General features: G+C 55.0%; 1 protein-coding gene and 2 long non-coding RNA genes across 10 annotated transcripts; 1 reads left to right on the top strand and 2 right to left on the bottom strand.

The window, feature by feature from the left end:
- Positions 1 to 11,740: 11,740 nt before the first annotated feature.
- IER5L (immediate early response 5 like) lies at positions 11,741 to 13,188 on the bottom strand. The gene has a single exon (XM_061352794.1). The coding sequence runs from the start codon at positions 12,782 to 12,784 to the stop codon at positions 11,771 to 11,773; it is 1,014 nt and encodes a 337-aa protein (XP_061208778.1). The 5' UTR covers positions 12,785 to 13,188; the 3' UTR covers positions 11,741 to 11,770.
- A 6,755-nt stretch (positions 13,189 to 19,943) lies between these two features.
- LOC133211946 (uncharacterized) lies at positions 19,944 to 125,346 on the top strand. Of its 7 annotated transcripts, XR_009725328.1 has the most exons (5): positions 69,555 to 69,634; positions 75,876 to 76,227; positions 111,928 to 112,041; positions 115,159 to 115,408; positions 125,215 to 125,346. It is a non-coding gene; the product is annotated as an uncharacterized LOC133211946 (long non-coding RNA). The 7 variants fall into 7 exon arrangements; XR_009725333.1 differs by lacking the exons at positions 69,555 to 69,634; positions 75,876 to 76,227 and adding an exon at positions 19,944 to 20,131; XR_009725332.1 differs by lacking the exon at positions 75,876 to 76,227.
- On the bottom strand, positions 98,041 to 109,151 carry LOC133211945 (uncharacterized). Of its 2 annotated transcripts, none has more exons than XR_009725327.1 (4): positions 109,033 to 109,151; positions 108,604 to 108,806; positions 108,354 to 108,444; positions 98,041 to 98,417 (listed from the first exon to the last, which is right to left on the bottom strand). It is a non-coding gene; the product is annotated as an uncharacterized LOC133211945 (long non-coding RNA). The 2 variants fall into 2 exon arrangements; XR_009725326.1 differs by having other exon boundaries at positions 108,604 to 108,809; positions 109,033 to 109,144.
- Positions 125,347 to 127,579: the final 2,233 nt, after the last annotated feature.

Raw genomic sequence — 127,579 nt, 5'->3', positions numbered from 1 at the left:
TGCCCAAGGTGCTCCAGTCATCCCATGGAAAGGGGGCTTCCATGCAAAAGGATGGGTAGAAACGTTCACATCCATGCATGGGAGGAACATCAAGAGTCTGACACACAGCACCAAAACCAGGTGGGGAGGTGCTTCCTTCCCCTGCAGCTGCAGCCACTGCTCCCTGGGGACGCTGTCCCTGCGCTGGGGACCTGCTGAGGAGGATGCTCACGTTGAGCTCTTGTGTTTCTGGCTTGCCTGAGTCTGCAGATGTGTCCTGCTTAGGGGCTTTTGGACTTCAGACAGCTAATTCTTGTCTGGGTCTTATCCTCCTGCTTGGGATGTGCCCCTGTCGCGTGGCAATTGGCTGCTTGCCTTCCTCTCGCTGCCATCTGTACTGGTTCTGGGGGCTCTGCTCCTCTACCCATAGCTCCATGCAGGTAGCAGCCCCCAGGGCAGCTCCTCCACCGTTGTGGTTGTGATTCAACCTCTGTGTTTTGCACTGGGGACTCTTGGTCTCCCCCAGAGTGGGGTTTGCTCCTGCTTTGGGAGCAGAGCCAGCGTGGCTGGAGCCTTCGGCACAGGGAAGAGGCTTTGTGGAGGCACTTGCTGTGTTGGTGGCTGATCTCTTGCTTGCACCATTGGCTTAGTTAAGTGCATGAAGCGGGGGTACCGTCTGTGTGTGCCTCCTTCCTTCCTGTGTCTTTCTCCTATAGGTATGTTTTGGCTGTGTCCATCCCCCTCTGTCCCAGCTTGGCTTTGGCAGGCAGATGATGTGCGAAGCCTGTTCCCAGGCCAGCAGATACCTTGAAGATCAGAGACTTTGGTAACCAAAGGATGTTTGAGCCTTGTTTGTGAAGCAGAGGGAGATCTGGAACCCTTTTGCTTCAGCTGTTTCTCCTGTCCTGCTGTAGGGGCTGACTTGGAGCATCCAGCATCAGTTTAGTCAGCAGCTTTGTTGGATTCCCATAGGGAATCATACCTGGACCTTCTCAGGAGTGCTTGGAGCGAGCGTAGATGTGCTTAGCAAATGCTGGTGTTCTTGTCTCTGGGTTCTATCTTCTCTGTCAACACAGGACAGCTGTGTGAGTGCATGTTGCTAAAAGCAGCAGCAGCGTGGAGGGATGGATGCTGAGCAGGAATATCCTCTTGGATCATAGATGTTTTTGGAGGCACTTGAATTCATCTTGAGCACATCCCTTGGTGACCGTGACGCGCGGGGAAGGGGAAGCAGATGTGGTGTGGGTTTCTCACCATCTTCCCCCTCAGCCCAACTGACCAAGCCAGGCTTTTAAGCTCTGTTTTCCCAACTGGATCCTTTGGGGTTGCCATTCTTTGGCTGGTTCGTGGTGTTATTCAACACTGTCTTCACATCCCTCCTTTACAAGTGGTTGTTCATGGCAGCCAGGAATAAATGAAGTAAGAGTTAAGCAGCCTCGTGCGGTGATGGCAGTGAAAGAATAGAACTGTTTCATGCCATTGTTGCTGCATTAACTTGTCCCTGGTGTGCAGCTCAGTTCCATTACGTAGCGCTGGGTTCCTGCTATGAAATAAACAAGTCCCCACTGCAGGACCAGCAGTTGGTGAGCAGCAAAACCTGAGCTGGCAGTTTCCAGGATGCAGATGTGCTTTGTATCGCAAGGAACCATGCAAGAGCCCTGATGCTGCGCTGTGTCCATGGAACTGTGTTGACTTCCTTCCTGAGAGAGGGAAGGAAGGAGGCAGAAATGAGTGGGAGAAGGTGGAATTGGTTGTTAAGGATAGCTGCTAACGTGACCTGGGCTCTCCTGCTGCCCATGTGCCAGTGGGAACCCTCTGTGGTTGAGAAGCCCACGGGGGTCTCATTGCTGCTTTCACAAGCAGCTTCTCAGATGTAGAACAGAACAGGGCTTTTGGAGGTCATTTCATGCTCTAATAGCCAAGAGAAGAGATCTTCATCCTTTAGCTTTGCTTCCCCTTCAGTGGATGAGCACTCTTCCCATTGACATCGGAACAAGCTCCTTGAGCATCCTTGGGACGAACACCTCTTTCCCTGGACTGATCTTGTGAGAATGGTGCCAAACTCTGAACTAGGATGAGCCAAACAGAGAAAAGGGCTGAACCCCGACGAGCATCTTCAGCTTGGAGAGCTGCTTGTTGTGGCTGTGAGCAGGCTTTGGAGGTTAGAGCAGGCTTTTGAGGAGGTGAAGTGGGTGCTTCTGCTTGCTATAAAGAGCCTGGGCTTGGGAATGTCTGCATCGGCCGGCTCTGTGCAGGGCGTAAAGACAGTTGTTAAAACTGGAGGGAGTCACTCCCCATGTCCCCAGTTGCAGCTGTAACACAGATAATAAATAACATCAAAACCCCCCATCAGGATTCGGGCTTCTCAGTGCTCGCTGCGTGCACCCCTATGGGAACAGGATGGGGTCTTGTGGGAATGGCGCTGCAAGGCCTGGATCCGCTGGCACCAAGGGGTGCGTTCAGGTCCTCCTGAGCTCATCCCTGCTCCTTTTGGTAACAGTAGGTTAAGGATGCGGTCAAGGATTTGCTGAGCCTACAAATGGAGGCAGGAGAGAAGGCAGAGGAGCAGTTGGGTATCAGTCCATCTGTTTCTAACACATGAAGGAGGGATAAACCCTAGCAGAGTGCACTGGCCAAGTCAAGGTACCCAAATCCTCTGTTTTGACACCAATTCCTCCTTATTTCTATGTGTAGAAACAAGGATGGTTGTAGAAAACGTGTATGTTTTATGTGTAGAAACAGGTTGAGATGGGGAGGTCTGTGGTGCTGGAGCCCAGCCTGATGGTTGCGTGGTTGTGCAGCTATAGAGCACTTGATTTATGCAGAGTTAATGAGGTACCCAGCACTGTGTAGACACACAGCACTTGGGTTTCAAGAGGTAATGCAGCTGAAGAGAATATGATGTTGTACTATTGCTAAAAGAGCAAAGCATTCCAATATTCCAAAGAGTCGATATGTCCTGTAATGGCTACAAGCTACATAAAACTGATTGGTGTGGTGGTTAGAAAGGGATCCCAGCTAGATTATAAGGTACTGGAGGGTATTTTATAGGGCACTGGCTGATCAAACAACTGCTCTGCACAGGGTTTTCCTTTCCCTTGTTCAGAGCATGTACCTTTAAAACCATCAGTTCAGGTATTGCGTCCTCCCTTTGCAAAAACCCCCTTGTAGGCAAGAATAAAACTTACAAAAAGGCTGTTACAGAGATCATCAGCTCTCTATTAGATAGCTTGGAATATGCTCCACTAGCACCTGAGTTCAGTCTTCTCCAAATGACTGTGGAGGATTTGCCTGTATCTTGCTGATCCATCCACATTTTAATTTCCTCTGCACGGATACATATTGCAGGATGCTGGAAATCCCCAAGCCCACTGGAGCTGCAAGACTGGATGTTTCATCCTGTAACACCAATAAAATGTTAATGCATACTAATGGCAACAGCAAAGGGGTTGATGGAGCGCGCTTGGAAGTGTTTTGTAATTGCCAGGGTCTCTGTGTCCCAGAGAATTTGGGGTTAGAGTGATCAAGTGTTGCACTTTGTCAACGCAGGAGGAGAAAACCCCTTAAATATACCCTGAAAGGACTAATTGTTGTAATTAAAGGGGGAAGATGGGAGATGAGTCCCTGGGGAGAGACTCAAACAGAAATGGCATACACATGAGAGCTGCCCACTGGTTTGGATGGATTCAGACATGGGGTCAGTTGCTGACTGTACCACAGGACCCCCACTGTGACCTTCACTAAGGGCATCGCCTCCGTTTCCCACCTGGAGAGCAGGAATAAAAGCGTTGTCCTGCTTTATAAAGCCAGGAAATCTGGGCATGAGGTGACATAAACGCATCAGGACCATGAAATCCAGGGAGCTGAGGGTGGCTTCTGTGTGCATTGCACTGTGTGGCTGGAGCATCTCATGACTTCGACAGCTCCTCTTTCTGCTCAGCCCAGCCTGGTGGTGTGGTCCTGGTTACTGCAGCCTAACATATATATGTATTATATATAGAGAGAGATACATTTGAAATGGGGGCAGAGGGGGCAGGTTTCCTCCATCTCACAGCATTCCCATGGGCTACCCTTTCTGGAGCTGCCACCCTACAGTTGTCCCTGTCCTGAACACACATCTCTGGGATGCTCCAGTCACTGCCTGCTGGTGTTGGAGGACCATTGGACACTAAGATATCAGTGATGCTGTGGAGAGCAGCCCCACTCCAGGAACCACTGATTCCCCATGGCTGGTGATCAGCTTCCCCCTTTCTCACGCTGTACCAGAGCTCGTGGTCTCTATGGTTCATGGGCAGAAGGGAAGAGCCTGGATGACCACAGTGCTGCTTGTTCTAATGGACGTGCTCCAAAACCTGGGGCTTTTCCAGAGTCAACAGATCCGGAGCCAAGGTAAAAGCCAGAGGCATTGCCTAACCCCGCAGCACTGGAGGGCCGGGCTGCAGAAGCTCTGCATGTAAATGCTCCTTAAACAGTGTTAGGCTGAGTTAATCCAGCGGTAGCTCCAGGGGGACAAACTGGAGGCTCAATCCTCGCCCTTATCTCTCCTCGTCACCGAGCCGCAGGACCGATTCCTGTGCTACAGAGCCTGGGATGTTCCCAGCTTTGGGGGGCTTTTTAACGTGTTCTTGCCTCTGGTTCTTATGGGGTGGAAGAGCCAGGATGTTCCTGTTGCTGTGGGGACCACAAGCATGGCCCTTGCTGGAGGGAGATGGGTGATGGAGGAGAGCAGCAGTGGAGCCTGGACATGGGGGTTGTCCTCTGGTCCTCAGAGTCCTCCAGGCTTTAGTGGCACCCGTATGCAAGGTGCTGCTTTGCCCCTGCATGGGCTCATCCCACATCCCCACCCGAGTCATAGAATCATGGAATGGTTTGGGTTGGAAAGGACCTTAAGATCATCCAGTTCCAACCCCCTGCCATGGGCAGGGATGCCTCACACTAAACCATGTTGCCCAGCCAGGGATGGAGCATTCACCACTTCTCTGGGCACCCTGTGCCAGCCCCTCAGCACCCTCACAGGGAAGAGCTTCTCCCTTACATCCAACCTGAACTTCCCCTGTCTCAGTTTAAACCCATTCCCCCTTTTCCTATTGCTACAGTCCCTGATGAAGACTCTTTCCTTTGCCTGCACCAGCACAGGGCAAAGCCTCTCACTTCACCCACTTATTCGGGGCTGGTTGTTGCCTCTCCATCACCAAAGCAAATGAAACAGGGGGTTTCTGAATCAGCAGCCCCTGAGCTCTGCATCCAGCTCTGTGCTAGGGGGGAGCCCATGGAGTGCCCCTGGATCCTGAGCATTCCATTAGGAGCATGCTCCTGTTTGGAATGCGCAGCCCCAGATGCTGCTGCAGTGAGAAGTGGGCACGGGCAGGACACATGGTGGTGGTGATGGTGCTGATGGTGGTTTGCTCATCCTCACCAGGGAGCAGAGGAAGGACAAAAGGCAGAGCAGCACGGGGCAGAGGGATGGGTGAGGAGGAGATAGAGAGAACTATGCAGGATTCCATAGGGGAGCTTGGAAGGAGGAGATGCGGTGAGCAAGCAGTCGGCTCCCGGAGCGGAGCAGAACTTCCCCGTCTCCAGTTTCAGCATTCCCTTCACATCAACATCCACTTTCATGTTGGAAAACGTGGGGGGGAAAAGGGAGGCAAGGAAGCAGCTTCACACGTTCCAATGCAAAAGCCTCGTTTTGGTGAAGGAAAAGGAGGGGGAAGAGCATCTTTAGTGGGAATTTGTGAATACCAAGCTCCCAATGGAGGTGTAGGAACACTCAGGGACCGAGGCAGACACTGAGTGCACCCCCAGCCTTTAGAGATGTGTTTGCTTTACCCTGCCTGGGGAGAACGGAAAGTGGATTTGGTTGGGATGTGCCTCTGTTTCCATGCTGCAGCCACTGTCCCTGTTGCCCACATCAGGAAGGTGGGAGCAGGGGGCACTGTGATGATCCTGATGTTTTTTCCAACCCAGTTGATTCTTTGAGTCTGTTCTATGAATCCACTGCACTTTGATGTGTGTGAGTTCCCATTAGTTGGACACAACAGGAGCAGGGGAAAACGCTCCCCTCCCACCCATGGGTCCGGTGTGAAGGGGTGACCTCAGCCCCATAAGAGCAGCTGGAGTTGGGGAGCAGCATCCCAGGCAGCTCCTGGGGGTTTCATCCCCATGGGAAAGCCCTTTCCCCTCCTCTGGGCAGCAGCACTCGCAGGGTTAAGGCTCTGCATCACCCCACAGGTGTGGGTCAGTGCTCTTGATGATGGGGCTGGAGGTGAGGATAAGAGCGGGGTCTGGTGGGGCTGTTCCTCTGTGGGACATGGAGTGAGTTGGTCCCTTCCCTGCCTCTGGGCTTGCTTGGCTCCTCTCCATGCCAGCCTCTGGGTGCTCTTTGGCACTGGAGGAGCTCCTGGATGAGCTCGTGGCTCCCTTCCCTGCCCAGAATGAACACCCTAGGGAGCAGCTCAGCTGGAAGTGCCCTTGTCTTAGGGAGCAGATGGAGAAGCTTTTGTCCTCTGAGGGACACCAGTGCAGCAGGATGGTCGCAGGCAGTGACACCGGGAGCCGGAGCCCAGGTGAGCCCATTGCTGGGTTATGGGTTTTCCTTGGCTGAGCTGTGTTAGTCCCAATGTGGAGCCGTTTTCCCATGGTTTTCCCCATTTCCTAGGTTGTGGGGTCAGCAGGTCCAGCCCTGGAGACCCTTACTTGGGTGTATGTGGGGGGAAGGTGGCTGAGGGGGTCTGTGCACCCCTGTTTGCTGCAGGGATCTGCCCAAGCTTGTGTCTTTGTGGTACCAGCAAACCCCAGTGCACCCGGTGTGGGCATCTCGGGGTGGCTGGGGGGAGGCTGTTGCTTCTCCTACTGCACAGTGGAGCTCCTGGTGCATGGATGGTGCTTGCCTTGTATTTGGTGTCTGCTGCTTCTCTGCAAAGGGCTTTTATTGCCCTCATTGTTCTGTTGGGTTGGTTTTATAGAATCATAGAATGGTTTGGGTTGGAAAGGACCTTAAGATCATCCAGTTCCAACCCCCTGCCATGGGCAGGGACACCTCACACTAAACCATCTCACCCAAGGCCTCGTCCAACCTGGCCTTGAACACTGCCAGGGATGGAGCATTCACAACCTCCCTGGGCAACCCATTCCAGTGCCTCACCACCCTCACAGGAAAGAATTTCCTCCTTATATCCAATCTAAACTTCCCCTGTTTAAGTTTTAACCCATTACCCCTTGTCCTGTCACTACAGTCCCTAATGAAGAGTCCCTCCCCAGCATCCCTATAGGCCCCCTTCATCCCTATAAGCCCTCTTTGCTGTTGGATGCAGGGGCAGCATCTGCCACACAACAGCCTCCTCTTCACTTCCCCACCGCGTGCTGCGAACCCAGGGTAGGCAACATTCACCATGGAACCTGTAAGCAGGCTATAGGAAGGCCAAGTGTGAATAATTACTGCTCGGATGCTAATTACCCAGACCAAGCCCAACCTGTTCAACACCCCGTGAGTGGGAGCAGCCTCTTGACTGCGTTGCTGTGGCCCCTATAGCTCTCTTACTGCTCTCTATGCAGGGGGCTCCTCCAAGCATCTGTGAACGTGTGCATGTCCCCAAACACACTCCTGCTTGCTCGTGTCCAGGGCGGTGAGATGGGGGGATCTGGTGGCTGGATCCTGCACTGGGATTGACAGAGATGTTCTGCTATGGACTGGGTGCGGATGGTTCTTGGTTCTCTTGGTTTAGGAGGGTGCGGAGCAGCTCCATCAGCGCCTGGGATCTGGTGCCTGGATCATGGTGCAAGGGTGGGTTTCCCTTGGGGACAGAGCGGGCAGGGGTCAGCTCTCCATCACTGCATCCATCCTTGTTCCCCCTGGCACAGAGGGACCTGCTGGGTGTGCAGTGGTGTCCCCTGCAGGCAGACCTGCTCCACCAGCTGCTGGGTTTGGGGTACAAGTCCTTAATGCCTGATCTGAGCCCTCCAAACGCCCGTGGGGTGCTGCTGGTGCTGGGGACTGCGCTGCCCGTCTGCTGTCAGCGAGCCCCATCATTGCCTCTGGGTCAGGGATGTGAATGGAGAGCAGGGTCTGACCCTCCTGGGCTGGATCAGGCGCTTGCACCATTGGTTGAGGTCCTGCTTGTGCTACTGGGGGGGAGGCAGCATCTTCCCCCTGGGCAGGGTCACTCTTCCCCCAGACCAAAGGGTATCATTGGGGGGCAGCTGAGGACACCCCAAGCCCTGGGTCTGCCCATGGAGAGTGTTTCTGATGGGGAAGGGAAGGCTGCAGCTCTCCTGTGGCCGGTGATGTGTGAACAGAGGTGCCACAGACACCTCTTGCGTTGCCCATCTCCCACCTCCCAGCCTTGTGCCAGCCAAACCCCTCCACAGCCCCCCCTCAGTGCCTTGCTCCGGGGCTGCCAGGCACAGAACCCCAGTGATGCCCATTCACCCCCAGCCACAGGAGGACATGGGAGGGTTTGGGGGTCAAACCCTTCAGCATCAGTGATGTTGGGCAGCACCGGGGCACTTGAACCGTGCTGGGGGCAGATGTGGGATGGGGACGGGCAGGGATGCGGGAGCAGAGCTCAGGGCTGGGCTGAGGGGTCTGGTCCTCCTGTCCTTGTGTTGAGCATCTCCCACTGGAGGGATGCGGGGCTGAGGCAGAGCCCCCTCCCCTGGCAGCACCCAGGGGCGTTAAAAGAGATGGGAAGGGATCAAAACATTTTGTGCCTGGGAGATGAGGAGCGAAGAGTGAGGATGGGCTTGTGCTGGGGGTGCAACCTTCCCCTGTCACCTCCCTTCTAGCCTCAGTGCTTCTGCCATCATGATTAATTTATCAGATACTTATGAATATGCAGATGAGCCTCTGGTTTCCAGGCTCTGCTTTCAAGAGAGAGGCTGCGTGTGTGTGATGGGCTTTCTGCTGCTGCCGCCTTCGTAAGGAGAGAAATGTCAGGGACCGGGGCTTGAGATAAATAAATAACGGCTGTGCCGGGAGCGCCGGAGTCCTTGTGGCTCCGTGGAGCTGCGGGATCGGCTCGTTCCTCAGTGTCAGGGGGTACCCATCCATATGCCCCCCGTTTCTCCCCCGCTCCATATGGGTACTGGTGATGTAAAAGGCATCTTTACCCATTCCAGCCTTTAAAACCTTGACTGAGCCCTCACTGTGAGCAGGGCTGAGGGCTCCCCCAGAAAGGGGAGGTTCGGAGGGATGGGGTTGCCTGGGGAGAGTTGAGATCTGCAGGAATGGGGGTTCTCCAATTAATGGTCTCTTTGCCACTGGAAACCCCAAGGTCTGGGAAATGGGGAGCAGGATGGGAGGATGATGAGGGTGTGCATGTGGCTGTTGGGTTCAGTGATACCTGCCCCTCTCTGGCTGGGCTGCCTGGGGCAGGAGCTGTTTGGGGTGCATCACCCACTGTGCTGACCTGTGGGCACCCACAGAAGCACCTGAGGCTTAAAACTCGTCTTAAACACCGCGTGCGGCAGCCAGGGCTGGGTGTGCAGGAGCCGCTGATCCTGCTGCTGGATGGAGCCAGGGGGCAACGGGACGAGGCATGAGAAGGGAGCCTCGGGGATGCTCCAGGCTTCTTCCTGGCTCCATGAGTGACTCCCCCTCGGTCCAAGCATGCAGCTCCGGGTTCCGCAGAGCGCTGAGGGCCCTGCCGTTATAGGGTTGATGTAGATAATGGTAATGCATTTCCTGGGTCTCTTTTGAGGGGGAGCGGGTCCTGGTGCAGCGGGGGTCCCGTCGTGTCCCCCCGCACCGGGTCCCTGCAGCTCCCGCAGTGGGCACCAGGGGGCGCTGCGAGCGCGGGGCAGGGGGGGGTCGCTCCGGTTCTAAGGCGCCCTGCAGGACCCCCCCCCCCCAAACTCCCCACATCCCATCTTTGGGGTCTTTCCCTCCAGGAGAGGGGCGGGATGGATGATGCGTGGGGATGAGGAGGGGGTTTTGGCTTGTGATGGTTCTGAGCGGGGGGTCCTGGGGTGCTGGGAGAGGGGGGGGGGCTGTCCCGGAGGTGCGTTGGGGGGGCAGAGGAGCGGTGCTGCGGGAATTGCGGTGGATGCGGGAAACGGCGCGTTTTGCACGGGGTTTAAATAAGAGTGATGGTAATGGTAATGATAACGATAATTGTCGCCTTCTAACGGGGGGGGGAGGGTTCGAGTATTTGGTGTAAAGGAGGGAAATACACCTATATAATATATATAATATATATGTATGTATGGGGGGGGTGAGAGGAACCCCCTCACCATCACCGAGCGGCCCCGCGCGGCGCTAACAAACTCCAAGTTAAACTTCCCGAGCGCATTGGGAGCGCGGAGCAGCGCAGGGGGGGGCAGAGCCGGGGGGGTCCCACCGAGACTCAGCCCCCTCCCAGGGCTCCTTCCCCACCTGGGACGCGCTTTGCGATCGCCTCCAGCCCCATGGGGGGGTCCGGAGAGGGGGGCAGAGTCTACTGAAGCCGGGAAAGGGGGGGTCGGAGCATCCGCAAAGGCTGCCCCCACGGTGCGGGGCGAAGCAATGGGTCGGGAATGGGGCTTCCGCAGGCTGTGAAGGGAAGCGAGGGCACAGCAAGTTTATAACCGACTTTTAATGAAGGTTATAAATATAAGCAAATCCGGACAGTTTTACCCGGTACAGCTCCGTATGCACAGAAACACAGGGTTACAAACAAAGAAAAAAGGGGGAAAAAGGCGAAAGAAAAGAAAAAGACCCCAACAGCCCGTTTAGCAAAGCATCCTGAGTTACACCCAGCGCTGACCCCCTGAAGTTGGGAGTGGGCAGGCTGCGGAAGACACGAACGGAACCAAAGGCGAGGAGGGGAGGCCGAGCACAAAACGCACCTTTTTACAACAAAAGGTTTCTCTTTAAAAGGGGAAAAAAAGCAATAATTAACAGAGAGAGACCTAAATGAAGGGCTTGCAGCAGGCAGAGCCCCCTTCACAGGAGCGAGCGGCGCTGGTTCTAGGATGTGGAAGGCTCAAACTGGAGCAGTGGAACTTTAAAGGGGAAAAGAGAGGGGGGAAGAGTGAGCCGCGGGACACGGGTACCTGCGGCACCGCAGGCGCGCACCGAGGAGGAGGCTGCCGGGGGCGCTTCCATCCTTTCCCCTCCTCAAACACCCCCTTTTCCTCTACCCCCGTCCTCAGCTCCCGGAGCCCTCCGGGGCTCTCCCGCTGGGAACACCCCGCGCCGCTCCGGGGAAGGAAAAGTTGAGCGGGTCCTGCCCTGCGATCCGTGCCCAACCGCTCCAACGGGACCCGACCGCAGCCCCCTTCCCCGCACCCGGGCATCAGCGTAAAAGGAGGTCCCGCCGGGCCTGCCCCGGAACGTGTGTGTGTGGGGGGGGGGTGTCCCGGTTCTCACGTGGCGCTGCCGCCGGTAGCACCGGCCCCGGGGAGAGCCCGAGCGGACAAAGGGGATGATCGAAGCGGGGGCTCCGCTGTTTGGGTTCCGTTGTTTTCGTTTGTTTGTTGCATTTTGTTGTTTGCTTTTTCTGGGTGGTCCCCCCCCCCCCCAATGCAAAAACAAAGTCCCAACGGCTCGGGTTTTGGTTTCTTTATTGTACAATTTATAAAACACTAGCGTGGCTCTGCCCTCCCACCCCCCCCTGCGCACCCCTCGGTACCCCCCACACCCCCGTTCCCCTCACCCCAACCTCCCCCCTCCCCGCCTTTGTTTCAGGGTCCCCCCCACTCCGGAGCCGCTGTCCCCTCGGATCGCACCCCCGTTTTCCAACCCCCCCCTTCCTCCTTCCAACCCCGTGTCTGTGTGTGTGTGTCCCCCCAACCTCTATTTGCTCCCCGCTCCTCTCTAAAACGCGACGATGGCCCGAGTCCAGGCTCCCAGGCTCGCCAGCGCCTGCTTGCCGCACAGCTGCCCGTTGAGGGGCTGCTCCGAGTCCGCCTGCTGCCGGCTCACCAGCCCCGTGAAACCGGAGCCGAAGATGGAGATCAAGTTGGAGATGTTGGAAGAGTCCTGGGGGTGCTCGGCGCTGTACTCCTCGAAACGGGCGCGTTTGGTGCACGGGGCGAAGGGGGGGCCGCCCGCCACCCCGCCTCCCCCCGGCTCCCCTTCCTCCACCCCCTCCTCTTCCTCCTCCTGCCCCGGGTAATACTTGCGCTTGGTGCCCGGTGCGGGCGGCGGGGAGGCGAGCCCCGCTACCGGCTGGCAGCAGCAGGGGCACTGCGAGCAGCAGTCCTGGTGCAAGTACCCGTTCTCCACCGTGGTCACGACGTGAGTGTCCAAATCCAGCACCGTGGTGCGGCTGCTACAGTGCGGTACCCCCCCGGTCCCGAAGTCACAACCGGCAGCGTAGAGCAGCCCCGGGGCCGCGCTGCTTCCACCACCACCACCACCACCACCGGGACCGGCGCTGCCGGCGGCCCGGTAGAAGCCCGGGGATGAGTCTCTGCAGGGCGCTCTCTGCAGCTCCGGGGGTGCCGCACACACCGGCCCCTCCAGCAGCTCCGCACCGCCCCGCATCACCGCGCAGCTCCGCGCCTCGCGGTCCTGCGTGTCGGCGGGCAGCGGGAGAACCGCCAGCTCCGGCGGGGCGGCAACGGCGGCGGAGGGCGGCGGGCAGGCGGGCATGGCGAGGAGCGGGGCTCCGTCCGGGTAGTGCTGCTGCTGGCGGCGGTAGAGCTCGGCGTAGCGCTCGCTCAGGTAGAGCTGCCGGGCGTTGCGGAGCACATAGGAGACGAGCAGGTTCTTGTGGAGCTTGATGCCGCCTCGCTGAGTGCGGGAGCTGTGGATCTTCCGCAGGGAAATACTGATCAAACTCTGCGCATCGAGGGTGCACTCCATCCTCCTCCGGCCCCTCAGCATCTGCTCTCGCCACCCGCGCAGTCAGGCACCCCGGCCCGCATCCACACGGCAGCCGGGAGGGTGCGGAGGGTCGGGAATAGAGCGGGTGAAGGGGGGTGGGGGGGGAGAGAAAATAAAACAGGAGGATAAAGAAGCGGAGGGAGGGTGGGGGGGAGGGAATAGAAGGGGAAGGGGGAAAGGGGGAAAAGGGGGGGGAAAAGAGCCTGAGGTCGCTGGAGAAGGGGGGAACACAGAGCGGAGCCTTCAGGGGGCGGCCAGCGGCGGGAGCAGCGCGGGCATCGCCGTGCGCGCCGGTGGCTCCCGCTGCTGCTGCCGCGATCCGTGCGGGATCGGCGCGTGCAGGCACCGCCGCGCGCGCGCCCCCGCCCTCCTCCTTCCCCCCCCCCCCCCAAAACCCACCCCGCGCGGCCACGCCCCCCCACCCCAAATCCCGCCCTCCCCGCGCGCTCGCGCGCCGGCCCCGCCCCTCGCTCCCCTCCACAAAGCCCCGCCCCTTTCACCCTCTCTCTCTCTGTCTCAGCCGGTACCTGTCGCGCAGCGGCACTGAGCGCCCTCCCGCCCTGCCCCCGCCTTTTATAGCAGCAAGCCGGACGCGCTCCGCCCCCTCGGCGCGCTCAGCCAATGGAGTGGCGGAAAGCGGTGTGATGGGCGGGTGAAGCGGCCAATGAGGGTGAGGCGGGCTCCTGGCGCTGTTCAAATCCTGACAGGGGCCGTGTGGCCCGGGGGAGCTGCGGGGACCCGGTGGGTCTGGCCGGTAGCGGCGGGGGCCGGGCCGGGCAGCGGGTGTCCGGTGCAGCGGCCATGGGGCCGGGGGCTGCCTCCCTGAGCTGCTCCCCTCACACAGGTGAGCGGGGGGCGGCCCCGAGCAGCCGTGAGGGAGGGGCCGCCCCGCTCCGGTCTCTGCGGTACCTCCAGGGCCTTTCCCCAGTACCGGCGGTGGTACCGGTACCACCAGCACTCTGTAGCCCTCTCCCGTCTGGAAGCAGCCACTTCCCTCAAGCCTCAGTCCCGGTGCTCCCCCCTCAGCTGCCCAGGCCCTGTGGCCTTACAAGCACCCATGGTTCCCCCGGTGCCCTGACACTGAGCACCTGGGGCACCCCCTTCCCCTGCCTTGCAAGCTCTCACCTCCACCTCACACTCGGTGGAGAGGGAGCCAGATCTCCTCCCTCGGTGCGGGAGCAGGGCTGTGCCCCAATCACACCTGGTTTTCCCCCAAACCAGGAGCAGGATGGTGCATAGGTTGTTGCAATTAAAGCCTCAAACCCCACCTTGTTGCACACAGCTGTCTTCAATGTGCCCCCTCACAAGGTGCAATGTGATGGGAAGGGGCTGGGCAGCCCCTTGTGGGAGGGGTGGATTGGGATAGGTAAGCTCAGGGCTTCCCATTTTTGCCTAAAGGACCTGGCCACTAAGGGGCCTGGCCATTTGCCTGTGGAGCAGCAGCATCCAGGGTCACTGCAGAGGAGCAGCTCTTGGCCAGAAGGTAGAAGCTGGGGCTGGGACTGCAGTGCCTCAATGGGAGAAGGGGTCGGGAGCTGGGAAGTCCATGAGAGACCCCAGGCTGGGGCAATGGGAGCTGCAGAGCTGCTTCTGAAACAGCATCTGTGGGGATCTGAGCGGAGTGGAAGGGGTTTTTCCACTGGTTATAAAGGTTCCTCATGCTGTGTGCCTGCTTTGGGGCCATGCTGCTGTGTGTACCTCAATGCTGACTACAGGTAGCCTCATCTCTGCAGGTTGTAGGGAGCTCTCTGCAAAGAAAGCCTCTGAAGCCCTTGTTTCCACTGACATAGCCCAGTTTCTAAACCATGGTGGTCAGTGGGCTCACTGGTTTCGGGGTGGCATTGTGCAAAGCCTGGACTCTCTGGGGGCATGCTTGGAGGGCTAGGGCTTTGCTTGCTTCCTTGCCTGGCTGGACTCTGCTGGTGCAGCAAACCCATATCCTCACCCAGAGGAGTGGGAGCAGCACCAGAGAGAACTTTATCCCTGTGGAAAGGTGCCTGGGATGGTAGTTGGGCTGGGACAGCTTGCTGCCCCCGAGTAGTCCTCCTTGCTTGTGAAGCCTTGCTTATGGAGCAGTCTTCTCTATCACTCTGCCCTCAGCATGCAAACCAGGGTGAATGACACTGCATTCCCAAGCTCTTGTAGGATGCTCTTGACCTGTTTCTTTTGTTCATAATATGGACAGTCATCACAACCCCTGTCCAGAGGGTGGCTGTAGCTCAAGGTGATGAGTATGGCCAGCACTGGAGGTGGGGGATTGAGCTGTCCTTCCTCTCCTCCACCAGTCTCTCTCCCTTGCAATCCCTACTGGCTGCAGGTTGGCTTTTCCAAGGCTGTGGGTGTGCTGGAGCTGGAGCTCAGGGAGGTGATACCCAGAGCTGATCTGTGCAGACAGTATGTTGTGCAACAGGGGTTTGGAGCACACCACATGGACCAGTGCTGAGCTTTGGGTGCTTTGGCAGCTGGAGACAGGTCTTGCTCCTGCTCAGTGAGACCAAAGGCTCTGCCCTTGCAGGGTGTTGACGTTGGTGCTTGAGGATTGAGCCCCAGCTGTGACTCTGCAGTGTTCCCTGTGGCCTCCTGGGCAGTGGGGACCCAGGGCAGGGAGTGCTGCTGCTGCCAGCCTGTGCCACATCTTCCACGCAGGCAGCGATTGCCTCTCTTGCTCAGCTGGTGTTTGCTGCTCTCTGGCCCATTTCCAGGTGTAAAACTCCAGCTTAGGTGGTCCAGGCTAAAAGCCTCAATTGCCCATCAGCTGCCTGCTCCGGGGTGGCTTGGGCAGTATGGATGGTGCCAGTCACAAAGCATTGTCCTGGCAGAGACCCTCCAGCTCCTGCTCACCACCCTGCCTCAGCCTGGGCTTGCAGTGTGATCTGGGGACACTGCCCAGCACCAGCCCTCCGCTCCTTAATCATTGCATGGCCCTGTTATCCTCAGGTTGTGGCTTTAAGTGAAGGCTCAGGTGGACTTTGCTTGCAGCAGTGGTGGGTTTATGGAGGTGCAGAGGGTGGTGCATCCTCAGGGCTGTTTGGGCATGGTGGGACAACACTGATGTGGGAGATGCTGCCTGTCAGAGAAGTGCCCTCTGCTGTAGCTGCCTGAGAAGCTTTGTGGCCCCAGGAAAACCCAAGAGCACAGCAGGAGCCTCTAGGAGATGAAGCTGGAATTAAAACTTTAATCTTATTTAGACTCTGGGTAATTAATATAAAGTCTATAAAGCAGGGGCCTGATCCTGGTGCTGGCTGCTGGGCAGCATTGCGGCTGCTCTCCTCCCCAGCTGCTCTCCTGGCAGGTGAGAGTGTTCTGTTTGCAGCCACAGTGGCTTTAATCCTGGAGGCAGGATGGGCATCGAAAGCTGCACTGCTTCAGTTTGGCCTGTGGACTCCAAAATCTCCCAGAGACAGGAATCTGGCTGGTACCTGCCTTGGCACACGGCTGTAAGCTCTGCTTTTGTAAAAGAGGATAATGTCCTGTTCAGTTTTTGGCTCTGCAACAGCAAGCTGGGGCAGGAGGAGTTTGGTGCTTGCCTTTCCCAGGAAAACCTGTGTCCTGTCCAGCACCCCTGGTCTCCACTGGTATTTGTGTGCCTTTCCCATAGTAAAGGACCCTACTGCTGTAGGGAACGATCAAACCCATCTTGGTCAAATGTAATTGCAGCTTTGCACTGGCTATTAAATGGCAAGTACCATTATTTCCCCAAAGGAAAGCAGGATGGGGCCAGGATTTGCTGTCTGGAGGGTGGTAGTTGTGCATTTCCCCCCTGGGGACCGGGCTGTGGTGTGGGTGCCATGGGGCTGGCCCTGGGCTGGGGACGGTGCAGCTGCACCCCTGTGGGTCCAGCCCTGCTGATGTGCTGGTGCCAGTGCTGGTTTCACAGCTGCCCATCCTGCAGCAGGCTCCAGCAGCAGAACCTGGCGGTGCGCTGCTCTCAGCTGCAGAGTAAACAAGCTGGCAAGAGAAACCATTTTGCTTCAGCTAGTAGGAGAAACCCTTTTTAGGTAGCACTTCCAACTGGCAATGCTCTCCTTCATTAACCCCCTCCTTCCCTTGCCACTGGAAGGGGAATTTGCAGCAAGCGGGGATCAGGCACTTGCTGGTGCAGCTTTGCCACCCAGAGCAAGGAACACAGACGTGAATTTACTGCTTGATCTCGTAATTTCAGTGCAATTAGACTGGCTGCTATAGAGCAATTTCCCCTTGAGCCTCGGAGGCCTGGGCATTGCCCAGCTTTTCTCAGACAAGGAAGCGGAGGCATTTGAGTACTGGCTGAAACATGAGGGGTTTTTGGTGCACCTGGAACTTGACTCCCTGGAGACGCGTCTAGGAGCTGGAGCTGCGGGTGCCTGGCATGTCTGAAAGGAGCCTGCTTTTCAGGCTTACTTATTACAAGTCAGGCACCCAAAGCTAGTGGGAAAACAAGCCAGAACAAGGTTTGCAGCCTGAGCTCTGGGAGCAGAGCTAACCTCTGCCACCCGGTTCTGTGCTGGGCAGGTACACTGTTGCCTGGCCCCATGAACTGCTCCCCAGCTTGGGGGGGGACCTGTAGCACAGACCCACAGGGTCTGCTGCAGCATGTGGGGGACACAGGGTATGTTGGCTCCAGAATCCAGGAGTGCTTGGAATCCATCTGTATTTAGTGAACAGGCTGTGGGTGAGGCTGTCACCCCACTGTTGTAGCTGCTAGCTACAGCTCACAGCTCTGGTACCACAGTCCAACACTTTGTACAAAATCCTGGAGAAAATAGGGATGCAACCATATAAAAACTATCAATTTAACCATTGTTCTTCTGTGCTTTCAGCTGGGGAGCTGTATGATGCCTTCCAGCACCACTCTAGCAGGAGGTATGGATGGAGTGCTCAGTACTTTGGTCTGTTCCTACCTAACATCATTGACTTTTTCTCCTACATTTCTTGTACCCTGAGTGCTGCTGTGCAGGGTAAGGACACAACTTTCCTGCTGCTGCATGGCCAAGCAGAGCCTTACCCATCCCGGTGCCCAAGGTGGTGCTCACAGACTCCTGGTGCTTCTGGACTCCTACCAAAGCATTGGGTGGTCCCCTTGGAGGGGAGTTGCATGACTCTTGCTTTAGCTAAGCCTGGGAGGGTGAAACTGAGGAGGTGATTGCTACCAGGGTCTTATTGCTGAGCCTCTCTGCAATGCTTATCCTGCCATGAGTGGGCAAACACTGGCTGTGTCGACCATCAGGTGATGTGACCCAAAGGAAGAGGTAGCTTCTTGCCTGCACGCATGGGTTTCAGCCCATACAAGCTTTTGCTGTGCTCAGGGCTCAGACTTCAGTAGCAGATCTGTTCCTTGCTAGAGCTGGGCAGGACCAAGCTGCTGATGGTGTGAGCAGAGCTGTGGGAAGGCTACAACATCCCAGTTGGTCTTAGTGTGATTTGCTTGGCCCACCTGGCAGCCAGAGGCACTGGTGTGATGCTCTGCAGCAGCAGCATGGTAAAGCTTATGGAACAAGGGGCTTCTCTAGCATATCCATCCTAATGTGCTGGTGCCTTGTTGCCTTGTTTCTAGCACTTGGAGGACATAGGTTTCCTGCAAATGCTAAAGCTGCAAGATAAACCTTGTGTGACAAGCGTAGGGGCTGCTCTTTGGGAAAGAGGGGATGAAGTTGGTGTCTGCTTCTTCCAGTGGGCTAGTGTTTCACATATTGCACCAGGTTCTCCCTGGACCCTGCAACCCAGGGAGCTCCTTACAGTTCCCTAATAGACATGGTGCTTGCCCTCCTGGGAGCATGAGGGATCCAGGGATCTCCTCTTGCTTCCTGGGCAGGGCAGGCATAGCCACCGTGGTGGCTGCATAGGGGCTTGCACAGGGCTTTTGTGTGAGCTGCATCCCCACAGCATCCCCTGCAGCGGTCAAAGCATCCACAACCTCTGCCCTGCTCAGTGGTGTCTTACAGTGATGACTGAAGCTCAACCTGGCTGCAGGGCTCCAGGTTGGGCTCTGCTGTTGGGTGCTTCCAGTGCCTGGGAGCTGTGCCAAAGGGCTGGAAAATGTGGGTACTTTTGTCCATGAACCCCAATTCCTGATAGCAACTCTATGTAAGTGTTGGGTCAAATGAAGTCCCATTCTGCATAGGCAAGGACTGATCCCCAGGCTTGGTCCGACACTGTTACAGCTGTAAATGTGGCTATGCTGGAGCTAACTGGGAAGTCTGTCTCCAGCACCAGTGTGAATGAGGGATGTCAGCTGCACATCCCTTTCTCATCCATCCTGAGTGGAGCAGGATGGGACTTGCTGGGGTCTGAGAGGGATTTGTAGCCATGCTCCCTATCAGCTGTGAGACCAGTGGGCTTTCCAGCACCGAGCTGTTACATGGTGATGGGAGGGTATGGAGACCAGTGCTTGTCATCTAGGGTTAATCCTGTGCCTCTGCCTCCGTGTCCCCTCCCACCTGCCCTGTCCTCTGGTTTCTAGATGCTGATCTGTGGAAGGCAGGGCTTGTCTCACTGCACAGGCAGCTTCTGGCTGGTGGGGGGGCCCTTGGGAGACTCCTGTGATAGGAATTGCCTATCTCCAGAGGGACCTTCCCAGGGCTGGCAGTGCCAGGCAGCGATGCTTGGCACTGAGAGCAACCAAAGCAGTAGATCCTTCCCGTTCCCTGAGCTCACCAAGGCTTTGGGGAGGGCAAAAACTGCATTAAAGTCGGAGCTGAGGCTCAGGTGAGGAATGAACGCTAGGTTGGTGCCTGGTCCCAGCTTTTTGGGGGTCCCCTTCATTGCTAAAAGCGACCCCCGATTAGTGCAATCAGCGCTGCCAGCCGATGAGGGCTCTGAAATGGTTAATCCCCGCCTGCCTGCGATGGATACCGCAGCCTTCCCCAAGTTCCCCTTCCAACCGGGGGGAGCGTGGCCTTAGGATGCCCCGTGGATGGACGGACGGACAGAGGCAGGAGAACCGCAAACCCCCGCGGGGTGCCGGGACTCGTAGTCCTGGCGCTGGCGTTGGTGTTGGGGAAGAGAGGGGTCCCCGCTGCCACTCGTGGCTGGGGCGGGGGGACCCGGAGGGAATGTGCCGTCTCGGGGAGGAGCCAGCGTGTTCACCCACTTTGTTGTTAAATACCTTAAAGGAGCAGCGGCTGTGCCCGAGCGAGCTCCTCGGCAGAGCCGCGCAACCTGGGCTGTGGGCTTTTTAAAGATAAAAATCACTCGCGTGGCCTCCGTTATTAACGACATCTCCTGCGCCCCGTAACTCCTTCGGTGCCTGCGCACCGGCAGCCGGCACGGTGCGGTGCGGGGCCTGCCTGCCGCCGGGCTGGACCACCTCTGCTCCTGCATCCCCTCCACAGCATCCTCCTCCCGGCGCCCTGGGGCTGGGAGCCTGAGGTGGGTGCTGAAGCAGCCGGCACTCTCTGTGCCATGGGGAATGCACTGAGTGGCTGTTTTCCTAGCAGGGGAGACAGATAAAGGGCTCTGGAGCAGAGTGTGGAGGCAGATATCTGCTGCCGCTGTGGCACAGCCGTGACCTGCGGATTTCTTCCCCTCCCGGCATAATTCAGTCTGGCACCCAGTGCCTCCAGCCAAGCACCCTGGCCTGGCCCTGGCATGTGCCCAGCAGACACCCACATCAAAGCACCGGGCTTGCCTGGCCCTTTGCCACCAGCTACCTCTAGACAGCTTGTGCAAACCTGGAGGGAGATGACAGCCAAGCTCCTGTGGGGCTGGATGGGGGCCGGCTTGAGTGCATGGTGGGAGCTGCAGCTGGGTCAGGACCCTGTGCTGGGGGTGTCTGTGAAACATCCACCCCAGAAGAGCCAGTCAGCCATGGGCTCTTCCCTGCCTGCCTTGAATTGCTTTGTCTTTGCTGCCTTGTCCTGGTGGTCCTTGTCTCCATGCCCCCCTGAGCCTTGGTGGAGGGGGATAAAATCCCTGTGGCAGGAAAATACGCTGGAGAGGGGCTGCTGGAGTGCAGCATGGGAACCTCGCCGACTGGAAAAGCAGGAATAACCACAAAATGCAACTGGTGGGGAGGGCTGTGATGCTGCAGGGAGCCCGCAGCTGAGCTGGCTGGAGCTGGTGATCCTTTGGGTCAAACACAGCAGCTCACCTGAGGGATGTCCTGGGTGTGAAGGCAAGGGGAGGGTGGCAGTGATGAGCCTCATGCTCTTGGCCAAGCCTTTCTCTCCGGGGCTGCTGGGCACAGCTCAGCCTCCTCACAGCCCAGGGGTTGGGGGCTTGCCTGTCGAGGGGTTACACTTGAGCCTTGTTCCCTCCGGGTGCAGGTGATGGAGTGAGTATCAAGCATGTCTGCTCCTGCCTGGAAATGGGCTCCAGCAGGTCCATGCTGCCAGTTCAGGCTCATGCCCATGCTCAATCCAGCCCAGTGCCTGGCTTGCGCAGTGGGCAGAGCTGCTGGTCTTGCTTGGATTTGCATTTGTAAGGGTGAAATTCATACCAAGAGCAGAAGGACCCTTCCCTGGGGTGCAGAAAGCTCCTGCTGCATGGTGGCACAGTGGCAGTGGAAGGGCTGAAGCCCGTCGGAGCTTATGGCTTTGAAGGGACCTGCAGTGCCAGGACCCAGCTGCCCTGTGTGAAGGGACTTGTGTGGTTGGATGCTGGACCACATGCCATGCAGCTGCGACCTTCTGGGTGCATCAAAGGCAGCAGAAAGACCCTTGTGGGCTGCAGTGGAGGCTGCACTTGGTCCTTTTCTGTGTGGAAGGAAGCACTGGAGTGGGAGAGGCTGCCTGTGGCAAGCTGCTGCACCCAGGGAGGAGCTGGGGTGCAGAGAGCTCATGCTGTGCGTGTGCTGTGGGTGCAGCTGCCTGCTGTCTCCTGGATGCTGAAATAAGCTGCCTGGGGGGTCCTTCCCCAGCTGTGGCCACCCCACAGCAGTGTGTGGGAGCACAGAGCGACCAGTGCATCCCTTATAGGGAGGTGTGAAGGGAGATGATGGTGTAGGAGGGAACATGTTTGTCTTGCCTGGATACAGGGATGAAAGTGGGGGCTCAGTCTAACACATCCTCCTGTGTCTGGCTGCTCCGGGGGGCTGCTCAGGGGTAGGTGAGGTGCTGTGTCCTGGGCTGCACAGCTCAGCCCCCAGCCACGCTGCCTGACCTTGGTTCAGTGAATCCCTGTTGCTCCTTGGTGCTGCAATGCTGACTTGCAAACAGCTCCTGTATGTGTGTATGCTGTGCCTGGACCCAGCAGGGACCTGCTTGTGTGGCTGTGTGTGCCCTGATAGAGCATCTGGAGGGGCTGCATGTCTGGCAGAGCAGGGCACAGGAAGGCTCCTCTACAGGCCTGTCTAGCTCTGTTGCACCTCCCTTTTTGCTTTTCATCCTTTGCCTGCCATTTGGGAGCCTTCCTTCAGCAGCCTCACAGCTGCCTAGAGCAATGTGATGGTTGTGTTGCAGCAGTTGCCTTGGAGGAGCCCTGCACTGAGGCTGCTGTGAAGAAGCTCCACGACTGCTTCTGACACAGTCTTGCTTAGACCTGGGCTGAGCCTGGACTTATCCTGCTCTGATGTTGGAGTAGGAGCCCCAAGGAGTGGATCGTGGCAGCAGGAGCTGTGGGTCCTAGAGATGAAGCTGGTTGCAAACAGCTCCTGGTGCAGTGCTGCTTTGCACACTGTGTGGCATTCCCACACACACCGGCATTCCCAAGCCTGACAGGAGCTTATCCTGCTCTGGGAAGGGCAGACATGAAACCTGGATAACATTGCTAGGCTAGCGTTGCTAGAGGAATTAAGAGCCGAGCAACTGCATCCATAGGAACCTCAGTTCTTTCCTTTCTCCCCTTGCACATGGAAGTTAATTGCAGCACATCAAGCTGTCCTGCCATGGTCTGCAGTGAAGCCAGCATGCAGTGGTTGCTCTGGGATATAAACCTCACCTCTGGTGGCTCACTCTCTTGGGGGGGATGATGTCTTCCCCAGGGCTGTTTGTGTTCTGGTCTGCTCTTAGGAGCCCAGGGCTCCAGCTGAGCGTCTTGCCAGGTCTTTATGGGTATCTCTTGAAGGTGAGACTTGTCAGGCTTAAGCAATGGATGAGATTTTGTTAATGGGTGCTCAGCAGCCACTGTGCAGATGCTTAAGGGTATAAATTTTTTAAGAGCATAATGGATGTTAAGCTCTCAAAAAGAAACCCTAAGTCTCTCCAGCCTGTGTTTCCCAAGGTATTGGCGGCCAGCTTAAAAGTGAAATGAAAGAAAAGGCTTTTAGATGGTGCAGAGCTTCTGTGGAGCTTCTGCTTCCTTTGTGTGTCTGAGTTAGCACTCAGAGCTTTGGGATGCTGAGGATCAGGTCAGCTGGGTCTTAATCCCTGGGAGGTGCTTTGAGGACCCACTCTGGAGACCAGAGTTAAGGGTTTTTCCCCCCACATGTGTAAGATTGATTGAGCAGTGCCAGGCTCTAAAGCCTCCAGAAGACTTATTGATGGCAGCCAAAGATGCTGGACCAAAACTGCCTGGAGGCTCTCTGGATGCAGCACAGCCACCAGGGTCTGTGTGTGTGAGATGGACCAGTGCCTTCCCCTCTCCAGCAAGGGGAGCAGGAAAACCTGGGCAGAGCAGCACTGCAGGGAGGTGATGATGGAGCTGGGAAGAGCAGAGATGAGCCTGTCCCGGGGAAGGGGTTTGTCTCCTCCCTGGCCTGTGTTGCATGCACCAGGAGCAGCAGGACGGAGCTGCTCCCCTCTGCCTGGTGCAGCGCCCCAGCTCTGGGAAGCGCAAGGAGCTGGCTCCATCCTTCCCCAGCTGCTGGGAAGCGGAGCCACTCCTCCTGTCCCTGCAGACACAGCGAGGAGGGAAGGAGGTGGAGGAGTGCGGTGCTGGCATGGGCAGCACTGCCGAAGGTGCCGGGAAGCCGACAGCCCAAGACTTGTTTGCTGCTGCTTTCTCCTCCCGCCGCCGGAGCAGGGAGGACGATGGCTGCGGCAGCAGCACCGAGCTCCTGCTTGTCTCCTCCTGCCCCAGTCCATGCACAACCCCAGGGGCAGCGGGTGGATGTGAGCGATGCCGCACTGCTCCTGCCAGCTCCCTCCCCAGTGTGCCTGGGAACGCTCCTGCCTTCCCCTTGAGCTCAGCTCGGCTGTGGCTCTGCTCCCTGAGGCCAGGCTGTACCTGCTGAGCCCTGGTTTATAGAGCTCTTCCATGAGGTGTGACCTGCAGATGCCCTCCCTTGGGCTGTGGTAGTGGTGCTTGCAGATGAGCATCGCCAGTGCCTTCAGGAGGCTGATGAAGTTGGGGTGCTGAGTGACTTGTGCCAGGTCTTTCTGCTCTTTAAGGCTCCATGCTTGGGGTTTGGGGCAGGCGTTGACCTGCTCTGAGGTGACAGGTCCTGGAACATACCATGCTGGAAGAAGAGAAGTGGATGAGTTGGGAATGATGAGGGAAAAGTGACTCCAAGTAAGGGTTGATGGAGAAACGTTACCTGCTGCCTCTCCAGCCTAAGCCTGTGCCTTGGTCCCAGTAGTGATTGGAGTGTAATTATGGAAATGGGAAAAACATGTTTTTCTGATAGAGGCTGGATCTGCTCAAAGGGCTGTTGTTTGTGGAGCCCAAGTGCATCCAGCCCAAAGGCAGCTCTGGCTTTGGTGCCCTCCTTGCTCCGCAGCCCTGGGTGGCATCACAGCTAACCCAAGCACACAAAGCTCTATCTCCTCCTCCCTGCAAGGATGAGGGCTCTTGCTGCTCCTCGAAAACACAAGGTGTGGCTGCAGCAGGAGCCTCTGGCAGGAGATGGGAACAGATTCTGGTGCCTCCTTCCTCTGCTTTGCACATCTGGATTTCCTTCCCTTCTCCACCCTGCTCCAAGCACTCCCCAGGCTGGGAGGGTGTTTATGGGTGACTGCTTGTGGAGAATGGGGTGGGATAATGCTCCCACATCACTGGTTTCCATGTTCTCTGGGCTCTCAGCTGCCCTGACTGCTGCTGCCTCTTGAGGCAGGAGAGGAGGGACAGAGCGGGAGCCTCTGCACAGGGCTCTTTGTGGCTCCCCATATGGAGGATGTGCCCTGAGGGTATTGCTCATCTGCTGCTTTGCTGCCCAGATAAACCTGGAGGCTCTTGTGGGCTGCTTCTCTGCTGTTACCCATTGGATTTCACCAAACCCCTCTGTTACCCCCTGAGATAGATGCAGATGACCCCCCCACTGCCATGTGTGTGCTCTGTGCTCGCTTGGCTCTCTCTTCCCGGGCAGCTGGTGAGTTATTTTTGGTTCTGGAGCAGCCCAGATCCAGTTTCTGCTGGGGTGAGCCCCTGCCCAGCGCAGCTCCTGCATCCCCAGGGCTTCAGGAGATGGGATGCTCCTGGATGTCACCCGGAGCTCGCAGGGATGCTCTGGTGCCCACAGGTCTGGCATTCCTGTGGAGCGGCTGCAGGGGAGGTGATGTTGGCCACATCTGCAGGGACTCACCTGCATGTATGAGCCCAGGAAACACGATCTCTGGGCCCCTTTTGGGGGAGAGGGACGGGCAGGAGCAGCTGGTGCTGTCGCAAGGCTCGAAACCCAAGCCAGCGCCTCATCACGTGCGTGCCCCTGGCTCACAGGCCAGAGGGAGGGATGGATGGCAGCCCCCTTCCTGCAGCTCCTGGCCTGGGTCCTGCCATGGAAACCCCTCTGGAGGGGGTGAAGGGTTTGCTGGGGAGATGCTGCTCTGGCTCTGCTTGAGAAGGGCTCCCAGTGGGAAATGTGGCTGCCTCTCTGAAGGACACCCCCTCCTTTCAATCCCTGCTGCAACTCCAGGATGTTTGAGCCTTCCTTGCACTCAAGGTTTGTCCTTGAGCAGCACTGTATTCCATTGCAGCTGGATACTGTTTGGAGCATCCTTCCCACGGCTGTGTGGTGGGGTTCATTGTTTTACCTGGAGATAGAGCAGAGGGAAAGTGCAGTCCAAAAGGACTTCTCACCCAGTTAGGTTGAAGGTTGAGCACTTTGGGCCGCATGGGAAAGCGTGCCCATGTTGCTCTGTGGGCTGCTGGAGCTGAGCCCATAGGAGGTATTTTCAGAGCAGGCAGTTGTGTTCCCAATTGTGTTGATTCCACTGGATTCGGGAATCATTATTCAAGGCTTTTAGTAGGCTGATGTCCTGTATATCCTGGTGCTTGGTCCTGTGCTCCATAGGGATGCTCAAGAGCCTGTGTGCCAGCAGTGCAGGGAGGGTAAGAGCCCATTCCTATGGCTGTCATAGCCAAGGACATTGCATCCAAACACACTGGGGACAGTGAGACTGAAATCCTGGTGTGTGTACTTGCAAGGTGGTGGCTGCCAGAGATGCTGCAGGTCAACCTTGGTGTCAGAGCTGCCCTGATACCTCCCTGGGCATGAGGGCAGGCTGCAGCGCTGCCCATCCTGTGCTCCCTGGTCTTCCTGGCACAGCTCCTGAGCCAGGACAGCTTTCCCATTGGAAACTGTGTCCTTTCCTTCAGGGAGGAGCATCAGCGCATCCTCCCACGTTCCTGCTCATCCTCTTTCATCAAAATGCCACTCTGACGTTTCTCTCTGCTCCTGGTAGGCAGTGAAGCTGTTTCCAGTCTCTGCTCCTGGTAGAGGCCCACAGGTTTGGGCTCTCCTGCTCTGAGCATCCCCCTTTTCCTCTCTGTGTGGGGTTCCTGACTCACCTCCCAGGACCATCCTGGCTCCTAACCCTGCAAGGCTGGCTCCTGCTCATCTCCCCATGAAGTCTGAGGGTCTCGAAAGCCACTGAAAACAGAACCAAATCAGCTGTGAATAGGCTTTAACTTACTATTCAGGAGTACAATAGAAAATCAAATAGATGCTGTATCTCCTTCCCCGGTCTGTGTGCCTGGTTTTCTTTGTTGCAGGTGACTGGGGGAAAAGAAAATAGGTTTGTTATGAAAGCACCAGGTCCAAAGTGCCCTGCTCTGTTAACCTGGAAACCAGGAGACGTGAAGGAGATGGCTTGTGTAGACTGTAGGTGGGAGCAGCACGAGGCTGAGGTTGGTGGATCTATGGCCCCATGCTGGCTCTGCAGCGTGCAGGGATCACCCCCGATCTGCCCAGGTTCAGCTTTGTGGAGCTCTTCATCCCCACCAAAGCCCTTGCAGAGGATGGGGTGGTTACTGGTTTTGGATGTACAGCACAGGGCACATCTTCCTCCTTGGTCTGGCTGCTCTGTTCAGCTTTGGCCAGAATCACCCAGATCAAGTGTGAAACTCAAATGCACACGGTGTGAAGCATCCTTGGGCTGTCCTGTGCCACCATGCGGCATGTGGCAGGGCTACCTTGTGCCACCAAGCTGCTGTCAGGGATGTGATGCTGAGCAGGGAGGAGAAGCCAGGGAGTTGTCTCCTTCCTGCAGCGCTGATTTCCAGGAGCTCTGCTGTTGTGATGGGCGCTGAACCTCAGCCCCACAACCCTCCTGAGCAGGGCTCTGTGTCCAAACCCTCCTCTCACCTTGGAGTGGGTGCACCATGGATGGACAAATGGGCATCCCCAACCGCACTGGGCTGCGGGGAGCGGAGGCAGCGGCGTTACTGGCCCCACTGGAGCTCCTGCCAGTCCCGGCTGTGGCTGCAGGCAGAAGCCTGTGGTTAGGCAGCACATTGGACATGAATGCGATGTGAACTCAGGCTTCCCTTTTGAAGTTTGACACCCGGGATTTTCCCCACCCACTGGGAGGACTGGAGACAAAAAACGAGCAGAGGAGAAAAAGAGAAGAGGAGGGGAAAAGGGGAAAGCAAAAACCTCTTTAAAGTGCTGGTGAGGGCATGTCAGGGAGACAGGAGTTGAAAGGGGCTGTGGGGGAGGGCTTGGTGTGTGTGCCTGGCCAGCTCTGACTCACCAACACGTGCAGGTACAGCCCTGGTTTCTGGTTGAGCCTTATTCAGCTGGTGATGCCGAGAGGGGTTTGCAAAGGGAGGAGCCATCGCGGCTTGTACCAGGCTGCTTGGTGTGCGATGGCCTGAATTGTGTCCCCTCTCCTCCTTGCTGTCATCCCCCTGCTTCCCAGCTGCATCCCAACCTTGGGTGAATCAAGAGATCTGGCCTCACTGATGTGAAGGTTGCAGGATTAGGCTGCCTTCAACAACAAAGCCCTGCTCCGCCTGTCTGACAGATACCCCAGGGGCAGACTGGAAGGGTGTGGAGTAGAGGCTCCTCTTTGCAGAGGTAGGATGGGAATGTTTTCTGGTCCTGCCTGTCTGGTTTAGCACTCCCAGCTGGGACCTGGATCTCCCAAAAGGGAGCTTCATCTGAGATGTGAGGCTGTGACTTATTATTATTCAAAACTTGTACAGCCTGGGGGCTGCAAGGCTGTAACTTGGACCTGATAGACCCGATCTGCCAGGGATGCAGCAGTGGACACAGGGCTGGATGTGATGCCTGTCTGGGGAGGGTTGTGCTGGTGCAGCTCCAAAGGAGACCTGCAGAAGTGGTGATAGGATCCCATCCTGCCCCTCAGCTCCACCCAGCTGTAAGGCTCAGCTTTAGGTTTCAAGTCAAAGCTTTAGGCTGCCTTTGGCACCCCAAAAGCCAGGCTTGACTCACACATGAAGTATGGCATGTTCTCATCCTTCCAGATGATGCTGTGTGTGGCTGAGTGTGACCAGATGCATCTTGCCACCAATGGAAGACCTGTGATCAGATGGGGTGCAATGTCCCAGCATGAACTCACCGCAGCTCAAACCAGCCACTCTTTCTGTGGTTGCCCCATAAGGTTAAGCTCTTTGGGGTGTCACGAGGAGTACTTGCAGCTCCTGATGCCTTCTACTGCTCTAGAAAGCAAATGGCTGGGCCATTGCCTATTGCAGTGGTGTCAGGACCATGCCAAGCTTTGTACCTAGGTGGTCTCCACTTGGTGAGGTGAGCCCACCCATCCATGCAAGGAGGAGAGGTGGCTGGAGCTTGGCTGTACTGTCTCCCCAAGAGCATGGGTCCCTTCATCTTCCCACCTTCCTGTCCCATGCAGGGCCATCACAAGCCCATGCCCTGCTCTTGCAGGCAGAGGGGTTCAGCCTTGTGGATTTGGCCCTTTCAGTGTCACTGTCCACTTCTCCTTTGGGACATTCAACCTGCTGCAGGGAAGAGCAACCACATGACTGTGGCTGAAGGGTTAGGGTTAGGGTTAGGGATGCTGAGGGCTGGAGAGCAGCACTGAGGTCACTATTTCAAAGTGGGATGCTCCTACCCTTGTGTGAAGGATGCTGTGCAGCTGAAGGAGAGAGCTGCTGGGACACCTACCAAAGGGGAACATTGAGCTTTGTCCTTGCTCTCAAGGGCTGTGAACCACAGGCTGAGGGAGGCGGTTGTTGCGCCAACAGGGTACAATAAATGTGCCAGGATCCTGCTGTACCCATCCTTCGTGCATTTCCATGTGAGGGGAGGCTGCTTTGCAGGTGGTATGTAGGCAACTGCTGTCTCTGTGCCCTGGGTGTGTTGCTTTAGGTGGAGAGGAGCCTGGTCTATGCTGCTGGCACGTTGCAGAACAGGGGAGCTGATCTGGGGAAGGCTGTGGGCACTTGGCAGATGGGTTGAAGTGGAAGGAGGCTCTTTCAAGACAGCCCTTGATGGAAATGAGGCTTGCACAGCTCTGGGAGTGGGCTGTGGGGATGAAGGGCTGGGAGATGAGATGCATGGTGGCTGCTAAATTTAGGAGCACACCATTTGGTTATCTCCTTGCCTGGTGCACTAGATCACATCCACAGCTCATAGCCTGGTCCTGACCGTACCTATGAGCTCTGTGGTGCCCATCTGCGTCCATCCATGGGAGGAGATTCTTCCCCTCCACCTCCCCTTACATCCTTTAGACCTTTAATCTTTGATGCTGTCTAAAGCAATCCCCTTGAGATCCCCTTGAGGAATGAGATGGTTCATTAGCACCTTCTTCCCTGAGCAGTGTTGGTCCTGAGATGCTGTGGGATCTGTAAGGGATGGCTGCTGCTGCTGTCCTCTTCAAAGTGGGGCACAGGGAGGCATCCCTCACTATGGTGGCACTGGCACTTGGAGATGGAGCAGGCTCTTTATAAAGAGCCAGTCTGCTTTAGGGCCTTCCTTCCATTTCTCTTGGGGGTGCTTGTTCTCTGTCCTTGACTAGCGTCCTGAGAAGGTTCAGCTTATTGCAGTTGGGCCCTAGCTGAAGCTAATCCCTCACCTTGGGATCCCAGCTGGCCTGGAGCTTGGGAGGACAGTGAGGGGCTGCTGCTTGCCTTGCTGAGGCTGTGAAAGGAGAAGGGGAAAGAAGAAGGGAGGGGATCTGTGGGCAAGGTAGCACCAGTGCCACCAGCGAGCTGCTGATCCTGCAAATGGGCCATCATCATCTCCCATGCCTCTGTGTGTGATGTGAAGGGAATTCAGCTCTGCTTTCCCCAGGTGAGAGGTGCTTTGGGCTCTGGTGTGAAGGGAGGTGTTCCCATGGGCTGCTCCCCTTCCATGCTGGGTTTAATGGCCTTCAGTGGTGTCTCAAGTGGCCAGGACAGATCTGTTTCTGCAGCTGGGGTAGGGGAGGGGAGGAGGAAGCTGGTCGTGCATAGAAACCAAACGTGAAAGGAGTGGGAACGCAGAGGAGAGCATCTTTGAGGGCAACCGGTGTGCTACCTGTGCTGGGTGCATCAGCTTCCCCTTGGTCCCGATGCTGAGCCCGGTGCTGCTGAGCAGCAGGATAGTGTCCCTTGTACCCCTTTCCCTGCCCCTGCACACTGTGGCTGAGGGTTTGCAGTCAAACCTCATCCTAGAACTGTGCCTTTTGCCAGCTCCTCTTATCAGACCCTGCCTTTGCCTGGAGCCGGGAGCAATGAGGCTGGAGCCGGGGGGGAGCAGAGCACTGCGAGGCTGCTCCCTCCTGCAGCCCGTTTGCATTCCCGGTTGCAGCCGTGCATTAAAGTGCTTCGAGCTCCTCGTTACCCAAACGCAGAGCCTGGGTTTTGAGTCCACCCCGTGCTCGCTGGGACCGGGAATGCCGAGCTGCATCCTGCTGCAGCCAGGCAGAGCCTGACAACAGGCACCGCTGCCTGGAAACGGTGGGCAAAGGCTTTATTGACCACTGGAGGTCACTTTTTCAATAATGCAGTACAATCCAACTTTATTTTGTCAGTACCTTTCATGCTTCCGTGCTGCTCAGTGCGCAGGGAGGGAAAGGAAAGGCTTCTCCTCGAGCTGGGGAGCTGGAGGCTTCAGTGAAGAGCTAGAGGAGGGAAAGAGGAGAACATGAAGCATCCTTCACGCTTCTCCCCTGTGCTGTAGATGCACCTTCAGGCTCTTCATAAGCAAATGAGCACATTTGGCTGTGGGGGGGCTGCAGGAGGCAGGAGTGTGCAGGGGAGGGTGGGTGCTGTGTGGGGAAGGTCAGGCTGTGTTCCTCAGCCAGAGGCAGGCGGTTGTTGGGAACTGGAGGCCCTATGGCAGAATCCAGCTTGCTGCAGCTGGTTCCTTCTCCTGGAGTAAAGGAGCCTCAGGAACCTTGTGATTGGAGCTCAGGAAAGAGCCAGGATCGAATTCTCAGCCAGGAACTGTGCTCCTTTGCCCCTTGTGTGGTGCTAAGCTGTTCCGGCTTGGATAGAACATGGGGGGGTCTGATCCAGAGCCTTGAGACCTCATCAGTTCAGAGGATGCAGGGGATGTACCCCTCTGCCCCACTTCCCACTGCCTCCTGTTGCTCCCGTGCTGCCTGTCCTCTCCTGCCTGAATCCTTGCTCTCTGCCTTTTCTCTGGCAGGAACGCAAACACCAACCTGTATCCACTGTATTTAGGGTCTCTTTGCTCTGTGCTTCCAGCACTTTCTGGGTGCCCAGGGTTAAACCATCCCCTTCTGCCTGCAGAAGTGGAGGCCATCTCCTGCCTTGTCTGAACCTGTTGGAGCGGCTGGAAAGGATGGTGGTGTTCCAGCAGGACTCTGTGGAGCCCAGAGGCATCCAGCCTGGCACTGGAGGGATTCAGTCTTCTCTGTTTCTATTTGCCATGTGGGGGTCAGTTGGGAAGCTGGTCATGGCATGTGGGAGCTGCTTTCCATGCTGCCCTTTGGGGGACCTGGCATTCAGGCTTGCCCATAGCCACAAGGTGACCTGGGGGGTCCTTATGTCCATGCTGCAGATCCCCAAGGTGGACACCAGTGTTGGCTCTTGTGATGTTGCTTGTTCCATGAGCCATCCCCTAATTCTTCGTTCTGGAGCAGCTGGTTCAGACAGTGATGCTTCCAGCATCACCAAAAGCAGCAGATCTGGGTTCCTTTGGCGAACTTGATAGTATCATTCCTCTTTGATGAGGGTGGGAAAGGGATATCTGGTTTTCACATCTATTTCTTCTACAGCCGGGGCTGGGTTTGCATGGACATGTCGGTGTCGTGCTTGCAGACCCTGGCTCTGGGCAGGAATTACCGCTGTGCCGCAGCCACCCAGCACATGGGGCTCAGGGCCTGCTGGAGCAAATATTTGAAGATCCATTTTTATAAAGCCACTTTTTGGCCTGTAAAGCACCAGCACCCCCCTGAGCTCCCATTGCCCATTGCTGTGAACGCCACTGTTTGCTGCTCAGCCGCGCTGGCAGCACTCAGCCCACGTTGCAGCCTTGGGTTAGTGCTGGATTCATCTCCTCTCCCCCAGCCCCAGGGGTTTGTTTTATTTATTTGCTTGTGTTATTTGTGGAAGGGATTTTCCTACTCTTGGCAGAGCAGGACGGGAAGGGATGGCTCCAACAAGGGAGGCTGGATCCCACTGGCTGCGCAGCTCCATCCCTCTCCTTCCTGCTCATGCAACAGTTCTTACTGTCTCAGCTGCTGTAGCTGGAGCAGCAAATGAGGAACCCTCCCTGTTCTTCCTGCTCTAGGACAGCCTGGGAGCTGGGAATGGGGGGATGTTATTGGAGGGGAGCCATGAGTCTCCCTTTTACCCCCTGTTTGTTCCTCAGACTCCAAGACTTAGTGATGTGTAGCCAGATCCTGGTGGATGCCTTCCCACTGCCCCTGTTTCGTTTTGAACTGAGGACCACGTCTCCAGGGGGTGCAAGGCTGGGATCTCACAAGCCCCTTCACTCCAGAACACACCACGTTCAAGTGTCATTCCCAGAAGTGATCCTTGATTTGTTCATACAGCATGGAGCTGTCTCTGATTTTCCTCTTCCCTTTGCTGCTTTGTCTTTGGGCCCCGTGGAGCCCAGAACTGACGTGGCTGTGAACACGGGCATCTCTACTCCTGAATGAGTGCAAGAAAAGTAAATAGCATCTCAGATTGCAGCCTGTGTGCAATGGGCCACATTCCTGCTCTTTCCAGCCCTGTGACTCGGGGTAGTGACTCCTGACTTGCATCTGCAGGGAAAACAAGACTGGAATTGGGCCCGATTTTGAGATAGACCCAGTTTCATCTCCTGGTGCTTCCATTTCTGCCTCCTATTAAACCCTGCTTCAACTTTCCTAACATAACTCGCTGTGTCTCTGCTTTGAGGTCCTCAGATGCAAGTGGTTAATGGTTGGACTTGATGATCTTAAAGGTCTTTTCCAACCTAGGTGATTCTATGCTTGTGTGATTCTATGGTTACAAGCAGCTTTTAATAGCACTTAACTCCTCTGGAACGAAGTCCAAAGCAAGGGGAAATTCACCACTGATAAGAAAAGCCATGGTGGTTCACTGGGTTAAAGCCAGCATTGTGCCCTCTAATTATGCAGCAGTGGTCTAGGCCTGGAGTAACTGGTGAGGACGGGATGGTTGTGCTCGGCTGCAGGGAACCAGGGCTTGATTTAGTGCCTGTAGAGATCAAGGGACCTTTGATTTCAATGGGTATTGAATCAGGCACTGCAATATCAAATAGACTAATCAGATCATCACATCGTCTGACATAGATTTGTGTCCCTGGGCTGGGGCAGGTGAGTAATTGGGCAGGCAGCAGGGGGAGAGCAGCACCAGGCTGATGGCTTTGTCCCGTTACACACTGATGGCAGAGATGGTTTGGTGGCTGGGATGGGGTATGGGGTTTGGGTCTGTGAACCTGTCCCACCTCGTTTCTAGGTGGGAGCTAAGGCAGGGGCTAGAGGAGCTAAAGAGGGGAAGGAGGTTGGGGTCCTCTTGCATTGTTAAATCCATGCTTCCAGACCTGTATGGTTTTGCTGCTGTCTTCTGAATGGGGAGATGGGGCACAGGAAGGGGTGTGCTATAAAAGGAAAGGATGTGCTGATGCTTGTGGTGGGGTGACCATGGCTGGATGTTGGGTGCCCTGTCACTGCCCTCCTCAGTGCACAATGTAATGCAAGTGAGTCAGGATGCAAGGATGTGGGCAGGGAGAGCTCATTCACTGTTACCATCACAGGCAAAACATACTTGACTTGGGGAATTAGCTTATTACTAATCAAATCAGAGCAGGATAGTGAGAAATAAACCCCAAATCTTATAAAGGACATGGAACTGTTGGAACAAGTCCAGAGGAGGCCATGAGGATGATCAGGGACTGGAGCACCTCCTGTATGGAGACAGGCTGAGAAAGTTGGGGCTGTTCAGCCTGGAGAAGAGAAGGCTGCGTGGAGACCTCATAGCGGCTTCCAGTATCTGAAGGGGGCCTATAGGGATGCTGGGGAGGGACTCTTCATTAGGGACTGTAGTGACAGGACAAGGGGTAATGGGTTCAAACTGAAACAGGGGAAGTTTAGACTGGATATAAGGAGGAAATTCTTTCCTGTGAGGGTGGTGAGGCACTGGAATAGGTTGCCCAGGGAGGTTGTGAATGCTCCATCCCTGGAGGCCAGGTTGGACAAAGCCTTGGGTGAGATGGTTTAGTGTGAGGTGTCCCTGCCCATGGCAGCGGGTTGGAACTGGATGATCTTAAGGTCCTTTCCAACCCTGGCTATTCTGTGATTCTAAACCCCTTCCCCTCCTGTCTTTCCCATGCTCCAGTGTTGGTCCCTCACACAATCACCACTTCTGCTGCAAACCCGATGGGCTGCAGGGGCAGTTCTGTTCCGAAGCCTGGAGCACCTCATTCCTCACTGTCCTCGGTGGCTGCAGGTGTCTGTATCTCTCACACACCCTCACTCCTCTCTGCTGCTGCGGTTGCTCTGGTTTTGGAGGAGATTTTTAACCCCTTTTGAAGCACGTTATCCCAGAGGCACTACCACTGTCACTGTGGGGTCTGTCGGACACAAGGGAAGCCAATAACAGCTCCTCACAAAGCCACCCCTGTGCCTCCCCTGCTACCAAACCCTTGCCACGCAATCCCAATGCAATGTTTCTCTGGGATGTTCAATCTCCAGGATGCCTGCTTGTGGGGTTGCTGTCCCGAGGCTTGAGCTTTCTGATGCTGCATGCGGCTATGCTGGCAGGAAACCTGTTCTGTAGCATGGGGCATGATCCCTTTCCCAGGATCCCCAGGGAATTTTGCCCTGCTCTTGCAGGAACATGAGATGTTTGCCATGTCCTTGATCTCTCCTGCTCTGTACCTGTAGCTCACTCACTGGGGTTGATGGTTGAGTTTCATTTGGCAGTGCCTGGGTGGTGAGCAGGGCAGGGGGGTATTCTGGGGTGTTTATAGCATCCATTTATAGTGACTGGAGCATCACCCACCTCTCTGAACCCTCTCTGGTGCTGTGGCTGCTCTGCTGGGAGAGCAGTGGTTGCTGCAATGTGCCCAGCTCTGAAACACCTCCTCTAGTGAACACTGAAGCCCAGGGTCTTGCCTCATTCCTGGCTCTGTAGATGAAAGGCTTTGGATGTGCTCCTGTGCAGGTGTTGGAGCCTGCAGAGCTCAGCTCCTCTGGCTTTGTCTGGCAGTTGGGTTTGAAAACACGAGCTCTAATTCTGGAGCTTGTTCTGTTTTGTTTCCCTGTGGTTAGGGATAAGAAGCTGTAGGGTCTTGCTCTGTGTGCCCTGTATGATGTCTAAGCAGAGCTTGCACCCCAGCACGACCCAGGGTTGCTCTGCAGCTGTAGGAATGTTATCTCTAAGGTCTCCACCTTGGCTGGAAGTGTGTCAGTGGGTTTAGAAGTTCTGGGGAGATCCATCGTGATGGTATCAGCATCATAGGGTAACAGAAGCAGGCTGAAGCCCAATGCAAAGCAACAACGAAACCTTGGAGAGGGACAAGAGAGGAGGCAGCTGATCAGCAGATGCAGAAATCCCTCTGGGTCCTATCAAGTGTTTTGCCAGCATTAAATGCTGAGTAAAATATAGTGTCTGAGAGCTCAGATCCCTGGGTATCCCCTCCGGACGGGGAGACCTGGGGTTGAATAGTTCTTTGGTGAATCACGTGCTGGAGCTGTCAGAGCTGCGGTCTGGCATGGGATTATCGCTGTGTCCAACTGGCTGCTGGAGCTGCTGGTGCTTCCAGGCAAAGCTGCTTGAAGAAGACACAGAAATAGCTTCATCCAGCTCTGCTTCCTGGATGCTTGGATTCAGCAACAGCAAACAGAACCCTTCTGGGGTTGCCTGACCATCCAGGGCTGGGCTTGACAGGGGAAGGCAAAATATAAGAGCTCAACACAGGGGAAGGAAGCAATTGGTGAATGACCTTCATGAATGATGCTGAAGAGCCCATGTGGCACAGGGAGATGTCAGCCCCTTTAGAAAGAAGTTGTATGAGAAAAGCTTGCAAAGGAGATGGTCCAGTTAAATTGTTTGGCTTTTTCCTTTAATCCCTCACAGAGGCTCTTCCAAATTGGGGTATGGATGTGGAAAGACTGTCTTATGTTGGAAGAAGAGCATAGTGGGAGGGAGAGGACTGCAGCCTTGGTGATGCTGTGGTGATGGGTTGTCTTAAGTCTGGTCAGGGACATGCTGCCCTTGTCCCTTATTTTGGGGAGCCATGTGTCAGTCGTGGCTGGACTTGGGGACTGTTTGGCTGTGTTCTTGATTTGGGATCATTTAAGATAGTCCACATGGACGTGGACAGGCATCAGAAGTGCAGACACACCGTTTGAAAAGCGTTGGTTTAAATCATCTCCTGCAATAAATCAGCACTGACTGGGCCTCCCTACCCCTGTTGGGGCATGTGTTTGAGGGAGAATCCAAACCACCCTTTGCTTTCCTGGTCCCTGCTCAGGTCTGCCTGGCTTGCACCAGGATAACTGCTATTTAAGCACCAGTAACGTGGTCTCAAGCAGCAGGGAAAGCAGGGCTCGGGCTGCTCTGCTTCGGGTGCACGCAGCAAGCTGTTCCTGAGCGTGGGCTCCCAGCGCTGCCAGGAATGCTATTCCCAGTCAGGAGAGAGAAATGAGCTGTGCAAAGAGAAGGCACGTCTCATATTGATGGGCACTGCCTGCCAGTTCAACCAGTACGTGATGGTGCCGCTGCACCGGGCTGGCTGTGGAAGGTTCCAGACGGGATGTGTTTGATGCAGGTGACTCTTTGGGGGGGATTTGGCTGCTGGGGTTAAACTGGTGTGACTGGCCCTGGGGGGGGCTGCTGCAGCAGGAACACAGTGAGAGGCTGCAGTAGAGGACACAGTCCCTTGTGTGTCGTGTCGGTGTTAAAAGTGATGTCCCACCGCTGCTCCCAAGGCGTTTGCACCCCTTCTGGCCTTGAAAGAACAATAGCAAGGAGATGCCTCAGGCTGCTTTTTGGGCTGCTTTAGTCTCTTTAACGTTTTTCCTTGGGTGGTGTTTGAAGCGTGCTGAGGATGCTGCCCTCGCGCCGCGCAGGGAAGGGAGTTCTTTCCCTTTTCACTTGCATCTTTCAGGAGGAAACTGCTGGGAGCTGAAACAGAGATGTCGACACCGACCTTCCTTCAGAGCATCTCTGCTCCTGATGGAGGTGGCTGTGTGTTGAGCGCAGCCCTTGAAGCTGCTGGCTGGGTGGAGGGTGCTGCAGCCGCTTTGTGCTTGCAGCTCCAGGGCTCTGATCTGTGGGAATGCTGAGCCATGGGAAGGCTCTGGGGGTGATGGGATCTGGGATCCACTGAAGTGCGTCCATCCCAAAGCCAGCCTGTGCCTGGATCTGCTCTTGGCTGCTCAGAAGGGTTTGTGTGTTCCTGCCCTGTGATCCATTGGCCTGGTTTGGAGATGTGAACTGGCTGTGGGATTGCCTTCACCCCCAGTTTGGCATGGTGGAGGTCTAAGCCCTGTCCCTGCGGTGGCAGAAGAAAGCTCAACTCCTGTGTCTCATTTTGATGTATTTGATCCCTTTTACCCCAAAAGCCATGCAAGGAAGTGGAAGCCATGCCTTACCCTGCATGCTCCCAGTGACAGCCCTGGGGAGGGAGGAGACCCCACCGCAGCATTGCCTCACTGGGATGCACCCCTTCCTCTCCCTCACCTTCGGGGGGCTGTGGGGCACCCCAAGCTGGGGTCTGCTGTCCCCCCTCAATGGGACTGTGGGCTCTGGACCATCCTGGATGTCAGGTTCCAGACCTCCCCCTGCCCCAACCGTTGCAGCTGAGTTCCCAGCCCTGAACAATGGGGCCATTGAGGGGCTGGAGCCGGGGGTGAGGCCCGGCTGTGGGCTGGGGCTGGGGCTGGGGAGCGCAGCTGAGCCCGCTCGTCCCACCCCGACCCAGCTACAGCCCAAAATAGGTGCTTGGTGGCCATAGGGGTGGGCCTCTTTGTCCGGAGGCCACAGCGTGTTTGTGCGTGGGGATTGTGTGGAGTATTTATGGCTTGGAAGGGGGAAGGAAAGAGGAGCCTGGCAGCTGTGTGGGCTTGTTTGGGGTTGGGGTTTGGTGTTAGGAAGGCAGGAATGCTGGTATTTTTATCCCCACACCTTCCTGTAGGTGCTTGTGCTCCCGTGCAAGCCGGGCACCTCTGGTGCAAGAGCAAGAGGCTCATTCTGCTGGCTGCTGCAATGGGGATGAAGGGCAGAGAGGAAGAAAGCCCCATGGTGGGGTCATGGTGCTCCTGAAAGTCCTCATTGTGGTGGGTGAGAGGAACAGAGAGATGCTGTCAATAGCATCAACATGCTGTCCCCGTTGTGCGCGTTTGCCCATCTCCATGTGCCATCCTGGTCCCTCGTCTTAGGCTCCTCTATAGCTGCCTGAGCCATCCCCTTCCCCATGGGGTGCACATGGGTGTCTGCAGTTAGTGCTTCCCTGTCCTCCCTCACCAGAGCCCCTCGGATCCGCTTTCTTGGCACTGGAACGGATCTGTCTGGCTCGTGTAGACACGGAGCATCTGCTGTGCTCAGCCACTGAAAATCCTGCCTCGTCCAGAGCCATGCATGGATTTAAGGGCTCACCATAGGTGTCTGAAGGGCTGCTCGTGGTTCGAGCCTGCTCTGAGTCGTGCTGCTGGAAGTGAAGGTTATTTCTGCATGGGGAGGGGTGTAAAACCAAGGCAGTGCTGGGATCAGCTCATTAACTAACTGTGCCGGGCCACATCTTGCCCTTGGAGCCATGTGTGTTGCTGCCAGAGCCATCAACATAAAGACTCCCCCCAGCACAGCCGGGGATAGGATTTGGCCTGTTTATATTCACGGTGCAAGAAGGAGGGAAGGATTAATGACTGATTACTCCTCAGGCCAGCGGGAGCCCTGGGTCCCCATCTCCTCTGCAGCTAAAACGCAGGGCAGAGCAAGACAAAGCTTTGCAACAGAATCCTCCCAATTACCTCACCCATCTCCCCGTGCGCTGTAAAATGCACCGTCAGCTCCACAAGCAGCTATAGCCAATGCTCACTCAGAGAGGAACCATCTCCCAACACTGGGAGGTTTTAGGGGGAAAAGCCTCAATCATCCCCCTTCCACTTCGCCCCTCTCTGACCTGGGCATCATTTGAAGGTGGGTTGGTGGAGGCTTGGCTGGTCCCTACCTGCCTGTGCATGTGTCTGAGCATCCTGTCACCCCCCCAGCCCCAGCAGAGCCTGCGCGTTGGATGCGGTTTCTATGGTTACTGCAGCTCCCAGGCCCGGGAAGAGCAGTTGGATGCTGGAGCTGGCAGGACCCACGTCTCCCTCTGGATCAGCCAGAAACTTGACAGGGAGTTGGTGTGTGGAGGAGCAACAGCACAGGACAAAGGGAGCAGGAGAGGGAACCCACGAGGGAAACCTGGTGTCTGCTGGGGACAGGGTTTGCCCCCAACAGGTTATCCTTGAACAGGCTTCAAACAGCAACAGAAAGAGGAGGGGGAAAAGGATGATGAGAAAATTGCAGTTCTGGTGCTCGCATGAAGGTGACATTTGTTGTAGCATCTCTATCCATCGATTCGGGGATCTAAACACATGGAAGTTTTAACTGCTGCCAGAGCCTGACTATTATAACCAGATTTGTTTTCTCCCAGCCTTTTTTTCCTCTTATTTCATTCTTTTAGGGGTTTTTTATCCTCATATTTCCCTCCCTACACACGTAGGCTTTCTCCCCATATCTATATATTCTCCTCCTGTTGGTTAGGCTGGAAGTTGAAGGCATGTTTAGCCCTCACCACTTGCAGTGTTGGGAATTGATGGGACCTTTTGGGGCGGTTTGTCCCAGTCACAACCTTGCTGCTGTGGCCACACTGGACTTCCAAAGCCCTTTCTTTCCAGCTCAGCCACTTTACCTCCTCTTGCACTGCAGGCAGACAGGGCAGTGCCTCCAAATTGCATGTGCTGTAATAGGCATCTCAATCCCTGCTCTTATGGGCAGGGTGTGGGGACAGGAATGAACTTAATTAGGCCAAAGGCTGGGGTGATGCAGGGCCCTGGTCCTGACCTGCTGGGGAGGTAACTGGGAGCACAGGTCTCCCAGTGCTTCCCAGCTGGGAAAGGCTGCTCGCCATGGAGTCCTGAGCCGGTCAGACTGGCTCTGCCGTCTCCTGGGGCAGCTCTGTCGGGAGAGGGGTTGCAATGGGTCCTCTGTGACTCAACGAGGAGAGGGCAGGCAGGGAAGGATCTCTGCAGGGTTCTGGCTGCTTCCAGGGCTGCAGGAAACTGCACCCTGTGTGCTGAGTGCAGTGTCTGGAACCCTGAGCAGCTCTCTTGGGTTTGCACATGCTGCATCATGTGTAGGGCCAGTGGCTCCCAGGACTGAAGGTGGCAAGTGCCCATCTGGCTCTTTCCCCTTGTTCTCCCATTGCCACTCACATCCCTGCCCTGGGCTGAGACCTGAATAATCCACATGGAATATCCCTAACTGTGGCTAGGCAGGGTCCCAGGTCTTGGGCAAGGTTGGGGAAGATTCTTCAGTGGGGCAGTTGAAGTTGGAAGGGCTCCATTCTCCCAAGAGCATCTGTCTCTGCAGTTGGATGAGGACCAAATGCCTGTGGTGTTGAGCCTTTCTGTCTGGAGCCTGGGCAAAGCCCATGCTGGATGCAAAGCCTAAGAAGTCCATTTTAGGGGTTCCCATGTTCTAGCAGAGGATCTGGAGGTGATGTCTGTGACAGGCACCAAAAGCCTTCACTTTTTGGGGCAAAATGGTCATTTTTTTTTACTGTTCATTTACTGAAGTCTTCTTCAGGTTGTGGAAAGGCCAATGGAAGCAAGAAAATGAGCTTCCTCCTCCTCTTTCTTAACATGGGTGAGGAGCTGTTGATGATGGGATGGGTTATGGCAAATGCTGCCAAGCAGAGAGGCTCATGGAAGTAGTGTGCTCCCATGGAGCAGAGTAACACTGAGGAAGCTGGAGTCATGGCTGGGGCTATGGTACAGTGTGTTTCCATAGGGGCAATGCTGAGGAGGTCACGTTGTCTGCAGCAGTGCTGGACACTGCTGGTACAGCACCTACCCATCCTCTGCCTCGCTCCTCTTGGCTCCCGTGTCCTTTAGGAGGTGTTGAAGCAGAGCAAGAGGCAGCAGTTCCCTCTAGACCCCCCGGCACAGAGTCCCCATCCTGCCTTTGGAAGCACACAGAATGGTTTGGGTTGGAAAGGACCTTAAAGATCATTTAGTTCCAATCCCCTGCTATGGGCAGGACACCTTCTACTAGAGCAGGTTGCTCAAAGCCCTGTCCAACCTGGCCTTGAACGCTTCCAGTGATGGGGCAGTCACAGCTTCCCTGGAAAGCCTGTTTAAGCATCTCACAACCCCCACAGTGAAGATCTTCTTCATTGCATCTAACCTCAATCTATTCAATCTCAGCTGAAATCCATTCCCCCTTGTCCTATCCCTACGCACCCTTGTAAAAAGTCCAACTCCAGCTTTTTGTGAGCCCCCTTTAGGTACTAGAAGGCTGCTATCAGGTCTCCCATGACACCCCAGCAGTCTCTGCAGTGTCTCCCATGCTGCTGCCACCTCCGGAGCTGTCGGCGCGTGTCTGCAGGCCCTCATCTCTCTGAATCACCTGCTCAGCCCTCTGGTTACCGGGACGTGCAGCTGCCTGAGCCGTGTTTACCATTCCCAGATCCCTTTCCTCCCTTTTCCCCAGGCAGATTAAAGCCAGACAAGAAAGGGCAGATGCGGCTCCCCCTCGACAAGTCGCTGCAGGTGAGCCGGGAGCTGCTTGGCACGCACACTCAGCCACCTGGCCCTGCTCTAGGAACCATTGTGCAGGCAAGCTGCAGCAGTGCTGGGAGCATCCCAAGGGATGCGTGGGAGCAGGGGCTGGGATGCTTCAGGGAGAAGGAACAGCCCTAATGAGGATCTTCATCTGACTGCAGGTGTCAAGTCGGGGTGCTCCCAGTCTGGCTCATGGTGGCCTTTGGAAATGGAGCATCGTAGAATGGCTTGGGTTAGAAAGGACCTTAAGATCACCCAGTTCCAACCCCCTGCCATGGGCAGGGGTGCCTCACACTACACCATATTGCCCAAGGCTCTGTCCAACCTGGCCTTGAACACTGCCAGGGATGGGGCAACCACAGCTTCTCTGGGCAACCCATTCCAGTGCCTCAGCACCCTCACAGGGAAGAGCTTCTGCCTTATATCAGGCCCATTGTTTTCATACTTCCCCATCTCCTGCTTTACCCCTTGTAGAAGGGAGCCTCTGGAGAGCCAGGGCTATCCAGGAGAGGGGATAGCTGCCTGTGCCAGACACCAAGCAAAGCCTTTAGTGTCACTGGGGCTGGGTGAGAGATGCCAGTTCCACTCTTAGCTCTGCACATTGAGTGGCTTGTGTCTCCTCAGCTGAGCTGGACCTGGACCAGTCCTCCTTAGAGGTATGTGCTGGCCTGATGTAGAAACTGGCCTCCCTAGAGGGCATCATGATCCCCAAATGGGCTTATGCCTGCAATGCCATCCACCTGCTTCCCGGGGTTTCAGTGCATGGATGGCAGCAGAAGCAACCTCTTGGAGCTGGGTGCGGGGCTTCTGTGTGCAGGATGGCAGCCTGGCTTTCTGAAAGAGCAAAACTTCGACTGAAAAGGCTTTCCCCTCTGTTCTGCTTTCCTCGTCATGAAGCATCCGCTGTGACTTGTGTGGAAGGAAACAAAACCTGGGTTTGGTTCCATGTTCTGAGAGATGTTTGTAATACCATGAGAGTGTCTCTGCGTTGGTTGTGAGCCCAGCCAAAGGGCAAAAGCTCTCAAACGATTTAGATTTCAAACATTTCTCACCCTGCTCGTCTGCCTGGAGCTCCAAACCCCCCCAGAGTGCCTGGCTCCAAGGCAGGGAATGTTTTGCACATGGGTTAAATTCAGGGCTGGTTTTATGTGCTTCAGGCAAATGTCACTGGGCTCCTTTTGGTGTCACTTTGCCGTTCCCAAGTAGGTTCCTGGAGAACCAGTAGGAAGCTGAACATGTACATACATCTCTGAAGCACGCGGGTATTTCCAAGTGATGCAACTTCAGATTCCTTCCCCACCTCCCCCCCGCCCACCCTTCCCCTTTGCTTCAAAACCCTTTGTTTGGCCTCAAAGATCAGCTTATATTTTGGGTTTGGGGGGTTTTTGGTTGTTGTTGTTTCTGTTTTAGGCTTCTTGAAGCAGAACCTTGCCTGATGGGAAGAGGTGAACAGCCCCGGAGCAAGGGTGGTGCAGGCAGGGTGGCTGGGAAGGGAGATGCTGACCCTTCAGGGAGACCTTGTTCCAGCCTGGAGCTCTGTCTGTGACCGTGTAATCCTCCCACAGCACAGCCCATCAGCACGTGAGACATAACAGCAGCTATGGAGGTACCTGACAGGCAGGAGAGGTGGATCCATGTGAACCTCATGGAGTTCAGCAAGGCCAAGTGCAAGGTCCTGACCTGGGCTGGGGCAATCCCAAGCACAAATACAGGCTGGGTGGAGATTGACTTGGGGGTGTTGGTTGATGAGAAGCTCAACATGACCGGGCAGTTTGTGCTTGCAGCCAGGAGCCAACTGTGTCCTGGGCTGTGTCACCAGCAGGTCGAGGGAGGTGCTGTGTTCTAGGGACATCCCCCCCTTGCAGTCCTGATCCAGCTCTGGGGCAGCAGCACAAGAGGGATGTGGAGCTGTTGGAGCGAGTGCAGACGAGGCCATGGGGATGCTGTGAGGGCTGGAGCAGCTCTGCTCTGGAGCCGGGCTGAGAGAGCTGGGCTGGGGCAGCCTGGAGAAGAGAAGGCTCCTGAAGGGGAGACCTTAGAGCAGCTCCAGTGCCTAAAGGGGCTGCAGGAAATCTGGAGAGGGGCTTGGGACAAGGGCCTGTAGGGACAGGCCAAGGGGAATGGCTTGAACCTGCCCGAGGGGAGACTGAGCTGAGCTCTTAGGCAGAAGCTCTTCCCTGTGAGGGTGCTGAGGCGCTGGCACAGGGTGCCCAGAGAAGCTGTGGCTGCCCCATCCCTGGCAGTGCTCAAGGCCAGGTTGGACACAGGGGCTTGGAGCAAGCTGCTCCAGTGGAAGGGGTCCCTGCCTGTGGCAGGGGTTGGAGCTGGATGAGCTTTAAGGTCCCTTCCAACCCAAACCATTCTGTGAGATTCACATGCCAGCTAAGCCCTGTGGGACAGGAACATGCTGTTTCATGTACGAGACCTGTTGCCTTTCCTGATCCATGTGTTAAGAGACAATTTAAGTCCTCCCCTGCTCAGATGCTCCATACGACTTTGCTGGAAGATCCTGGCTTTTCTACATGGCCATCACTTCAAATCATGTGTGTTGGTGTGATCCTGCTACACAGCTCCTCTCTGGTTGGTGCTTGAAACCTGGAAAGCAGGTGAGCTTGAAGGAGGCTTCTCACCCTGTGGTCTCCCATCAGAGCCATGGTTTCACATGTGGACCTGCCTTTCTACTGCCCATGTTCCTATGCTTGGTCTCCATAGGAAGGAAAAGTGGAGTATAAACTTGTTTGCTGCTGGGAAAACAGGCAAGCAGGGAGGCTGTGTGCTGTGGTTTGCTCTAGCAGGACGTGGGACTGGAACGGTGAGCTCAGGGAGGGCAAGGAGAGATGGTTTCCTGTCCACAAGAAAACTCTGCCTTCCCATTGCAAAGGGCAAACCCTTCTGAGATAACCTGTCACAAGTCTCCAGCAGTGGAATAACCAGTGACGGTGTCTCTGGTGACATAATGTGACATAGTGAGTAACTGGGGATAGTCCCCTCTGCATGGGCTGGGGGGACCCAGGTTTCTCCCCCTTGATGCTCCCTGTGGGACTGATGTGGTTTGCATGCCCTGAAGGCTCCATCCTCTACCGGGCAGACCTTGGTGGATGTTTAATATGAAAGCTCTTGTTTTCATTGTGCTGTGTGGCTGGGGTCATGTCCCCTCTTGAGAAGAGCCCTGTGTGGTGGAGGAGATGGGGAACTCCAGTGTCTTGGTTCTCTATTTGCTCTGCTTGGACCAGATGGGGTTGTACTTCCTGAGTGCTCTTTGCACAGGCAGTACCCTGCTCTTTGAGCCCTTGAGCTGGTTCTGTACGTGAGCTTAGGGCTCTGAGTCGTTCCTCTTGCTTCCATACTCCTAAAGCCCTCAGGGGAAGGAGTCTGGGCTCCCTGTTAGCAGGGAACAGCAGCTCCAGCGCTGTGGAACAAGCGGAGCGCTTTGTTTTGTAGCTCCATACATGGCAGCGTGGCTAAAGGCGGAGGCAGGTTTCAAGGCACGGTCGTTTAACAACACTGGGAACTGCTGATTCCGGGCATGCTTATTTCACAGCTCTTAGTTGCACATTTCCTGGGCACCAGTTTTGCAGTGTAATGCTGCAGGTAGGCTTTGGGGGGGCTGAGGGTGGTGGGTGCAGCTGGGGGAACACAAAAGCCGCTTCCCCCCTGTGCCTGGTGGGTTTGGTGTGGTTTTGTTTTCCCCCTTCAAATGAAAACATCTGAGAGGAATACAAGGGTAGAGTGGGAGGAAAAGGTTGGGTTTTGAAGTCCTGGTCAAGTTAATGGGAGCTTTTTTCCTTGGTGGATTAGGAGTTTTGTAGCTTGGCTCTGGTCGGTTCGCAGGGAGCATGGTTTGGCTCCCACTGCCTTCAGCAGAAGCAAAGCTGGAGTGAAGTGGCCAGACTCAGGATTCAGCTTTATCTCAATGGGCCTGTTCTGCTGCCTATGAGTGGGTCAGATTTTGGAGCTCTGACTCAGCCTGAACTTTCAGTGGCTTCTGCACCTGGAGATTGAAATCTCTGTCTGCAGGGAGGTGAGCACCAAATGCCATCCCTCGCTGCAGCGTTACCTCCCCTTTACCCCCTCGAGCTGTTTATTGTTTCCCTCCCGCTGTTGCCTGCCACCTCCACGGTGAGTCAGGAGAACGGGACACGAACGCTCCCACCTCAGCACAAAGCCTGGCAGCGGCTCCCTTCCAGCTGCGGGGGAAACGGGGTTTTAGGCAAAGCTGCCCAGGAGCCATGGAGGAGAGAGCACAAGGGATGCTCCACGGGCGCCGCGCCGGCAGCGGGAGCCTCTGGCACTGCCGGGGGTGGCAGCGGTGGTGATAACATCTGGACCCACCCGAGGAGAGCGCATCTCCTGATGCTGTAAGTGCAGGGTTGGGACCTCTCGCTGCTGAGCCGCTTCTGCTCCCACCGAGTTCAGCAGCAGTTCAGGGTGCTCAGCCTCTCGCAGGAGCAGGGTCGTGGGGCTGATAGGAGCTCTGTGCCCCAGGGAGCTGCTGCCTGTAGGGCTGGGAGAGTCCCTTTGGGATGCCTCCTGCCAAGTCTGCACGTACCGCCTATTCTAGAGCAGGAGGGAGCCCACTGGAGCCAGCTGTTGAGCTGCAGAGCTCTTCCTCGATGGAGGGGATGGCTAAAAGAGACACTAATAGAATAGCTGTCCCAGGGGAGCTGGTTGGTAGGGAGCTGGGGTGAAGCACCCCCATCACTCCACACAGGGCTCCGTGGTGGTGACAACCAGGGAGGCATCGCTGCTCTGCTCTGCCATCTCCCTCTTCTTTTCATCTCTCTTTCCTCCTCCCATGGACCCCCACATTCCCCCCCTGCCTTAAGCCTCAATCCAGCTTGAAAATCTCAAGGCAAATCCTGCTAAATAGGGAAGGTTTCTCCCGGCTGCTCCCCTGCCCTCCCTCGCTCCCTTTGCCGTTTCTGGCCTGCTGGGTTTTGTGTTTCAGTTGTTATAAATAAAGCTCCAGGCACTGATTTGGGTATACAATGACACCTTGTGTTATTAGACAGCACAGGACAGACTTTGCAAGGGGAGCCCGCTCGCCCGCCCTCCCTCTGCTCCGCTGCCTGCGCTCTGCGGGCAGTGTGCGGCTCTGGGTGCTGGTGCTGAGGCTTCTGCCTCCTTGTGCTGCCTCAAATCACAGCCCCCAAGGAGGAAAACCACCACGGCAGCAGCTCGGCCCCTGCGTGGGCTTAGAAATAGGTGCTAGGGGAGGTTTTGCACTGAAAGAAGGGAGCATGACAGAGGGTGATGGGAAATCTGGGCTCCTTCAGTTTTGTGCCCCCCCAAAGTGGGTGGGAAGTGTTTGCAGAGATGGTGGTGTCACCATTGTCTCAGCCATGCTGGGGGTGATCTGAGCTCATCCCAGATGGTCCTTCACTGTGGTGCTGGGCAGCATTTAATCCTGTAGCTCTGTTACCATGTTCCTTCCCTACCTGGCTGAGATGGGGTCTGAGCATCCTTCCTCACCGGGCTCATCCCATCACCACATCCTCAGTCCCTGGGAAAGGCTTTATCCAGCAAAAGGCACCATGTACCAACCACCCTCTTGTCTCTTGGTCCCCTTGGGGGCTGGTGCTGTCTGGAGCAGGGGAAACTGAGGCAGACATTGAGCCCCACATGCTTGGTTTTGGCTTCTCCCTCATTTCAGTAGCAGCAGCATGTAGGGGAGCAGGGGAAGGCAGCAATAGACAGGGTAGCAGCTCACTGTTGTGATGGCTCTCAGGACGTGAGGGCAGCAAGTGCTTGGGATGTGGACTCAGCCTTGCCCTACCAAAGGCTCAAGTGCCCCTCTGTTTTTTGGGGTAAAACCCTATTTTCACCCCCCCAGCTTTAAATCTGAAAGGTGAATGTTGTGAATCTCTGCTTGGGGCATCCGGCAGAGAAGTCCCACAGCTCCAAAACACCCTTCCCTGTGCTGGGCTCACACTGCTGCTCCCATGGGGCACCCTTTGTGCCAGGGCCTGAGGAAGCTTTAGCACCAAGATGTGGGGACAGGGCCCTGGAGCAGCTTTTGGAGCGAGTTCCTGTGTTTCACTGGTATCGCTCCTTAGAGAACTGGAGCTGGTCTCTGGGTGCCCAGGTTGTGGGGTCTTTGAGGCAGCGATTTAAAGGCAGGTAAATACAAGTCCAGCCTGCAGTTAGGAACTGGGCTCACTGCAGACCTGAGTTATCCACATTATGTTAGTTCTTCTCGAGACTTTTGGAAGTGGGGTTTTTGGTCACTTTGGTTCTGATGATTGCGATTTTACTGATATTTAGGGTGTCATTTAAATCGTGCTTGAGAAGGCAATGAAAATATCCAAAATTGAAGATTCCCTCTTGGAATTTTTGTATTTTTTGGTTGTAGTTGCATATTTTTTTATTTCCCTTCTTTCCATCCCCTCTGGATTTGGGCTCTGAGGAAGGGGCACCCCAAAACCTCTCTCTACTCCTACAAGCAATGCTTCACACTTGCTGCCCATCCTCATGGCTGTAAGAGCAGGGCTGGGATTGCTGTGTGCACATTGTCCATCCACATTCCTCCTGTGATAGGGCCGGTGCCAGGATAACGGTTGGTCTCCCCTCTCCCTCATCCCCATCTCTCATAAAGGAAAGAACAGGGAGCACGTAGGTTTCTGCTTTTGTGTTTTTGCATTCACTTGCTTTGTGGAGATGCAGACTCAAGGAGAAGGTGTTAAATACCCTCTTTTCCTGGTCTGTGATGCCCATGTTACTTTAGAAAGTAAATAACCCAAACTATCCAATAAAATTCCAACACTGCATTAATAAAGTAATGGAGATATTTAACGTATGCAATAAAGCTGCTATTCCAGAGCCCTAGGCCTGCTGTAGTAGCTATAACAGGACTGAATAAGATCTTTTCCTGTTTTTATTTATACACATAGAATATCAAGTATTCCTGTGTTTGTGCTTGTTAATGTTAGCCAAAGGGGTTAAGAGAAATAAAAAGGGATTTTGCAAACATATCAGGGGAGAAAGAGCAGAAGTCGGCCCATTAATAAATGAAGGAGCTGGATCCAGCAATGATATTGAAGTGACTAAGTCACTGCATTGCTTTTAGAATCAGTCTCTGGTAAAATCAGTGGAGACAATGAGGAGACCTTGTCAGATACAATCATGGGCTCCCAAATAGAAAAGCAGCCCATGAGGAAATAGAGAGGCCAAGAGGAACAAGGGAACGGAGTCAGCAGCTGTGGAAGTCAAAGGAAAGGCTTCTGTTGAGTCCAAGGATCTGGCGTAGGGATGCTGTGCTGGCAGGTTGGAGATGGAGCTCGCATCTCTCCTGAGATATAGGAGAAATGTGGGATGGGGCAGGAAAGCATGGGGCAAGGAGGGTGAAGGGCAAAAACTAGGTTGAGCTGGGCAATTCCCATCTGTCCATGTGGTTGGAGTCTCTAGCAAAGGAACTGGGCTGGAACTGGGAGGGAGGTAAATGTGTTTAATAGATGTGTTTAAATATGGGAGGTAAAGGTGTTTCCTGGCTCCCAGTAACACACCTGAAGTTACACGTTTGCTGCTGTGGTGTCTGAGATGGTGCTGCAGGAGGTGGTGGAGCTGTGGGAAGGAGCATGCAGGGTATGCAGGAGGATTTAGGAGGGGTTGGACCAGCCCAAGGGAATCCAATGGACACAGTGCTCCATGGCTGGTTCTAGAGTGCCTCTGGAGGTATATCCAGCCATGGGTTAAAATGCTATGAGATGCTATAGTGAAAGATGTAGGTAAGCAGGCATAGATTGAGTGATGGGGAGCACCCAGTGATGTAGGTAAGCAGGCATAGATTGAGTGATGGGGAGCACCCAGCACCCATCCAGGGCTTTGGCTGCAGACCCTTGGATTCATCTGGCAGGTCCCATCCTCCATTGTGGGATGTAGACAGAAGGAGAAACCAAGAAGGAAAGAAATCCAGGGAAAGCCTGGGAAGGGTATAAATAACCACACGACCTGGAACAGGGCAAGTGGATGTAACTGCAACAGAGATCCAGAGGGAAAGAGCTTCTTGCATAACAGCTGGAAAGCTTGGAATAAACGGCTCCGCAGGACTGGAGAGCACTGGTCAAAATGGTGCTGGCGGGGACCCGGTTCTGAAGCCAGTTATGGTCCCAGAAAAGCTAAAAAATCCTTCTGTTGAGCACGTCTTGTGTAAGGACAAAATCTGCCTTTTGGTATTTTTGGGCAGCAGATGCCGGGGCCACGTGTCAGCCAGCCCTGGAGACGCTGCCCTGGTTCTTTCTCTCTTGCTTGTGCTCACGACACTGTGTGCCAGTGCCCAAGCCCAGCGCTGCAATGACATCCAAGTGTAAACCCACTGGGAATGGGTTTGGAGGAAAGCACCACGATGACGTGGGAGGAGAGGTGAGAAGAGTTGAGGCCCTGGATTCTGCTGGTTGCTTTGCAGGGGGTGTCCAGGATGCAAGAGAGCAGTGGCAGCCCTGGGTGCAGTCGGTGGTTAAATAATGCAGCAGAGACTGTCACTGTTCTCTGTAAAAGAAGGGTATAAACACAGGAAAAGAGGCTTGGGGGTACCCAGCCTTTAACATTTCAAGCTAAGGTGGGATGGATATGATGGAATTGCACAAAGTGGGATAGAGATTGAATAGTGGTTAAGAAACAGAAACCCAAAGCAGCCAGCAGCTAGGAAGCGACTCTCCTATGGAAGGCTGGCAATGCCAGGTTTGAACTGTTTGAAGCACACTTATGTGAAGCTCTCAGGTTGAAAGATGCTTTGCAGGAACGTGGGGAAGGGATAGGTTTGCACCAGCCTTTTCCCATTGCTTGCCCTGAATTCCTTTGGGTAAACTTGTTGGCATTGGAGGAATTGGTTCTTGCAGAGCTCAGCCAGAGCTTGTGTCTGTGTAGAGGGTGGAAAAGCTCCCTCGAAGTTCCCCAGTCCCTCCTCAATGGGAGGCAGGTTCACTGGTTGGTGTCTGTGCTTATTTCGGTGCAGGAGGATGGGTCTGGGATCTGAGCTTCATTCCTGGCTTGTTGGCTGGTAAGTACATGGTGAAATCCCTGTTCCTCAGCTCTCCCAGCTCTGTAATGGGGATCACTCCTTTCCCCCCATCATACTCTCTGCTTTGTCATCTCATGGTCTCATCCAGTGCCTGCTCCAGGTGCTGGGATGGCTCCTGATCCCCTGGTTGTGTGTTAGATTGGCCTTCAGGTTAGGGAAAACTGGGACAGTGGAGCCCCGATCCTGTAAAATCCTTGTTCCTCCTGACTGCCCAAACCTACCTGTTGGAAATGTCTGAACACGGCTGGAAAAGCCCCTTCTGTGCTTTATTACAAGGTTTCAAGGGGGGGAATTGCTGTTGGGGTGGAAGCGATTCCCTTGGAAATGTAAAACTGTGCAGGAATAATGTATTACTTTTGTAATGCCATTGTGAGCAGGAGGATCCTCAGAAGTAGAACAAGACCAGGAATACCTCTGCAGGTACGAGACGTGGTTATGATTCCCATGTGGCTGATGCTGGAGCTGGGGTGAGCACTAGAGAAGTGTCCATAGCATTGGGGAGATGCATCAGCCCCAGGTCTGGTGCCTTTTACTGGAGCCTCAGAGGTTGCCACTGCCACACTCAACCCTTCCCTCTGCTTTATCCCATTCCTGCTCCTCTTTACTTCTTCTTCCCATGGCAGGGTGTTCGAACTGGGTGATCTTCAGATCCCTTCCAACCCAAACCATTTATGATTTATTTAGTACATTTCATTATGCAGCTTCCCTGTGTGCAGCTTTCCTTCCTCTGCTCCTTGAGAACACTTTTTACCCCCTTCATGTCCCTGTGGCCCACAGTGTTGCCTATGCTGAGTTTGCTCTCCGTGCTGCGGTGCCAACAACCAGCCCTTTCCTCACATGTCCCTTTGAGGCTCAGGGTCTTTTCCTTCCCCCTGCATGTGACTAAAGCTTGTGGGAATCTGTTCTGGTTTAAATCTAAGCTCTGTGTTTGAGGGAGAGGGGGAGCGAGGCATGCAGACCTCACCCCTCACAGCCCAGCCCTGCTCCAGGCTCCTTCCAAAAGGAAAGGCAAGGAAGAAGAACCTGATCCCTGTTTCTTACAAGCCTCCTGGTTTACAGGCAGCTTTGGTGGGGCTGAACTTCTGCAGGACACACATTTGTAGTGCTTTGCACACCTTGCCTGCTCTCTGGAGCTCATGGAGGAGGACAGCATGGTGGCTTTAGTGCTACCAGGCACACTGTGTGCCTGTTTCAGGGGTTGGAAACCTCAACCAAGCTTTATCTTTGAGCGACTGACCTGCCTCTGCTGCCTCCTCTTTGTGCTGGCCCTGCTTGGCTAACCAGGGAAGCCACCCTCCTGTGTGAGGCGACAAACCCTGGACACGCAGAGCCACTAAATCTGCCTGGATTTTACCAGATTTGGCCCTTTTTTTGCTTGCGGGGGACTTGGTTCGATGTTGTGCAACTTGGGAGCATCCCCGAGAGACAGCGTCCAGCTGCAGAGCAGCGCTCCCTCATCACATCTTACTTGACTTCCCCATTTAAACACCCCTCTGTGCCAAAGCAACACATCCCCTGGGTGCCCCCGAAGGAGCCGCTGTCACCACGGTGGGGTCCCAGGCGGCATTCCCGGTGGGATCGCGGCGCTGCTCCCTGCTCCAGCCCGGCGCTGGCTGCCGGAGCCGGGAAAAAAGAGGCTGCAGCAAAAGATGGAACAAACAGAATTTTTTTTTGCATCTAGAGGGGGAAGCACAGAGCTAAAAATAAAACGGGAAGATCAGTATCTGTCAGGCTGGCGGGGATTGGCTCTTTGGAAGTGCATGTAATTACCAGGCTGTAGGTAGGCATTTGCATGGAGCGAATAGCGAGCTGCTGAGACAAGGTTATGCTTTAACCTTTAAGTCCTGAATCTGCTGGAAAACTAAGACAGAACGGCAGGAAATTAACTGAAATTAATGGAGTGGCTGGGGCTGTGCCACATGTCCCCTCGGCGTGTGTCACTGCACGGCAGAGAGGGGCTCCCTGCCCCTCTGCCCTGGCTCCTGGAGGAGGGAGATGCTTGGGAAGCAGGTTTGGCATGCGTGGATCTCCTCCCTCCTTTGGGGATTTAACTTGGCTGGGGAGAGGAGCTGTGGCTTTTTATGCTCTGTGCACCTCCTCTCTCAGCATCCTTGGAGTTGACAGTCTTAACTCTCCAAAGGGGTTGAAGGAATTTGGGCAAAGGGACCTGTCCTAGGTGATGTTGTGGGGTTGGTGCAGGTGAAATCCAGCTGTGCTGCTCCATGGCTCCCGGCTGAAATGCAGCTGTGGGGATGGATGTTTTGTTGAGTGCCTAGAGCCTGAGCAATGCATACAGAGCTCTGTGGGCACTCTTCAGGGATGGAGTTGTATGGATTAGAGCAAAGATGGTCCCTTTGCATTTGGGGGTGTGCAGCACCTAACACTGCGAGTGCAGAACTGGTCTGGTGAGAAACACACAGATGAACCCAAAACATGGCTGTACCTCCCGCTCTGAGCTCCTATTGATGTCCCTGATGTTCTTGGTCTCCATGCTGCCTGCTTACCCCCATCATCTCCAAGTCAGGCAGCACTGTAGGACAGAGGCAGTGTGCAGATGTGTGGTGAGGAGAGGGACTCTCCACCAGGATGAGAGATGGAGATGCCACGGGTGTATTTCTCATTCCCAGCTGGCACAACTGCTGGAGCTGCTGCTGCTGTGGGATGCAGGTGTGAGCAGCTGAGTCAGGCTGAGCATGGAGTGGAAGCAGGTTGGAAAACAGGAGGCTTTGAAGCCTGCCACATCACCCTGCCTTCTGTTGCCACTGTGATGCCTTGAACTGTGGGTGCGGTTTGGAGCACCCCAGTTTTCGCAGCCTCTTTGCTAGCTGTGACCAGGCAATGCTTGTTTCCTTCTGCCCTCCCATGTCCCCTGTGTCGAGGCTGTCCTTAGCTCAAGCTGGCTCTGCTTCTGTGCCTTGTAGCAGGAGTGTGGTGGGGCCAGCATGGCTGCTCAGCTCCCCAAAGGACCAGGCCACCAGGATCTCAAGCTACTCCACTGGCTCCCCATCAGCTCCTGAATCCAGTTTAAGGCTCTGGCCCTAATCTTCAAAGCAGCTAATGGAAGAAGTGCCAATGGCATCAAAGGCTGAATTTTGTTCTGTCAGCAGCACAAGCGGCTCCTCTGAGACAGTCCAGAGCATAAGGCTGGATGAAACCTAGGAGAGCAATCTCAGCTGGCCAGGACATGGCAAGGGTGGCCAGTGGTCAGAGCTCTTGGCCTGGGTTCTGGGCTTTTGGAGTTGGTTCTTTGCTCTGGGTGACATTGGACCCAGGTTCAGGTGCTTGAACACTGTGAAATCCTCAAACCTGGTGCTTTGAGGAGTTTATGCAGAGGGAAGCTGGGGCTTTGCCCGTTTGCCTCTAGTGACCAGTCTGTGGAACACAGATAAGTGCTTCTGGGGGCAGTCAGGGGACAAGCACACTGGAGACTGCAAGACCTGTGAATCTGGTGTCATCTTAGGATGTACTTTAGTCATGAGAGGGTCTTCTGGGTGAGGCTGGGCAAATCTACACAGTGCTTGTTGTTAGGGAACAAACCATTCTCTTTGGTGTGCTCCTTTGGCAAGTGAAGGGACCTTTACCCCTGCAGCATCAAACCCAGCAGGTATCTGACCCCCAAACACAGCACAAAGCCTGGGGGACGTTGTAAACATGAGAGATGGAAGGTGCTTGCATGATCCATCAATGACCTGGGCTAAAACCCACAGTCTTTCTGCCTGGCTGTTGTAAGGTGGAGGGTTGAATAGTGGTGATGAGAATGCAAGGTTTGGTTCAACATGGGTTGAGTCTCTTTCACGCTGAAAATACAGTTGAAGCAGATGTACATCAGCTCAGGGGAAGTTTTGCTTTTTGACTTCTTCACAATGAGAGCGTTGTGTAAAAGGGACACAAGGTTCAGATCTGCCACTGTGCTTTGTTCTTAAATCCAGCTGAGTCTCCTGCCTACCTGGACCCATGCTGGAACAGTGGGGACTGAGACGGCTTCACACACTGATGCTATCGTTGTCCTGGAGTGTCAGATCTTTGAACGCTTTCCCAGCCCGAAGAGCACCGAGCTCTTTGGAAACCTTCCTTTGATGGTTTCTTCCCCACCTTTTTGGAAATCCCCTCTCAGATGCCTTCCTGTTTGAACTCCTTGTTTTTTCCAGCCCTTCAGCCAGCGGTGTGTTTAACTCAGGGTGCAGCCTAGGGAAAAAACTGGAACACCCTGTCTTAACTACAGGCTTCTCCTGCATGCGGTGTAGACAGACCTTGAAGAAAGCCAGTTGTGCCCCAAATTCAGCCTGCTGTTTTTCCAGCTCTGTCAGTTGGCCTGATAAAAGCTATGGCCTCTCCCTGCAAGCTCTGCCTCTGATCCATGCTTTTTTGGGGATGCTGGATCGTCATCGGCAAGCAGAAAGCAAAAGCTCTTCCCTTGTTCCAGCAGCACGAGGCAGGATTTAAGGCAGTCGGATTGTTTGGAGAAGGGAAGTCTTGGAGCAGTTTTTGGACAGGGAGGTGCTGACAGCAGGAATGGCAACCAGGTTTCCAGCATGCCTCTGTCGAGCGTGCATGAGGAGAGGTTTGTCACTGTCACTTGTCCCTCTGTCGCAACAGGCTGCTTGTTCCCACGGGCTTCACCAGCGTTTGTCACCTCCTTCCGGGGTTCCTGCTTTTGTGACCGCTTGTGAAACCCCAGGGGAATGGAGTTATCCTGTGCCCTAGCCACCAGATAGTGCCCCAGGGCATGGGGGGACAGCGAGGGAGGCTCCTGCTCTGCTCTCCTCATGGCTGCTCACATGCAGAGGGCTGAAGCAGCTCCGGAAACATGGCTCATGCCACTCATGGTTGGAAGCCCCTTCCAGTTGACTCTCAGATGCCACGCTGTCAACTTGATATGGGCGATCCCTGTGGTTTGGTGTGCCCTTATCTACTTGAACGAGCTTCAAGTTACCTTGGTAGGAGGGCATAAAGGATGTGCTGTGTTGGTTAAGACCAGGTGTGCCAAGCTCTGTCCCTCTTGGAGGGATTACACATCATCAGCGTGCTGAGGATCTTCCCTTTGTGATTGTCCATCTCCAGCAACATCCACTGTAAAACCTCCTGGGCAAGGTGCCATTCCTGCAGCTTTGGGTTTCAATAGCCACAAGGATTTAAACTGAAACAGAGGAAGTTCAGACTGGATATAAGGCAGAAGTTGTTTACCGTGAGGGTGGTGAGGTGCTGGCACAGGATGCCCAAAGAAGTGGTAAGTGCTCCATCCTTGGCAGTGCTCAAGGCCAGATTGAATGGGGCTTGGAGCAACCTGCTCTAGTGGAAGGTGTCCCTGCCCGTGGCAGGGGTTGGAATGGATGATCTGAAGGTCCTTTCCAACCCAAACCATTCTATGATCCTATGATTTTATGCCTGGTGGCTGTGGCACTTGTTTGCAGTGTGGTGCAGCCCTCACTGTCCCCAGCCTCTTGCTAGGGCTTTGCATGTCCACACTATACTCTACCCATAGCTTTACTGCCACTATGCCAGGCTATGCTCTAGTTGTCTCCATCTTTAGATCAAGCTCAATACCAGGATCAAATGCCACTCTTTAAACCCTAGCCTGGGAAAGCCGGGAATGCTGTGGAAGCACAGCCACGTTGGGCTGAAGCACCAGGCCCTTGGTCCATGTCTCACGTTGGGCGTCCTCACAACTTTGACACAATGCTGCAGTTTTTTGTTATTTTAGTGGAAATGAACCAAAAGAATGAGGGGAAGTGCTCACAAACTCATTTCTAATGAAGATCCTGACGTGCAGACAGATCCTTTGTCCAGATACCAGTGTATTTGTGCCAGTGGCAGCTTGCCATTCATACAGCCACTTACACATTGAGTAACGTGATAGCGGCGTATACAAGTGAGGCTGGAGTACAAAAGACTGAGAGATCAGGGTTTGGCTTTTCCTTCCCCTGTTCTTCCTGGGGTTGCTCTGCCTGATCCCAGGTGGGGAGAGGGCACCTTTGTTTTTCCTTGGCTTTTTCATAGAGGAACACTATTTGCTACTGGTTCTATCCCATGGGACCATGGCATGCGGGTGCGATGAAACCCCTAGTCGAGGCTTCCACTGCAGCTGAGATGCTGGGAAGAGGATGAAAATCCCAGCTTTCATCTTCTGTCCCAAATAGTATCTGAAGGAATTTGTACTATTTTTACTGTTTGTTTTTGTTTCTCCCCTCCCCTTTTAACTATGCACCTTAGCATTTGCTGTGGGCTCTGTCACTGGGATGTCTCCCCTTGGACTTTGAAACAGATGACTCAGCTCCATGGTTGTTTGCAATGGTTGTAAGTTATTTTTGCTATCCAGCCCCATTTTCTATCGTGCTGCCGTTACCGGAGTGCCAGCTCTGCAGGGGAACCCTTGCTTCTTTTCAACAATTCCTTTGGAATTAGAAAGAATAGTTTATAGAAACGTTTCTATGATTATTAATTTGGGTTTAATTCTATTTTATTAAAAATCTGAAATATTAACTTTAGAAAACTTAAATTTGGAAGGAGCTTTTGAGCCAAGGCAGTTCTTCAACAGGGACTTTGGGGGGTGTGTGTATGTGTGTGTTTAAATGGCCAATCTATGTTCTGCTGGCGCCGTGCTATGTGGTTAATCCTGTTGGGCCTGATCTGATGGGGCTGGTGCAAACCAGTGTGGGAGATCCCATCTGCACCGGGAGGGCAGCTGACACCCCCTGCCCCACAGCCTGCTCCTCCCTCTGCTTGCCAAAGCCTCAGCCCTGGCTTTCAGGATCCAACCTGTGCTAGGGGGGGGGGTTTGTCTGGGAATGGCTTTGGTTTTTCCACTTAATCCAGGAAAAAAAGAAGGGAAAAGTGTTTCCTGTCATGTTGGGTCCATAAATGTGAGTTTTAAGCTGTTCCAAGTGTGTCTGGAGACTGCTCAGAGCAAGGTGGCTTCCAGGTGGGGTGGCACAGCCCTGCTCAGTGCATTTCGAGTCCATTCACATGGGTTGAATGAGACCTGGTTGATGTCTTTGCAGAAGTGAGGAGCGCTGGTGCCTGCTCTGGAGGTGATGGGCGACCTCTTAGGGACCAATGTGTTGGCTGTGCCTTGTGTGGGAGAGCAGAGCCCTGGAGAAGAGATCAAGAGATAGGAGACCAAGAGAAACCAGGCTGAGAAAGGGGCTGGAGAAAACCAGCACAGCCAGGCTTTCCTGGGCACCTAAAGCTACCAAGAGGCTCTTAAGGGGTGCAAGCATCCATGTACAAAGTCCTGCAGGGCTGTCCACACCGATGGACCTGAGAGCAAAACCTCACCCTGAGGGATTTCTCCTCCACTGACACTGATGAGAAACCCTCCTTGCCACCACTATTAAGTGCTGTGAATGAAGGGGCTCAAAGTGCCAGCACCCTGGGGTGCAGAATGGACCTGGCCAGGCTGTGGCTGTCCCGGGGTCCCCCATGGGACCCTGCTGAGGTCATCTTTTAGGGAAAAGGTCTTGAGTGGAGGGGTACCTCGGGCACTGGGGCTGTGCTGGCTGCTGGGAGCACTGATGGCTTTTGGCCAGGGATGAGGATTGTCCCCTGCATCCCCATGGGGCCATGGGAAGGGGAAGAGGAAGGCTGCATTCCCAGGGATTTTGTAGGGTATTGCTGGGATATTTTTCTCGGGAGGGAGGGATGCAGCATCGGATGCTTGGCCTTAGGGTGGATTCCTCTCTCCCAGGCTCTTGCGGAGCCTCTTGGCCATAGTGGGGAACGGGTTAAGGCTTCCTCGCTGGCCTGAGAGCTGCTGCTGGCTGCCTCTGCCTCATTCCCCTTCCGGGGCTGCGGGGCTGAGGTTTGCTGGTATGTGTGCAATGCAGTGCTGAGAGCACCCAGCCCTCACTGGAGAACCTTCCCAGCACAGCCTCCCCTCCCCTGGCTCCATCCTTCAGCGCTGAGTGATGGGGCTGGGGATCAGGGAGACCAAAACCAGGGGCTGGAGGAGACTGGTGGGAAGAGTTGAGCTGCAAAGCAGCAGCCTGAGCTCCACTGAGATGCTCTTGCACATGGGAGTCCCAGTGCGTGCTGGCCCAAGGTTTCATGCCTTTGCCTTCACTATGCTACGGGCTGGGGTTGGGATGATGGCAAAGGGCTTTGACCTGATGGGAAGCTCTGTTCCAGGCAGGCTCTTGCTTCCCGGGGCAGAGGAGAGTGCTTAGTGCAGGCACAGGCAGGAGCCTGAAAACTGCAGCACCAGCAATAGCATTCGAGCCGAAACATAGTGAGAAGCCTTGGAGGGAGATGCAGACTTTGAGGGAGATGCAGATCGCCTGGAGATCTCTCTTGCAACAAGAATTCATGCCCTTTATAGAACTGGGGAAAAGCAAACAAAGAAACTTGTCTCTAAGTGGGAATCATGGTGTCACTGGGAGAAATCCCCCAGCAAGAACAAGACCTCCAATTCATTCTCAGGGCTGTTGGCTCTTGGGCAGAAGAGCAGTGCTCCTATTGCTAGATTTTAAGAGAAACGACACTTGAATATCCCTGGTTTAGTCTGATTTAGTCTTGAATCTGTCTGACTGAGGCAGGATTGTTGTTAGGCTCTGGAGCTTTTGGGGTTCAGTGGGGCTGCTTGTGCCCAGGGCAGGGATTGCTGCCAGCTCTGCTTTCCCACCAGCACAACCATTTGCTGCTGCTGAAGGACTGTGCTTTGCCTTTGATCTTCTCCATTGACATTGGAACCATCCCTCAGACCGAGCCTGCTCCACGGTGCTAATTTTGTAGGCTCAGATAACGGAGCCTCTCTGCAAATGTCATTTGGGGCCATTTGCGGGGTGCGTGTGACACCGCTGACGACTGCCGGGTGCGTGTCCCATGGGAGGCCCTGGCACACGTAGGAGGTGCCCACGCTGCGGTGCATAAGTTGCTCAGTAAAAGAATCCCCATTTTCCTACTGGCTCTTAAACCAGCCCAAAGTGAGAGAGAAAGTCCTTGGGCTTCGGTTGCTCCAGGCTGGCAGGCTGATGCTGAAAGAAGGGACTAAAAGGGGATGTGTGGTGTGGTGTTGGGTTATGGCTGCACCAGAACTTTCTTATTAAAAGGGACTTGGTTTAACCAAGGGATGTGTTCTGGATGCCGGTGGCAATAGGTTGGGTTGTGGGGTTTTTCTGTCTCTGCACAGGCAATTATCAAATTAATCTCCTTTGATATGAGTCTAGTATCAACCCAGTCACTGATGGATTTACACTCGCCCAACGGCAGCCCTGCAGTAAGCTGTTGTTCTGTTGTTGTCAAACTCCACTTTCTTTTTGCCTTCACGTTTCTCTGGCGAGGCAGGGCCAGTGTCTGGCTTGGAAAACCCTGGGTTCCCTCTTTGGGATTCTCAGCACTGCCCTTTTCACGCCAGCATCGCTATTGCAAACAGAAACAAATCAATCGGAATGGAATTAACAGCCCCAAATACTTCCGAGCTGTCACTTGCTGTTGGGAACGGGGCCACTCTTGTGCAGGGCACTGCAGAAACACCCCTGTGTGCCTGAACCAGCCCTCCCCACATCACTTGTGCCTGTAAATCCCCAGCAGCTGAGGAGCAGAGGGCTGGGATCGTGCGGCACACGGGCAAGCCAACAGCTCAGCTGGTGCACTGGAGCCTTACTTTGGTCCCCCCCTGTTTCCTCTTTTAGGGAATAGGGCCCCCGTGATCCAGCCTGTGTGCATACGTGTCTCTCTTTCTCTCTCCATTTGTTCCCGCCTCCCCCTGCTCTTTACCCAGTGACGAGTTTCCATTCCTTCTGCCTGGAGGATGGAGCTCTCGTATGGCTCCCACAAGCCTTGTGAGAATGGGTGGGTGGGTAAAGAGCAGAGAGCCAGGCGCCCAGGAGCTGCATGGGAACTTGCCCCTTAGCAGGCACCAGAGAGCCTGCATCGGAAAGGCGAACTGGGAAGCACGGTTTGTTTGCCTTCCCACCCAAAGGTTGCCTGGTTTGGAGGGTGGTGGAGAAGCAGAAGGCAGGAAAATGCTGCCTCGCTACCCCAGGCATGGTGGAAGTGGATGAAACGATGCTCCTGGGCATCGGTGGGGAGGTCTGCTGACATCCAGGCAGATGCTGGCAGTGTGTTCCCCCTTCGTGTCCTGTAGGTGCGAGGGCAGTCAGGGTGAGGCATGCAGAAGCAGGGGGTTAGATTAGATCTGGCCATAGCAGGGGATAGCTGGAGAGGGGAGGGAGCAGACACCATTTCCCACAGGAGCAGAAGGGCCAAACCGTGCTGGGCAGTGAGGCTCAATCAGCAGGCACCTGCACTAAGAGAACACGATGGTTGGGGAGGTATGTGTGTAGTTGTCTGCAGCCTTGGGACCTTCAGGGATGGACAGCCCAGCCTGGCAAGCTCCTGGCTTTCCAGAAGGGACCATTGCAGGGAGAAGCTGGAGGATGTGATGCAAAGCAGTGGCTGCTGATGCACCAGTATCCTTCCTGCAGCACCTTTATGCTTTGCAGGTTTGGAGTGTACCAAGGTGTGTGCACTGGACCCCATCCTCATCATCCCTGCCTGGTCCTGGACCTATCCACTGCCCACCTTTGCTCCCACATGGGATTTAGCCCCATGGTTGGGAAGTGGAACCTGACACAAGTAAATATGTTGACAGCCTGTTTCCAGCCAGCAGGGAATGTAAATTATCTCATTTGAGCAGGGGTAAGGCAGAATCAAGCCATTGGTCCCAAATATCCCTTGTAAGTGTAGATGAGAAATATTCATGGCATCCTCCCTTCCAGAATACTGCTTTTATCTTTGTAGTTCCTTGAGTGGCAATATAAAAGTTACTGATTTTGCACTTTTTATGCATCTGAACCTGCACTCTTTGAAATGGGTAGGTTTGCTTGCCTGATTTGCCTTGTTAGATCCATACCTTTGCAGGCACCTAGGAATGATCCATAAGCTCCACTGTACTTGTTGTCTTGGGTGTAACATCCTATCCTTAATCATGGCACTGGAACAAGTGGAGGTGAGGTTGGGTTGGGTCTGGGAGAAGCTTGAGCATGCAGTGCTGTTGTGACCCATGCACAGTCAGCTGGCATGTGGTAGGATGGATGCAAAGCTGCATGGGGATGCAAAGGGACTCCCCAGAACTTTGGACCAAAGCCATTTTGGGGAGCCATGGTCTCCAGGCTCATTGCCTTGCTTACTTGAGACCATCATATCTGGGCTCACACCTTTGTACTCACTTCATTTGGTGCAGGTACTGCAGAGGCTGGGCTCTTCAGCACCATCCAGGTTGATGCCAGGTGATCCAGGCATCACTTACTCCTCCTGTGGAACCCAGTTCAAGGTATTTCAGGGAGGTCTCTGTGCTGCCCTCACCTGAGGACTTGAGGGATGTGAGAGTCCCTTGCTCCATGCAGGGAGCCATGAGGTTGGCTGCGGATGGAGGTGAAGGATGGTTGGGAAGAGGGGACCAGAGGCACCAACCTGCCCTGCTGAAACCAGGGCAAGGGCAGGCGCTGGAGGTGGAAACTCCCACTGGGGTCTCACCTCCTCCACATCAGCCTTTGCATGGTGAGCAAAGGCAGAGGTCAGAGTGCCTCGAACACCATGGGCATCTCTGGCTTTGCTTTTCCTCTGTACCAGGCTTTTCCCTTTAAGAACGCTGAAGATTGATTCCCTTGCAGGGCTCATCGCCGAGCCCAGCCATGTCCAAATGGTTTGCACGTCTGCATTTTTTACTGCTCTCCTTTAATATGTATGCAAATGCAGTCTCTCCTGTCCTCACTCTCTGTGTGGGTTTGCACAGTCAGGAGCACATTCCCATTACCGCTGCCCATCTCCTGCTCCGCTCAGCATTCGAGGAGACTGCCTTTGAAACGCTGAGAGATGGAGGTGCAAGGGAAAAAGGGAGAAATGACGGATTTTCGACAGTTCTTGGCTGGGGAGGGTGGAGGAGTTGGGAAATCAGAGGAAGGAGGTTGAAATAGATGCAAAATTGTTTATTGGGAGAAAGGAAGAGGGGGGGAGCTCCACATCGGAGAGGCAGGCAGCGTATTTCGTATGCTGTTCCATTTACAGAGCGGCAGCTCGGAGGGTTTTAGCTGGAGGTTAGGGAGAAAACCAAGCACTGGCAATAATCTGGTGATAGCAGAAATATTCAGCTTTTCTCCTGATAAATAGACACTCGAATAAGTGAAGTCAGGGTTTCAGGCCTGGAAAGTAACATTAGCTTTATATATATATATATATAAATAAAGAGCAAGACACCCAGAGCTGCTCCCTGCAAAGGGGCAGCATATGGCTGCTGCTACTTTCTTTTCCTTCCTTTTTTAATAGCTGTATTTTTCCAAGGCACTTCAAAACCAGTGCCTGGGAAACTTGGATATTCCTATACCCCAGAGCTACTTTTGTATATGTAAAATGGGAAACTGTACCCCAGCTGAGGCCAAAACATGGGGAGCACCTTAAGAAACGTGGTCAGAAGCTGGGGACCTTTTCTTGCCCCCAGTGATGGTGTTTTTTCACGTTTCAGGCTGAGGAGGTCCTTGCTGTTGGTGTGGGAAGCAGGGGATGACATATCCCTTTATCACCCTGATCACTCTGGAGAGGAAAGGGAGGCTTGTGCTGCATCCCATTCAGTGCACCTTAGGTCCTTTAAATGCCCAAGGGCCAGATTTCCAGTTGGATTGCTGGCATTTCATGTTTGCTGTTTCAGACACAAAACACCTTTAAAAGCTGGCTAGTTCTGAAGCAGGTATCGAGTGCCAAAGCCTCGATTTGCTGAGCTGCCCTGGCTGGTCAGGGATGCAGGGAGCCGGGGGCCATGTGCTGGTTTTGCCCCCCCCCAGAGCCTGGGGCTCTGATAATGCAGTTGAACTTAGATCTTGTCTATCTTCCATAGCTCACAGACAAAGTTCACTTTCCTTTCCAGAAGCCGAAGGGCTCTGGGTGCTGGGAAACCCCCTCTGCTGCGGTACAGACTTGTCAGCGCTGTTTACTTTCGCATCTCCAAGGTTTGCAAGAGTGTTTTGTGTCTCTACATGTTGTGAAAGCCCTTTGCATGCAGCAGCATGGCTGTGTGCCCCCCTTCTGCAGGGGACAGGCAGGAGCCACAGCAGCACATGCACGCACAGAGCTCGTGTGGGGCTCTGCTCTGTGGAACTCGGACCTTGTCCCTGCTTTTGGCACAGGGATAGAGGGACTGAGGGGTGATGTTCAAAGGGGAACTGGTGTTAGGAGGTGCTCAGCTCCTGCAGGGATGTGAAGAGGTGGTTTCAAGCATGCAACAGGCATTGCTGTGTGGGATATGAGCTCTTACGCCTGCTCCTGCCTTTACCTCTCCTGTGCTCTGGGCAAAAGCTGCCTTTGGCAGTGTTGAGATGTGCTGTAGCTGCTGGCTGAGGTGGGATCACAGCCCACATTTAGGGCTGTCTCTGATGCAAAGGGCTGTTCTTTCTGCTTCTTTTCTTCCCCTCACATCTGGGAGGCTTATTCCATCCCTTCCCAACAGCCTCAAGCTGCTCCAGCTCCGCTGCTCCCTGCCTGTCCCTTCGTTCCCCTTGCAACGTGTTTGTTGTGAAGCCGATCTCTCGCGCTGCGGTGTCCTCACTCCGGTGGGTTTGTGTCGCTTGTGATCACAGGCTCCAAACTTCCCCTTTTTAAACAGTGCCTTTTTATTGGTGAGATTTGCGAAGCCTTTCTACTTCCTTCATCTGTAAATTGTCCTCTACGGAGCGAAAGGAGCCGTTCAGCCCTACATTTTGATGTGTGTCGCCCAACAGATGTCGGGGTGGTTAAAGTGCCCCCTGAGTACAAGTATCCTGTGTTTGTGAGCTCTTTGATAGTTGGTTCAGGAATCTTTTTGTTCTTTCTTTCTCTCCTTGAGTCCTGGGGGTCTGGAGCAGATGCCTGCCGCAGTCTCTCCTTTGTTTTCTGCTCCTGATATCCGTGCCCACACTGTTATTCCTCTACCCTCTCCCTTATCAAATTAGATTATCTCCTGCTTGTAAGTACTTTTGACACGTGCAAAGACACGATAAGCATATTGGAGCACGCTGTTGTATGTCTCTCGCTCATGTCTCTGGTTCTCTGTTACACCTTTGCAGGACCTTAGCACTGAGTTGGCACATCACTTGCCACACATCATGGCCAACGAGCTCCTCTCCTGCTTGCAGTCCTTTTGGGCACAGCGCCATCACCCTGCATTGGAACCCCAAGTGTGTTTCATGCCAAATATCATATCATGACCTTTGTGTCATCTCTTTTCTTCCCTCCTGATCTGTGTCTCCAGCATCTCCCTTTGTGTCCCAAGCTTGGCTGGTGGCACTTCAGCTTCTTCTCAGTGTTATAGGCTGCTCCTTGCCCATTCCTTGGCTCCCTTTCCACTGGCTCTCCCGCTTTCCACGTGTGATCCATAGAAACCTCTTTGTTATTCTGTCCTTCCTCCCCATCACAAACCGGTGTTTCTGTTCCATCTTTCATGAAAAGGTCTAAGACTGAAGGTGAAATGTGATAACAGCCTTCAAAAACATGTCAGTGGCTGCTGCAAACAGGATAGGAATAAACGATTCTCCGTGTCCTGCGGTGGGTAGGACAAGAAATTATGGGCTTAAACTGCAGCACAAGGGAGATTTAGGTTTTGATGTTCAGATACGGTGGGGGTGAGGCGCTGGAGGAGGCTGCCAGGGAGCTGCTGGAGGGGCAGGTCAGAGGAGCAGCCGTCAGGAGAGGCTGAAGGGGAGTAAAGGAGATAGCGGGGTGATCCAGAAGATCATTTCTCATCCTCTCCAGCCCTCTTACCTCCCTTTCCATATGCTGGGAGCCTCCAGCTAGGCAAAGGGCTTTTTGTGGCTGGCTCAGCCAGGCTCTTGTGCCTTTCTCCTTGCTTTTTGTCTCTGTTGCAGCAGTTCTGGCAAATGCAGTTGCAGAGAGCCTGGAAATAGCCCTGATGAGCCTCTCCTCTCGGACCTCTGCTTTGTGCTGGGTGGCTCTATTCAGACCTCATACATTGGTGGAGGTGGCGGCAGCTGCAATCACAGCATAGGGATGCACAATAGTGACCAAAACAAACCTTCTGCTGCGCCCACAAGGGTCCACACTGAGTCTGGGGGTAGTCTGAGAGATGCTGCTCAAGGCCCTCGATGATGGTTTGCCTGTGTGGTGCTTTGTGTCAGTGTGTAGTGGAGATGTGGAGGTAAGGATGGCTCCTGGCAGCACTGTCCCATCGGCTCAGCTCTTGGGCTGGTTGTACGAGTGCAGGAGTGCGGGCAGGAATGATAGCAGATGTACCACTGCCTCTGTGTGTGTGCCCACCCTCGGGGTCCACCAGGACACCCAGGGATGTGGAGGCTCCTTGCCCAGCTCCTCAGGACACCTCAGGGTATCAGGTAATGTGGTGGGAACTTGTCTTTACCAAAACAACAACCCGGGGGGCTAGGACTCCTCAAGGGCTCTGCCCATAACCAGTGTAAGGCACAAGAGCAGCCACTTTGCTCTCACTGTGGACCTGCAGCCACCTCTCCCGACCCTTCCCCATCTGTGGTCGTGTCGGGATGCGATCGCATCTGTGCTGCGTCCCTGCTTCCTCCCCGGGGCGCTATGGAGGAGGTTGGGGGGGGGATCCAGAGTGCTGGTCAGCCCGTGAGCCCCTTCCCTCGCCCCGCAGCCCCATCCCCACGGCAGCAGCGAGCGGCGGGCAGGGAGAAGCAAGCGGATGAATAATTTATCACAGCGATGCAAAGGAGCTTTAAAAACTCTCCCCATATAAATATTTATTTTTGATTCGTTAGCACCACAGCCGCCTCCGCCCCCCCCCCCCCCCCCAACCCTTCCCCTTCTTGCTGAACCCCCCCCCTCAAAGCACTGTGGCTTTGCCTGGTTCTCATGCACTCCCTCTGTACCACACTCGCTTTTCGCACGATCCAAGCCCTGGTGCCAAACGCTTCGGGAGGAAGAGACCCCCCCCCAACACCCCTTTCTCTCTCACACACATACACACACAAAACAACAACGGGAAGGGGGGGAGCGGGAGCAGCGCACACAGGCACACGCACAAAACCCTTTGAAGCCTGTGCAGGGTGAGGGTTGTTTCTGTGGTAACGGCGCGGGGATTGGCGGTGAGGGCTCCATCCCGCCGCGGTGCCGGGTGATTAATGAGCCCTTGCTGGGCTGGACGGGAGAGCTCGGGCCGAGGGGATGCTGCGATGCCACCGGACCTGGGACACCTCTTCATCCCCTTCCACTCGTCCCCAGCAGCGCCCCGTATGGGGGACAGCAGCACTTGGAGAGACAGGTTCATCCCTCTGCCTCCTGCCCTGGAGGTGCTGGAGCATCCCTCTGTCCCATCACCAGGCCTTGCTCCTCTTGGTTCCATAGGGAGTCCAGTGTCTCCTCTGGTGCAGGGATGGGCCAGAGCTGTGCAGAGACGTGGTGGCATCCGCAGGAGGATGAAGCAGTCCCATGGCATTTTGGGGAGCATCACTCACAGCCTTGACGCCTGCCTTGGCCTCATTGCTGCCTGTCTCCCTCCTATCCCCATAGCTTCCCAATGCTATAGGGTGGCTCACGGCAGAGCAGACACAAGAGCTGTGCTGTCCCCATCCCCTTATTTAGTGCTATTGATCCAGGTGCTGCCACCATCTCCCAGCGAGAGCTGCAGCTCGCAGGGCCCCTCGGTGTGCTCTGAAACTCACCTCCCTTTGCTTGCTCTTTCCACAAAGCAAAGCAGAAACAGGCCCCGCTCACATCTCATGGGCAAACAATAATAACGAGTGAGTTTCAAGCCTCTTTCCCCCAAAATAGCCAAACCAGAACACGCACAGCCTTCCCGAGCTGCTGCCTGAAACAGATGTGCTGCCAGTGAGGTAGCTATTTATAATGTGCAGCATTCCCTTTTCAGCCGCAGCGACTCCAGCCCTCGGCTCTTGCGCTCCGCAGCTCCTTTTGAAGCCTGTAGCTCTAATCCAGGGACTGTTCCTGGGGATGCTAAAAATCGCCTCGTAAACCCGCCAGGATGCCCGGGAGCCGGAGCCCTGCCTGCTCCCTGCCTTCAGATGGGGTTTATCAGCCCCGGAGGCTGCCGGGATCATGGAGTCATGGAATGGTTTGGGTTGGAAGGGACCTTAAGGCTCATGCCTTCTAGTGGAAGGGACACCTGCCAATAGACCAGATTGCTCCAATCTGGCCTTGATGGGACTGTCCCATCTATCCATGTCCCAGCATGGATGTTGCTGGGTGGCGTGTCCCTGATAGCCCCATGGGCTTCAGCTCCGCCACAGGGCCAGGGGCTCAAAGCCTTTCCCAACCCTTAATTTGAGAGGTTTTGTCTTACAGAGGACAAGGGGGATCAGGACACTGTCACTGGGAGCGGGGGGAAAGGCTGATGTGGGTTTGAGCCTGGTGGGTTTGGTCTGGTCCTCATTGGAAGAAAGGCATGACACGATGTGGGGCAATGCGGGATAAAGAGGAAAACTGGGGATCCAACTAAAAGGAGGTTCAAGGGGGGTTGCCAGCACTGGTGCCCACACTTAGAGTGGGTTTTGCTATCCTGGGGGTCCTGCAACAGCTCTGAACCTGTGCCACAGCTGCAGAATGGGCACCTTGAGCCACCCACAGCCCCAGGGACCATGGGGGGGGGCTCATGGGACCCCATCCCAGGAGGAGCTGCTGTTGGGAGCACCCAGCACCGAGCACCCCGATGCTGCTCCAGCCCTCAGCCATGTGCAGGGTAAGCGTGCTGCTGTGGCAGGCGGTGCATGTGGAAGCTGTTTGCTGCAGGAGAGCTGCAGGCCCCACTCTGCCTCCCACTGCGCTGCTGCTGCCCCAACCAGCCCGACCGGTGCTGCTGCTCTGCGGGGGGCCCAGCACTTGGAGGGAGAGGGGCTGGTCGGGATAAGGGCTTTGCTTCTGTCACAGCCCTCTTTCTGCTCCTGTTCCTCCCAGGCAGGGTGTTTGGAGCTCGCTCAATGCAAAGCCTTGGGGGCAGCTTGAGCTGGTGGCGCAGAGCATCACCCCCATCCTGGCACAGCGCTGTGATGTGGAAGGAGCTCCCTGGCCTTTGGAAAGGAACATCCTGAAAACCACCCCCCTGGAGAGACCTAACGTGGATCTTGGCTCTGGCTTTGCTGTTCTGTAGGTGCCAAGGGACAGGGCTGTGCACTGGTGGGCAGAGACCACCCCTAAACTCCATCCTTTAACCTCCAAATCCCATCTCGAGGGAGAGCATCAGCTTGTTCTGCTGCTTGGTGGGCTCACACCCAGCTCAGCCTCAAGTAGAAGAGGGTGGTGATTAGAAAATATCCCAATGAGCAGTCCCTAACCCAGGGTGGGATTTTGGAAAGGAGCTCAGCACGAGCCTCATCTCCCACAGGGCTATGGGTCGGCTCAGCCTGGTGGGGATATGGCAATAGGTTCCCATGAGGACGGCATCCCTGGCCGACACTGGTTTCCAGTGGTAACAGACAAACCTTTGCTCCTGGAAGAGGGACTGTAACACAGCCCATGGCAGCAAAGCCTCTTAAAAGCCCGGTCTCATTGCAGTTGTGTTAATTATTAATAGGATGTGGGGAAGAAAACCCTGGAAAACCCCAACTGTTGGAGGCAGGCTGCATCCAGCAGCATGTGCCTGGCTTCCCCCTGGCCTAAGGGGAGATTTGGGGGTGCCTTTTCCGGTGCCTGGTGTTGGTGAGCGTGAGTGGGGAGGGCTGACATCTCTCTGCGAAGCACAGCAATCTGAAACCCAAGGGCTGGATGAGTTGTGTGGCTCTTAGCTTGCTCTTTAGCAAAGGTTCCCACCCCCCATGAAGGGATGAAGTCCATTTAGGCAGTGCTTCTCCCTGGGGAGGCACTGGGGGCTGCACCCATGTAGTGAGTCGGAGCTGGGGATCTCAGCAGGGCGCTTTGCATGGAAAAGAAGGAAATGGGGAGTTTTCACCCAAAAGCCTTATGGACCTTGAGGGTTTCTTCCCCCACATCTGATGGTGGGCACCAGGGATGTCAGTGTGGGGAGCTGGGAGGTGTTTCCATGGAAACCAGCAGTGTTGCTGCAAGGGGGGACCCCACAGCACAGATCTGGGGTCCTCATCAGTGCCTGGTGGGGGCTGGTGGAGCAGCAGTGCCCTGGCCCCATGGGACACAGCCAGCAGAAGCCTTGCTCTGCAACCAGTCCTCCATATGGGAAGGAGATCCCAAACCTCAGAGGCAGGCAATGACCATAGGTGCCACCTTCCCACCACCCCCTTCAGGAGCCCCTGCCTCCCCCAGCACATTCCTCTCTCCCCTCTCCCTTCTCCTCCTTTCCATTCCCCATTCCCTTTCTCTCCCTTTCTTCCCCTTGCTCCACCCCCTTCCAGACTCCTCTGTGGGGCATTGATTTTTCCATCCGTCAGCGAAACGCTTGAGGAAAATGAAAGAGCATCTTCGTGATCGATCAGGAGAACTCTTCAGCCTGGGGTCAGGAAGGGTTTGAATCAGCTGCTCCCCTCTCATATAATTACCCCCTCTCTCCCAAGCCAGGCCTTTTCACACGCCTGCAGGAGCAGGCATCCCACTGCAGGGCCAGGGCACGGCTCTGCACTGATGCCACGAGGAATTGCCTGTGGATGCGTTGGGTTTTGTTGCTGCACGAGCTCAGCTTTGGGTTGGGGTCTGTGTGCTTGAGCTCGCTCTGTGCTGAGTGGGTGCGAGCTTGTGTGTGTGTGTGCTTCTCCCTCGCCAGCATCGATCTCTCCATGGGGAGCTAATGCTGTGTAGTGCTTGGCAAGGGTGGGAGCTTTGAGGCTGCGGGTGTAAAGGAGCTGAAAGAAACCTAAATCCAATAGGAGTTTGGTGCCCGGCTCCCTTCTCGCTTTGGAGCATCTCATTTGCAAGGGAGCATTGTCTGGGGCGTGCTGCACGTACGCACCGCGTCGGTAGCAGCCTGGAGATGCCTGTGGAAATGCCAGACTTTGCCATCTGGTACCACGCTGGCCCCTGAGGTGCCACCGCTTGCTGCCTGCCCCCAGAGAGTCAGCAAGAGCTGAAGGAGCTTCTCATCCTCCCGTGGGGTGGCTGCTGCATGCAGATGGTGACTTCTTCATGGCAACCAGTGTGAGTCACGCTGGGGGCTGGAGGGGGACGTTGGTGCCTGGATCTGATGGAGGAGTGGGCACAGTTCTTCCTGCTGGAGCTCTGTCTCTGCTCGATGGGATGTGCTCGCTGCTGTACACGATGAGGTGTGCCGTGCTGCTGGGTGCAGTGCTGGGGTTCAGTGCTGGGTTTAGGGGCTGATGTGCTGGGTCTTATGACACAGCAGGGAAAAATCATCTTTTGGATTTGCCTGAAGGAGAGAGCCCCCAGGTTCACTTCCCTACCAGCACAGCCCCAAAGCCAACACTGAGCACCCCAGCGTACCACGGAACTCATAGGTTTGGTGTTGCCCATCTCTACTGACCAAATTCCTCCTATTTCCCACTGACGTTGGCCAGTCTTTCCTGAGCTACATGGAGGGGTTTCAGACCTGGAGGTGCACAGCACATGGCAAGTTAGAGCTCGTTGGACCAAGTGGAGGTCCCAGCCTCCCATGGTGGGTTGTGCATCTCAGCTAACACGTCTCTCTGAGCAGATGTAGAATGAAAGCATCCCCTGGGAGTGAGCAGGAGCAGTAAGAGAGTGGGGGGAAATGCAAGCCAAGGCTCTTCTCCCTCATTTCTCCTGTGTTCTGGCCCTGGAGAGCCTGGTTGTGGTTCTCACCTTCACCCATCTGCCTCCACCAGTGCTTGCAGCCCTTCACCCCACAGTCTGCAGAAGACCGGTGGCTGGTTGTTGCCTCTGTTACGATGCAGCTTGCAGCCATTATATTCCCATTGCGTTTCCATGCTGGCCTGGGAATGAGCACACATGGAAAGAGAGGAGTACACATGGAAAGAGATGGCAGCGTAAGAAACCGGAGCAACACGTTCCTGTTCCCACCACAGCCAGTTCAGACCAGCCAGACCGGAGCGCTGCAGGAGAAGGACAATGCAGAGGCTCTGGCTTTCCCCCTCCACACCAGCATGGATGCATTGCAGATGTGCTGATAGCAGCGAGCTGAGTGCTGACGCTGCTGGGGAGCCATAGGTGAGGCTGAACTGAATTTATCTGCTCCATGGATAATGTCTTCTGCTGAAAGCAGCTGAAACAGCTCGTCCTGGCTTTGTTGGGAAGTTTATTTTACAGCATGTAATGAGAGCTTGTCCCATGCCCCTGGTAAAGGCTTGACATCAAGCCTCATCTGGGCAGGGTCTTTTCCCTGGTGGGATTTGGTATCAGTGACAGTCAGGGGAACTTTGCTTAACCTGTGAGTGCTGCATCCCAATATAAATGTGGATCTAACCCAGTTCCCTCGAATCTGTGTCGCTCTGTTGGTAGCAAGCGAGAGAGGCTGCTTTATGCAACTGGATAACACGGGATCTTCCTGTTCTTCCTTGCAAACAGAGTGTTTTGTAATGTCACTGCTTGGTTCAGTGCTGGTCATGGGGACAGGAAGGACTCCATTGCTCCACCACCTTCTTGCTGACCACCCTTGGTCATTGTCCCTTGCTCTTCCCATCGCTTCCTCACTCTCAGGTCTGCAAGATGAGGATAAAACCCCATGTGAGTTGCTGGGGGCTTGCAGCCCAATGAAGAAGTGCATGCTGATTAAAGTGAGCTCCTCCTCTCCTGTTGATATCCCAAATCCATCGTTGGGGCGCTGGAAAGCTCTGGGATGCGGGAGTGTGAGGTTGTGACAAAGACAAAACAATACCGCTCGCAGGCTGCTGAACAGAAAGTGGATCCATGTGTTAATCTGGGAAAAGGAGTGTGAAAAGAGCTGCAAAGCCTCACGACTTTGCTGTAATTTCTCCCAAATAGGATGCAGGCAGGAAAAATGCCTTTTCCGTGCTCCAGCCTCCTTGGCTCCTGCGTAGTTACTGAGCTGAAGCTGGGGCTGGCGCAAGAGTAAACCCTGCCACTGGGCTTGTGGAAATGTGGTGAAAGGGTTAATTCTGTGGGGGCAACTGGGGTGCCAATGGCTTCAGAGTCAGCCAGGTCTGCTCCCTGGGGCATCTCTGCCTATTCCCGGCTGGATCAGCCTGGCAGCTGGAGGAACTGGATGGGTTCTGATGGGTATGGTTGAGTGGTGCCCATTGAGTGGGTGACTACAGGGTGCAGAAAGCCAGATCCCTCCCAGCTGCCTTCTTGCTAATGCTCATCTAATGAACAGCAGCCTGGAGCGGCTGAGAGCAGGGCAGTGGAGAGCTGAGGTTTGCACTCAATAGGTTCATGTCTCTGCCTCAGGAACCAGCAGAAAAACCCTTTTTGTATTGGCAGATCAATACACAGGTGGTGTTCCCCCTCCTTTTCCATTCTCCAGCTCCCTTTTCCCCTCCTGGGCCAGGGATGCTTTTCAAAGCCAGAGCAGGGCTGGGATCTGGACCCAATGGGTTTGCACCTCATTCCCCATCCTGGCTGCTGTGCGTGGTGATCACTTGACACCACGATCTCAGCAGGTATCAAAGACAGTAAGTCTTGGCATGGTCCCTCCTTCAGGGAGAGCTTCCAATCACTAAGACATTGCTGAGACAATGAAGAAAGCTCCAGGCCTGTGAACACGGGCAGGATCTGACCAGCATCTCTTGCACTGCTTGCTTCAGTACAGGCAAGAGTTAACGAGAAGCCACGTTTTATTTTGCTGCACATCTTCGGTTCACTGGAAGGAGATGCTCTTCCTGGTGCTTCTGCTGTTGTAAACGCATTCTTCTTCCCAAGGTGTCTCCTGGAACCGAGCTCCAGCATGTTGTCACTGATGGAGAGATGATTATGGAGCAGCAGCTGTCCGTCCTCTCCTGCCAGCTCCCGGCGAGGCAGCAGGAGGGGTGACGGCTCCTCTGGGTGCCTGCTGCTGGCACCACATTCCAACGCTCCTGGTGTGAGCATGCAGCTCAAAGCTCCGGCCTTTCCCACCTCATCCCAATGCACTGGGGCAAGAAGCCCTCGTACAGTGCCCAGCTCGGTGCAAGCTTCACCCATGGTGGGGTTTTCCACCCTAAGTTGTACAGATCTTCCTGCACGTGTCAGCTTGGGAGGGGATGGTTTCAGCTCCGGTATTGTTTCTCCCTGCAGGAGAGGAACGAGTCTCCTATTTCTTCATGCAAAAATGAGGGATTGGAAACAGGATGAAGGGGAGAGGAGCGGGATGGGTGCCCCAGAGCCCTCACCATCGCAGAGGACGGCAGCCTGGTCCTACATTGCCATCCCTCTGTTCCTCCCCTGCTCGCTCTGTCATTAACACAGAGCTGTTTATGGGGTTTATTATCTGTGCTTCAAACACTGCCCAGCAGCCTCTGAGCCGCTGCTGGATCCCAACCCACCTCGGGATGCTCCAGCCAGGAGGGAGGTGAGCTCCACACGTGCTAGCAGGGGAGGGCCAGATGCAAGCTCTTCCCTGGCTTTTCCCCCCCTTCCCCTTGCCCTCGCCTTAGGCCAAGCAGGGAAAATCCTTCAGCAGAACCCAGCTGGGGCCGCTGGCTGCCGGCTTTCCATGGCAACGGTCCATCAGGGGGTCAGCAAGGAGGAATTCTGCCCCCTCCTTCCCTCGCTGGGGCGGCCCGGCTCTATTCTGATTGCATTCCCGGGGCTGCAGATGTGGTCGCCTTATCTCTGGGAGGTCTGAGTCAGTTTTTCCCTGTGTGACGTGATGGAGCAGGCAGCTGAGGGATGGAGGGAGCAATAAATAGCTCCGGAGGTATGCCGGGGATGTCCGTCCCTGGGGATGGATAAGGTGATGGGTCAGGAGCCTTCCAGCACCCGCAGTGCTGGACTTGTGGCACCCATGTGATGCATGGCACGTATGTAGGAGATGAGGGAGATGTCTCCACTGGGCAACCTTCACACATCCTTAACAGCTTGGCCAAGGGGAAAAAGGGAGGCCCAGGAGCACCCAATGCTGTGGGCTGGATCCTGCTCCTGAGAAGACCTGAGGAATATGTCCATGGGGGAGGAAGCACATTCACCCCACCAGTACCTATCCAGTACGTGTATGCTTGCTGGTCCTCCACACACACTGATGCATCAGTTCAGAACTGATTCCTTGCAGCTTTACAGAGGTGCAGCTGAGAGCAGGATCCAGCCTCATGGACCAGATATATTGATTCATGTCCTCTGCTTGCTTTTTTGCTGAAGCTGGATGCTTCACCATGGAGATGTGATGTCCCCATGCCCAGCAAAGCTGGCAGGGAACGGTGAAGCCCTGGTGACCGGGTTTCATGCTGTAAGCTGAGCTCCTTTGGTAAAGCAAGACTCAGCCTGCTTGGAGCTGAGAGAAGGTCTCATGTAAGGTGCTGTTATCAGCCCAAAGCATTAACACCCCCAGAGCTCGTGCACTGAATAATCATCAGTCCAACTTAAAACAAACCAAACCACATGCAGTGTTGGACACATGGCAAGTTTTCCTTCTGTTGGTGCAATCCTCAGCAATTCCAACCTTTTCCCCAAGGCTCCAGGAGCAGGGTGGGAAAGGAAAGACCCTTCAGTGACTGAGGGTGCAACAGGCAGGGCCTGGGGGAGGACAGGACACCGAGACTGGGTACCACGGGATGTCCCAGTGCCATCGGGTCCGAGCTGGCTTCCAGCCTCTCATCTCGGAGCTGCAGGCGGGAGCCAGGGCTTGGGAGAGGGTTTCTATAGCAACAGCTGCCACTCACTCCCCATCTCCAATGTAAATTAGTTGGGATTTTATTAGTGTGCAGGATTCCAAGAGACTGGAGCTGGTGATGAGGCCTGATGAGTTTGGGACAGGAGCGTGTGAGGGGAGCCGGCACTGGCACCAACAGGCAGTGCTGGTCTAGGAGCATCTTTAGGAGTTTGGACCAAGGCAGGTTTGGAGGGGCTCTAAATGGATTTTCACCCACAGCTCTGGCTTTTCCAGGTCTCAGGAGGCTGGAGATGGGGTACAAAGGCAGAGAGGGCTGCGCTGACCCGCAGAGGAGCAGATGGGGTGGACTGACCTGTCCCAAAGCCAGGCAAAGGGAGTGATGTGGGGTGTGTGCCCTGTGCCTGTTGGTGGATGTGACCCTGATGGTGACAACACTGCAAAAGTCCAAAGCCTCTCTTTTGCTTGGAAACTCCATTGGGAAGACCAACAAGGACACGTTGATGGTGATGAGTCTGAAAGCATTCATTAGAAACTCACCCAGCTGCACTTTTGGCTGCAGGCAGCTGGACCAATGCATAAGATGCTCCTTGTCTCACAGATCTTGCCATGCAAACTAAAGCATCAGGTAAGGAGGAATACACTCTCATGGGGCCACCAGTCTGCTCTGAAACCCTTTCAGGCCATGGGCAGCTCTGAGTCTCCAGGTGTGTGTTTCCATACTCAAGGCTGCTGATGGTGTGAGACCATCCTGAGTGCCTGCAGCTGGTGCAGCACTGCCTCGAGACGGGGTTCAGATAAAAGCTTGGTGATGAAGCTATTTGGTGGTTTGGCAGAGGTGTTGGTGATCCCTGATGGTCTTCTGAGCTGAGGAGGTGAGGAGCTGGGGCTTTGGGAGGGCTGCAGAGGGGTTTTTGCTTGGTCAAGGAGGCTGCTCAGTGTCTGGTCTCCCTGGGCCTTGAGGCTCCTTGTTAGTGGGAGCATGGTTGGTTGTTAGATGGGATTAGCTCCTGCATTGGTTTTTTCCATGGACAGCCAGCCTTTTGCTGGAGCTGATTCAGTGTGGAAAGGAGCTCCTGGTTGTGGATGCTGCTGTAGTGGAACTATCGTCTTTGCATGCTCAGCTGTAAGCAAGTAGGAGTGGTTGTAATGCCAGTTGCTGCCCCCAGATCAAAAGTCTGCTGTAAACCCTGTGTGAAGAATCCCAATTTCCGTGTCCTTCTCAGCTGCTGTGGCCAGGAGCTGCATTTCAAACCTCGTATTCCCAGCTCTTTCCCTTTAACCATGAGGGCTATGAATTTCCTGTTTAATGAAAGAAGAGGTTTGGGTTTTTCCTGTGTTTTCTTCCATAACTTCATGGCTCTGGGATGAGGGCTCTTGTGGAAGTCAAAAGGCTTTGCAACACCTTGTGATGGTGCTGTGATACTTGCCAGCAACTGGGTTACAGCTGGATGGTGATGAGTAAGGTTTCTGTATCTAGTGTAGATATAACATGAATGTGTTGTGTGCAGCAAAACAAGAGGGCTGGAAGAGCCCTTGAAATGCTGCAAGTGTGGGGCTGGGCTGGTTGGTGTCTCCTTGGTTTGGAAATGGTTTAAACCCCCTGAAGTTCGATGGTTTGGGTGCTTGTGCTGTAAAACACAACAGAGAGGAGCATCTGATGCTCAGCTGGGATCAGAAAGGGAGTTTTCCTGCCCCATCCTGTGTGAGTGGTTGCAGATAGACCCAGCTGCAGTTAGTGCCTGAGGGGACCGTCTTTGCCTAACTCATCAATTCCGATGTCTTAATTACTATTAAAACCTGGTGTTCACCCTCTGGCCTTAGGTACCACTTCAATTTTTGATGTGCCCCTTCCTTCACCCTCCCCTTCCTTTTAATTCCTTGACGCACCATAGAAACATCAATTAATATTCTAAGTTATAGTTATCATTCAGGAACCAATCTGCTCCTGTGGCTTGTGCTGGTGCAGCGCAAACAACCAGTGCAGGTGCTGGGAAATGGGGGTTATCCGTGGAGCTGGGGCTGTTGTTCCTCCCCTGGCTGTGTGGTCCATGCCATTGGGCTCAGCAGTACTCTCCTCCCTGCCCAAAGGCTGCATTGGCACCACTGCTGCCTGCTGTGAAGTGCAGGCTCTAAGGGAGGGGTTTGCTTTCACAATACATTGGCCTTTTGTAGGGGGGCTGCACCCTAAGCATGATGGAGATGCCAAATGTGCTGATAATGCAACTTGAAACAGATCCACGGGGACTTGAATGATTGTGAGCAGGAAAGGAACTGGGTGATGCATGGGGTGACTGGTGGGTCAGTGCTGGTGTGGGAGGTGCAGTGCTGGGGGTGCTGATCAGGGTTTTGGGGGGATTCGATCCTTGTGAGGTGTTGGAATGCAGAGCAGGCTCTATGAGCCAGGACTTTGGGGTTCTGGAGGCTCTGTTTTGGTGCCCTGAGGTTGGGTTTGGGCTCCACGTCTTGGGGTGAAATCACCCCGAAATGGCTGTGTCTGTCTCATTTGTGGGACAGAGCCAGGAGCAGGAGATGCAGTTGAGAACAGAGGGAGACCATCCCAGTGCTCCCCATCCTGATGGCTTCCAAATAGCCTGGGACCTTGCTGGGCTGCAGAGCTGGGGCTGTGTGCAGGCTTCACTCCCTGATGGGCACAACACAACCCTGCTGAGGGAAGCACAATGCTGCTCGATGCCTGGTGTTAGTCAGGGGTTTGAGGATGGTTGTCCTCAGGAGCAGGCAGTGTTGGCTGGAGCTGCAGGAGGGGATGGAACAGCTCAAGGACACTCTGATGCCCTGCCTGAGTCTGGGAGAAGGGAGTCCTGAGTGAGCCCCTGGATCAGAGAACTGACCTTTGCTGAAAGCAGCTCATCATGTGCTAATCCTTGAGCACATCCTTCAGCTCCATTGAAGAAAGCAGATTTTAAGTGCATGCTTGAATTTAAGTGCATGCTTAAGTGTGTTCCTATTCCTGGGCCTCAGATAGGCTAAGGATTGCTGGGGAGAAGATGTCTGGATAAATCAGGAGATAGCATGGCCATGAGCTTGTTCCCATCTTGCACAAGAGGGTTAGCACTGGGCTGCTTGTCTTGCAGCCCCAAGGACGGAGCACTGGGTCTGTCCTCCCTTTTTGCCATCTCATGAAGCCTTGTGCATCCTCCTCATTGCAGGCTCCATCCTCCCCTTCCTCCATGTGTCCGCCCCTCTCCCCAAGGCTCCATCATCCCATTGCTGCCATCCCTGCAGAGCAGAAGGTGGCCCAGATACTGTTCTTCACATCAGCACAGACCCGCTCCAGCCCTTTGTGCGGGATGGCACGGGTAGAGCTGGCACTGGGTGCTGTTGGGGACCCCCACGGTGCCCCTGCCTCTTTCCAGTGCTGCAATTCCCTCCCTATGGCCATGGACCCGGCTGGCTCCTGCCATCAGCTCAAAGGCAGCAGCAGCAGCAGCATCCTCTGCTTTTCCACACGTCGGTATTTTTAGCTCTGCTGTGCATTAGCGTGCAGGAGCTCAAACTGCGAAGCCTGGCTGAGGTTTTATCTGTTGTGACAGCCCTTAGGGCTGTAGGCAGACACTCGCTTGCTCCCTCTCTGCTTTTTTCTCTCTTTCTCTTCCCTCCTCTAAGTTTGCAGCTTGGATCCACACTCTCCCTATGGAGGCACCGTGCAGCCGCCAAGGCAAGGGACCAAAGGTGGGAAATAGGGTCCGGAGTGTGATCTGAGCCTCTTTACAATGGAGCTTTATCCACCTCCTCTCTGTACTTTTCCATTCCTCCTTAGAGCTGCTGTCAGGATGAGGTGCTGGCTCACCCCGGCTGTCCTGCCCCAAAGGGTTTCCCAAAAGCTGTGCTGGGTGACAGCTATTGGGGACAGTAAAACACGGAGCCAAGGCCAGCAGGGTCCAGGATATCAGGGCTTGGCAGTTCTAGCGCTCTCATTGCTGCTTGTTCCAAGCTCCTTCTGCATCATCTGCAGCAGTGGTTTATAGCACAAGTGTTATCCCTCTTGGGGCAGCTTTGGGCTCCAAGTACCCCAAAGCACTGGGGAGCAATGAGTCCCTTGCAAACCCTGCTGGGCTTCAACACAGAAGGTTTTAGCTGTGTCTGACCTCCCTTGAGAGAACAGCGCTTGTGAATCCACCCTGCCTCTGTGCAAACACCCAGTGCTTTGGTTTGGCTTCTAAGGAGGGTTTGCTTTATTGCTGCTCTTACTGGATGACCCCCCTGAACCCATTCTGGAGGTGAAGGGCATCCCTCTCCCTCCCAGAGAGCTGCACACACGTGAAGCATCTCCTGCCCATCCCAGTACCTCTGAGCAATGGGGTAGCAGAGAGGCAGCCGTGGTGATGCCCTTCAAAAGGAGGAACCAAGGTGCTGACGAGGCTTTGGCTTTCCAGCCTGCTCAGCAGCCTGCTCTGCTTGGGTAAACCTGGGCTTAAACAGGAGGAGAAGTTGCATGAAAACCTGGTGCCCCTGGAATTCGTCCAAGGTCATGGGGGAAGTGAGGGATAGAGCCAGGAATGGGATCGGGCTTCCTGTCCCATATGTCCAGCCTTCCTCTCTATCCATTATCACACGCCTGCTTCATGTCCTTTCAGCTGGAGCTTCCTGAAACCCTGCACCAGGTCTTGGGATGTCTGTGGCGGCCCTGATGTGTCCTGAAAAGGAGCACAGACCCCACACAGGGAAGTGTGGGTCCTCCTTTTCCTTCATGGGAAGGGCTTCTTTGGGATGTTCAATCATTGAAAAACGTCTGTATTTAGGTAAAAGATGACAATTTGGCATTTTTTGAGGCATTTAGTGCCTCAGCACTGCAGTGGTCCCAAGGTGGATCAGGGCTGCGTGTCCCCCGGATGCGACGGGTGTGCTTGGATGCTGAGGCAGCTGGAGGGAAGCAGAGAGGGGAGAGATGTTTGTGACGGGTCACAAGCTCCTTTATGTAAGCCTGCCCACACCACTTCCCTTTCTGGAGCTGCACCATTTAAAGCACAGCACTGGTGTGTGGCAGCTCCCACATCTTCATCCGAGTTGGTGTTGGTGGGGAGCAAAAGGCTACGGAGTGGCCAGAACCAGCCTTGTCACCCACTTACCTGGGCATAAACCCAATGGGGAGCCCAGGATGTCTTCCTGGGTCCTCCTGTTTGCATTGGTGACACATGGAGGCACACCCCTAAGTTTGGGTTCCTAACTGACCCCACACTGCGCCTGCTCTGTTCTGCCCCCCTAATTCCTCCTTTTCTTTGCTGGCAACAGCCAATGCTGTGAACCTGAGACCATCCACACGGCATTCCCAGCTCAACCTGCGGCAGGGATCACTGGATATATCTGCAGTCTTTGCCCTTTTCCAGGGATGAGGGGTTTGCAGCTCAGGTTGTGGGTGCTGGGGGGCTCTCTCAGCAGCGCTTTCTTTGTGCAGGGTGTTTGTGTGATGTGCGAGTCCCTGATGGCAGCCAGAGCATGGCAGGTACCTTTACAAGGAGTCTTGGCATCCCCTGAGCAGCTCCATGGGGTTGGGCTCATCCTCTTCCTCCTCCCCTGCCTGGGGAAACACCACTGAGGGCCCCAGGGGATGGATGCAGATGGCCTGCACCAGCAAAGAAAACCTGTACAGTCCCACAGCCCACGCTTGGAGCTGCTTAATCCTCTCTGTGCCCTTGCTGAAGGGAAGCTGGTAACGGCAGCTAGAGCTGGATCCTGGTGTGCGGAGGGGCTCCGTCCACCACTGAGGTGTGAGGCCAGAAGCCATCCTCCTTCCAGGGGCTCTGGCACCTCAGTAGCCAGATGAGGTCTAGGAGAAGACAAACACTGCTGGGTTTATTTCTGGATGTTAATCTGGGAGATTAAGGACTTTGAGGGGGCCAGAGAAGGGTGGTACTGTAGGAGCTTTTGTGCTTGAAAACCACCCTGTGTTAACCCATGATACCAGCAGTCCTTACAGGCTTCCAAACACTCTAAAAACTGGGTTCTAAAGCACTGTCTGATGTCCCTGTGGAAGACAAGGGATGCCATGAAGGATGCCTGCTACCACACAGCCCTTCCCTCCTTGATAGCAGAGCTGCTCCCGTGCCATCAGCCCAGTCACTTGGGCACACGGCTTTCCCTGTCCCACATCCAGGCAGGGGATGGATACAGGCAGGTCTGTGTGGGGACAAACCCCAGTGACTCCTTGGTGCTATAAAGCAGACTCCCTCCTCTGCCACCTTCTATCTTTCCCATGCTGCAAGTGGTTCCTCTGCTAGCGCCCAAACCCTCCTGCTTTTCACTTATCCCACTGCTTTTCCTCCTTGCTCCAGAGCTGTTTTGGGCTCTCAGCATGGCCGATGCTTCAGTGCTGCCAGGAGTTTGATCTCCAACTGCTTCCCGGCCCCGCTGTGCATGTGAGCACTGGGAAAGGGGGGCTGAGAAAGTGGGGAAGAGAGGAACAGCAGGAGAAAAAGTCTTTGGAGGGGATGGGGGAAGGATGAGGGAAGGAAGGAGGGGGGAGAAGAAGTGAGAACAGGGAGGAGGGAGGAAGGAAAGATGCTGCCTCGTGTGTTCTCGGGTTTATATTGGTTAAGTTGCACTGGATTAGCTAAAAGTGGTGCAGAGCTGCCTTCCCCTCCCCTTTCCTCCAGGCATTCACTCGCTCCTATTTGGGGTTGAACGCCTTAATTCACTTCAGCTTCAACCTGCTCCTAATTGACTTAAACCACATGGAAAAAACCCCCTCAGCTTCCCCAGCAAGCGGCTGCAGGATTGCACCTTCAGTTCAGGCAGCGTGATTCTGCATATAAAGAAACCTGGAGCCTGGCATGGATGCGTGCAGGGATAACGGTGCCAGGGGCTGTGCCGAGCCATCCAGAGCCTCTCCAGCAGCATTCTGACCCTGAATAAGTTGGGATTTGGGGGTGATGGGGGGGGTTTTGAGTCAGTGGGGTTTGGCTGGTGGAAGAATTTGCTGTTTCTTCTCATTCCTTTCTCCCCGTCCTTCTCCTGCTGCAGATGTCTGCTATAAAAGAGAGAAGGGAGGGGGGGAGGAAAAAAACCCCTTTCCAAATGTCGTGGTAACGCTTTCTGGAGGGCTGTTTCTGCTGCACATCTGATATGTATGACAGGGTCAGATTAACCAAGCCTCCCATTTCCAACCACAGCTATTCTGAAGGCACCAAACCCAATGCAAAACACCCCAAAGGGACTCCGATGTCCTGGCGAGGAGCTGAGCAGGCAGGATGAGCTCACGGTGCTCTGGGGATGTGCCAGCCCGGTGCTGGGCAGGGCCAAACTCCAGGCAAGAAAGAGGAGATCGTACTTTGGAGATGGATCTGGGCTCCTCAAGGTCAGGATTTCAAGAGGACAGAGGCTTTACTCTGTATTTAAGGTTGGGGTTTTCAAAGGGCAAGAGGAGAGCAGTGTTGTCCAGTGGCAGAAGGGATCTAATGCCAAGGGATGCTCTCCGAGCCCCTCTTCCCTTTTGGAGGGCTCTTTTGTCACACTGGGACACATTGTCTGAACTGGAGGCAGGAAAGGCTGGGTTTTTCCTTCCTCCCACTCCCTCTTCTTCCAGCTCCTCCATCACCATTCTCACATTGATATATTTCCCTCTCTCTATTTCATTCTAAACCCACCGAGGTACCCATCATTCTGTCTCAGCTAGCTTTTTGATGAGAGATTTATCCATCTTGGGCCCTGGAATAAGGGACTGGAAGGGACCTCTGGAGGCTGACAAACCCTGGTGGCAGAAGGAGTTACACCCAGGCAGTGTTTAACTTCTCCCCAGCAGAGCCCATCACCTGCAGAAGGCTTCTCCTGGGATTCTCTGTGTGATGTCTGCATCTCAGGGCAGCACTGTTCCAGTGGCATGGCTCAATGCCTGCCCTTTGCAATGGGAGGTGTTTGGAGCATCAGGGCTTATGGTATTGAAAGGAATAGCATTTCCCAGGGAAAGATAGGGAATGTGAGAGGTGTGTAGGGCTCTGCTTCAAGGCTGGGTGCCATCACCCCTCCATGGGAGCTGCTCAGGGGGTCCTGCCAGTGATCTCTGCTTGTGCTGCACAAGCACCTTATGAACACCCCTAGAATCCCTGGTCAGCACTGCCTGGGAGCCTCCCTGGGATGGGGCCTGAGCAGGAAACCAGGGTGAGAAGAAGGGATGGGGAGAAAAACAACCCCAAAAATCCCCATGGAGCGGGAGCGGAGCCGCTCAGCTGATGGGGTTGCCATGGCGACGCGGCGGTGAGGAAGAGGAAAAGGCAGAAAATAGCCCGATGCCGGGCTGAGACCTGCAGCCCCTGCATCCCAGCACTGCTCCTGTCCTGCCTTTCTCTCTCTGCTTTTCTCCCCTCATGCTATTTGGTTTTCTCAAGCCAGAATCGCCCCTCTCCAGAGAGCCATTGTGCAGGTGATCAGAGGGTTATTTCCCTGTGCTGTTGGGGTGGAGGACTGAAGGGAATGCAGCAAGGATGCTCTTCTGTAGGGCTGCATGTGGCCAGGTCTGTTTCCTTTGGGGCTGAAAGTTTGGAGGCATCTCCATTGCCCACAGAGGACTGAAATGCATCCAGGTTTAGCCCTGTGGATGGTGGAGGATCTGGGATGGTACCTGGAGATCCCAGGGGCTGGCACAGTGGAAATACTCCTTAGCTCAAGCCAGGCAGGTTTTGTTTCCCAGACCACGTGTGGCTTGGGCTGGGTCATCTGTTGTCTCCTGAAAGGTGCAGCCCAGTGTTAAGGAAGCAAAGAGGTTTTGTTTCACGTGCTGGATTGTTTTCCTCTTTGGGAAAGTGATGCTTCATAACCACAGCGAGTCATTTCCCCTCCATGAGTCAGACTGGAGCCTCCTGTGGGGTTTATGTTGGGACTAAACACTGAACCCAAGCTCTCTGCAAAGGAACAGAAACCTGGGCTGGCTACAAAGAGACAGCATCCTTGTGCTAGTCCTTCCAACTCTTGGGGCCACAGCAGAGAGCAATACAGGAAAACGTGACCTCTCAAAGCATCAAAAAGCAGAAGATGCATCAGAGCCACCTCAAGTGAACACTCTTGAGACACAAGCTCTCTCAGACCCTTCTCATAATTCTGTTTAGGGCTTGACAATGACAGATAAATGCCTGAAGCTGGTGGTGCTGTGGATGGGGAGCTCATCCCGCTTCCTCCTCCATTCCCTCTCCCCTTTCCTGCCTCTGTAGTGGATACCAGTACTGTGCTGGGTGTGAGCTCCCATGCATGGTGTTGTGAGCTCAGATGCACACAATGCACACCAGTGTGTTTGTGCTGGTATCTGTGAGGGCCTGTGCAGTATCTAAGTGTGCATTTCCCTTTCTCCTTCCCCCCGCTGGGGTTTTCCTTCAGCAGAAACCATCCCACAGCTCCCAACTTCTTCCTGCATGGGAAAAAGCTATGACAGCATCTCCCACTTCTCCCTGCGTTTGTGCCTGTAGGACACATCAGGCTGTGGTTTCTAACAGCTCGTGCTGCTGCTTGGTATCCAGATGGCCCAGCTAATAGGGCTCAGAGCAGTAAATCTCCATTCCCATGGCCAGTCTCAGCATCCCTCACTGTGGTCCTGACCCTCGCCTTGCACAGGCTCTCCTCCCTGGGAGGGGACCGGCATCCGTGGTGATGCTCCTGGCACACAGGGAAGCACTGGGTCCCCCTCACTCTTCAGCTGGAGGCTGGCTCCTCACAAGCAGCTAGAGCTGTTCCTCCCTTCCCTGTAACTCCCAAGGGCTTCTTTTCAGAGCCATCCCTTCCAAAGGAGGTGCCTGGATACCTTTATCTGGAGATCTCACACCTCTGCATGAACCACTCCATTTAAACCGTCCCTTTGCTCCCTTCTCCCCAAGAAAAGGACAGGAGGGAAGCATGCACAGGGAGGTTGGCAGGCACTGGGGGTTTTTAATGGGAAAACATCACATTGAGGAAGCAGAAAGCTGCTGGGATTGAAAAACTGCCTCAGAGCTGTGGCAAATGGTGCAGGATCAGCCCTTTCTATCGACTTCCCCGCCACAGCCTGGAGGTGTTTTGGACAAGAGCATTTCTCTGCAGTCTCAATATTAAGCATTGCTTGGCTCAGAGTTCACTTAAACCAGGGATGGACAAACATCTGAAGGTCATAACCACCCAGCTCAGTAATCTTTTAGAGTGGTCTAAGGGATATAGCTGTGGGTAATGGGATGAAAGGAGGAGAGGAAAACGCAGCGTAGTCATCGGAAAATTCCCCCCCCATACCCTGTTTAGTGCTGCAGAGGGAAACACAGGTCCTTGATAAACCTGGAGGGGTGATTTATGGATTGATACATGAAATGATGGTGATGTCCCCAAGGAGAAGTGGTAAACGGCCCATCTCCCGAGACTCTGCACACTCAGCTTTGTAGGGCTGGGAGACGAGGGGACACAGAGCAGCAGGGCGGGAGAGGAGCTGTTTCACTGATGGATATTGCTGGCTGGTGACCAAATGACCAGGAACTTAAACAAATAAGTCTAGGCTGAGCACTGAGGAGCTGGTTTCTGGTGAACAGAAGGATGAAGCTCTGGGCCAGCCCCTGGAGCAGGTAAAAGAGATGATGGGTCTGGAGATGGGTCTGTGGGTGATGGACACAGGAGCCTCCATTCAGCCCTAGATTCCTGTATAATGTGCTCTGTCCATCCTCATGTCTCCACTATTGAGCTATTACTACTAATCAGAGCTTTGGGAGAGCAGCAGTCTTCCTTGGCAAACATCTAGTTGCTCCCCAGTGCATCTGGAAAGCTTCTTCTACCTTTAGTGGATGATGCATCTTATAACATTAGGGCTTATGTCTGTATTTTATCAAAATGAACCTCCAAAAGTTGCTGGACTTGGTTTGAGGGATGGGTTGAGTTCTCTCTGTGGTCGTTTCTACCTGGGCATCACTTGTCTTGGAGCTGGCTGCATCCCCTCTGGGTGAGGTGGGTACCAGGCACCAAGATGGGCTCTTCTCCTCTGCTCTGCCTTTCTTCCAAAACTGTCCTCAAGGAAAACTAAAGCATGGTGCTGTTTTTAGAAGCTCTTTGCACAGCTGAGAGTGGTGCTTCCGGAGGATCCTCCCTCCCCTGCTGTGTCCCTCTCCTAATGCGGGATGGGAGATAGATGGTTGAAAGGCATCTTGAAAGGACACGGGGAGATCAAGGGCTGTGAGTGTGAGGAGCAAGGCTGAGGGCTGACATGGTCCTTTTTGGGGTCATGTTCAGCTTATTTGCCCTCAAGTAAGTGTGAGGGGGGGATGCTCCCAGCCCTGTACCCCCTGCCCACATGGGAGGACAAACAGCTTGAGACAGACTGTGGGAAGCAATGAAGGAGCAGGGAGGGATCCTTGGGGGCTGATGGTGAAGGTTTGGTGTGCCCCAAGCATCTGCAGTGTTCCCTTCCTGGGGGTCTTGGTTCCTCACTCCTGATGCCAGCAGAAGCTGGACTTGGAGCATGGCCATGCTCTGGCTTTCCAAACCAGCATTAATCCATCCCTCAGGATCCTGGCCACACACTTCCCCACAATCCTTCCCAGCAGGGTATTAATCATCCCGCGCTGATTTGTGCCACTTTACTCTTTTCTCCTCCCCAGCAGTGTTTTACATCTTGCCCAGTTCTTGGGCTCCTTAAGAGCATCTCCTGTGGGGTTTTATTCAAAGCCTTTAGGACAATCCCAATACATTATATCTACTGATTTCCCTTTATCCATTGTTCTGTTGAGTCCATCAGAAATCCTCTCCCAGAGTGGAGCCACCCCAGCTTGTTCCATTGCTATTTTTGCTATTTCATATTTCAATCCTGAATTATTGCTCCCAACAGTCCTTGAAGGAACAACCTGAGGAGCAACACTGGCTTGTGTTCTTGCTGCATATAGTGACCATGGCTTTGGTCTTGGGGATGCTTTTGGTGGGATGTCACAGAAGTGATGCTCATGTTGAGATGCTGTCCCTGGGTCCAGGAGCTGGGAATCTCTCAGCAGCAAGGGGGTGTATCTGGTGCAATCCATGCTCCAGACCAGCCCAGCTCACCTCGAAGCACAAACACAGGAGGTTGCTCATTCCCTGCGATGTTGCCTGAGCTCTGCCTTGCTCCGCCTTTGTCCTTGAATCCCAAAGAGTGGGAGCTGCGGAGCAGGGAGAAGGAGGAGGCAAAACCGGCCTACCGAGGGTTAATGATTTCCATTGCAATTGTGTCATCTCTTTGGGGACCTCGGGCTCATCGTGTGAGCAAAGCCCAGGCGCGGGGGGCTCGTTCTTATTCAACCGCACGCAGCTCCAGCAGCACGGGCCGGGCGCGCAGCTGGGCTCGGCCACCTCGGCCCTGCAGATGGATGGATGGAGAGAAAGGATTTGTGTGCCTGCGTGTGTGTGTCTGAAACCTAATTGTCTGCTGTCTAATCCGTCAGCCGGGGGGACAGCTTGCACAAGCCCCTTCCAGGCAGGCTGATAAATGCAGCGCTGCCAGGCCCCTCTGCCATGGAGCCTGGTTTAATTGGGATTGCTACGTGCATGGACTCTGCGTGCGCGGAAGGGATGCTGTGCATGGGGAAGTGTGTGGCTAGGATCCTGAGGGATGGAGCCCTGCATCCAGCCAGGCTGCCAGTGGGGTGGTGGAAAACAGCGTTTGGCAAAGTGATGGGGGGGTGACCCAGTGCTGGGCTGGGGGAGGTTAAGGGTGGCTCTGTGTTGTGTTAATAGCGGCACTGAGTGGTCCTGCTCGCATGGACTTTGTGTCCTGGGGAGGTTCAGCACCACTCAAGACTGGGCTGTAAATGCACCCGGCTGCTGGAACTTTGGGTGATGCAGACTGTTTTGACATCAGTGTGCTGGCGTGGAGATGTCCTCTGCCACCTTCAGTGCAGTGTAAGGACCTGTGCAGACTGTCCCCTGCCTGTTCCCCTCATGATCAGCTCTTGATGCATCTCTCAAGCATCCCCAAGCACAGAGCAGCTCAGGACTCCCTAAACAAGTGGCATTTTGTCCTTAATACCCCCTCAGTGACTTTCCCATGAATTGGTCTGGTTGATTTCTGTAAACACGTAAGCTGCGATCATCCCCAGAGAGCTGCGGCAAGGACCTCCAATCCTGAACCACACAACACATGAGGAACCATCTCCTCTTGTTTCTTTTGAACCTGCTGCCTCTTCGTGTTATTGGCTATCTCCTAATCCCTTTATTGGGAGATGCAGTGAGCAATCAATCTCTGCTCACCTTCTCAAGGCCTCAAATGTGTCTCTTTAGCTGTTGCTTTTCCAAGCTGGGATCTTCCTTCTATGGACTAATTGTTTTGATGATCCTACTCAAGCCCTTTTCCCAGCTCTGCTGGTGACATCAGGACTCTGCATGTGGTGACATTCTCATTCCTTATGTAATTAAAGGTGATGTCATGATTACAGCAGATGGTATTTGCATCAGCATCGGTTGCTTAGCGCGTGTTGATGTCAGATCCCTGTTTCCTGCCCAGTCACAAGATCTTCTCATGAAGCTGCTGATCCTCAGCCTTGGGCTTTAATACTAATATTCAGCCTTTGTGTTCCCTGGCTGAAAGGACCAGGGCTCGGTTGTTATTTAGCAGGAATCACTTGATGTGCTTTGCAAGATGTTCCTGACTTAGAGGAGTGGTGTGTCCGTGTCATTTCATCCCGCAGATGCAGTCCCCTCCAGGTCGGTACCTACCAAATCTTCCATCCTAAATGTACATCTGGTGGTTTGAGGGGATTGCATTTGCAGGTGAGGGATAACAGGATGGCAGCCTGGCTACTTGCACGGCCATTAGACATCCTCCTCATGGCTGGAAAAGCAGCTCTGTTGTTGGTTTATCCAAGACCACAGCAGCGTCCTGGAGGGTTGGGAAGCCGAGGGGCAGGAGAAGGGTGATCGAGCCCAAGGTTATCCTGGTCCAGGTTGGGTTGTGGTTTGGCACCTCTACCCCATTCACTCCATGCTCCTTGCCTTGGGCAGTGGGAGCTGGACCATGGTGCACTGAACAACCCCAGCCCAGACTGCTGCCCTCCTGCTGCTCTCTGCTTCCCCATCCCTCCTCCTCTTCCCTCTCCCTTTCTCCCTTTGCCCTCTCTTTGCTTCCCTTTCTCTCCACACCTGCTCCTCTCCTTCCCCTCCCTTTTCTCCTTCTTCCTCCTCCCCTCGCCTCTCTCTATCCTCTTATCTCATCCCCCTTGTTTTTCTCCTCTGCCTGTCCAGCTGATTTACATGCACGCTGCGTTGGAGCAGCTCAGCTGGATCTAATGCCTCCTGCCGCGAGGAGCAGAGCCGGACTCGGTGCGGCACTTCCCTGGGCAGGACAGGGCGATGCTCTGTGCACCCCACCACCTTGACCCACGCCTTGGCCCCCTTCTGCACTGCTTCTTGCTCTCCATCCCCTCTCCTTCCCTTCTACATCCTTTACCCCATGCTCCTGCCCTTCTTGCTGTCTTCTCCATCTCTCCAGCCAGGTCCCTGACCCACGTGCCTGCAGTGCCCACATCTCCTCCAACCTCCCTCCTGGGTGGGTGCAAGAGGATGGACCAAACCCCTGCAGCCAGCCCGAGAGCTGGTTTGCTGTTACTGGTGGTGGTCCCATGGTCTTGGTGCTAGTGTTGACCTGAAAACCCAGTGCTGAATGTTCCTAGGTGGAACCTGTGGGTCCTCCATGTCTCCAACTGGGTCCCAGGGCTCGTATGGGAGCCTGGGACATCTCTCCTGCACCCTTGTGGAGCCGTGATCCGAATGCCTGCATTATTCCCTGGCTCTAATCATTCCCATTCCCATTGTGCTGATTTGCATTTCCGTGAGAGGAAGATGCCCTGATTAATATCCCCTCAGAAGAGCTTTATTGCGATGGCTCCTGCCTCTCTAATTGGAAAGTGGTCTTAACCTTTCATGCAAGTGACTGGGCTGTTCCTGCCTGCCAGAAAGGGTCTTGCTTGTCCTGAATTTCAGGGCAGTGGGAGGGTTGGAGGATCCAGCTTGCTCTGTGATGGGGAGAAGGCATCCCTTTGCACAAAGAGGGCACTCCTGGGCATTGTACCCCTGGTACTAGGGGATGGGACCATCCCCAGCACAGCGGGGATGTCAAGGAGGGGGACATGCCAGGATGAGCAGATTGGTGCTCCCCAATTCACACCCATGTGCTAAGGACCCATTGAGGACCATGTTGATGTGGTACTGATAGAGCTGTTCCCATTTACCTTCCTATAGGCTGGGCGGCAGGATCCAGCCCAGCAGCCAGCATCCTGCAGCTCTTGCTCCCTGGGGAGTCCCTGGCCCACCACTAACCCGCACTGGCAGCTTGAAAGCCTGCCTTGCACTTAGCTGCTTTCTGATCTTCAAAGGCTCTGGATGCCCAAGGAAATCAGACCTTGTGCCTTTTCTTCCCAGGCAGTCCCTAGATCCGGACTCTCATGTAATTTATTATCCCCAACATGTGCTGCTCCCTCCTTGGCCGTGCGTGGGGTGGGAGCATCGCTCTGCTGCTTGGGTACCAGAGTCTGGCTGTGGTGTGAAGCTGCTGCTCCCAGTGGCTCCCACCCCATGATGCTGAAGGCAGCAGCAGGGCCATGCGCCAGCCCAGGCACTGCTCACTCTGTCCTGGCTTCCCAGTGATGTGCCCCTCGGCTGAGGCTGGCAGGTCCCTTGGTCCCCTGCCAGTGGGTTTTGCTGCTCCATCCCTCTGCCTTGGGGATGTTGGTCCCTGCAGTGGTGGCTGTGGAGCCTGTTTTGCCTTGTGCCTATGGCTCTTTTCCTAAGACCCTGACTTGCCTCCCGGGTGGTTTCAGCTCCCCTTCCCCAAGCCCTCTCCTCCTGAGGTTACAGAAAAGATTACTCTCTTATTTTAATTATTTTTTAATGTTGGTGTTTAAGCTGGTTTGGAGGCTGCAGCCGTGAGTGCTCCTGATAAACAGCCCAGGAGATCCAGAGAATAATCTCCCTGCTTGGTGACGGCAGAGGCGCCTATCGCAGCTGCTGCCAGCATCCTCATCCGCTGCCTGCTCTATCAGCCCAGGGAGGGGAGGAATTGCCTCCATCCTTAATCACAGAATTCGAAATCCCAGCTACTCTGCACCTTTTATTCTTCAGGTTTTGCCATGTGGGCAAGGGGAGAAATAAGCAGCTCATAAGCAACAAAAAGGAGCTGGAGAAGGGGTTGGGAAGAGGTTGGACAAGCAGCAGGTCCTCTCCCTTTGCCTGGTATCTGTCTCCTGGACTTGTCACCCCACATCTCTTGTATGGCATCTCTCTTTTCAGGGAGGTGGGTTAAGGCTGTGTTTTTAATACAGTCACAAAATGCTGTCATTATGGGCTGCCATGTTTGTGTATCACTGCTGGGGTACATGCACCGACAGACACGGGGCTGGAGCCCCAGTGCTGGGGCAGGTCCCTGAGAGGTACCAGGGAAACGCAGCAGAAAGGATGGAAAAACACAGGGAAGAACTAAAGATGCCTCATTCTTGCCTTAAATAAACACCAGTGAGAAAGATGCTCAAACTTGTCCCTGTGTTACAGGCCAGGTCAAGTGAAGGAACTGGGTTTGTGGCATAGGAATAGCCCAGGTTTATATACGTCATACAGGGAAGGTGATGTGGTGGACTGCACCACACTGCAGCCAAGCAAGTAAAGAACCTCTGTCTAGAGGATGTGTGATGCTGAAGCCATAATATCTGTCAGGGGATAATCCTAGGGTGCAGGATGAGACTGGACACACCTCAATAACCCCACAATGACTGCACATGTGGGATGGAAGGTGCCTTTGCTTCATGCTCAGCACTATGAAACGACAGAGTGGCACCCGTGCACACGGGCTGTCACTGCTGACAGTGCTCAACCCAACGGTGGAAACACAAGCACCCACCATGCTAGAGACTGGTGTCGGAGTCGCTGGAGATGAGACAGATTGCCTTTAATGAGACAGGTAAAGCAAAGTGAAAAGCAAATTAAGATGCAGGGCTGTGAGAGCTGTCTTGAACACGGTGCTGTGACTTTCCTGGGGGGAAGCTGAGGTTGCAAATGGTGGCAGAGGTGCTGGAGAGGTGAATCTTAGGGGATGGTCATCTCCTACCAGAGAGAGGTTGAGTCTTTTCCAGTGCCTTTTGCAGATGTCCTATTCCTCCACATCCCACTGTGAGACATGAAGCAGGCACCCTGCATTGCATCTTTGGCCTCAAAGTGTTGGTATCATCCCCCCTCTGCTGCCCTGTACTCTCGCCCCATCTCCAGTGTCTGGGGGGGGTTTGAAAGCCCTGCAGTCGCAGGAGGCAACTTTCCACCCACATCCCAGTGATGCTGATGTAAAGGACCAGGCGAAGCGGGGCTGCTGCGGTCCAGGGCTGCCCAGGACATTGGTGGCACATCCCAAACCTTCCATTGTGCTCAGTCCTGCGCTGGGTCAGGAGGCAGGAAAGGGGCTTTTGCTCCAGCCACGTCTGCTGTGGAGCAGAGAGTGTTTAACACAAACCCCCTCCTGTTTGTGAGCAGCAAACGCTCAGGCGTTGCCTATCGACGTGAGCAGCATCGCTCAGGCAAATGGTGTTTACACCCCGAAGCCTTCAGACTTTCTCCATTTCACCTGCCTCTCTGCAGAACCCCCTTGAGAACACGTTATGGAACAAGGCAATACTTGGGTGGATAAATTGCCTGGAACAAACAAGCTGGAATTTGTACGATCCCATTCTTCATGTAAGAAAGATGTCGCTCCTTAAGCAGTCCTTAGGGAAAGTACCCACCTGGGGAGCATCACCTTGGGCTGCCCATGTTGGCCGGCCCCTGCTTTGGATGAGCTGCCTGGGCTTCCATACACTGCAGTGTTTCTTGCCATCACTGGGAACCCTAGAAGGGGGGGATCACAAACAGCAGTTTCCTTCCCCTGGATTGGAGGGAAGGGGGTTTGGGGAATGCTTTAAGCCCAGCTGCTGAACCAGGATGCGGAGAGGAACGTTTGGGGCTGTATTTGCTGCGTTGTGCTGGTGCTGCAGCAGCTGATCCCTCCGCCAAAGGCATTTTGGGACACGTACCCTCCAGTTGTCATTGCCTGTCCCTCACGGTGCAGCTATTTCTGCCTCAACTTTCCAGGAAGCTGCCTCCAACGCTTCCCAGCCTAAACCCAGGCTGGTTTAGAAACCAGTTTCATCCCCTCTTCCATGTCTTATCTGCATATATTTGCATAGCACACAGGTTTCTGGGAGGGGAGGGGAGGAGATGCTGGAGAACCACATCCTTTATTCCCTGGTTTTTCCCACTTTTCCCCTTTTAGCAGATTTGTGTTTACTTAGTCCAAGGGGCTTCCTGCTTCCTAAGTCCCGTGGGTGCCTTAATGGTGGACAGAGGGAGGTGGTGCCAGGCCCCATCCTGGCACATTTGCTCTCCCCTCAGCCCCATTTCCAAAAGCCCCCCTGGTCCCTGCCCACTGATGTGTCCATAGATCCCCAGTGGTGCTGCTCCAGCATCTTTCTGGGTTAGAGACCAGTGGGTTTCAGGGGTGGAATAGGATTTCCAGGGCTGTGTTTTTCCAGTTTTCCAGCCAAGCTGGAAATGCAAACAAACCCTCCTTCCATTCCACAGTCTGGGCAAGCGCAGCTCTCTGGGTTTTGGCACTGAATCTTCCCTTCCAGGGATACTCCATTTTCCCCAGCTTTTGCTGGGTTTTCCCTCTCCTGTCTGGTCCCTCTCTAAGTTTATTGCCTCCCGGCAGTCCTGAAGGGCTGGTCCAGCTCTCCTTCCCATGGGATTTGCCACTTCTCTTGGGAAGTAGCAAACTCTTTCCCTTGGGATGGGTTTCATCAACCCCAGTGATGGCCATTCCCATCCTGAGAAGGGAACCTCTCATTTTCCTCCTGCTGTAGCTCCCCTCACCATGGGATGCTGGGGAGGTGGGCAGTTGGGGTAGCATGAGCTCAGGGGGACGTGGTGCTCCATCACTGGTGTGAGCATCCAGGAACCAGGCAATTGAGCAGATCCATCTTGGTGTCTTGGTTTGCTGGTGGACCTGGAGAGATTCAGGACTGGAAGTGGGGTTTGCCTTATGGGCCTTTGGTTTTGATCTTCCCAGTTACACTAGTGTGTGTTCCACTAGGGATGCTCAATGTGGGGAATTCAATATGTGGTTTTAACAGAGATTAACCTGATGCATCCCCAGCCTTATGTGTTTGCTCCTTTCCATGTAAGCCATGTTTCCTCCCAGGTCCTTGTGCCGTGTGGGCTGTTTTGCATGGTGTGGGAGGGTTACAAGGTGGCTGGGAAGATGCACAGTGCCTGCATCCCTGGTGGGCAACCTCTTGCACTGTGGGGTTGACCTGAACTGGTCGGCCATGGTCATCAGACCATCCCTCACTGCTGGGGTACAGCTATTATTGCTTGCCATAAAGACATTTAAGCAAGTGGGTGCAATCGACTCCCCTGGCTGGCTCTCTGTCCTCCATGGCTTCAGGCACGTCCCTTTGTGTTGCTGTTACAATGTCCTTTGCTGTAAGAGAGATGAGATCAAGGCACCTCTTTAATAGTCTACTGAGATAGAAGGGCAAATCAGTAGGAGAATATCACACTGGGGTCTTGGTCTGTCACCAGTGGGGTTGTGCAGATGCTGAGCTCCCATCAGCTGGATTTCTTCTTCCCCAGGGTATGAGGATGAGGAGGAGGAGAGACTCCTCCTGTGCATGAATGGGGACAGCATGATGGGGAAGGTGACAGTGGGCATTGACACATGGGGTGAGTGGAGCTAAAGTGTGTGATTCCTGGAGCAGCATGGAGAGGGGTGTTGGGATGGGAAAGGACCAGTCCTGGGCATGTGGAACTGAGCCTGGAACATCTCACCCCTGGCTGGGATGAACTCCTTATGTGAACTCCTGGTAGGAGCCAATGTGGTGTTGTGGTTGCTGGTATTGCAGAGCGTGGGGCGAGCTGCTGAATGCTGCTTTATGCCAGCCAGGGGCTGCCTGCACCGGCACAGCACAACGAGGGCTCACCGTCCCTATGTGCCATCATCTGAGTACATGAGATCTGCGCTTGGCACATCTCCGTGCTGGACACCGCCTCCTTTAGGACCTTATCAAACCCCAGAGCATCCCCGGGGGTGAGGGATGGGCATGGGGAGCAGGCTCTGCTCTCTTGCTCCCTGTTGCTCCCGGAGCTTTCCAAGCTGCCCTGCTCGGAGGCTGTTTGTCTTCAGCTTGACCGTTCCTCCGCCTCCCCCGCCTGTCTACTCTGCTTCCTCATTCCCGGTGTCGGGTTGAGCAAGAGCAGAGCAGAGCCTCCTTGGGATCAGGGTGAGGCCGGGGTGCAGGGGGGGAGGCTCCAGTTCCAAGTTCCCTTTTTTGTGCGTGTGGTTTTCTTCTCCTCTCTGTTTTCGCTCCCTCTCTGCTCCGCACACAAAGCGGGGCTGTGATGAAACTCCAGCTCGCTCTTGCTTGCAGCGCTCATGCACGGCACACGCTGGAAGTAATTGTCCTTGGTGGAGCTGTGTGAGCTGCAGTGATTTAACCGAAAAGAGGTGGAAAGGAGTTTTATTCCTACCCGCTGTGTTTGAGACTCGCTGCAGCCCCGGCTTCATCTACAAGGTGGATCGGAGCTTGGGCTGGATCTGCAAAGCCCTGTGACCGTGGCCATGTAGTGCCAAGCCTGATTTAAGGTACCTTGCCATGCAGCAGCACTTATACATTGGGCTTGACATGGCTTTGATCCGCTCAAGCAGAGCGAGCTGTGGCTGCCTGCAATGCCCTGTGTAGTGTAGGCACCCCTATGAGCTCCATGCAAACCCTCCTGTGGGTCTCTCCACGTTTGGGATCAGATGCTGCAGTGGGAATTTCTGTAGGTGCCAAGTCATGCTGATAAGTGAATATGTTGGGTGCAGTGCTCCTCACAACCCGGCCTCTCCTTTATGCGCCTTAAATAAAACACAGATGATTTTGTGAGCCTTGCTTTACATTGCCTAGCTGCAGTGGGAATTCCTGCTAGGAATGTTCTGCCCTTTGCATTGTTTTGATGGGCAGAGAGGAGCGTGGTGAGCTGCAAGGGGAAGGTTGGTTTCAGGACCCTTTGGAGCAAAGACTTTTGTCTGAGCTGCCTTAAGGAAAGGGTCTGTGTTTGGTGCAGAAAGACAGGGCAAGGACAGAGCCAAGGCCACCATCGTGCCTCTTTGAATGAGATTTTGTCTCCCTGTCCTGAGCTCCAGCATGTGTCAGCAGGAGTTGCACGTGGAGAGCGTGTGCTCAGCACCAGTCAGGATATAGCTGGTTCTTCTTTGGTTTGCTTGTTAGTCATAGCAAGCCCTCCTTCTCCTCCAGCTCACACACCAGTGCTGCAGTCTGTCAGGCTCCATTGTGGAATACCCATCCACAAAACCAGTTTGTTTTCTTCAAACTCCCTTTTCTTTCCGTATGGCCAACCCGTCCTTCTGTGACACTCCATGGATTTCTGCTCTTGGTCACCAGGGATCTCCGTTATTGTCCATCCCAGCTCCCTTTAGTCCTTTGTGGCTGGTCAAGGTCAGATGTGACTGGTTTCTGATCCAACTGGAGAAAAGCCCAGCTCCTCTTACCATGGGAGCTTGGGGCTGGCGGCACAACCACCCCTTGGTGAGCAGGACCCTCCCTGCACTGCGGTTTTGGTTCCACCGGTTCCGTTGTCTCCGTGCGAGGAGCAATGGGCATCCCCTGCACTGCTTCTCCCTACCGGGGCAGTGCGATGCAGGAAGAGGCTTTTGCATTATTTACACTGCTCTGGAGCCGGAGCCAGACCTGACCCTGGTCTTGCTCAGCTGAAGGTGGGAGCGGAGCCCTCCCATTAACACCATCCGAGCCACTGGAGCTGGGCTCAGGTTCCTTCCTGTGCTGGTTCTCCTGGCTCAGCAGTACCCAGCCATGCCCCTTCATTGCTGTAACGCTGACAAGGGGATGTTTTAGCTCATCCTGGTGCAGCTCCCCCTGAGGTTGTGTGCTCTCAATCCAGCCTGACCCGGGGCTCACCAGCCCTTTGCAGGCACTCGCTGGTGGGGCAGAGCCGAATTCCTGACTTCTGGCCCGTTGGGGTGGCCGGGATCAGTGTGGGGTGAGGAGGAGGAGGAGGGCTGTGGTGTCAGCCCCACTGGAGTCATCATCCCCTCCCCTCGCCCATGGACGCGGTCCCAGCGAGGCGCTTTGCCCGCTGGCAGTTAGCTTTGCCCCCATGCATCCTTTATAAGCACAGAGCCAGGAAGGGGGACACCAGTATCCCCCCATTCCACACCCGTTTTCCTCTCCCTATCCCACCACCCGCATCCCCAAAATTCCCCTTCCAAAATCTTGCATCGCCTAAAGAAAAACCACCCCCCACATTCTCCCTGTCTGCTTTTTCTCGCTAACCTCGGCTCGCTTCGCCTCTCCTCCCCTCCTTCCCTCCCTCCCTCCTCTCCATCTCCCTCCCTCCCTCTCTCTGGGGGGAAAAAAGGTCATTGCGCAAATGATTAGTCAGAGCTCAGTTGCTGTAGCAACCGGCTGCTGGAACTGGGACAGGCGTGCAGCGAGGACAACGGAGAGGTCGAGCATCAGCCAGGACTGGGGGAGCCCAGCCTTTGTATTTGCTTTCAAGAGCAGGGGAGCCGGGTGGGTGCGAAGCCCCCAGCCCCACGCCATGCACGGAGCCCTTGCTGCTGTGTATTCAGTTGCCACCATGGAGCTGGCGTGGCCTCGCTGTGTCTCTTGGTGTGGTGGCACCGTCCTTGATGGCGATGCGCTGGGATGAAGGCTCCTGCGCTCATTGATGGAGTGGGGTGCATTGTGGTGGGCACCCCACAGCCGAGCTGAGCCGTGGGGAGTGTGTGCCGCTGGGGTTCAGGGCTCCGTGTCCTCTTGCAACATCCCACACTTGAAATATGAAGCCAAGTTCCTCCTGATCCTGCACAAGAAAGCAGGCGTTAACTGTGTCCTGCCCATTTCCAGTTCCACAGTGCTGCAGTCCCTCTGCCTCCAGCCCCAGAGCAGCTCCAGAGACTTTCCCATTCCTCCCTGCTGTAAACTCAAGGACAACAGCCTTTCATGCGATGTCCATGGGGCTGCTTGGCTTTGGAGTACAGGACAATGGCTCCTTTGGGGATGGCTGGATCACATGCACTATGGGTTTAACCACCATGGTCATGGTCTTCAAGTGGCTTTGTTGCTGAAGGTGAAACCTTCAGGGGACCTCTGTATCTTCCTTGTGTGAATGGGGACCTGTTTCCATCACCTTTAGGTCACCTTGTCTCCATCTCTGCTGTTCCCCTTGCACACCAGTCCTTCGGGGGCTGAAGACTGGTTTATCTGTGAGCGTTCATGGGGTCTTTGAGCAAGCTCCATGTGTGTTGAGCAGTGGATTGGGGCCGTGCTTCCTTCTGGAGCACATGTGGAGGGTGAACAGCCTTGAGGTTTCACAGGGCTTTGGGACCTCTGAAGGGAAAGTGCTGTGTTGAAGTGGTTGGAAGTTGGTACGAGAGCTGTTGGGAAGGGATGTAAGATGCTTTGGGAGAGCTGGGTGGGCTCTAGGCAGGATCTTGGGGATGTCTTTAGTCTCTTGCTGAAGGTTGAGCTCTGTGCATCCACGTAGGAAGCTGTGGGTTGGGGTCCTCAAGCCTGATTTTGTGGGAAACAGCAGGAAAGGGCCATTTATGCATAAAATGGCTTCCAATAAACACTCTTCCTTTGGGAATGGAGAGAAACTGCTGAGATGTGCTGGAAGTCTTTTCCCTTTCCTGGGACAGTCCTTGATAGCCAAGAGCAACCCAGCCACACACCAGAGCCACACTGATGCTCACAACCCATGTCCCCAGCTCCCCATTACCCCATAGTGGAGAGAGGCATTGCTCACTCTGCATTGCCCATCGATGCTCCTCTTCCTATGAGAGGTCCTCCAAACCTCTTGACATCTCCCTCAGCTCCCTTCACCTCCTTCTTTCACTTGAAGCTGTGTAATTGCAGCGAGCTGGAAGGGGGCTTTGCTGGTCTTAGGGTTTCTTACCTCATGGTTGCAGAGACGAGCTTAGCAGCATGATGCCAGTGTGGCCTACAGGCTCAAACCCAATGGGAGATAAAAGCAAGCCACTGGGCTCCTTTCTTTTTTTGTTTCTATTTTTTTCCTTGCAAGTCTCATTATTTCCAGGGTCTGGAAGTCTTTAGGAGCTCTGAATGCTTGGGGTTGTCCATGCCATTTTGGTGTGTTATTTAGTCATGTTTTCCTTTGAAGGTGGTGAGTAAAACCTACAGATTTAGTCCATCTGACTAATATTTCAGGTTATCAAACAGGACAAAGGAAAGGAAGAAGGAATGAATGTAAGGCCTCCAGGAGAGGGCCAAAAACCCCCTGTGACTCACTTGAACACTCTATTTTTGAGCCTGAAAACACAAAATGGTGCCTGTTTGCTGCTGTCCCCTGCAATGGGCTGGGGCCCATCAGCACTCGGAGCTGGGTAGGGGTTACATGGCTGTGAAGTACACAAGCCATTGTAAAAGTCCCATTATGGACTTTTCTCCTAGATCTTCCATCTCTGAGCCCTGTCCTCGCTCCTGAAGGACCCCCAAGGTCCAGGCTGAGAGGTGGCTGTGCTGTGTTTGAAGGCATCAATCCTATCCTGAGCATCCCTGAGCTAAAAGAAGGGTGGACAGGGCATTGAGGGCGTTTTTTCCCCCCTATGGATGATGACTAATAGAGACTTTAAGCAATGAGTGCTGTTTGTGATGGTTTGGGAGCACATCCATGACCATGTGAGAGCTTACTGCTTGGAAAGGATGTAGGAGGGGTGAGCCTGGGGACAGCCTAGTCCTTCCCTAGCAGTGGTAGAGGTGATGCAGTGTGAGGGGATGGAGAAGCTTTAAAGCCAATTGGCAAAGTGAGTGCTTGAGATCTCACCATTCCCCAGTGGCACCTCCATTGGGAACCACCTACAGAGCGGGATGGGACCATTTGTGATCCCTGGAGCAGGCAGGGATGTGACTTGGGCTGGCTGGGCAGGGAAGCAGCCTGCAGCACTTCCCTCAGCTCTCTCATCTCTATGAGCCGGTGCTGCTCCAAAGCAATGTCCTCGTGAGCGTGTGTCAGTGACCGCCATCCAAGCAGGCGGAAAGCTATAACGGGGGGTCAGGCCCCTCTGCCAGGCTCTCATGTCATGAGATTCCCCCTAAAGCCGCAGGGAGCAGCCCCTGCTGTGGCATCTCATCTCACTGACACGGCTCGGCTGCAGCCCGTGTCCGGGAGGTCACCGGCTGTCGGTGGCAAAGAGCTGGAGTGTCCTGGGAATGCCATGGGTCCAGGCAGCTCCAAGTGACCCCATCACTGCAGCTGCCCTGATGGGTGCTATGTATGATGCTGGTGCTATGGGCCAGGGCTGTGCTGTGGCAGGGTGGATGATGCTCCTCCTCCCTGGAGCCCCTTGGAGCAGGTCCACCATGGGGTTAATGCGTGCTCTCCTCTCAGTCCTCTTTTGTTCACAGCTTGGCCGGGTGCCACCTGGAGCAGTGCTGGGGATGTTTGCTGTTCAGCATCCTGGCTCCTCGGTGGGAAGGACCATTGGCCAAAATGGGGTGTGTGTGAACACAGTGGTCACTCCACCTGAGCCCAGCTCCTCTCTTCCGCACTGTATTCCCTGGCTCTTTGTGGCAGCATAAGGAGGCTGCTGGCTCCCAAACCCCACTGGGGTTATTGTTTGTGAATTGGCAGTGCTGCACTCTTGTCAGCTGAGTGGGTGCTGGGGTGTCCAGTCTGTAACGCTTGGGATGGATCTGCCCCTGCGAGGGATGCCAGGGTTTCCTTGATTCAGTCACGTTAGGGCAGTGATGGGACACAGCTCGTCTGCATGACCCAGGCCAGCTCCAGGTCCTGCTCAGCCTCGGTTAAGCCCAGCACTGTGTGATTTGTCCATATTCATCTGCTGGAAACCCTCCCTGCTTCACCCTCCTTTGTTTCCTCCTCATTGTTTTCCATGGCTTTTCCCCCATCTTGTGCTGCTCGAGGCTGTTGGTGCAAGCTCAGCTTTGGGGCTCATACTTGTTCAGCTCAACACTTGCCTGTGCGAGCCGGCTTGTTCCATGTGCTCCCTGCCACAAGTGGTCCCCGACAGCAGAGCTTGGCCCTGGCTTGGCTCTAACATCCACGTGAACCCAAGCCCACAAATGGCTCACGGGAATGACGCAGTGAAGGTGAAATATCAAAGGGAGACGGGAAGTGCATGGCAGGAGCAGGGGAAACAGGGGAGAGAATAGCCGGAGCTGACCTTAGCAGGGAGGGGAGCCCGGCTGCACGCATGGAAGGGAAATGGGAAAAGGATACAGCTGGGACCGGCTGCAGCACGCGTGTGCTCTGCCCCAGCGGCAGTGCCGCTTCCCGCTTTTCCCATGGGATGGGCTGGAGGAATGAACCAGGTCAGGGCTTATCCCCAACAGAATGGGGCTCCCAGAGGGACTGCAGCAAACGCACCCAGTGGGGCAGCTCTGGAGCTTGGCCAGAAGCCACCGAGTATCCACGTGGGATGCTCTTGGGCATCCATGTTCCCCATTTCCAGGCACTGGATGCAAGGAAACGACCCCAGTCTGGTAATGGCCAGCTCTGACTCACTGCAGATCCGGTGCTGTGCGAGGCCACCCCGGCTCTCTGGGCTTGTTTAAAGGCAGCACAGGGCAGATCCTGTCCTTCCAATGCTCCAAGCTGCCTGTTGAGGAGCAGCACAAGCTGACCTGGGGTGGCTGCTGTCCCTCCGAGCACCCTTTGCTTTGCCCAGGGACAGCTGCCTGCCTCTTCTGCATGTGGGGGTTTATTTTTAGCTGGAAAAAGAACACACAAAGCCTTTAAAACACACAGTTTTGTGCAGCATTCTCCACATAATGGGATTTCTCTCTTCTTCCCAAAGCTGCCTGTGACATTTCCAAATGAAGGGTTCCTCCTGGCCTTCTGCTCTCCCTCCCTCAATCTTCAGTGGAGTTTCTCCCTTTGCTAAGCCACCCTGCTCTCCTCTCCAAGGTCTGCTCTTTCAGGAGGAGGAACAGCAACTCTAAGGGCTGGTTTTTCTGGAATGTTGTTTTTCGAAATGGAAACAAGGAAAATGCAGTAGAAAATTTACAAAGCCATCCCTTATGAGCCCATTAACATGGAATGGGATTAATAATTCCAGTTGTTTCCCCCTTCCAACTAGCTCTCATCTGTCCTTAGCCTTTGCTATGGGAGAACTGGAACAGTAAACGGCAGAGAGCTGCTCCTACTCTTCCTTTACTCAAGGGAAAGGTTTTTCCATCCCATTTGAGGTCTTTTGGGGCTGGAGGGGAGCCTGTGGAGCTGTTGGCTCCCAGAAGCCAACATCTGGAGGGCTTCATGCTCCCAACCTTCTCCTCTCTCGAGTGGAGGGGTGTTCTGAAGTCATCAGGGCTCTGAGGGGTCAGGGGGGCTGTGGCTGACCCAGGGGTAGGTCAGGATGGATGTGAGGACCTGGGAGGCAGAGACAGCACAAACCTCTGCTGTCTGGGTTCCTCTTCTGGTCCTGAGGTCTGTTCCCAGCTTTCCAGCAACATTCCCTAGGTGACCTTGGGGAAGTCACTTTGTCCCTCATCACCTTCATTTCCCTACCTGGGAAAGGGGGGAGCACCTTCTTTGCACCCATGGCCTTAAGAGGTTGTTAACGCTTTTTGATGGCTCTGGGTTGCTGCAGGGATTTGATCAGCCACCATTGACGTGGCTGGAGCAGGGGACAGTGGTTTTCTTTCCAGGTTAGGAACCTATTGGTTGCTTTTTCACTGGTTTCTCAGAGTGGAAGGCACAGGAGGTGGGGACACTTCTGTCCTTCGGTAGCATCACTCTCTGCACCCTCTTGGCATCCAAACCACCGACTGCATCGCAGAAACTCATCCTTGGTGGTATCTGAGGGTCTCACCTGACCCAACCCAGGAGCTTTCACACTGCTTGGCTGGGGACATGGTGCCACAGGGACATGGTCTTGAGAAGAAAACACTTGAGGCCACGGCAGGCTGTGTGAAAGCAGAGGGGCAAATTCAGCCACCCAAATTAAAACTGTTTCCCAGAGATCCCATTGGAGTGGATGTGGCTGCTCTGTTTCAGGTACAGAATCCATTGACCAGAAAGGGAGGTCTCGGGATGGGTCTGGTGCTTGTGTGCATGGTGGGAGCTGCTGCCCATCTCTTTGCCCAAACTAAACATCAGCTCATAGGATGGTTTGCTGCCTGCAAACCCCCAACCACATAAAGCCAGAACAGGGAAGGGGAGCAAAGCAAACCCCCTTTGTCCATGGTTTAGTGCTGGGGTCAGGGCTATTTTTTGTTTCAGCCATGTGATGAGTGTGTTACTCAGCCATGACTCGAGAACTTGTGAGCAATAAAGTCATCTCCAAGTCTGCCAAAAAAGAATCTTCTTAGCACACCCACCTCATCACACGTTCCCACTGCAGCTCCTCAGTGCGAGCTGACAGGGGAGGCTGCGGTAGCCATCTGTGTGCTTGCGGCAGTGGCCCCAGGACAAACCCGTGCCCATGGGTATAGTGCGGTGCGGTGTCACCTCCCTGGTGACCAGGACCTTTTGCTAGCAGCATCATAATGATGGTGGCATGGTGTTTGCTCCCAGATCCAAGAGAAAACAGAGCTGGAAGGGCTGGGTAGTGTGGTGTGATCTTCATCCCACTGCCTAGGCTGGGTTTGGAATGTTGGGTTTGATCTTTTGGGGTCAAGACTGACCTGAAAGCTCCATGAGGTGGAGAGCTATGGATGTCTGCCTCCTGTCCTGTGCTAATGCAGCCCCATAATGGTTGGCTGGATGTGAGAGTGACTCAGGGCTCCAGAGCCCTCCATAGGCCACTGTTGCTGTTTGAGGGAGATGATGATCAGTGTGGTGCATCCTCAAGGCTGTGGGTAGAGGTGGCATGGAGACATGCACCAGCAAACCAGGAGATCACTGTTGGGAGTGCCTGGGAAAGTGGATACTGATGCTAAAATGTGCATTACTGGGGGATCCCTGGTCCCATGGGTGAGGAGGCAGAGTGCTGGGTCCCCACATGTGAGAGCCCTGATCCGCAGGGAGGAGTGGTGGAGGACACTGGGTCTGATGCCTCCAGGACTGGGATGCTCCTGGAGGTGGGTGTCAGTGTTCAGTGCTTCCACCCAGCTCTGTTGAAGGCAGGAAGGATCGGGGTAAGAAAGAACCCCACACCAGTGTGCTGGGATGCAGGGAGCGATGCTGCAGACACCCCATCACCTCCCCACCGGCAGGCAAATGCCAGGGGCAGCGGGGAGGTGGATGCAGGCACAAACCCCTTGCCTGATTGCTGGGGTAAAAGCTGCCTGTGCCACGGCCTCCTCTCCCCACCCCTTCCCCCCGCGCCGGGGCTCTAAATAATTGATAACACTGATAAATAATACATCTTGTATTTGCTCCTTCGCTTTCCTGTGCCGGGGCGGGCACGCTCGCAGCCTGGCGGGGCTGCATTGGGGTGACAGGGATGGGGAGAGCGCGGCTGTTGGGCTGGGGTAGGGAGCTGTGCAGCGGGGAGAGCATTCCGGGGAGATAAAGGGCTGGTTTGATGTGTGTTCATGTGGCGGGGCTGTTTTGCCTTGCATGCCTTTCTCTTTTGCTTTATTTTTTTCCTGGAGTGAAGCCTGGCGCCAGCAGTCTGGAACCAGCCTGACAAGCTTTTGAGTTATGGAAAGGGGGAGGAAGGGGGGAGGAGAGAGAAAGAGGGAGCGAGAGAGGCAGGGAGGAGGAGGGTGAAAGCAGAGGGAGGCAGCTGGGATGTGGATTATTAGGGGAGAACAAGAATACACACAAGAGGCTGGTGGGGTGAGGGCTGGGGGCTACTGGGGCTGGTGGGGAGGGGATGGAGCTGGCTTAGAGCAAACCTTTCAAAGGGGATTTTTCTTTTCATGGGGGGGGGGAAAGGGGGGGAATTGAGTCATTTTGGGCATGAAACGCAAACCTCGCCGCGTCAAGGAACAAGGAAGTTTTTTAAAGCACCAATTAAAGGGCTTGGAGAGGTCCGGGGCTTTTAAACAGCCTTGGGAAGGAGGAGATGGGGAGGGGGGGGCTCCTGGCCAGCGTTCAGGCTGCCGTCCCATCAGGACATTCCTTTCTGCTGAACGCTGCTGCTCCCGGCTCTCTCCTCCTCCTTTTCCAAGCTGCCGTCGAATCCTTTCCAACTCCCGCGTCCGAACCCAGGCAACTTTTGCTCCGTTTCATCTCCCGCCGCCTGCCTCCCCCCAGCCCCGGGCTGTGCTCGGTGCTTTGATCAGCGCTGCCTGCACAGAAACACCCCCCCCCAAGGCCCCTGGGATGGAGGAGCCAGCGTTTCGGCATGGCCAAAATCCCCCTCTGTGGTTGATGGAGCCCCCCCCATCTGCCATCAGCTCTGTGCTTCCCCAAACCGGGAGCTGTAATGCCAGGGGGAAGGAGGGCTCAGTGCCCAGTGATGGGGAGCTGTGCCCCAGAATGGGAGAAGGTGAATGGGGTTGGTTGAGCAGCGTGTTTGGAAAGGTCTCACCCCATGCTTGGGAAAGCCATGCGGTGCCCATGAGGGCTGCTCCAGCGCTACTCCATAGGGATTCATGGTACCAGCTGGAGGCCAGAGCAAATCCACTGGAGAGGGGTTTTGCAGGCAGAGGCTGGAGCAGCTTCCCTCCCAGAATACCCCTTCATTGCCTCCCATGGATGCCCAGCAGCAAGAAGCATAGATGCAAACACAACCTTACTGCTTCAGCCCATCGTGCTTGCCTTTCGGAGCAGGGAGTGAGCCATAGCGTGCCAAGAGCGTTGTGCCTGGGCTCAGCACTGGAAAGGGGATGGGGATTTGGAGCTGCTTTGCAGGGGCTTTGTTTGCTTTGGTTTCAGCACAGCCTATTTAACTCCCAAGACTGGCAAAGGCTGGGGAGACAGGAGCTCTTTGTTAAAGGCTGAGCAGTCCCAGGTCTTAAAGTCAGCCCGGGTGAAGGGCTCGAGAAGTTGAGGTAGCCCAGGGATGGGTGGATTTGGGGATGGGCAGGTTTCACATTGCTCGTACCTCTAAAGCGAAGCGTGAGAGTGAGGGCTCATGCACCCGTCTCCCAAAGCAAAGCCTAGCAGGAGCCCTGCGGAGCACCACCACCATCTGCCAAGTCTTTGTCTTCACAAAGAGGAGGTGGAAGGGGGAACACCCAGCTTTCCGAAACCTCCATTGCAGGTTGCCTGCGAGCTGCAGCTCTTCAGCAAAAACACTTCTTTCTCTGGGTTTCCAGGAAGCAAAATGTTGCCCTCCGCTGTTTGCAGCGTGGTTGGAACAGAGCTCGCTGTGTCCGAGCCTGGCCAGCGCTCTGCTCTGCTGTCACATCCCTGGTGGTGACCTTTGGAGAGGGGCAACCCCTACCCAGCCCATAGATGCTGCAAAGACCTGTGAGAGGTCTGGTCATCCTCTGCTATCCCACCCTGGCACCTCAACATAGGGTGGTTGGCCATGGGTTGGGTTTGGATTGAGGTGGGTCTGCTGAAGACATCCTCACATCTTGTGTAACAGCACCAAGCAGCTCGGTTGTGCTTCCTCGGTCCAAATTCCTCATTTTCTCACGTTTCTTCTCTTTCTCCTTGGCGATTCTTTGAGCTCTTTCTGGTAACTATAGAGCTACACTGGCAAACTTGTCCTCCAGCTCCTCCTTGCTGGAGATACAGCACAGATGGATCCATAATGCAGGTTGTCTTTTACAGACCTCCAACATCTAAGTGTTGGGGGTTCTTAAATCAGTAAATGGAAGGAGTGATTACTCACTTCTGTAGATGTGGAAACTGAGGCACGGGCTACTTATCCAGCTGCAAGCAAATCAGACTTCAGGGCCAGGTGATGTGGTTTCACTTGGAAACCTTTGCTGCATCAGCTTCCTTGGCATCACTTTGAGATGCTGCCAAGAGGGAGGACACCCCTTTCCCCTTCTTCGTGCCTAGGAGGGAGCAGGAGCCGAGGACACAGCCCCGTGGCCCATCCCCAACCCGTGACCTCCCCACCGCTCGCACAGGAGGCAGCAGGCGGAAATAAACCACAATTCAGGGCTGGCAGAGCCGGGGAAGAGCAGGATGAGCCTTGGTGGAGAGCCCAGCCTCACCTTTCATATTCTAATGCCTTGCCTTTGCCTGATTTGTGAGCTCTGGGGAGTCCTGCTGGGAATTCGCTGGAACGGAGGCACACGCCGCCGTCCCTCGGTAAATTACACAGAGATATAATGAAGGAGGAGAAATCAGTTACTCTGTGACTGCGGCTCCCCAGGGGACCTTAATTCAAATATTTGTGGAGCTGAGCAAGTGGGGCGTTGGGGAGCCACCGAGTTGGAGTGTCTCTCGACAGGTTGCTCGCAGGTGGTTGGTGATGGGGAGGCAGCGCATCCGCCCGCAAAGGGCTTTTGGGCTGCTTGATGGTGCTTTGGGTGGCATTAGCCGAGAGGAAGATGCTGGGGGAAGGTGGGACTGTGGTCTGGCTGCGGCTGCATGGAGAATGGAGGTGGGTTCCACCACAACTGGTGGTTGTTGGGATGGGGAGACCCATGCGCCCCTTTGCCAATGGCTATCAGCAGTGTGGGGTGATGTGGGAACCTGCCCACTGCCTGCAGCCGGGCTCTGCATCACCTCACTGATGTCCCTTGATGTCCCCAAGGACAGGGACCTGGGAGGGGACAGCCTGGCCCCTCCTGTGGTTTTCTGAGGGAGAAGCAGGCTTTGCAAAGCCCCACAAGCTCTCTGCTCGCTGCCCATGGGGCCACTGCTTTCAGTAATGACTACAGAAAGGGTTAAGCACTTCGTGGCAGCGAGGAGCAGGCAAACCTCACATTGCTCAACTTAGGAATGAGAAAATCGATTTACCTTCAGCTCCACCACCAGCCCATTCCCTCTGTGTGCCCTCCAGGCAGGCTTTCTGCCCTCTCTCCTCCCGGGGCACGCCAGCGCCATGGACCTGAGAAAACAAATGGGACCCAATTTGCCCAGCCATCAAACTGCACCAGCAAAGGGGGCACAGCCATGGGGGGAGTCACCCCCTTGCTGAATGCATGCAAGACCTCTTAGGTCCCACTTCACCCTGATGGCCAAGGCTGTGGCTCCACCAAGAACCTACCTGGTGGCCTCTTGGCTGTGCTGTGATGCTCTTGGTGGCTGGTTTTGCCCACGCATGGTGAGCTGGGGTGCAGGGTGCTCAGTCCCCCAAGGAGAGCTGGTGGGATGGAGGCTGAGAGCATCTGCATTCACCCAGTGCCTTTCTGCACAAGCATCCTCTTCTCATGCAGGTCCTACATCATCACCCATCACTCAGCAGTGATGCTGCTACCAGGAGTTGTGCACACAAATGTGAGAACATGCAGATATACCCCCTGTCTGCACCCACTCCTCACATGCCCATTCCCATGTGCTCCAGCTCTCCTGCTCCCAACCGGCCTCTCTGCTCTTGTGCTGGAATCACACCCCAAGTGTGTGACAGTTTTGTCTCCGGATGCTGGGAGCACCACATGTGATGGAGGCAACCCCACACCGACCAACCCATCCTCACCCCACGTCCTGCCACCACCACCAGCATCCTCCCTGCAGCCCCTTGCATGCTCATCGCCTTCGGGGCCGCATGCACACACAGCCTTACGGATCTGCTGCACGCCAACTGTTGGGAAGGGGAAGGGAAAAAAACCTATGGATTCAGCCGAGAGAGAGGTTGGAGAGGGGGGGAAAGAGAGAAAGAGAGAGAATGACAGACTGCAATCCCCCTTGAGTGCCTAGTCTCATGAATATTAATAAGGTGGTAATTAAAATGCAGGGACACAGCAGGACGGATGCAGGCGCTGCCTTCGGAGCGCTGGGAACGGGGGGAGTGCGTCTTTCCAGGCAGGTTTTGATTCCGTTCTCTGATGAAAAGAAGAAAACGGAGCCTTCAACTTTAATCAGTTTAGAGGTTTTTTGACACGACATATCTTTAATTGCTGAGATTTCTGCTCCTCTCAAACCCGGCTCCACCGGCTCCAGTGTAAGCAGAGATAACGAACCGCGCTCCAGTGCCGTGGATACAGCCCGCATTTACACCTCAACTTGTTTGCTACTTTCCTGGGGTGTCACCTCTTTGCCTGGGGTTGCAAAGCACAATCCTGCTGCTCCTTGTCTCTGCAGCCAAGGCAGGGGCTGCAAGTGCAGCTCGGCATCTCTTTGTCTGACACCCCCCTTTCAACCTCCGCTGCGGCAGCCTTAGGGAAACCTGCTCTTTTTGGGTGGTAAATCCCTTTTCTTATGGCTGTATGGTGAGCTTGGAGTTGGGCATGATGCTACCCGGTTTGAGTGATGGGGATGGAGACTGGGTTGGGTTGAGTCAGTTTGGACTGGGTAGAATTGAGCTGGGTTGGAAAGCAGGTCTCCTGAGAAGAGTAATGTAAGAGTAGAGGTAGCTGTTGGGCTGCTGAGTTATTAAGGAAGCTTAAATCTCCCTCAATAACCAGGGTTTGGAGGTTGGGTGAAGGTCCTGTGAGGGATGCTCTGTGAGCAAGGTGAAACAAAGTGTTCATCCTTCTTAGAGAAGGTAGCTCCTCCAGTGGGTCTGGCCCATTGATGGGGTACCATGTTGCTGGGAAAATGAATGGAGAGCATCGGTTGGTGCACAAAGAGAACATTCTGGGTGTGGGAATTGGATGATGTCAACCCAGAACAGGGATTAGGAGGCAATTTCTGGCAAAATGGAAAATAATGTAAGAAAGAATCCATACTATACCCCAAAGCAGTGTAAGTGGTTGTGCTGGGTAAAGCCAGAACGTTTGGTTTGGCCTGAAAGGGTTTTGGTTTGTTATGTTTGGGGGTTGCCTGATTTTAATGAGATCTCTTCATTTACATGGGGGTCACTTTTTGAACTGAAAAAAGACAGATTTGGGGGAATGAGAAAATCAAAATGATTCTTTTAGAAAATGCCCAAATACAACAATTCATCCTGAGAGGGGGAATGAGATAGCCTGAGATCTTCAAAGCCTCCTCCCCTGCCCAACGCAGGTATATTTCCCTTTTTCACTTCAAACACTTTCCCAGCTTCACCCTGAGTTTCAGGATGATTCAGCCTCTCTGAATCTTCCAGTTGGTGATCAATCCACTATTCCTCAGAGCCAAGCAACCACGATCTCCGTCAGCTCTTAGATGAGAGTAAGCAGAGCACAAGTCCCTTTCAGCCCCATCACTGGTGCCTGCGTGCCAGGGTTAGAGTTGGCCATGGAAAGACATCCCATGTTTGCTGGGCAGTGCAGACTCTCCTAGATCACAGATGGAGGATAAAGGTTTGGCCCCACATTGGAGGCAGTGCGTTACCCAGAGAGCAGCTGTGATGCTTGAGGGAGTTGCTGTGATGTGGCTGTTGGCTCCTGCATCCTCCTGGGTCCAGAGGTACATCCCAGGAGGATCTCCTGGCCTTCAGGCTAAACTGCACTCCTGCACTCCCATTCCTCTCTCCCAACCAAGCTTTGGAGCTTTTTCTCCGCTGGGAACGTCTCCTTGTGCTTTGCTGACCTGCCTGTGCAGGGAAATGGAAAAGGAGAACTGCAGCATCTTGGAGCCCTTGAGATTTTGTTGCCTGGTGAGGAGGGTCGGGGCTGTTTGTGTAACAGGGTCTTTTCCATCATATGTCTTTCCATAGGGATGGGGGATGCCCTTATCTACCAGGGGCTGCAGTGGGTTGGGTGTCCTGGGCTCTGGCCCCTAGTCCTTGGTGTCCTGCCCCACAGCAAGGAAGCAGTTCATCCACCTGTGGGCATTACTGGATTCAACTGCTGCATCCATTTTCTTGTTGCTCTGATTTTCCTCATCTGGGACAAATAATTCCTTGTGTGGAGGGATGGCTGATGAACCGGGGTGTTGGGAACTGAACTGAATTCCTTGGCTGGAAGAGCACTAACCCAGCTAAAGCTCTTTGCTGAGCACTGGCTTTCTGGGACACTTCCATGAGCCATTCCCCTGCAAAGGAGAGGAACATATCCCTTCTGCAAACCTGTCCCATGGTGGCTCTGAGCACCCACAGGACCTCACTGGACCACTAAAATGGGTCCACGTGATGGATCAGCACAATACCGACTCCTCTGCTCTCATACCTGGTGAGCTGAAACTGGGGTTGAACTGCCACAAAGCCAGTGGGCCTGTGACCAGTCTTTGGGTTGTAATGGGTTTAATGCCTTTTGTTCTTGCTTTTAATAGATTGGGTGCCATGGCTTGGGGTTGGAGCTCTCCTCCCAAGCAGGCGATGCTGAGGCAGTGGCTGTTCAGCTGGCTTTCCTTGGCCATGCTGGAGCTATGAAATGTGAGGATGTGCTGGAATCCATCAGGGACCACGGCACACAGAGGGGACAGGCAAAAAAAACCATTTCTGTTGTTTTGTCGATGGGTTTACTCTCTTCTTCTTCTCCTTCATCCTCTTCTTTCTCCTTTCCTGCAGTGCTACAGCAGCGGATGTGAAGCAGGACAAGGGGAAGGTCTACCAAGTGTCTGAGCCCCGAACTTCCCACCACTGCCATCCAGTCTGTGCTGAAAAATCCTTGGGAATTACCAGGTTTGCCCCATCGGTGGGTGACAGGGCTGGGTGGCAGGGACAGCAAGGGCAGGAAGGCAAAACCCTGTGGTGGATGGAGGGAGAAGACAGGGGCTGTGCTGTTAACAGAGGATTGAGGTGGTGAAACACGACCGGGACCTGCTGTCTCCTGTGGCGAGCTGGGGCTTGGCCATGAGGAGCATGAGAGGGAGGGTACAGGATGGGCCCCAGGTACCGCTTCCTGGTGACACCCCTGCAGCGGTCCCAGTCACCCCTGAGTCACATCCTGCTTGCGCTGGCTCCTGTCTCATCCTGCTGCCTGCAGTTTCTCAATCCCAGTGTTTCCTGGCTCCTGAGGTTGCTGCAGGGCCCATGGGGCTGGAAGGGATGGGGGGGGGAGAGCTCCAATGCATTGGGGCAAAGTGTCCTTGCTTGCTAAGGGATGGTCAGTGTCCTGCTTCTGTCCTGCCATCTCTTGTTTCATCCCATAACGTGAGGGGCCAAAGGGGCTCTGCTGTGCATCTCCTGGTGCACAAGGGCTCACATGTCCCCCACACATCCATCCCGCTGCCTCAAGCCCTGTAACCGGGGCAGAAAGCTGAGGTGGGAGTGAGATGATGCTTATTCCCCTCCTCTCTCTCACCCCGAGCAATGGCTCTGCAGGGATGCCTGTGAGAGCCGAGCTGGGGCTGTGTGAGCCAGGAGCCCAGTCTGACTCTGCAGTCCCATGCTCGGGTCCTGCAGAGAAAACAAACACTGAGCCCCATCCTGTTTCACAGCAGAACTGCCATTTAAGGGAGGATTTGGAGAGGAGACATCTTCCTCTTTCATATTCCTTCTTGCCAGTGCAACCCTCTTCCCCTGGCCTAAGCTGGACCCACTCTATGGAGCATCCCAGCAGCTAAAGGGTCATCCCTGATGCAGCTTCCCTGTGCTCTCCTGGTCCCGGCTTTGTGCCCCGTGCCCCTTCCTCCTCCCCAGACCCATCTCCACACAATCTGGGCTTACAGCTCACCCACCATCGGGCTCCAGGAAGGTAGTATCCTCCTTTGGGATGGTTTGTGCCGTGGCACGGAGCTGAACCAGCCAACACAGGGGGTTAGCTGAGCTGAGCAGTGCCTATGGGGTGCCAGGCTTAGGATTCCTGGCCTTGCAGGACTTATCAAGGGGAGTCTGTGGCAGAGCAGGAGATGCTTCATTACACCAATGAGTGAAGCCTTGGGGAGGGGGGATCACCTCTTACCTCTGCCACAGCCTTTCTGGGATAACCTTGGTCAATGCTTTGCACTTTGCTTGTCCTGCAGTAAAGCAGAGCCATGGCTCCAGCTCCTTCTGTGCTGCTAAATCTGTGCTGGCAAAGGGGGGGCACGCAGGGGGTCTGTGCAAACACCAGCTTTTTTAGCACCAGGGTTTAGCCATGGGAACAGAGAAGCTTTTGCTTGTTACCCACGTGTGACATTGCTTTTGCTTGCAGCTTCCTGCCCACTGTGATAAAGGAGAAGCTGAGTCCCAGCACTCAGCAGAGGGTTGCTGGCTCCTGCCAGAGCTGCACTGCAGCAGGGCTGAGCCACAGCTCCCCATGCCCAGGGCTCTCCCCATGCTCCTCAGGGCTGTGGGGCTGGAGCTGTGGGTCCCACTATGCTCCCCAAGCACTGTTATGACCCCCAAGCAGCACTGTGTCATACCCACCTTCCACCCTCACCTTGCACAGAGGCCTGTGATGAGTTGCAGGGCGCATCCATGGCTGGGTGAGTTGCTCCCGTGAGCCAACCCATGGGGACTGCTGCACCTGGGGTGCTGCGTTTCACCTTGCATGGCCTAAGGAATGGCAGGACACCTCTGAGTGAGCCCACAAGGCTTACTGCACCCATGTGGGGCTCGGTGCTGGGACTACCACTCACCATGGCGTGCTGGCAACGCGCATCCCTCCTCCTCCATCACCCTCGGGCCAGCACCCAAGGGAGCATGGCTGCACAGGGACCCAGCCTGGGGGTGCCGGGTGATGGAGGAAGGGTCTCTCCTCTCCTTAGGGGGGGAACGTCCGGTCTCTCCGCTCGCTCCCTCCAGGCCAGGCAATGGTTAAATTCCTTTCCAGCTGAGCTGGCAAGCAGAGCCCGAGCATATTAGTCAGATCCCTGTAGGGGGTGGGGAGGAGGAAGGAGAGAGCAGCGAGGAGGGGCCGGAGCAGAGCCGGGAGCGGAGCTATTCTCCGGGGCGCGAGTGCAGGGAGGCAGGCACAGCAGGGGCTGCGCTTCCCAGAAACTTGATTATTTTTAACCCAGGAAGAAGAAAGGAAGGAAAAGGGGGGGGGAGGAGGGGGTAAATCTGCAGGAACTGGAAAACAGGCCGTTGGCATTTGCAGAGCGATTTGCAGAGGGCTGCGAAGGCGAGAAAGGGCCCTGCGTGATGCGGGGATGCCCCGAGTGGTCCTGGTGCGGCGGCAGGGACGGGATGCAGCGGGGTCAGGGCCGGCTGTGCCCGCAGAGTCCCGGCTGCCCCTTGTGCCTTCACCAGCTCCATCCTCTCCCGGCACATGTCTGCGTGCTCGGGGAGCAGGATGCGGCCGGTTTCCCCCGCACACAAACAGGGCACGTACACAGGCGGCTGTGGCTTCCTGGATCCCTGCTTGGGAGCTTGGGACCGCGGCTGGTTCAGGGAAGAGGGGAGCACAGAAGGGGCCTGACAATGGGCACATGTGGGAGGCTTTGGGGGCTGCGTCTGTGCAGGGTTGGGTCTCAAGTTGCTTTGAAACACAGGCGAGGGAGGGACACTTGGGGTATCACAGAGAAGGCAAGGTTCTCCTTCTTGCACTGCCTCATTGCTTTGGTGGAGTCCAGCATCAGGGAACGGCAGGGAGGCCTCAGTGGCAGCCCCACTGCATTCCATGGCTGTGTTTGGTCTGTGGTACAAAGCCCTGGGGTGGGAGTTTGGAAGCCCTGCAGTTGGCAGAGCTTTGGGGAAACACCTCCCCAAGCTCTCCAGCCTTGTCATGTTGCAGGTCCCCGTCATGGTCCCCTGAGTCAGGGCAGGCTGGCCAGAAGTTCCCTGTGAAGGTCAAACACTTTATGTCCCAAGCTCACAAGATGAGGACCCACCACTGCTCTTACCAAGGCCTTTATGGTTTTCATTTCTCTGCAGCACCCACACTTGTTGGAAGCTCAGCATCCTCCATGGCTGGAGCATTGCAAGCCCTGGGTGCAAGGTCCCCTTGCTGGAGATGGAGACACCACCCCAAGATGCAGAAGTGATGCCGCTGTAACAGCCTGTGATGGAGCTCAGCACCGTGGTGCTGGGAGCCGAGGGCACTGCTGCAGCAGGAGGGTGATGGGAGATGTGATCATCACCAGGAAACAGCATTGGCTCTGCAGACACACCATGGCCAACCAAGGTAAACCAAGGGGATGAGTCCCTCCCCAGGCAGGTTTTGCCATCCTGGTCCTCTGTGGGACTTCTGCTGCCATCTCCTCTGGTCTGTCAGATCCTGAGCGGGGCTGATTTCATCCACAGAGCAACATCAGTGACATGTACCCAAGGAAGGAGGCCTTGGTTTAGCAGGCATGATCAGACCTGGCCAAAGAATGGACATTGTTCCCCAAAGACAGAGAGGGTGCAAGGACCCTCGTGTGGGCTCAGCACCTCTCAAACTAGATCCCACAGTGGCAGAACATGCCAACTGTTTGGCTTTTACACAAAACCCCCTTTTGACAGAGGTACCCCTGATCTGAGGGCTCCAAGTGGGGTTTACAAAGGGTATTTGCTGTCTTAGACCCCCGGGCAGTGTTGACCAAGCTGGAAGTGGGGAACTTCTCCGTTGCCATCCAGGATCACTAGTGAGGAAAATGCATCCAACCCGCTGAGTATCCCCTGGTGCCTCCTTTCCAAGCATTAAAAGTGCTAATTAAACCTGAGCTGAGCTCTGGCATCTGCAGGGATCAGCTGCCTTTCCCATCAGACTGGTCCTGAGCCTCTGCGGGGCCAGTCCCTGGTGCCATCCACCAGTGGGGCTCTGTGCACCCTAAGTCTGAAGATAGGTGATGTTGGGGATAAGTCCAATGGGGCTCATCTGCACGACAGCCCCGCAGACAGTGGGGTGGCATCATCACCACCTCCAAAACCCTGGGTACGGTAGAGATAGGGCACACGAGCTCTCCTCCCGACCTCTTCCCCTCCGAGGTATTTGGAGCTGGGCACGGGGTGGTGCTTCCAGCGGATGGCAGGAATTCCTGACTCTCTGCCAGCTCTGGGTGTTAATTCCCTCCTGTGAGGCTCGGCCGCATCCCAGACCTCCAAAGGCACAAAAGGCCCTTAGAGGGCAAAGGGCTTGCGAGGGGCAGGGGTAACTGCCCCAGTGGGGGTGAGGAAACAGGATGGAGGAGAGGAGGGATGATTTTATCGCTGTGATTTCGCATGAGTGACCTCCCGTCATTTCCTGACCCCCAAGGGAACCAGAGAGCTGCCAGAGCAGCGTGCATCAGGGTCCCCAAGCAGAAGGTCCCCATCTCTATGGGCCGCATCCCTGTTGCTCAGAGGAGGCGTGCTGATCCCCAGGCTCTGGTGATGCTGAGGTCTCTGACCATCTGCCACTGGCCTGGGGAGCAGCTCCATGGGCACCCACAGCCCAGTGCTGCCTGCTGGGGAAGCTCCCCCTCCACCAGGCACCTCCCCAGGGCTCCCCAGCCCTGCACCCCATAAATGGGGCTTGCAGGGAGCGCTGAGCTCAGCGGGTGCACCCCAAAACCAGCCAAGGACCCGGGGATTGGGCCGGGAACTGCTCACACACCGTGGCCACCTCGCTCCAAGCAAGCTCTTTGCTCCCTCTCACTGTGAGGGCACCCAGGGCTGGGGGCTTGGGGTGATGGAGGACCCTCCGAAGAGCCCCTTGTGCTGGAGGGAGCCCAGCTCTGTGCCGGCAGGGTAGGGTTTTTTCTTCCTCGCTCTTTGTTAAGCTCCCTTTCAGCTGAAATGGCAATGCCTGGGTGTTCTGAGCTGACAATAATTGCTGCAGTCTAGACACTGTCTGGTATGAGGCAGGGGAATCAAAGAGGCCCCTTCTCTCACTGCGACTTTCACACATGCTCCCTCGCTCGGGCTCCTTCCTTCTCCCTCTCCCATGTTCCCTTGGTCTTTGCTGCCTTCTTTTTTTTCCTCTCCCCTTGCTCCCCTCTATCTGCCTCTCGCAGAGATGGAGGAGAAGCGTCAGCATCTTCCCCCCCACGCTCTCCCTCTCTGCCGTCTGTTCCTCTCTCCCGCTCCCCCTTCTCCCTCGCTTGCTCCTTCTCTCATCTGTCTCCTCTCTCCTTCCTCCACTCTTACCTTTATGCTATTCCCTTCCTCCCAAAGTTAGCAGAGAAGCAGGAGGGGGGGCTGGCAGTGCTGGGAAGTTAACTCCTTCCTTGCCCTCTCGCAGGCTCTCCTCCCCATCCAGCTCCTCACTGGGGCCCGGGGTGCCCTGGCTGCTTTGGGGCACTGGGCTCCTCTCTGCAGCCCAACCCCATGCTGGGGCTGTGGCATCAGCTCTATGAAGGGTTTAGTCGGTGTCTGTCAGGGTTGGTCTTGGTTGATGCAATGTGGCTGGGATGAAGGGGGCTGATGCAAACACCTTCCCCGCACTGGGAACCGAGGGGAGGATTGCCTTTGCTCTCCCCTTGCCGTGAGTGACTGTATCCTTGGGGATGTAGGTTGCTCCTTCCAGTGCTGTACCAAACCAGAAGGAGATGGGTTTTTCCACCCACCCAGACCTCAGAGCAGCTTGCTGTGCTGCGAGAAGGGGAGATTAATCTGAGCTCACACATGGGTTGCAGCAATGCTGCTGCCTTAGGCTGAGCTCAGCCACCCTGGCACTGCCCCATGCCTGCTGTGGGCTCTGGCCAGGCCGTGTCCCACTGGCATTTCACTCAGGAATTAGGCCTTTCTGCTGTAATGCTGCTAACAGCTCATTTCTAGCTCACCCCTGGACTCCTATTGACCTCCGATCCCTGTGCAAAAGACACTTCTGTAAAGCTCAACAGAGAATGCCAAGTTTTGGTTAATGTGAGATCTCATTGCAGAGAACACACCAGAAATGCTTTGACAAGGGAGGAAACTGAGGCAAAAGAGAGGCCGTGAGCCTGAGGGTACAGGCTGCTGAGGGCAGAGCTGTGTGGGACCACTCAGTCCCCCCTATAGGACCCAAATTTAGGGCCACACAATTGGAAGCCATCCTTGGGCACGAGCGAGCAGCTCTCTGTGACCTCCAGCATCTCGGTGCTGCCGTGCTGCTTGCTTACCACGGAAAAGTCACATTAGGAAAGTATGTGATGTATTTTTAACTGTCTATAATGCAATTTAACAGCTGGAAAGGAGGAAGAAATCCAACCCCATGCAATCAGCCAGATCTGTGCTGTCCACAAGCGAAGGCTCGGTGGACTCCAAGGGTGTTTTGGTCTGGTTGGAGACCTTGTTTGGGAAAAGGGCAGGAAAACAACCTCATCCTTGAGACAGGCTGTGGCTCAGGGAAGGCAGGGAGCACAGGATGGAGGCCAGAGGACCCAACAGCTCCCAGCGTGACACTCTTGTCCCCAAAAGCCACTGTGCTGCCTGCATCTGTAGATGCTGCTTCCCCAAAGAGCTGGGTGTCTTGGCTGCGCTTCAGCATTGGGATTCTTCGCATGCTCTGGCAACGAGGCTTTCAGTGGAGGTTTCTGGGAGCCAGGCTCTTCTAAACATCTGCTCCGCACTGGAGGCAATAACATGGGATGCGTTGGCCCCTGCTGTCCCCAATCCGAGGTTCCTGCGGTGCTTCCATGGCTGGATTTGCTATGGAGATGGGTCCTGCTCTCCTGCACCACCACCACCCTCCTTCCCCAGGGCAGGGAGGGCTGCATCTCCCCATCCACCCCTCCAGCCAACCCCTAGCACCTTCTGCTGTGTGCGGGGAGGGAACATGGCAGGGCTGGAGTGGGAACAGGATGCTCATGGCCTCCCGCCTTCCCTACTCGTATCCTGGGGCAGCATCTGCATCCTGTGCACTGAGATCCGGGGGCTGAGGGGTGGAAACAGCTCCATGCCATCTGGGTAGGAATGCTCCTCCACCACCAGTAATGGGTCTCTAATGGAGCTGATCCTTAATGGGGACCCTGTGTGGGATGGGAGTTCTTTGGCAACAGTAGTAGGGCTTATTTTACAGATCATTTCTAGCCCAACCCTGGACTTCTATTGACCTCTGATCCCTGTGCAAAAGGCTCTTTTTCCATAAAGCCCCATAAAGAATGCCAAGTTTTGGTTAATCTCAATGCAGAGGGCAGACCTGGGGTGTTCTGGTTGGTTTGCTGCCTCCAAACAGCTGGATGTTTTAGGGGGGCAAGTGTGCTGCCATCACTGATGTTATTCCCCTGTGCTTATCCTCCAGGACTTCTCCCAAGCATAGGCCCCAAGACATAGAGGAAGAGACTGGCTCCAGCCCCATCCCAGGGGACACCCCTGTGGCGAGGCCCATGTGAGGAGCAGTTTGGGGGCTGGAAGCTGCTGGCAGCTGGTTCCTATATTCAGGCCTTTACACACACACACACAGAGTAAAATCAAGCCATGGGATGGGGATGGGGCTCAGTGGTAGGGGGGGCTCTGGTGAGCACTCAGAGGATGTAGGACCTGGCAATGCTCAGAGCTGCTGCTGTCTGCACACCTTTAGAGGGGGTGATGTGAAGTTGGATGGATGGGGGGTGTCTCAGTGGGCAGAGCATCGCTGGGCTTGGAAAGGGCTGACAGTGGGAGAGCAAGGGGAAATGCAGGCACAGGGAAGGGAAGCAACTCGCTGAAGGTCATCCCTGGGCCAGCAGCAGAACCAGGAATAAAATCCAGGTGTGCTGAGCTGGTCCTGGGGTTGTATTCACACATGTGCTCGTGTTAACACTGCTGTCCCCAGGCAGGAGCTGCTCATGGTAGAAGCAGTTTCCTAAAGGCACTGGAGCCATGCCACAGGCTGCAGGGCTGGTTTGCATCTTAAACAAAGAGAGGTCTGGGTATTTGGGGTCTCCTTTTCCCTCCCAGCATCTTCCAAGCCCTGCTGGGTAGATAAGGAATGCTGTTGGATGCTGGCTGATAAGGCAGAGTGGCTAAAAACACTGCCTTTATTTGGAAGCTTATCTCCAAATCCTAATGAAAACAGACACAGAGGGGAGCCGGGGACAGCAGAGAGGGAGGACTCACACCCCAGCACTGCAGGGACCGGGATGGGTGATGCTGAGCAAGGGGATCTGGTGGGGTTTGGAGTCTGAGTGACTGCTGCATATGGTGAGGGTGAGGTTTAAAAGCTTTGGGGCAAAACCCAAGGAACCAGGGCAAGACCGTTGGGTGCCAAGAGCCTGCAGGGTCATCCGTGGTCCCCTCCGAGCACCCCGAGTTGGGGATCCTCTGTAGTTGGTTCTTTTTCCTTTAGTAAGGGGCTCGGTGAGGAAGGAAAACCTTGAAACCAAGGAAACAGGGGAGACAAAAAGGGAAATGTCAGCTCCTGCAAGGCAGAGTGAGCTGGCTCCAGCACCCTGGGGTGAGGGTGGGTGCTGCCCCTGCTGCCCTGAGCCCCCCTCCATGGCTGGGGGCAAGAGGGTGACCAGGGTGCGATGCACTAAGGTGAAAGGAAGGTTCTGAAGGGTTCTGAGCTGCTCAGGAGGAGACTGCTCTGGTGCAAGAGGGATGGTGGAGGAGGTGAGCAGAGGTTTTAGGGGGTGCTGTGAGTCAGGGAGCAGCTATGGCGGGCTCAGCAATCCCATAAGGAGCTGGACTTTCCAGACAACAAAATGATACACCCAGACCCAAACTTATGGGGTAATGATGCTGGTAAAACAGGGGATGAGATGTGTGTGTGTGTGTATGTAGTCATGGCTGTGCCAAACCCCATAAATCACAGCGGTGTGGAGCGAAGCTCCATCGAAGGAAATTTCCTCCTTGGAATATTGGGATATTTCCCCTCAACAACCTCAGTTTTCCACACCAAGCCATAGAGAGGTGGGATCTTGATTACAGCAAGTCCAGAACCTGACCATGGAGCCTGGTGTCACGCCGGAGGGGTTCAGTGCCCTTGCAGCCCACGGTGATGGGGTTGATCCAGAGCAGTGCTAAGGACTTAGGGATGCGCACCAGCATCACCCCATCCGTTTCTCTCGTTCCCCACACCCGTGGCCATCCATGCAGGCCCAGCTCGGCGGTGCTGGGGGAGTGTAAGCTGATATTTCCCTGCGCGTCCCCCCGAGGGTTTTTTCCATTACAGAGGCAGAGCGGAGCCGCCGCTCGCCGGTTCCCCCCCCCCCTCCTGCAACCTCTGGCACCGCTTTTTCCAGCGGCACATTGTGCAAATGTAACCTTTCAGCGAGCCGCTCCTACGGCAGGAAGCCGGGGGGCTCCGCTCCTGCCAGGAACGCAGCCGGCGCGGAGCTGGAAGGCAGCCCGTTAATCAGAGCCGGCTGACAGCGAAGCACACATCCTGGGCAACAGATCCCTGCTCCCTCTCCATCGCCTCCCCGCTCCTGCGCGCTGCAGCGATGCGCTCTTGCCCTGCATCCCGCCCGCTTCCACAGCCTCATCCCTCTTCCTGACCACCGGGATCGTGCCCCTCCTCTCGCCGTGCCAAGCGGGAGGTGCCCACGCTGCTTGGTGTGAAGCCAGTTGGGGACCATGAGGAGGGGATTGGATTGGTTGCACAGAGCAATGGCAACCGTGCCAAGACATGCGCTAGGGCATCATGCCCGTCGCCGGGTGGGATGCTCAGGGATGCTATGCTGGCACATACGGTGCTCCCCAGGACACTGAACAGGGTCCCCCATGCAATGACCCCTAGCCAGGGGCTCCCTATGACACTGTGGTTGGGGGTCACCATCATGTTCCGCTTGCTTTGAGAATGGTGGCAGCACTTTGAGGCAGCGCCGTGGCCACCTTTTGCCTGCTGTAGAATCCAAATGGGAGCTTTTATCTCCCACATGGGCAGCAGGGATCTCAGAGGGGGCTTCTCCTCCATTTGTGTCCTTCTTTGGGCACACCAGCACGTCCACACCAGTGGTGGAAGCCACTGCCCCTTGGGAAGGGTTTATCTCTGTCTCATGTCCATGGGGCCACAGCAGCTCATTGCAGCACAGTAGGGCTCAGTGTGGTATCTTGGGTGTGCAGGGCTTGGCAACCTCCCTCCAGGCTGAGTCAGAGCTCAAGACACCCAGGGCTGCATCCCCAGTGGATGCATTGGCCGAGGTGATGGTTGTTGGTGGTGCCAGCTTGGGTGGTGCTCCCCAGGTGCCAAACGCACCCTGGTGCACAGGTAAAGCCCAGTGAGGAAAAGAGGGTTGAAGAAACCCAGTTGTTGCTTTTACCCATGCAACAGGCTCCCTTTGGTGCCGGAGGAGTGCAGGGCAGCACTGGTGTCCAGCACCGCTGCACTCTTGCTTTGGGCTTGCCAGGAGTGAAAGGCCACTGAAAATGGTCACATCCAGCTCGGTTCCTCCCCAGCTGCTCCCACCCCTGCAGGACCAAGTGCTGAGGCTTTTTCTGCCTCTTGGGAGCACCAGGGATCCTTCCAAGTAGGAAGTTGCTGTGACTTTGGGGCAGGATTTATCCCCCTTCTAATTGCAAATGGATAGACATCAACCATCTAAGCAAGGAGGAGGGTTCCTGTGCTCACAGGCATGGCCAAGCAGAGATGCAGGGGGCACTTCATCCACTCCTGGGATGGGTTTTGGCTGAGGATGAGGGGTTTGATTATTGGAGCCTGCCTATGGGTGCGAGGACTCTTCCAACCACCCTCAGGCTCATCCCTGGCCCGGTTGATGGGGCCGGCGCTGCAAACCCTGCCTGTGTTTCTCATGTCTGATTTCTCCCCAGGTTCAATGCGCTCAATGTGCTGCATTGTAGCATCTGTTTTTGTGGTATTTCCAGCCCAGCTGGAAGCAGGAGGCACTTGAAATTCAGAGATGGGGGGGAAAAAATAACAGATCTGGTGAGATTCTGTCTTCCTGCCAAATTCACCAAACCTGGGATGCGGGGAGAGCCCTGCCGCAGGCGCAGCATCCAACGCTTCCCTTCTTCCTTGCTTCCTGCTCATCCCAATCCATCCTCTCATTCCTAACTCACTTCCAGGACGCTGCACAAAGCCTGACCCTGCTGTTGGAGCTGGGGACGAGCAGATAATGCAGTCACTGAATGTATTTCACCTTTTCCTCTGGTTGCGGATTGTCCGGGAGCAGATGGTGATTTTCTCAAGTGTATCCGTTATTCGAAGTCACTCACTGAGACAGCGATGGCTCAAACAAATCCCAGGCCCCCTGCAAAGCCATCATTTGGTCTTCCCATCTGCCCAGCCGCCGCTGCCGCCGCATGCCGGAGGGAACTGGGAAGCAGGAGAGCCCCTGGATGGGGTCAGCGCTGCACCTACCCCTTCATCCCTCAGCAGAGCCCATGGAGTGCAAAGCTCCGCTCTGTGAGGAGCGGTTGGGAGCCACATCCCAGCTTTGTTTAGGGGGTTTTAGGGCTGCGCTGGCTTGTTCACACAGTGCCTGCCTGTGCCAGTGCTGGGGTGAGGGGAACTCACTGGGAGAGTGCCCAGTTACAAACTGGGAAGCTGCTTCTCGTGAGAAGATGCCAGGGGCTGTTTCTGCCGCACCTCCCTGCCTGGTGGGGAGGAAATGGGTGCTTTTAGGGCTGTGAAACACCAAAACAGCCCCGGGAGACCTCATGTGGTCCTGGGGACCCACAGGCTGGTGTCAAAGGCAAGGCTGGAGGCAGCCGGGGTTTGTCCATGCAGGGACGTGCCCAGCTTTGGGTGATGGACTTGACAAAGGGACCTATGGGAGCAGCCTGGATCAGTGCCCTCCCAGTGCTGGTGGCACCTTGGTGGGAAGCATGGACAGGTCCATGCGGGTTGGCCTTTGCCTGGCCAGCTTCTGCCAACCTCTTTTGGTGCCTCTGAGGGGACCTGTGTGCCCGCAGCTCTGCTCTGGGTGCTCTGGGAAGGGGCCAGGAGCAGGTTTTGATCCAGCACCAGGCTAACACCATCCCTTCAAATACCAACCCAGTGTACGTGTGAGGATGGAGAGGAATGGGGAGGAACACGGGAGTCCCTGGAGCTGGGGCATCCTCAGCTTAACCCACCCAGAGACAGTCTAAGCCGAGGGAATGCTCCCGCAGGGATCTGCTCCCTTCTTCTGCCTGGATTTGCCTTTTCTTAACTTCCCATCTTCTCTTTTTCCCTCCCAGGGGTATGAGGCCACACCGAGGGCAATGGGGGGCTGCAGAGGCTTCACTTTGAAATGCAGTTTCCTTTCCCCTCTCCACCTCCCCTGAGCTAAACAAATACCCCCCGGCTGGGAGATGCCTCCTGCATCCCACAGGCTTTTGTTCCCAGGCTTTTGTCCAGGCCTGGGGAAGGGGCCAGGACCCCCATTCTCACCAGGGACCCCCATCTTTAGGGTCCTGGGATGCTGAGGGGGAAGGAGGAGGTGAGAGCTGGCTGTGCCCCTGGCCACTTTAATTGCGCCCCATGGAGGAATCATTTCAGTTCGTTGTTTTGTGGGGTAAAAGGTTGGTGGATAAAACCCCTATAAAGGCTCCAACAACCCCAATGTGACCAAAGAGACCGGTCTTTGGTCAGCCTCAAACCCCATCACTGCCACTGAATCCCTTGCTCTGTGCAAAGGGAACACCTCAATTGACTCAAATCGAAGGTGAGGCCCAAAATGAACCCACTGGAAACCAAACCCCAGCTTTGCCCTGGAGCGAAGCATCTCTCTGGTGAGTGTGGAGGATAATGGGGTTGTTTGAAATGCCCCTGTTCCTGCATCACAACAGGAAAATAAATACCCTTTGTTATTATGGAGGCTGTGGAAGTGTCCCTGGGATGGGCAGAAACCATTTGCCCAGCCTCATAGCTCCCTTCATGCCCCTCGCCCTACAGGGCCAGGCGGCCCGTGCTGGTCCAGCTTCTCCAATGCCTGCAGCCAGGGGTGTGCAGAACCTTTCCAGGCAACAAAAGCTGCCTCATTACCCGCTGTTGTCCACCATGGCCACATTATCAGGAGGTGGAAATGGCCTCAGGACACCCTGACCCCAATCCCTGGGGTGAGAAATGGTTATGGATGGGGGGCAAAGGGTGAAACCGGGGGGTGTGGGGTGTGGAGGGTGTCCCATCGTGCATGGGGAAGCTCCCTTTTCTCCCAATGGTGTCTCCATTACATGCAACAGGGTGGGCGAAACCTCCTTGGGGAGCAGCTTTGGAGCTGACATAAGCACCAGGACTTCATCACCTTGAGATGCTGAGCACCGGGATGCTGAGCTCTGGGATGCTGAGCCCAGGGATGCTGAGCTGCAGGATGCTGAGCCCTGGGATGCTGAGCCCTGGGATGCTGAGCTGCAGGATGCTGAGCCCTGGGATGCTGAGCTTCAGGATGCTGAGCCCCGGGATGCTGAGCTTCAGGATGCTGAGCCCTGGGATGTTGAGCTTCAGGATGCTGAGCCCCGGGATGCTGAGCTGCAGGATGCTGAGCCCCGGGGTGCTGAGATGCAGGATGCTGAGCCCCGGGATGCTGAGCTGGGATGCTGAGCCACGGGGCGAGCGGAAGCTGCTGTGGGAGAGCAGCCCCAGCGCTGTGCCTGTCACCCAGACAAGAGATCAATAACTAATTTCAGTGCAGCAGCAGCACAGGGCTTTTTCCAATAATTGTGAGGCAGCGGTGGGGAATGAGGCTCTGAGCCCCGCTCCGCTCCCGATCAATGCCCGCGCCGCTGGGCCAGCAGGAAAACTCATTTTTCTCCTTTTCTTCCCTCTCTCCCGCCTCCTCCTGCTCCATCCCTCTTCCTCCTAATCCCAGTGTGGCGCTGGCTGAGCCCAGGGCTGTGTCCTCCCGCCGGGCTCGGGCTTTCCCCGTGGTGGTGGTGATGGTGGCTGAGCCTCCTGTGCTGGCTCCACAGCCCTCAGAGCTCCTCACCTGCAGAGCATCAGCCCCAGCAGCTCAGATCAAAGCAACAGGGATGATTTATCCATTCCCTGATGGGATCAGGGGCCCTTGGCTACTGTGCTGGGGGGTTTTGGTGGCCCACTGGTGGTGATGTAGTCCAAATACAACCCTTATTTTTATAGTGATGCAGAGGGATATCTCTAGGGTGTCATCCCTTGAGTGGTTGGTCTGCTCTAGGGTACAAGCCTTCCTGAGTTTCTCCCATCACTATGCTCTATCCATTCTGCTTCTGTAAGTCCACTGTGCCTCAGTTTCCCACTTATGTATCTATAATAGATGGGTTTGAGAACATTCTTCCCACAGCATCATGAGCCACCACATCCAGGGCAGAAGGTGATGCTGGTGCCCACTCACAGGGCAGCGATTGGTTTTGGGGCCCCCAGGCTGATCTGAGGGTCCTGTGGTCCATGCACCCAGAAAGCAGCAGGGAGCAATCCCCAGGATTGAGTCTGGGGGGCACCTTTGGATGTCTCCAGTATCTCCAGTGGGTTATGGATGAGATGCTGCATGAGGAAGCCTCAGCAGTGGGTTTGTCACCACAGCATCTTCCAAGCCCATCCAAGCACCGCACACCCTGTGCAGGCAGCAGCAATGCAGCCCCTTCTTCCTTCTCCCTTATCCCTAATTTAAGACCCCCATCCCTGATCCCCCAGGAGCATCCCCATGGGTTAAAGATGCCATCTCTGCGGAGCACCAACTGCTGCCTGCATAATCCCAAAGTTCTATTACTTGCCTATTACAAGGCTGACATCTCAGCCTGTCCAGCTTAGCTAAGCAGTGGCTTCAAACCTCCATGGCACAGGCCCTGGGACACGTCTGATTCTGTGTGTAGGGACTACACGTGCATGTCCACACCAAAGCTGTTGGCACTTCAAGATGCTTTTTGGCTTCTCAGTCTCAGCTCAAGAGCTGGTTCCCCTTCAGGCGATGTCATTCCCAGATTCTGGGGGTCCCCAAACAGGGATTATCCCAGAGAAGGGTTTAAGGTGCCCTGAGGAGTTGGGGTGAGGGCAGTTTGGGGGGTTTCAGCCCTGCTGAGGCTCCACCTTCACACTGGGGCATTGGGATGCTCATGGGATTTGGGGTTTATGTGCAACACCTACTGTTGGGTGCAAGCAACAGCTTCCCAATGAGCACACGCCTGTGAGCGCACCCATGGGGCCAGGAGCATCCCTGTTTGTCCTCACAGAAAACACAGTGCTTGGTGGTGACCATGGCCAGGACGTGGCTCCGTGGCTGCAGAATTGGCTGCTTCCACCCTCTTCCCAGTTTCTGTGCCCTTGGGGCTCTCGCTCCCAGTTCCCCCCATCCCTGGGGTCCCCAGTGCTGTGGTTTGGGGGGGCAGAAAGGGGTCGGTGGGAGCCCCCCACGGCTCCTTTAAGAAACCCACAACCGGCTCCAGAAACCAGCTCAAGGTCACAGCAGGAACCTGCGGACTTGGCAGGGAGAGGAGGGAGGAGGGATGGAGGAGGGAGGAAAACAGCCGAGATCGGAATGAAATCACAGCCAGGGAGAGGGCACGGCCGGGGCGCAGCGGGAATGTGGGTGCAGCAGAATGTGGGTCCCACCCATGGGTGCCCCCCAGCCCCAGT

This window comes from Neopsephotus bourkii, unplaced genomic scaffold (genome assembly GCF_033783945.1).
Source record: "Neopsephotus bourkii isolate Nb327-2 ecotype Australia unplaced genomic scaffold, CSIRO-AGI_Nbou_v1 NB_659, whole genome shotgun sequence".
Classification (NCBI taxonomy): domain Eukaryota; kingdom Metazoa; phylum Chordata; class Aves; order Psittaciformes; family Psittacidae; genus Neopsephotus; species Neopsephotus bourkii.
This window is presented reverse-complemented; position numbering and strand designations above follow the sequence as displayed.

Bases quoted from the DNA above. Each gene is read 5' to 3' on its own strand.
- IER5L (XM_061352794.1), bottom strand. From the start codon at position 12,784: ATGCTGAGGGGCCGGAGGAGGATGGAGTGCACCCTCGATGCGCAGAGT.